At 41.9% G+C, this 106,013-nt stretch overlaps 2 protein-coding genes and 2 long non-coding RNA genes across 6 annotated transcripts; 2 read left to right on the forward strand and 2 right to left on the reverse strand.

The window, feature by feature from the left end:
- Positions 1–6,443: 6,443 nt before the first annotated feature.
- cox4i1 (cytochrome c oxidase subunit 4I1) lies at positions 6,444–15,878 on the forward strand. The gene is made up of 5 exons (XM_069902134.1): positions 6,444–6,545; positions 10,726–10,805; positions 12,788–12,949; positions 14,920–15,051; positions 15,618–15,878. The coding sequence occupies exons 2-5, from the start codon at positions 10,727–10,729 to the stop codon at positions 15,749–15,751; spliced, it is 507 nt and encodes a 168-aa protein (XP_069758235.1). The 5' UTR covers positions 6,444–6,545; position 10,726; the 3' UTR covers positions 15,752–15,878.
- On the reverse strand, positions 10,989–20,882 carry LOC138745061 (uncharacterized). The gene is made up of 4 exons (XR_011345979.1): positions 20,624–20,882; positions 20,073–20,173; positions 14,078–14,212; positions 10,989–13,082 (listed from the first exon to the last, which is right to left on the reverse strand). It is a non-coding gene; the product is annotated as an uncharacterized lncRNA (long non-coding RNA).
- Positions 20,788–102,785, forward strand: dusp22a (dual specificity phosphatase 22a). Of its 3 annotated transcripts, XM_069902132.1 has the most exons (9): positions 20,788–20,850; positions 21,193–21,240; positions 36,633–36,666; positions 39,935–40,017; positions 61,020–61,069; positions 72,342–72,416; positions 87,457–87,531; positions 87,652–87,823; positions 102,149–102,785. In XM_069902132.1, exons 2-9 carry the CDS (start codon positions 21,220–21,222, stop codon positions 102,353–102,355), a joined length of 717 nt encoding a protein of 238 aa, XP_069758233.1. In that variant the 5' UTR covers positions 20,788–20,850; positions 21,193–21,219; the 3' UTR covers positions 102,356–102,785. The 3 variants fall into 3 exon arrangements, with proteins under 3 accessions (XP_069758233.1, XP_069758232.1, XP_069758234.1); XM_069902131.1 differs by lacking the exon at positions 20,788–20,850 and having other exon boundaries at positions 21,059–21,240; XM_069902133.1 differs by lacking the exons at positions 20,788–20,850; positions 72,342–72,416 and having other exon boundaries at positions 21,059–21,240.
- LOC138745062 (uncharacterized) lies at positions 68,915–77,734 on the reverse strand. The gene is made up of 3 exons (XR_011345980.1): positions 77,622–77,734; positions 77,312–77,444; positions 68,915–69,324 (listed from the first exon to the last, which is right to left on the reverse strand). It is a non-coding gene; the product is annotated as an uncharacterized lncRNA (long non-coding RNA).
- Positions 102,786–106,013: the final 3,228 nt, after the last annotated feature.

A 106,013-nucleotide genomic window follows, 5' to 3' on the forward strand; every position in this document is an offset into this window, starting at 1 on the left:
ACTCTAACTTTGGTCATTTAAGGGAAGGATTATTTGAAGAGCTTGAGGTTTTATCAGGAAGTGGTGATCCCTGCCTTCCCACGTGCATCTGATTGCTGCACTATTTACAACCACCATCTGAAGGCATTGGGGAAAAAAATGCCTTCAATAATGTATCCTCAAAAACCTCAAGTTCACTTGATGGAGAAGCAAACAAACATCAGCATCCTCTGAGACCAACATCCCATGTGTTGATGCCCTTAGTTACTTTCAATCAATTATGTTGAGCAGGCTATATTTTTCGTACGCCTGACACCATATTCCTGAAACAGACATTTTATTCTGAGCTCTTGTGGGAGGAGATTACTAGGTGGATTAAAAAAAAATCCAAAAATGTGGTCAAAGCTTAATTGAAGGAAAGCAATATCCCAATGTCTCCTGAGAACCTCTGACCTTTGACTATTGACATAACATGAAGAATTCGGGATTGTATTGTGGGCCTTGAGAGCATGCGACAGGAGCATAAAGAAGCTGAGTGCAACATTAACCTTAAGAACAATGAAGGAGTGAAACATGAAAGTCTGCAAATATAGTGATTGTATTAAAAAACAAAAATGTTGGAGGAACTTGGGCAGGTCTCACAGCATGTGAAAATACAGTGTATAACCAAGAAGGCCTGAGCCCTTCTTCTCCCCTTCCCCTATCTTTATGTCTGTTTTTCTCTAGAAGCTCTGTCTCTCTCTTTTGTTTTCTCTCCATTCTTCCATCTCTGCATTCACAGAGCCACCTCTTGCCCGATCAATTCTCACCTTTCTTCTCCTGACCTCCTATCCATGTCCAATAATCACCTTTTGTCTGTTGGCCTTCACTCTATTCTCAGCCTTTTCTCCCTTCTCCCCCAGTGTCCCAGGAGAGAGGAATGGGGATGCAGGGCTGGAGGAAAGAGACCAAGGTGATGAGGTGAAAGAGAGGTGCTGGGAAGCCTAGGAGGTAACCGACACCATGTTAACTGTCCCCTGAACCCAGTGCAGCAAAGAGTCCATTGGCGATCAATGATAAAGACCTAATCAGTTTGGGGGGTGGGGGGTGAAAGAGCGCTTGGCGCCAACCAGTATTTTGTTCATTCCTTCAAGGAAGGTTCATCCAAAATGCAAGTTATACAGGGCCCTCCATAATATTTGGGACAAAGAGACTTTTTACTTTATTTTCCCCTGTACTCTAGTTTTAAATTTGTAATCCAACAGTTCACATGTAATTAAAGTGTATATTTCAGTTTATTCAAGGATATTTGTTTACATTTCCTTTTGACAATGTAGAAATTAGAGAACTTTTTATACATAGTCCCCTCATTTCAGGGCAGCATAGTGTTTAGGACATTTGGCTTCACAGGTTTTTGTGAGCCCTCAGGTATGTTTAATTGCTGTCCACAGAAAACTTCATGAACAGAAATACAGAGGCCACAGTGTAAGATGCAAACCATGGCAAAAGTGGTCTGCTTTGGATCTTGGGCAGTTCCTTTATGCCTCCACACTTTGTCTTGCCATCACTCTGATACTGATTAATCTTGGTCTCATCTACCTATTAGACCTTTTTCCAGAATTCTGCAGGCTCTTTTAAATACTTCTTGGCAAACTGTAATCTGGACATCCTTTCTGTGGCAAACTAGGTGTTGCATCTTGCAGTGTAGCCTCTATATTTCTGTTCATGAAGTCTTCTATGGTCAGTAGTCATTGACATCTCCACACCTGTCACCTGAACAGTGCTTTTGATCTGTACGCTCTTTCTTCTTAATGATGTTCCAAACTGTTGATTTTGGTAATCCTAATGTTGAGGCAATATCTTTTATTATGATATGGTACTGCACAATGAAGTGGGTCAAGGTGAGCATGCTTCAATAGCAGTACATTTTGGGAACAAATAATATCATCAGGTAGGAAGACATCCACATACCTGTTCCATCTCCCACTTCCTGCCCATCTGAGGAACCCCTGGGCCTCTGCAAATGGATCCTTGAATTCCTCATTGGAAGACCAGTCAGGATGAATTGGAAACAATTTGTCCTCCTCACTGATGATCAACACAGGTACACCTCAAGGTTGCATGCTAAGGGGAGTCACGTGATAGGCTGGTGGGGTAAAACCAGCCCTCTCCAGAAAAAAGAAAAAAAAAGTCAAGAAAAGATGAAGCTTAACAAATATAAAGTATAAGAAATAGAAGATAAAGTTGCAGAGAAGAGAAAGAAGATGGCACCCAAGAAGGAAAAAGTAAAAATGGGGAAAAAAGAAAAGTCACCGGAAAAGAAAGAAGAAGGCCATACCTGCACGAAGGAACAGAGAGCCGTGATGGTGAAGAGTGCCCAATCTCCGAGGTTGGTGTCGGCCCCATGGAGTCGCGACCCCCCCGACCAGTGGACTGCAAAAATGGCTCTCTGAGCCAAACAAAAGTGCGCAATCAAAGGTAAAAGGAAACACTGATGGGAGGGGGGCTCAGCCGAGGAACGGGCAAACACGGCACGACCAGCTGAGGGACGCCTGACATCAGGGCTCTCAGCTGGATTATGAGGAAGGTGGCAGGAGAGGGAGTGAGGAATCAGGTGAGGAAAAAAGTCGATGGGGTGACCGGCAAGAGGAGCAGCACAGGAGGCCCAACAGATGAGCAGTTCAGGAGGGGAGGATCAACAACAAGAGGCCCAGCAAGAAGAGGCCCGACAAAGTGATACAAGCAACTCATCAGGAGAATCAGAAGAGACACATACAAAGAACAGAAGAAGATACAAACACAGGTACAGACAAAGAATATAGGACAGAATATAGATAAAGCCTTTTTTGAAGAACAAATGAGAACATTAAAAGAATGGATGTCATTAGAATTTAGTGCAATTAAAAGAAAAATGAAAAGAACAGAAGATAAAATGCAAATTTTAGAACGGGTCATAAAAGAAATAGGAAAAAGAGTAGAAAATGTGGAAGAACGGGAAACGGCTGTAGAAATGGAAGTAAATGACTTAAGAAGAAAATTGGAAGAAAGTGACAAAAAAATTAAAGAGACACAAGAGTTGTTATCTCAGAAAATTGATATGTTGGAAAATTATAGTAGGCGAAACATCATAAAAATAGTGGGCCTGAAGGAGGGTGAAGAAGGCACAGACATGAAGGAATTTATAAAAGGATGGATCCCGAAGGTCCTGGGAACTACAGAAATGCAGGAAGGAATGGAAATAGAAAGGACACACAGAACACTAGCTCCAAAACCACAGACACATCAAAAACCAAGATCCATCTTAGTAAAATTTTTGAGATATACAACAAGAGAAAATTTATTGGAGTGGGCAAGGAATAAAGTTAGAGAAGATAATAAACCATTGGAATACAAGGGTCAAAAAATATTTTTTTACCCAGACATAAGTTTTGAACTCTTAAAGAAGAGGAAAGAGTTTAATACAGCAAAATCGATTCTATGGAAAAATGGTTATAAATTCATGTTAAGACATCCAGCCGTGGTAAAAATATTTATCCCCGGGGAGCAAAACAGACTATTCTCGGATCTGGAGGAAGCACAAGAATTCGCAGAGCGTTTGCAGGACAGAAGGAGGGATGAAGAGATGTAATAAGAATGAAGAATGGTGATAAAGTATATACAAAGATGTAAAAACAATGTATATGTAAAGAACTAAAGAGAGAAAAGAGAGGGGAAGGAAGGAAGGGGAAAAAAAGGGAGAGCTTTGTTATATGTGTATTTTAAAAAAAAAAAAAATGTTTTCATGGCCGGGGGGAAGAGAATAACTGTCACTGAAATCAGTTGACGCTTGTGAGCAAGATCGCAACCCAAATGGAAAGGGAAGTTGTGGTTGCCCGGCAAGGGATAAGGGGCAACTCAGAGTGGGGGGGGGTGGAATTTGGGGTTAAGGTAATATTGGGTGTGGGAATTGTTGGAGTATTTTATGTTTTAAATGTGTTGTCATACATTGAGTTTAAAAAGGGAAAATTGAGAGAAGAAAATGGGAAAAGGGGCATGGAGGTGGTGAGGAAGCAGAAAAGAGATGTAAACAAGATATAAGATGGCCACGTTGAACTATATGACTATAAACATTAATGGAATACATAACCAAATTAAAAGGAAGAGGCTATTAAATTTACTGAGAAATGAAAAAATAGATTTGGCATTTGTGCAGGAAACGCATCTAACTGAAGAGGAACATAACAAATTAAAGAGAGACTAGGTAGGATATGTAGCGGCAGCATCATATAATTCAAAAGCTAGATGTGTAGCCATATTAGTTAACAATAAACACAAGGTTACGCATGATACAGTATAATTGGTTACACAGATATGTCACTCCTCAAAAATTAAAAGAATGGGATCCAACATTATCAGATAGATGTTTTCGCTGTAAGAAGGAAATAGGAACAACAATACATACAATTTGGGCATGTACATCAGTGAATAAGTTTTGGGAAGATCTAATTCAGATATTAAAATATCACAAAAAATAACTTACAAAAAATGCAGAGATCTTTCTTTTAAGTAATATAAGAAGCAATGAATTAGGCCTCAAATTGGATAAAGTGCAAAAAAGATTAATTATAATAGCCTTAGCAGTAGCAAAAAAGTGTATAATGTTAACTTGGAAAATGGAAGAGAGCCTGAGAATACAGCAATGGTACATGGAAATGAATAAATGTATTCCATTGGGAAAAATAACATATAATTTAAAAAATAAAGTCATATTATTTGAACAAATTTGGGAACCATACATGGAACATAACAGAGAGAACTTGCCTCTGACCTCCACCACCTAAAATGATAAGAAGACAAAATGATTTGATTCAGTGTGTAAAAACAGATGACACATTTTTCTTGTTTATTTTTCATTGTGTGAAGACATTGTTTTATGGTTTTATTGTATTGTATATGTTGAATATTTATTGGTTTTGGATGGGGTGGGAAGGTGGAAGGGAGGGTAGGGGGGGAAAAAAGGGAGAAAATGCCACTGTGTATATTTAATGAGAAACGTTTATATATATATTTTGGTTGACATGGTTTAGTGTGAAAAATAAAAAAAATATTTTAAAAGAAGGATGTGTGCTTAGCCCACTGCTATACTCAATCTACATCCATGACTGTGTGACTAGGCACAATTCAAGTGCCATCTACAAAATTTGCCAATGACATCACAGTCGTCGGCAGAATCACAGATGGTAATGAGGAAGCGTACAGGAAGAGATATATCAGCTAGTTGAATGGTGTCAAACTTGCACTCACATTAACAAAACCAAGGAGCTGATTGTGGACTTCAGGAAGGGGAAATCAAGAGAACGCAAACCAGTCCTTATCGAGGGGTCATGAGTGGAAGGGTCAAGAACTTCAAAATCTGAGGATCTGTCCTGGGGCCTCCATGTTTCAAAATGTGAGGATCTGTCCTGGGGCAGATTTTAAAAAAAAAAAAAAAAAAAAATTTTTTATGCCTCCACATTGATGCAATCATGAAGAAGGCTCGCCAGCGGCTATGCTTTGTGAGGAGTTAAGAGATTTAATATGTCACCAAAGATGCTTGCAAATTTCTACAGGTGTTCTGTGGAGAGCATTCTGTCCGGAGGAATCACTGTTTGGTATGGAGGTATCGTTGCACAGGACAGGGGGAAAAAAAACTCTAGATTTGGTAATTTGGCCAGCAACATCATGGGCATCAGTCTTCACTCCATTTGGGACATCTACAAGAAGCGAAGTCCTTAAAAAGCAGCCTTTCTTCTCAAGGACTCCCAACAACTATGCCCTCTTCATTCTGCTACCATCAGGGAAGGAGGTACAAGAGCCAGAAGATGAGCACTCAGTGGCTTCTTCCCCTCTGCCATCAGATTCATGAATGGAAAATGACCCACAGATACTACCTGACTTTATCCTATTAACTTGCACTATTTCTTTATTTTTGAAATTTAATTTAAAGCAATATTTGCATTGTGATGCTGCCTCAAAACAACAAATTTTATGACAAAATTATATCAATGAATTTTAATCTCATCAACAGCTTGGGAGCACGAAGTCATCCTCAATCTGAAGAGGGGCTCAAGCCCTAAACATATATTTACCTCCTCTGGCCGCTGTGAGACCTGCTGAGTTCCTCTAGCATTTCTGTGTTTTAACTCCATCACGAGTGAGGGACTGTCTCAGCCTTTTGTACACACAATCCACAAAGCCCAGAGAGCTGGATTCTTTATTGTCAGAACACAGCTAACCAGAGTCTCTCCTTCTGTCCCATAGGTTGATGCGGTTTCCTTTCAGTCAGTTGGTGGGGTTTAGAGTGAGGACACCCCACTCCTCAGGGTGGGACATCGGCGAGTAGGGGGCTGTCTCCCCTCTGGACATCCCCTCCCGGACCCATCGGCGTGCTGGCTGCGGGTTCAGTGCCATTCGCTCCCCTCCATGCGCTTGAAGCCCTGCGGCAGGCGGTTGCCATTGGATACCGTCGCCCGGCGCGTTGCATGCCGGGACCCTTCCGCCGGCTGCGTGTCGTCATTTCCTTCTTGGTGGGAGCCGGCGTTCGCGGTCCGTGCACCGTCGTTGACAGAGTGAGTGGGCGCCCTTGGGCCGCTGCAAGGCTCCTGGGCCACGGACGTGTGTGGCGCCGAGCTCGCTTCGGACCTTGGTGGTCGTGGGGCGGGGGCGGCCGGGGGTCTTTATCGTTGGCGGCCGATGTGCTCTCGGCGTTCCGGGTGGGGGTGGCGGTGCAATTAAAATGGTTGTTCCCCCTCCTCTCACCGGGCCCCCTCGCCCCATCCCATCCCCTCTCCCCATCCCCCCTCCTCTTCATCCCCCCTCCTCTTCATCCCCCCTCCTCCCCATCCCTCCCATCCCCTCTCCCCATCCCATCCCCTCTCCCCATCCCATCCCCTCTCCCCATCCCCCCTCCTCCCCATCCCTCCCATCCCCTCCCCCCATCCCCCCTCCTCCCCATCCCCTCCCCACATCCCCCCTCCTCTTCATCCCCCCTCCTCCCCATCCCCACTCTCCCCCCCCATCAATCTGCTGCATTCCCTTTGCAGCGCTCGGGTCGCCCCGACTTTGCCTCCCATCTGAGCTCCTGCGACGACCGGTCTTTGACGGCGGGTCCTTGGTGGTCCCATCCACCGCCTTCTCTCATAACCTTTGATACCATGACATTTCAGAACCCCTTCATCTCTGCCTTCACAGACATCGATGACAGCACATTCTAAAGGTTCACCATTCTTTGGCTAAAAGGAATTCTTGCTGACCTGTGTGAAGTGGATGTTGTTTTGTCCTTGACCTCCCCCCCCCCCCCAAAAAAAAGTGGGAAATAACTTTGCCACTTCTACTCTATCCAGGCCTTTCAAAATTCAAAATGCTTCTATGAGGACCCCCATCCTCTTCAAAACTCCAAGGAATATAGTCACACATTCCGCATAAACTAATCCATTCATTCCAGGAATCATTCTTGTAAATCTTCTCTGAACCCTCTCCAATGCCAGCACATCCTTTCTTAAATAAGGAGCCCAAAACTACCTCACACTTCCAAGTGAGGCCTCACATCACATCCTGCCTTTGTATTCCTTTTCATCTAGAAATGAATGCCAACATTGCATTCATCGTCTTCACCACCAACTCCATCTGGATGTTAACTTTTAAGGTGTGTCTTACATGAGGGCTTCTAAGTACCTTTGTGCCTCCAAATTTTGAATTTTCTCCCCATCCAAAATAATAGTGTGCTCTTTATTCTTTCTAAAGTGCATGACTGAACACTTTTCAACATTGGCAAAGAAGTGGCAAATGAAATAAATTTTCCTAATCTATCTCTGCAGCCTTTCTGTTTCCTCCTCACTACCTGGCCCTCCACCTATCTTTTATCATCTGCAAATTTAGCCACCAAGCAATTTATTCTGCAATCCAACTCGTTGACATATAACATAAAAGGAAGTGGCCCCAACACTGACTCCTGTGGTACACCACTGGCTACTGGTAGCCAACCAAAGGAGGATCCCTTTATTCCTACTCTCTTCCTGCCAATCAGCCAATGCTCTACCCTTGCTATTGTCTTTCCTCTCATCTTGTTCAGCAGCCTCATGCAGCACCTTGAAAGTCCAAATGTACAACATTCACTGCATGTCCTTTGTCCAGCCTACTTGTGGTTTCCTCAAAAAATTACAGGATGTTTGTCTTCAATAGTTCCTGATATCATCTATTCTCTTTCTAAAGTAACTTGCCCTTCAGTATATCCCTTAAAGACTTTGCCCTATCTTGTCATGCAACTCCAAGTACTCCTTAACTTCATTCTTGACAATTGGCTCTAATAATTTCCCAATCATTGTTAGGCCAGCAGCTCTAAAATTCCCTTTCTGCCTCCTCACTTTTTAAATAGCGATGAGATCTTTGAAATTTTCCAGTCCTCCAGAACCATGTCAGAATCTTGATTCATGGAAGATCCTTACTAGTGCTTTCACAATTTTTCTAGATACATCTTTTGGAAGCTGAGGGTGCATTCCATCTGGCCTGGGAGACATCTACATTGGGGTTTATTTTAAAACTGGTTTAAGTTCCAATGTCAACATTTTAGGATGAATAGTATTTTATGTACTTTATACGATAAAGTAATAAATAGAATGAACTTCATTTATTACTACAAATTATTGAGGATATAGTGATCTTAAGAAGATATATAACCATATTAGATTATAGTTTTAATTTCTTTTGTATGTGCGGTTGTAAAATTTCTATGCAAGGTCATGCATACTCTATGGTCAGCTGAAGAACTAATATTTGTGATACAGGACGGAAGCTGATCACATCCTCACTTTTTTTGCCCATCTCCACTAATCCATTTTGCCTGCATTAAGACCATATCTTTCAATGCTATGATGTCTTTGTTTAATTGTCTCAAATATCTTGGTTGTATTTTATTTGATACAACTTCTTCAATAGTTCCTGATATCATCTATTCTCTTTCTACAGTAACTTGCCCTTCAGATTACTTTGAAAACTCCTATCTCAATTTAAAGCTATCCCCTTGTGTTTTTCATATCCTTTCCATGAGAATTTTTTTGTCATCTCCCCTATGTATGCCTCTCATAAGATAATGTACTTCTGTCAGGTCCCTCCTTTGCTCCAGGGAAACAAGCCCAGTCTATCCACTCTCTCCCCTTAATGAAAGTTGTCCAAACTGAGCAATATCCTGGTGAATCTCCTCTGCACTCTTTACAACTAAATCACCTTTCCTATTAGTGTGGTGATTAAAACTGCACATAATATTTCCCAGCATGGCCTAACCAGAGTTTGTAATGTTGAAACATAATGTACCAACTTTTGGAAAAGGACACATTTTTTGCACTAAAACTGTAAAATATTTGTTGAAATATTATTTTTTCTCTGTACTGGGGTAATCTAAGGTATACTGTTGTAGTACAGTAACTATTGATGTATCTTGTGCTCCTGTTTGGCTGCAGCAAGCAAGAACTTTGCATATGCATATTATACCTGTGTAAAAGAATTAACTCATATTATCATTACTTCCTATATTCATATCCAAGTCATTAATATATATTGCAAATAGCAAAGATCCCAGTACCATCCCTGCATACATCACTAGTCGCAGACTTCAAATTAGAAAAATATCCTTTAACTGCTCTCCTCTGCCTCCTATCACTGTCAACTTTGGATCCAATTAGCTAGCTCTCTTCTATTCGGATGTACCTTAACCTTCTGGATCAGCCTGCCATGGAGTTGAGGTGCCTTATTAAAAAAAACATATGGACAATATATGCAGCTCTGCCTTCACCAAACTCCTTGGATATCTCCTCAAAAAACTCAAATCAAATTAGTGAAACAGACTTGCCCCTCTTAGAGCTGTGCTGTCTTTAATCAGACCCTGTCTTTCCAAATGAACATAAATCCTTTCCCTTAGAATTTTCTCCAATAATTTCAATACACTGACCTGTATTATAGGTACCTATACCAAAATGCTAGTATCTCAAGAATTTCTTCAGGTAACCTTGATTCTAATCTAGATAATATTTTTGTATATGTTACAACAGTTTTGATTTTTGATTGATTTTGAGCTTTAACAGTATTGCTGAACCATGCTTCATTTACTGAATTGAGTAGGAGGGAGAGTCAAGTGACTGCATATTTTCTGGTGATACCATATATTTTTCTATGCTCCATTGTGATAGTACCTTCAGTTTTGAAGGTATCTTATGAGAGGTACATGTTAGGAATAAAATTTGATCTCATCAATATATTTTTCAACTAATAGCAAAATGCTAAAAAGTCAATAGTTTGGAGATGCAATTTTATCAAAGCTGCTTGTCATCCTATGGATTTGCTCCACTCCACATTTAATTTACTCATGATGGCTCACCTTTATTCCTGCCCAACAAAGTTCAGTGATTGAATTTAAACGTGGGTTTGCTCTTAAAAGACTAAAGTATTGGTACAGTATTTAGAACATAAAAATGCAAAATAAATACTATATTGGGCATCATCTATGGAGAGAAACATCTAATATTTGGGTTAATTTGAAACAATATAGCTGTCTTATGGATGCTCGCTGATCTGAGGTGTTATTAGCACTTTCTATTTCAGATATTAAGCATTTGCTGTATTATATTTTTAGATGAAAACATTTGTAACTGTGAAATGCTGTGCTCTTGTACTTTGAGTCTATTTATGAAGTGAGCTATTTCTGTACAGATAGTTGAGAATACAATCTGACATGTATCCTTTGTTCAAATATTGCAGGATGATGGCTTCAAGGGCTCTGAGCCACGTTGCCAAGCGTGCATTTTCCACTACTATATGCATGCAAGCACATGGACGTGGTGAGTTGCAAATGAATTACTGTGATTAGATTTTCTGCATTTGAGTTGATATATTCTGAATCTGCAGCATCTGTGTTCCTGTCTATAGTCCTTTTGTATGGCTAATGTTTGAAATCTTGATGTAATAAATCCATTTCAGTATTTACTTTTATAGTGTAAAATACTGGAAAATTGGCATTAAAGTTTTAGTTTTCCTTTTTCATTGAATTTCTTTAATAGAATGAAACAATTCACATTCAGTTTATAATTCCAATTAGTTTCAAGAGTGTGTTCTAAAATTGAATGTTTATGGGAGGCGTGGTTAACAGCAGTTAGTGCAATGATATTACAGTGCCATCGACCCGAGTTTGAATCCAGTTCTGTCTGAATGGAGTTTGTATGTTCTCCCTTGAATGCGTGGGTTTCCTCCATGTATTCTGGTTTCCTCTACAAGGTTTGTAGGTTGTATCTGGGCTTGTAGGCCAGAAAAATCTGTTACTGTGCTGAATCTATAAATTTTAATTTGTATCACTCAACATCAGAATCGTTGTTTGTCTTCAGCTTTTGAGGGTAATGTTTACAGCATTGTGCAGGTTGCTTCTCTAATACCACATAGATTCTTTAAATGAGCACCTTGTCTGAATTGTCCTTAATCAAGAAACTTAATACACTATTTATAAAGTTCGAGAAATGTAATACATTATTTTTGTGATTTAAAAAAAAAGATAAAAACAAAGTAGGTTATTAAGCTGGAGGCATGAGACTGATGATGTGGGAATTTGGAGCAAATATCAAGCTGCTGATGGAACTCCGGTATTAAGGCAACATCTGTGGAGGGAAGCAGATGGGTTTATACACCATCTGAACTGAGAGTAGAGGAGAAATAGCATTAGACATGATGGAGAAGAGAATGGCAAGAGCTGGCAAGCAGGATGAGTGTGTGATTATGTGGGGCAGGGGGTAAGAAACTGGGTAACAAGGATGCCTGGGGAGGATTGGGTCTGTGTGAGGACCTGGTTGGATTTGAAGTATAGAGAAAAGGACATGGAGAGTGGGTTACATGAAATCAGAGAATTCAAAGTTCATGCCAATAGCTTGCAGACGACCCAAGGGGAATGAGCTCATCATCATTACCCAGCATAAAATTCATTTACTGATTTTTTTATATTCAACTGGATGGGTCTTTTAAATACTAAATTTAGTGTTCTTTTTCATTTGATTTTTCTCAAATTTTGTTTCTTTTGATTTTTGTACAAATAAATAATTTGTTTTGTGTGGTGAGATTCCCTTTCAAGCCACTATTTGGATCTTTAGCATTCTGTTTATTTACTCAGTTCGTTTGTGGAACTTTCAAAGGTGTGCATAATTAGGGAATTACAACTGTGTTCTAACATCAATAATAAAGTCTCAATACCTGCCTTTATATTATAACATTCTTCTATCTATTGTTTGATAGTTTTGGACTGCACAAAATCTATCATTAATTCCAAATTCATACTAAATTTAAAGTTAATATATGCAGTCCCTGTCTTCTGCCCTGGTTTCATTACCAAAAAGGGAACTTGCAGAGTTTCAATCTCTGAACAATATCTTGCTCATAAATATAGATTTAAAACACTGAAATATGTAGATATGGCAATAACAGATTGGTAAGAAAATGTTGGACTATAAATTCTAAATGCCCATTGGAAAGTAACACTCTGTGATACCTTAACAAGTAATCCTTTTGACTCGAGGATTGGCAATTAATCCCTTTTGTTGCTTGGCCATCAATGCAGATTTTTGGGTAGTAGTTACAAAATTGGAGAATTCTCCAATCAGTGAATCTCAAACTTTGAAGGGTTTAACTGTCATTATGTAACATTTTTTATCATTTGTCGTCACCATTCTGTATGATTAATGTTTGGCCTTTTATAGCATCCAATCATTGGAGAGATTTGTTTACTCCATTTCTTTGGATATTTGTGTTGTGATTTTAGCATGAAATCTTCTACTTTGTGCAGCTGTTGCAAGGATGGATTACTCACTCCCGCAATACATTGATCGTAAAGATGAGCCCCTTTCAACTATTGACTTTGTGGGTCACTTGTCAGGAGAGCAGAAGTCTTTGAAGGAGAAGGAAAAAAGTTCATGGGTTTCTCTTTCCAGTGAAGAAAAGCTGAAATGTAAGTTACAAAATGATAAAGCGCTTGTTGACATTGGATATAGAAATGAGTTCAAGGCAAAAGGAAGGCTTGGGACTGTCTTCCATCCCTTCAACTACAGTTTGGGTGCTCGAAGCAAACAAGGCATATCCACCTGTGTAATAAGAGAAGAAACATTTAATTATTTGTTATTCTATTTTAGGACCAGAATGATTTATTGTGTGAAAAATTTGCTACTTTTGACATTTTCTTCCTCTCTCAATGAGCTGAGTAATGAGGATTGAGCCTTTCTGTGCTATTCCAACCTCTTACTTTACTGGAGTCAAGGAGTGACATACTAATGGTTGTCATGAGTGTCCTGTTTCATTTGGCATGAAGTGTTTTGAGAGGATTAATTGGAAAGCAGGAATCTCTTGTAGAACAAAATCATCAAATTTTACTGCCCATTTGGCCAATCAACCCACAGTATATGTCATTTTTTTAAAGTCCAACGTGTGTTCTATTTTCCCTGCCCTTTTTGTGATCTTTATTGTTCTGTTCGAAATATTTTACCCCAGACTGGAAATTAAGGTATTTGATCTTTATGGTGTTTTATTATTCATCATTAATACCTTTGATTGCTCTGTTATTAATGACAAAACCTGAGAACTTGTTTCTAACTACTGGCTGCTTTTTGATTTTTTTTTTTGCTACTCCTAGCCTACCACTTCCTCCTGTTAATGGAATAAGTTAATACAATTATGGAATAAAATGTATCTTAAGGGGTAAGGTTAGTTTGTGGGGGTTTAGGTATTTACATTCCACAAGAGACATTAACATTTCACAAAAGACATCTCATTTGAAATGCTAGAGGTATGCCTAAATGTAGACTCCATGTCTGCCATTGACTTGACAGAAATCGAGAAGAGTGCTTGTGAAGATTTAACAAGCAGGTTTTAATTGGACTGATTATGTCGAATTGAAATGGACAGAGTGGTTGAACAGATGTCCAGGCTCAGAAACTGATTAATCTTTTATTGCTAAACTAGTGCCAGTGACCCACATTTCTGGTTGCAGTCTGCTGTTCTAAGTGTGGTTTTGCAAACAGAAAAAAACATGCCATTCTTTAGGAGGGAAGGGGAGGGACACACACACACATTTACCATTTACCAGCAGTTGGTGTTGAAGATTGTAAATTTGCAGACCTGTTGTAAGACTCCATTTCAAGACAGGTTTTGAGTTTCAAGTTCAGCCTATTATAAATCTCTAGGCAATTACAGAGACTTTGGCTGGTTATTGTTTCTCCTGAAATGGGGGAAAAAGAACTCGTTGTAACCTGAAAGAAGAGGTTATCTTTTGGAGAAACCCACAAAGGAGCATGTTTCCTTGACAAGACACTGGCTGATTGAAGGAAAACAGTTTGTATTTGTCCAACAAACAACGAATATCTCTCTGAAACCAACAAAGACCTTCCTGAGTGGTAATAATTTAAGTTAAAGCACCAGAGCCCAGTGAAGATCATAAATTGCCTGATGCCAGTGAACTTGGAGAAGTGAAAAGTGAATGATTGAATAGTGAAACAAAAAACTTCCCTGACACATACACATAACATACATGTACGCTTAGAATTTGGAGGTTAAGTTAATAGTAATAAGTTAAATATTGATTTTATTATTATGTATGAAGAAAATTAAAAACATTTTTGTTTAATTAACCATTGTCTTGGTGAATTTCTGTTACTGCTGGTTTTTGGACTCATAACACTCCCTTCTGCACCTGGAATATATGTGATTTATTGGGCCTCACTGACAGGTTTACGTGTTGAAATCTAATTTGTAATTCACTTTTTGATTAATATTTGTTAACAAATCTAGAATTAAAACTTTTAATAATGGGTAGAGTGCAACGAGAATTAAAAATGTCAAGTTTGTAGATTCCTTCAGATGCAATTGATTTTTATTTTGCCCCCCACAATCCTTGCATGTTTCAATGGCATGTTTTTATTTCCTCAGTATATCGCATTCGCTTTCAACAGAGCTATGCTGAGATGGGCAAGTCATCGAATGAATTGAAGACTGTTATTGGTGGAGTCTTGTTCATGGTTGGTTGTGCTGGACTGATCTTCCTCTGGCAAAAAATGTTTGGTGAGTGCCTCTTTGTGATATTACATGAATTCATTTTTCCCCTGGGCAAAATAAAAGTAACTCAAGCCTTAAATGCATCATGTTCCACTTGTACATTCAGTACAATTTCTTATATTTGGCTTTGAGGGTACCTCGCAGTCACAGAAAAGCTTTAGCACTGAAATTTAAAGTAATATATTTAACAGTGAGAGACTGGTTAAATATTCAGGAATGTTTTCAGATGGCATGCTCTTCGTTACCTTATTTGCATTTGCTTTCATTTTCAAGTGTATCAAAGAACGTCCTTTACTGATGTCAAAAAATAACTGGCCTCATTTCATATTCTGTCCAATTATTTATTGTCCTTTTTGACAATGTAGCAATGGCTGTGAAAAAGAAAATGTATCATATGGTGGCTTCCATAAAAAAAAGATGCTGAATTATGAGTTCCAAAATGAGAGAGATTATGTATTTTTAATTTTCTCAATTATGATAATATAACTTTTCAAGAAAAGGGCAGAAGATTATTTGTTCCAGCTATTTGTTCCTATTGATTAGATAGCCTAATCTGTGTCCATTATCCTCAGTATATGGACCAGTTCCTCCCACCTTGGATGATGAATGGAAGGCTAAGCAGACGAAGAGAATGCTAGACATGAGGATCAACCCAATTCTTGGCATTTCTTCAAAATGGGACTATGAGAAAAAGGAATGGAAGTAATGAATGTACAAGATACTTGAATTCTCAATGGTTCAACAATTCAAATATGACCTGTAATGTATTGAAGAAGTTAATGAAGTCGGGAGTTAATCTGTAAATTTTGCTAATAAACTCCTAGTTTACATGAGCTTGTCTGATGGTGTGCACGTTTTTAAAATTAGTCGTCTAAATGAGAAAGGAGATAAAATCGTGAATTCAGACTTATCCTCATCTTTTACTTTATAAGTCTAGTTCAACTTTTAATTTTGCTCTTTGACCTGCCAAGATTTACCTGTCTTTTCAGGAGTGATGCTATTTAATGCATAATGTAGTATAGTGTGTTGAAGGTGCACCTACTCCACGCCAACCCAACGTATGTTTAATAACGCAAAAAGGGGAAAAATAAAGATTGACAAGACTGCGAGGTGGAAGATTGAACTCTCCACCTATAATAATGATATAGCATGCAGTCCAGGTGCTCTCAATGAGCCTCCATATGCCGTCAAGAGGAAGCTGTGCCTCTGTGCACACCGGCCAGTTGCAGTCACTGCACGATGAGCTTTGCCACCTGGGCATCACTCGCATGGCTCATTTCGTCAAGGCATGAAACCCGCCTTACACGATTGAAGATATTAGGGAAATGGCCAGATCCTGCCAAGTCTGCACTGAGTGCAAACCACACTTCTACCGCCCAACAAAGCATCCCGCCCCTTCGAACGACTCAGTGTTGATTTAGAAGGTCCCCTATCTTACACCAATGAAATTGTGTACTTTAACGTCATCAACGAGTATTCACACTTTCTGTGTTGAACAATTCTATGACTGTTTCAACAGGTCAATCAGAATACTTTGTATAGCAAAGATAAAGATACAGAACCAACATTTCGGGCTTGCACCTTCATCAAGGTATAAACAAAATGTGGACAGGTGCCCAAACATAATGGTGGGGAGGGGGAGGGGGCAAGAGGAGCACAGTCCCACAGGCAGGAGGAAATAAATGGATAAGGGAGGGAAGGCACAAAGGCACACCAGCAAATAAGGGGAGGGAGGGGATGGCTTTGTGAATGGAAAGGGAAAGAGGTGGAGAGCTGGAGGAAAGACAGAGGGATGGGGAAGAGAAGGAAAATGGGGAGTAGGCAAGCAGAAACCAGAGAAGTCGATGTGATGCCATCAGGTTGGAGAAGGCCCAGACAGAAAATTAGGTGTGGATCCTCCAATTTACAGGTGGTTTGGGTTTGACAGTACACAAGACTATGGACAGACATGTTAGTGGAGGAGTGGGGTGCAGAATTGAAATGGTTGGCCACTGGGATACCCCTGTCACTGATGCAGACAGCACAAAGGTGCTCAGCGAAATGATCTCCTAGTCTGCGTTCAGTGTCTCTGATATAGAGAAGGCTACAATTGGAGCACCGTATGCAGTAGATGATCTTGAAAGGGGAGAGTCACTGGAGATGGACCATGTGTATCTGAGGTTATGGTGAAAGCAGCAAAGTGAGTAAAGTTGATGAGCTTATCATGGGTACATGAGGCAGCATCAATGTAGTCGTTAATATAGCAGAGGAAAAGTTGAATGGCCTTGCCTGTGTTGGCTTGCAGCATGGATTGCTCCACAAAGCCCACAAACATGCAGGCGTAGCTGGGGCCCATGCAGGAATCCATGGCTACTTTGATTTGGAGGAAGTGGGATGAGTCAAAGGAATAGTTATTGAGGGTGAGAGCAAGATCTGCCAGGTGGAGGAGAATGGTGGGAGAGGGTAACTGGTAAGGTTTCTTGTCAAGAAAGAAACAAAGGGCTTTGAGACCCTCTGTAGGGGGAATGGAGGTGTAAAGAGATTGGAGGTCCATAGTGAAAATGAAGCAGTCATAACCTCACACTTGTCTGGGTTAACTTCCTTCTGCCACTGCTCAGCCCAACTTTCCAAACGACTTGTGTACCTCTATCCTTGCACAACTTGTACTCTCGTCTGCACCAATTTTTGTGTCTCCATCAAACATTGTAGCACTGATCCCTGTGGTGGTACACTGGTTGCAGATTTCCATGTCCACTATCCTTTGCCTCCAATCACCAAACCCTTTTTGGATGCTATGTGCCCTAACGTGGACCAGCCGACCATGTACAACTTGGTGTGGTTTTGTTAGAGACCACACAAATGGTGTACAGGCTCACCTTCATTTTTCTCAGATTGTGAGACAGAATTTAACCTGCACTAAAACTATGTTGACTTCCAACCATTCCTTGCCTTTCCAAGTTAATATAAACCCTGTCCCCATTTTATCAATTATTATCAATAACCTCCCTATTATTGATAAGGCTCACTGACCTGTTCCCAAGCATAACCCCTACTGCCCCTTATGAGTAAGGGAACAATATTAGCATGGAAAATTGCTGTTCGTCACCCATCTGGTTTTGTGTCTATTTGGGTTACAGCGGTAGAAACTGCAGAGTGAGTTGTGTGCCTGCTTTTATTAAATTCTGCAGGAATTAATTCTTGATTGATTAAAGTAACACATGTTTTGTAGATGGAGCTAATGCAACTTAAATAAATCAAAATAAAACTTGAATTGAGTGAAGACAATAAGTTTGAAAGCAGTGAATTTATGCCTGTACCTTTTGTGGTTTCATTATGGTTTCTCTTCCTGTTGAGATATTGATACTTGCTTTTTTTCTATGTGTACCTTAATCTTTTATTATTTGAAACAGTCACTCGTGTATCCCAACATTTTCTTGGAGTTTGGGAGGAAATTTGAATGCAAGGCACATCATGGCTATTATCACCATTCAATGGTGTCTTCTAATTAAAATTCACATCCTTGTCAGGGTAAATAGGAATGAGCAACTGATGTGACATTCCTCAGTCCAATTTCCAGCTGTTTTCTTCTTATTCTTGAATCACTTACTGATCTGCCTTAAATATATCCAAGACTAGTCCCTGAACTCTGGCGAAAAGTTCCAAATTCTCAACACTTTTGAGAGAAGGGATTCTCCCTTGCCTCAGGCTTAAATTGGCACTGTCTTATTTTAAGACTATGCATTTGTGTTCTGGACTCTCCCATCGGAGGAAGCATCTCTCAGTATTTACCTGGTTAGCCAAGCCTTTTCAGCCCATGAGCCCATGCTGCCGAATTGAACCCAATTAACCTACAAACCTGGTACGTTTATTGAACTGTGGGAGGAAACAAGGGCATCCAGAGGAAACCCACGCAGACATGGTGTTGTGGAAAGGGAAACAAGTTTGATGGGTTCTTTACCCAGAGAGTGGTAGACGTGTGGAATGAGCTTCCGGGAGAAATAGTGGCGGCAGAGTCAATTGTATTATTTAAGAAAAGGTTGGACAGGTCTATGGATGAGAAGAAGATGGAGGGTTATGGGCATTGTGCAGGGAGGTGGGACTAGAGAGGGGTGTTTGGTTCAGTGCGGACTAGAAGGGCCTAATGGCCTGTTTCCGTGCTGTAAATTGTTATGTTATGTTCAAAGAGCAATGGGTCTGGACACACAGGAATGATCTTTATTAAAACACAGGGGTTTTGCAACAGGGATAACACATACTAGTACTCTCAATCACACAGTAGTGTAATCAGTCACATCGGACTCAACACTACAGAAACTAGCAACTGCTGACACTCATACAACCCAGTCTCATCAGATGCAATGATTACAAATACTAGCAACTTACTACAACTAAGGACTAGAATACACTACCCACAGTTCCTTATCTAACAGGTGCAGGTCAGATGCTATCTACAACAATATACAACAGCCCCAATCCCTCTGTAGTGCACATCTTACCAATGACTCCTCCACTGTTGTCCAGAGTTCGTGACCTGGAGTGGAGCAGAGTTTGTTTCAGGGCCAAAAAGCAAACAAGGAAGAGCTCTTCACGTGATGGACTTGGGCCCGACCCAAGTAATCACTAGGTGATTAAAGGGACCAATGGTCAGGTGTGCACTAAGGGGTTAGTGAAATTCAACCTTGATTGCCAGGTGATGCACTCCCGACGAGGTACTTGCTGATAGGGTCATGTGATAAAGAGATTCTCCACACTATACATGTGGGGAATATACAAACTTCTGAGAGACAGCACCAGATTCAAATCATTGTTGCGAGCACTGTAACGCTGTTAGGCTAACTGTGCTGCCCTGACAGCATTTTACATTTGTTTTACAAGCACATACAGGCCATGATATCAAGCAGCTGTTCGACAGCATTCAATCTCATTGAAGATTGGTACCAAATTGGCTGCATTATTGACCCCAAACCATTATCAATCTAGGTAAGACAAAGCATTTGGAGACAGACATCCATTAAGGAATTATAAACAGCACTCAAAGGCTGACTTACTAAAGAGGTGGTGGGTGGAAAGAACATTGAAGGTCCAGCAGGTCCCACATCATCATGGCATGCACGGATCTTTCAGTGCTGTCCAAGCCATTTCCAGACTCCTGCTGAGAATAACGGACAAGGTGTGGGTCAAGTCAAGTTTATTCTCCTCTGATTGCACAAATACAATCCAATGAAGCCGTGTTCTCTGGCCCTCGATGCAAAACAGGCAGACTTAACATGCATCTAGGTCAAACACTCTGGAGCAAAGCTAAAAGATGCACAACCAATGTTTCAGGCTTGGGCCCTTCATCCAGGTAGGATCCAAATGTAGGCAGGTGTCTGAATAAAATGGTGGGGCAGGCGGAGGAGCACAGTCCCCCCCAGGCAGGAGATAATAGGTGGATAAGGGAGGAAGGTCACATCAGTAAACGGGGAGGGGGGAATGGCTCTGTGAATGCAGAGGAGAGCTGGAGGAAAGAGATGGGGAAGAGAGGGAGAAAGGGGAGTCTGCTCAAGCCTGAAATGTTGGGGATGTGTCTATCTTTGCCACATAAGGGACACCATCTGACTTGCTGAGTCTCTCCAGCTTGGTGTTTTGACTTCAACCACGGTGTCTGCAGACGTGCTGTTTCACTCCCAACACACACAAACAAACAATACGTCCGCAGGACAGACGAGACCCCTCCCGGAGCTCTGTGTCCTCTTGTGGGTCGCTCAGCTGCAGCAAGTTGAGAGAGAGGCAGGGGAGCCTGAGCAGGACGTTGCGGGGACGGGAGGACTTGAGCCATGAGGAGGGGTGAAATAACCTGGGTCTTTGTTTCTCCCCCCGAAGCTGAGGAGTGACCTTAGGATTGATTAAAATCAGAAGGGTCCTGGATAAAGCCCCCCGGGGTAGATGATTGGAGGACGAGAGGGGAGGGATTGAAGAGCGACTTTTCCCACTCAGAGCCTGGGTGAAACGACCGGGAAGTGGAGGTTGTCCCTTTAACTCGGGTTGGAACCACCCGGCCGTGATGTCAGTGGGGCCACGGGATTCGTGTGCGACCGACCCCGCTCCGTTCCCTCCACCCAACTAATGGGGCTCCGTGGCGGAGACTTTGGTGGCTGTGCGATGTCTTGAATGTATTTTTCATTGCAGATCTGCGAGTCTCGGAGCCGGGCAGCCATGGGCACGGGAATGACGAAGGTAGGTGGTCTGCAGGGGCACGGGCGACCTGGGCAAGGCAGCCTTTCAGGCAGGAGTGACGCTGCTGTTCGTACTCATTTACAGGACATTGACTGGGGAGGGGGTCCTCCTCCCTTTCCCCCTCCTCCTCCCTTCCCCCCTCCCCCTCCCTTCCCCCCTCCCCCTCCCCCCCTCCCCCTCCCTTCCCCCCTCCCCCTCCCTTCCCCCCTCCCCCTCCCTTCCCCCCTCCCCCTCCCTTCCCCCCTCCCCCTCCCTTCCCCCCTCCCCCTCCCTTCCCCCCTCCCCCTCCCTTCCCCCCTCCCCCTCCCTTCCCCCCTCCCCCTCCCTTCCCCCCTCCCCCTCCCTTCCCCCCTCCCCCTCCCTTCCCCCCTCCCCCTCCCTTCCCCCCTCCCCCTCCCTTCCCCCCTCCCCCTCCCTTCCCCCCTCCCCCTCCCTTCCCCCCTCCCCCTCCCTTCCCCCCTCCCCCTCCCTTCCCCCCTCCCCCTCCCTTCCCCCCTCCCCCTCCCTTCCCCCCTCCCCCTCCCTTCCCCCCTCCCCCTCCCTTCCCCCCTCCCCCTCCCTTCCCCCCTCCCCCTCCCTTCCCCCCTCCCCCTCCCTTCCCCCCCTCCCCCTCCCTTCCCCCCCTCCCCCTCCCTTCCCCCCCTCCCCCTCCCTTCCCCCCCTCCCCCTCCCTTCCCCCCCTCCCCCTCCCTTCCCCCCCTCCCCCTCCCTTCCCCCCCTCCCCCTCCCTTCCCCCCCTCCCCCTCCCTTCCCCCCCTCCCCCTCCCCTCTCCCACAGGAAAAAGAATCTCGGGATTGGAAGTGATGTCATGTATCTGACAATAAATCTGAACTGTACAAATCCCATAGTTTTTCTTGCACTAACTGTAACTGAACATTTATTACCTCCTTTCATACTTATTATCTGTTTATGTACTGGGGAAATAAAATGTAAATTTTTTTCACTAAGTTACCCATTTGGCTGCAGAATATGTACTGTACATTTGCTGTTTTGGTGCAGATGTACATAGTCAGAATCAAAATTTTGTTGTCATGAACAAATCATGAAATTCGGTGTTTTGTGGCAGCATCGTGGAGCAAACATTCATATTATAACCATCTTGCAATAGGACTATAAAAAAATAATAGAGCACGAACAATAAGGCAGTGTCTTTGGTTCATTGATTATTCATGAATCTGATGGCAGTGGGGAAGAAGCTGTCCTTGTGACGTTGAGAGCTTGTCTTTAGGCTCCTGTACCTTTTCCCTGATGGTAGCAGAGTGAAGAGGTCATGGCCTGGATGGTGGGGTCTCTGAGGATAGAGGCTGCTTTATTAAGGCACCACCTCATGTAGATGTCCTCGATGCAGTGAAGTCTGGCTGAGTTAATAACCCTCTGGACTTTATTCTTGTCCTGAGAGTTAGCGCTTTCCGTACCAGACAATGATACAATCATTTCCACAGTATACTGAGGTTTTTGAGAGTTTTCGGTGACATCCCGACTCTTCTCACAAAGTATAGATGCTGGCGAGTCTTCTTTGTGATTGAACTAAGGTGTTTGACAATAGACATAATTATCATGAGATTCATTATCTGTTCTGTCACTGCATTGTCTCTCATTTTGCTAAAATCTCGTGGTTGGCGATGCAGTGTCACAGTCTGTTGAGCTGCTCCCTCACAGTTCCAGTGACCTGGATTCAACCTTCACCTCCAGTGCCATCTGCTTGGAGTTTGCCCATTCTCCATGAGATGATGCTGATTTGGTCCAATGCTCTGGTTCCCTGCCACGTCCCAAGTTGGTAGGCTAATTGGTCATTGTAAATTGGCCCCAGTGTGCATTTGGGTGGTAGAGTCTTGGTGTGGATGAAATTAATGGGAATAATCTCACTCTGTTTAAAACACCTGCACTGAACCAAAAGCCTCAATATTCTGTGAGCAGTCAGATCAACACGATTTTCCTCTATCATTTATTGCAATTTTTAAAACAAAATTAGACGAACGGCACAAAAACGGGCCCTTTCAGCCCATGAGTCCGTGCCACCCAAATACCCTCAATTGACCTATATCTCCAGTACATTTTTGAATGGTGGGAGGAAACTGGAGCACGCAGAGGAAACCCATGCAGATGCGGAGAGAACATACAAGCTCCTTAAAGACGATGTGGGATTTGAACCCTGATCCCACTCGTGGCTTTGTAACAGTGTTGTGCTAACCAACTATGCAAACTGTGCTACTTTTTTTTCGGTAATTGGTAATGAATCAAGATCCAATTAATTTTGTCTCAGATTAATGTGGTTGATTTTGGTGTCATTTTCAGGTTACTTTCTTTAAGTTGGAGCATCATGTTTTAATCCTGCAGGGCTGAGGAACTAGTAGAGTCTAGAAAGTTGATGAATTGTTGGGTGAACCTGGCACTTTCCATTCTCCTATTCCTCATTAACCAAGCTACACCTCCTACACTGAAGACTGCCAACCTTCAGACTTTCACCAGTGCCTCCTTCTCAAGAGCATCAATTCTCCACTGACTCAGCAGGGAGAGAAGTGTTACAGCAGCTCAATTCTCCTCAGAAGTACTTAATTGCCTGTAAAGTACTTTGGCATGTCACCAGTTCCATTTCATTTATATATTGTGTGGGTTGGCATTCACTTCAGATCCTTAATCTTTGGAATTGGGGATGACTTGCTTCCACTCTGGGTTTGTAGTTAGTGAGGTCAGTAGGGCATCTGCACACTTCTGCAGATGGGGCAGGAGGTGTCTGAGGGGCTTGGAAGGTGGGGATGCAATGCACATTTCACAAGGGTAACTCCTCTAGAACTTGCTCTGTCACCTCATTCCATGTACCTCTCAGCCTCTGGGTGAAAAACAATGCTTCTCCAGGCCCTTTTCAATCTGTCCTCCTAGTAATGAAATAAAATGCAGTATGGCATGCTGTTGCAAAATAAAATCTGATGGGGGCCTTCTTGAAGCAACTGGGGACCTGTAAATATCTCCGCCTGTTGATCTGTGCAGGCTCTCGCGACACATCCTGAAACTCCACCTGGGCTGTTAGTTTTCCACGGATTCATCTGCTGGAAGGCAGCACAGTCTTCAGCAACAGGGACCATGGGTGTAAAAACCAACTAGTAATTGGTGTGGCCATCACCTCCCTGCTCGTTCTCTGTTCGAAATGAACATAGAACTTATTAGGGAATGTTGCGCTGAATGAACTCTCTGCTGGTGCCCTTTGCTTCTTATTCCATTGTAGTGTGCATTCCCTGCCGCAGTGCTCATTTTTTTCCCCATTTCTGTTAAGGTCATATCCATTTTATTTATTTTCTTTTCTGTGTTGTTTATTCTTCTTCTTAAATCATTGAATTCCTGTGTTTGCCATTCTTTAAATGACTCCATGTATCCTCTAACAAGAGCAAGTACCTCTTTTACCTTGCCTATCTTTTCTTCTTCTATTTCCCTGTACTCTTCCTCTTCCTCTTCTTCTTCCTCTAGGTTGACCATCTGTTGTTTCTTTGCTGCCCTTTCCTCCTCTTCTTTCTTGTTTCCATTGTCTTCTGTGGTGTCTTCTTGCTGCAGGTGTTCTGCAGCTGTCGTTGCCGGCTGTGGAGATCGACTCCCCAGCTGGTCCCCCCTCCCGTCGGTGTGTTTTTTTGTATGCGCATCGCGCATGCGCGAGGAGTCGCGCATGCGCGGTTGCGCACTTTTACTCGGCTCTGTGAGCCATTGTTGTAGTTCTCTTTCTACCGACCTGAGGTAGTGGGGTCTTCTCTCCGCAGCGGGCCTCTTCGGACAGGTAAGGCCTTCACCTTTTTCCTCCGTTGTCTTCTCTTCCTCTCTTCTTTCCGTTGATTTTGATTTTTCTCCTTTTGTCTCCATCTTCTTTCCACCTTTATATTCACTTTTCTTTAACTTGTATTTCTGTGCCTTTGTATTTTCTCTCGTTTTTCCCGACTTTTCTGGAGAGGGCTGGAGTTCACCGTCCGGCCACTACTCCATCACGTGACTCCTCAGTCCCCTGCCGCAGTGCTCCATGCCTTGGTGCAGTACCATCCCTTGACTGCCCAGTTGGAGCTCTATTCTTATCCCAAGTTTTTGTCAAAAAGAATATTTTTGATATTCACTAACCATATTTTGTTGACAAACAATGCAGAGTACGTCTGCGAGTCAGGGAGGAGTTGGGGAAACTTAGTATTTAAAGGGTGTCACTGCTGGCAGATGAAAACGACAAGTTTTTACCAGCATTTACCATGATGAATACAGGTATGTTGATATAATAATAATGAAAGGATTTTTACGTAAGTGACGGAATTCTAGCTTGGATCCACAGACAGATTGCAAGGGTTCATTGTGAGATTTTATGTATCATGTCCTGGAACCTCTTGGATGAGTGTTTGATTCCCTTGTTAACCTTCTGTATGGTGAGAAATTCTACAAATGCTGCGATCATAGTAAAAACACAGAAATGCTGGAGAAACTCAGCAGGTCTCGCACCATCCATTGGAGGGAAAGGTGCATAATCAACATTTCGCCTGAGCCCTTCATCATAGTATGAGCAAAAAGCAGGCAGGTGTCCAAATTTAAAAAAAAAGTGGGGGAGGAGGAGCTGCTGCCAACAGGCAAAGGGTGATAACCGATCAGATAGGAGATAGGGAATTGATCAGGGAATTGATGTGGCTCTGAATGTAGAGCTGGAAGAAAGATAGAGGGAGAGAGACAGAGGAAAGGAGATATGGAGATAGGGAAAGGGTGAGATGGGTAGGTAGGACCAAATAGAAACCGGAGAAGTCAATGCCATCTGACTGGAGGGCACCCAGATGAAATATGTGGGATTTTTCATCCAATTTATATATACATGGAACTCCAGGTAATGCTGACTGTCTTTGTCTACATTCAGTTAGGCACAGGGATGGTAGAGGTCTCATTTTTTCAGTGTCTGATTCTGCTAACTCCATGCGCACATCCTGAGAAGTGTCCAGTGCCTGTTGTTCATTGCCTATTAGTTTGGGTGAGTTTGCTGGCTCCACACAAGCACACTGTTAGACACACTGTTTATTTGCTTTTGGCACAGTCACCGTTAGTGTGGCCCACCCTTGTTAATTTTTCAAGCATGCTATTCTACACTAGCCTATCCATTTCCACCTCAGTGTGACTCTTTGGAGCTATGACACCTGTCTGTGTTTGCAAGAAAATGTCTTTGTATTTGGTTTGATGTGAATTTGTATTTTGTTATTTAGGTGCGGCTATCATCAAATGTTTAGTATTACCGATAGTGCACCACATATGACATTGGATTGTCATCACTGAACAAGTTCCTCCAGTGTAGCTCAAGTTGTTTCCATTCCTTTCCCATTATAGATGCCCATTTTCAGTCTACTGTATTGATGAGTAGATGCACCCATTGTCTCCTGTTTTGCACCGTACACACTATTTGCATTGCTTTCCATTTGCACCATCTGCCTAAACTTGCTCAAGTAAGGTTCCCTGATTCATCGTCGCACAACATGTAGTAGTGTTAAAACTGACTGCAATAGTGTTAATATATGTCAATGTGTGATTGTTGATCAACACCTTTATTGCAGAAGTCTGTCTGTTTATTCTAATTACTACTTGTGGGATAGATCTGTATAATGCCAGTCACTGAAAAATGCTTTTGTTACCTGAATTTATGGGCTGTCAAAGAGTGATCTTTATGTTGGGAACAAAAGCCCTTGGATTTTCCCTTTGACCTCTGAAACTGAACTGCAACAAGATCATCTTCTTGTCATGAACAGAATTCTCCAACAATTGACATACCAATTTTAAATGCAAATTCAAACAATTTTGCATGTAAATTAACATGTCAGGTTCTATATATTCAGGTGCTTTGATGGAATTCATTAGTCACCAGCACATTGAGTGAAGCAGGATCTAAAAAGTGGCCAAATTGCAAAGTAAGGACAAGTTATTTTAATGAACTTGTCTCACCCTGACTCACTTTTTGTAGTTGCTCTGATTTTTTTATTCAAAATGAACTATTCAAAACTTGCATTTCCACAGAGAAACACAAAGACGTGAGATTCTGGAAACTTGAGCAAACAAAAGGGGGAACTCAGCAGGTATGACAGCTTCCATGGGTAGTAATCGTCCATTTATGTGGCCAGCTGAGATCTTCCAGCAATTCTATATTTGCTTCACTTTTTCCATGGGTTCCATCTGCTGAGACGGCAGATTTTAGCTTGTCAAGAGTGCTGGTAATTTTCTCAGTCAAGTCCAAGGTATCTTATGCCTTTAAATCCTACCTTTCATTTTTTGATGCACCACATGGTAAAAGCTATGTTTACTGTCTGAGAATGCACTGCACCATGGGCAGCAGGTGAATGGGAATAGGTTCCTCTTTAAGACACAAAACATCTTCATGTGGAAATGCATCACTGTTCCTTCATTGCCCTCAAGTTTAAATGATGAAACAACACCCCATTGGCATGATGAATACACCTTCCATGTAGTTGGGCCTTATAATGACTAGGAATAGGCAATAAATGTAGTCTTTCAGCAATAACCAGACCCTGTAAATTACTAGAAATGTTTGTTGAAAGACCACAGCCTGTTCGACTCAGTAGCAGAACATCGAGCACTTATAATTTTCGGTACTGAGAACTGGCAACACCTTAGGGCTGTGTGGTCAGCCCACTCCTGCTCACGCTACTGACCCACGACTGTCACGCCAGATCAAGCTCCAATAGAGTCATCAAGTTTGCAGATGACACGACAGTCGTCGGCCCTATCAGCAACAACAATGAGTCGCACTACGGAGAGGAAATGGAAAATCTTGAGAAATGGTATGAGAATAATAACCTGAGTCTCAACATGGATGAGACAAAGGAGATGATCATGTACTTCAGGAGGACCAAGGATGACCACCCTCCAAGACACATTAATAGCTCGGTAATGGAGAGAGTGGAGAGCACCCAAGTTCCTCGGAGTCCACTTCCGTTGTGACCGATCCTGGACACACGGCATCTCCTGACTTGTCAGGAAGGCACAACAGCGATACAGGCTTCAAAGATGTTCCTTCTGCTGATTCATTTGGAAGCTGCAGGGATTTACTCAATGGCATCAAGACAGGACTTGTTCATTGTTCAATCCACGACAAGTGTTTCGAATAAAAAGCAATTCTTCATGATCCCTGTGGAATGTGACAAATTTTCTTCTCATTTTATTGTATATTTAATTTGTTTTGCATAATGCATAAAGATGTGAACCAGTCAAATATTTAAGCAAATAACCATATGTGTAGGTCGATTGCAAAGGCACAGTTTAAGGACTGAATGTTTATTATTTAGAGTTCAATCTTTTGCAGATCTAATCTTCAAAATTTAATGAGATCTTTCTGAAGAATTACTGAATAATTTTGTAATTACACCAGTGTTTCCATTACTCATTTTTATTAACCTGTAATATTAATATCCAACATTATTTTATCTGGATAATATGGGTGATTAAGATTTAGTCATGTATTTTATTATGTTTTCTAATTTCACTAGCAAATACTTGGGTAAAACTGTGTTCTCATAAGCCACTATCCTGCATATATTGTGAAGGAGGAGGTTTCAAACCAAATGGTAAGATGGGGACATGCTCTGGTCTTAAATGGGTTACAATTGATTTTAACAGAGAAGGATGATTCCGGGAAAGAAAGGATTATCATATTACAAGGGTTTGACAGCTCTTTGCCTGCATTCGTTGGAATTTAGGAGAATGTTTTCCTAGCATCAGGTGCACGCTGAGTGACATTGACATTTTCATTAACATCCATCGAGGACGTCTACTCGAAGCGGTGTCTTTAAAAAAAAAAAAAAAGTGGCCTCTATCCTCATAGACCCCTCACTGAAACATTTTGAATGTTGAAAGGCGTTGTCAGAGAGTCTAGGACAAGAGGGCACAACTTCAGGATGAAGGGAGCCCAGTTAGAACTGAGATGCAGAGGAATTTATTTAGCCAGAGGGTGGGATTTATTGCACAGGTGGTTGTGGAGGCCAAGTCATTGGGTGTATTTAAGGCAGAGATCGATAAGATCTTGATTACCCAGGGCATCACAGGTTCTGGGGAGAAGGCTGGGCAGTGGCGCTGAGTGGGAAAATGGATCAGCTCATGATTAAATGGCTGGGCAGACTTGATGGGCTGAATGGTCTATTTCTTCTCTTGTGCCTTATGTTTTATTATCTTTACACTAGCAGATGTGATCCACTTGTGCATTAGGAACAGATGTGAGATGGCACGATTTCTACTCTTCCCTGTATTTTGCAGTGGGAATATTCTGGGGGTTGCTCTTGTGGCGACATGAAAGAGGTTTGCATGTAAAGACTGATTCTCCCACCCCCTGCAAGATATAGCAATGCATAACCCATTTTGCACATGCTACATAATAGATCAGGTGAAATTGAAAAATGCAGAAGATATTTAATGTATAAAGACTGGTCCAGTGAAGTGCATCTGATTCCTGCACATGCCAAGTTGATCACGGTTAGCCGCACATCTGTGAAATGTTACGAAAGATACAAACGTGAACAGCTGCTGCCTCCAAATTATGTAGGATATGTTACAAATATCTGAAAATGGAAATGGAGATGCGGAGCAGAAGCGGGGGGGGGGGGGGTCATTGTTGAAGGTTCCTGAGCCTGGGATATATCAGCAGGTTGGCATTCACTATATTCTGGAATGGAGAAAATATTTTAAAGACTGTAAACCTATTGGAAGTACGGATGTTAAAGATTAACAGTTATTTCCTCCTAACCTCCAAATGCACTCCCTCTTTTTCTATCCTTTTTAAAAAAAATTAACGACAAGACTTAGTAGGCTGGAAATTGGAATGCATTATATCTCTCTTTCAGGTGCCATGATCCAGTTTCAGCTTGATTCACATTTGATCCGCACGAGAGATCATTCCAGGATGAAATCATGACCGGGCACAATTTGGATTGAACACTCCCTGCACTGTTCATGCAACGTTTTCCTTGCATCAGGTGCACACTGAGTGACATTGACATTCTCATTAACATCCCTTGAGGACGTCTACTCGAAGCGGTGTCTTTAAAAAAAAAAAAAAGCGGCCTCTGTCCTCGTAGGTCCCACCACCCAGGCCATGCCCTCTTCACTCTTCTACTATCAGAGAAAAGGTACAGGAGCCTAAAGAAGAGCCCTCAGATTCCTGAATAATCAATGAACCACAGACACTGCCTTTTTGTGGAATATTATTTTAATTTTTTTTATAGTAATGTCGTAAGATGGTTATAGTACGAATGTTTGCACTGTGTCTCTGCCACGAAACTCCACATCTCATCACAATAACTTCTGATTCTGACCCAGATCAGCAGTCTGCTGATGTACAGCATCTCTCTGTGCAGAACAGTTTCCTGATGGCGTGTGGCATCCCTTTGCTCTGAAGGTCTGTAAGCAGCTTCTGAGAAGTATCTCTGTGACCAGTGAGAGCTGCAGTCTGTAGATTCATGGCATCTTGTGGTGCACCAAGGACAGCAGGCATCCTCTGCTCAGTGAGGTCGGCAAAGTTTTGGCGCGGTGCATCTCTGTTTTGGACGTGCTTCAATTCACTTCCTCGATGCAGGAACTAGACCTCTTGCTGGAATGGGTGAGATTGCCCATAAGCAAAAAGACTTTGTATGACCTCCATCTGTGGTTCTGTTGGAGGTCCTGTAGCAGTAGCACTGCTATGTTCCCACTGAGAGCAGGGATACAGCACTCTCCCATGGGGTCCAACTGCTTAGCTTGAGTGCCGTCATCTCTGTACAAGCTTGAAATGGCCTGTTAAAGGAGCCAATGGTGGTTTATATTAAAACCCTGCAATCACAGGGCTTGGGCCCATGATTGGCAGCGGTCTTGAGAAGTTGCAGACTCCAGGGAAGCAAAGAACTGGCACATCAGTTTGAAGGAAAAGCAGAGGAGATGACCCTCAGGACAGTGACCATGGTGGTGGACCAGCGAGGATCTCTGAGGCTGAAGAACACACAGGCAGTGGGATGTTGGTGACATGAGACGAGGAACCCACACAGGCTGCTGGCTGCTGCCAACTGCGGTCAAAGGACTCACACCAGGGTGCGGACTGCTGGAGACTGGCTCGTGACTGGTTGAAGGGGTACAAGGTATTGGAACCGGGACACAAGAAGGTGCCGAGGGAGCTGAGGGTGTCCTGATTGTGTCAGAGGTTGGCATCTGAAGCGTGATTGCTGATGGTTTGGACTGAAGGCTGTGCAGGCAATGGGATTGCTAGAGGCAAATCCATGGACATTCAATGACTCTAGGGCTCTCTCTTTTGCTTCTCTTTCTCCGACTGTAAGGGGTGTCAGGCAATTTCTGTTGATAGTGAATCTTTCTGTAGACTCAAGGAAATTTTGTATATCACATTTTCTGTTTTATTACATGATAATAAAATAATCTTGAAAAGATATTTTTTGAATATTTTATTTTAATTTTCATAGACTCCTAAAACACAAACAAACCATATAATTTTTTTAAACATTCATGTAACATATAGAGTCTATATTTATTTCTTTACCAACCTCCCCACCCCCTCATCTCCATATAATTGAAAATACAGTCAGTTAAAAAGAAAGTAAAGAAACTCAAAATGAAACTGAAAGAAATGTGCCACCTGTGTCATGTCCCACTTCTTTGATCCCATTTATTTCCCTCCTGGGATGGATTGTGATGGTACCTTTATTTCAAATGGTTTGGGGGGTGGGGGGGAACTAATCAATCTGCCAATATATTTCAAGAAAGGTTGCTGCACCTTAACTAATGTGTCGTGTTTCTTCCTTAGATTGTATGATTTTCTCCAGGGGAATGCAACTCTGTATTTCCATATTCCATTAGTTGAGGGTCGCACTTCCATGCAACTGTATACACTTCCTGGCTACCACCAAGGCGGCCTTCACGAACGGAATTTGGTATTTGGATAGTCTAAAACTTGAGTCCCCACTCCTTGAAAAGCATCTTGAAACTTGTGCCAATGGATGCTGTGTGGCGGTTTTGTTGGTGAGTTCTTGCAGACAAGTTGTAGATGCTCCTCTTGTTCAAGGGCCCCAGCTATTTGGATGTTGATACCTCCTGCAGATTCTAGAGTCTGCACTCCCTTGAGTGTCTTGCAGACATAGACTCCTGGCTCTGCCCGACCTCTGATCAGAGCATGCATATGGATTTCATTGTGCATTTTAATGGTGTTCTCTGGTTGTTTTTAATCTGAATCTTCCAGTGCATTATGGACATATGGAGATCCCACCCAGTGAACCTGTGCACCACATTTCTCACCTGGTGCCAGGCCTCTGAGAATCAGAACTTATTGCCATAAGCATGCATCTCAGAATTTGTTGTTTTGCGGCAACATTATTGTGCATTACAGGGGAAAAATTGCTATAAATTATATTTCTGTAAAAACACTTACTTAATAAATAAGTACAGTACAACTTTGATTATCTGAAATCAGATTCTCTGAAACAAGTCAGAAATTCTTGTTTATCCAAAATTTTTTGGAGCTGAATGACCAGGCACCTCAAGCTCCCAGCATGAGCAGGGCCTTGGCGGGGAAGTGTCAGCTATCGGTGATCATTGGTGGTTAGCATTTTTTTGGGTAAGAATTAAACATTATTTTAATGGTTAAAAAGCCTTACCTTGTTTTTGTTGTTGTTTAAACACTGTTACAAGTGATTTGCTGGTGCTACTGGGCTGTTTTTAAAAAAAAAATGACCAATTCTCCAAAAAAACCATTTATCTGAAATAAGCCCGGCCTTGACCCTTTCGGATAATTGGTTTTGTACTGTAAGTGCAAAAATGAGAGATAAAAGTGAAGTTGTATCTGTGGTTTATTGTCCATTTAGAAATCTGATGGAGGAGAGGAACAAGCTGTTTTTGAACTGTTGGGTGTTCATCTTCAGTCTCCTGTACCTCCTTCCTGATGGTAGTAGTGAGGAAAGGGTCTGGGTGGTGAGGGTCCTTGATGATCGAGGCTGCTTTCTTGAGAAAACACCTCTTCTTGATGTCCTCAGTGGAGTGAAGACTAGTGCCCGTGATGTCACTAGCCAAGTTCACAACTCTCTCTAGCCTTTTCCTGTCCTGTGTATGGACAGCTCAATTACCAGACAGTGATGCATCAGTCTGAAAGCTCTCCAGGGTACAGCTGTAAAAGCTTGCAAGAGTCTTTGGTGACATACCAAATCGCAAACTCCTAACAAAGTACAGCCATTGGTGAGTGTGATTGCATCGACATGAAGGCCCCAGGATAGATCTTCAGAGATGTTGATACCCTTTCCACTAACGACTCCTCTGTGAGGACTGGCTTGTGTTCTCCTGCTTTCCTCTTTCTGAAGTCCACAATCATTTACTTTTGCTAATGCTGAGTGCAAGGTTGTTTTGTCTCCATTCAACTAGCTGATCTATCTCACTATGTTGCTTCTTCATTTCCATCTGCGATTCTGCCATCTTAACTTCAAAGAGGCAATTCTAAGTGAAGTGAATTCCCTCACTATGCTCATTCCTGAGGTGATGCTATAAGGTTTCATGTGCAACGTTACACCAATAGACCCCTCTCCCACTTTGGTCTCCGACTACTCAGAGTGACGATGTTCTGGGGGTGGGTAACACGACCTCTGCTGATACAGAAGATAATTGTAATTTTGCACTGCATCGAATTCATCAACATACAGATCAGTTGCAAGTTTAAGTTTATTGTCACCTGTACCAAGATGCAGAGATAGTGAGCAGACCAGTTAGCCATCTCGTACATAGTACAAGTAAGACACAATACAAAAAGTGAGAGATACGGAGAGAGAGATCGATCAGTTGGTATGAAGCAAAGACAACATTGTTTTACTATTTTGAAATTCATTGAGATGTCTGACAACAGCAAGAAAGAAAGTGTCGTTGATTTAAAAAAATATTTTGGCAATGTAACAGTATTTCATTAACTGCTACCCTAAACGTGTGAATCTGGTGTTGCATGAAGATGAGCAGAATGAGTTTATTGTCATACACATTGTACAATGTACATATGCACCAAAATTCTCATTTACTGCAGCCAAACAGGAACCAAAGCATCCCAGTTCCTTAAATTCAATGGATAATAAACACAAAAAATGGATAATAGATATTCAGTTACAATGGTGTGAAAGATGGTGTGTCTCATGCTGGTGAATGTTCTTCTTGATGGAATGGGAATGAAGAGTGGGGTGAGTCTTTTTAACATGTTGGCTGCTTTTTCACGACAGCAGGTGATAAAGATGGAGCCGATGGAGGGAAGGGAGTATGAGTGATGGCCTAAGCCACTGTGAAAATAAATTTTCACGACCAGCGCAAGGTCAAACCCCTTTATTGCTTTGCAAAGCCTGAGTACCCCGTTGCAGCAACAGGCATTGCCCCAATGGAGTCTCCTCTCCTCTCGCCTCCAATGTACAGCAATATTTGAACATACAGAGTATGTGACAGAGGTTGTTTTTCAGTTCTTGCAGTTACATTGTTGTAACACAATTCTTGCTGTCTCAACATGTTCCATTGTAATTAGCCCAACACAAAATACTTTTTTTGTTCATCAAACAATTAGTAACCTTCACCTGGGAGACTGGCAGGACCTCAGAGCATCTGCTGATCATCTTACATCTTTTTCTATGTTTAAAAATTTCTTAAGTCATGTTGTTACAATGTTAACCCCTTGAATGTCACTGCAGTTCAACATCACGTTCACAACCTTCTGCAGCTTCTCGCCATCTTGGATAGAGTATTCCCTGGAGGAGATTCACCTGGATGTCACGTGGGATGGAATGTTTCAATGTCAAGGAGAGGCAATATCTGTTTTACCTGAAGAGGAGGAAATTAAGAGAGGACACAATTGAGTTTTATAAAATGATGAGGGATAGAGATAAGGTGGATATCAGTAAAGATTTTCTCCACATCAGATGTAGAGTAGAGGCCCGGTAACTAGCACCTATGGGGATCAGTAGATACCGGATGTGTATTTTCTGGTTGCTTGAGATTTACTTGTACAATACCTAACTAATACACCTGCATTAAGAATAAACAGTTTAAAAGACAAAAAATCTATACTGTTTACACTGAATAAACTACACTTCCATGAATATATAAACCTTAAAACATTTTATTTTCAGTCACATTCTTTGAAAACATTTAATCATAGCCACATCTGCAGGTTCCTCCCCCTCCATGGAGCCATCCAAAAGATTAAAAAAATAGTATTGTAGATAAATAAACCCATCCCCAAGTTTACAGATAAAACCTCTGACTGGGGCAACTCTTACAAAGCAGGGATAAGATGGCACCCCAATGGCGAGTGGCGTCAACCAGCTCTTCTCCCCACATCCCGATTAACTCCCCAACTCATCCTGATTCTATCATTCATTCTGGTGGCAGAGTACAGTGGACATTTACACTGCCCACCTGCATGCCTATGGGGTGTGAGAGGAAACCAGGCATTACAGGAGAAACCTATAGAGTGACACCAACAACATTCAACTCTACATAGACAGCCCCAGAGGATGACCAAGGGGAACAGACTGACTGACTAGACCAGTGGTTCTCGACCTTTTTCTTTGCACTCACATCCCACTTTAAGTAATCCCTATGCCATCGCTGCTCTGTAATTAGTAAGGGATTGTTTAAGGTGGGAAGGGAAGGTTCTCTAGACCCAATTGTTACTGAAATATTTGGCTTCTGAAAAATTGTCATTGGCCTATTTCCTTTGTAGTTTTGAAACCGTGCACATAATGAGTCAATGAGGTACGATTAAAACAGTGGTGTTGAAACTTTTTGTTTCTGCCCACATACTGCCTTAAGCAAACCCTTACTAATCACAGAACACCAATGGCATAGTTAAAGTGGGATGTGAGTGGAAAGAAAAAGTTGGACAACCACTGGACTAGACTTTACTATGTGTCAACTGCCCCCACATCGTGTACTGAGAGCTTTTGAACTGGCACAAGTGCTATCTCGCATAGTTACCTGAAAAATGTGGACCAGGAATTGATCGCATCTTCTTTCGATCAGCCATTCTCAACAGGGGCCATATTTCCCCACAAGAGGGTCACAGCACTGTTAAAGGTGGGAGTTATGGACTGCAATCATAAAATCCTTTTTGTTCATTATGTAGGAGAGAAGTATTGAAGAAACCAACTAAACTTGATGGCTTCGCAGGGAAGGGGGCCCATAAACCTTGAGCAGAGTCCTTACGGGACCCTTAGACAAAATAAGGTTGAGTAAGGCTGATCTAGATTATTCTCTCCTAGATTGTCGTTGATGGATTCTCAGTTACTCTACAATGCAGAATGTACTTTGTGATAGCTAAATATATTGTCAGCCAGAGCTTGTGGATGTGATGTTAGGATTTAGAAATAGATTTTAAAATTAAATCTCTTTCTTTTGCTAGATCTTGGATGGTCTCTACCTGGGAAATATTAGAGGTAAGTGTGGTTATTTCTGGTTAAATACATTCTATTTTCAAAATCAAAATATATTAACTCTTTTCCCTTTTGATAGAACCACACTCTCCTGGTTCCATTCTCATCTCTCATTGCCAGAGAATAATTTGCAATGGATTCTATTCCTAGTTTTGCGCTATTGGATTTGCCAGGAGCTCTCCTTTCTTCCTTTAATGTTGATGACATATGAATACACTGTCTCAGTTTAAACTTGCAGATGCATCTTATCCCTCTAGCTCTACTGACTCTTTAACTAGGTTGTCAGACTGATATCCAGGGCTGGATGAGAAGGAATGTCCAAATAAACCACTGAGATTGGGAGAGGTGAGAACTGGAGGAGCTTGGTTATGGATGAAAAGGGAAATGCTTAAAGAGAACATTAGGGGGAGCTTCTTCATGCAGAGAGTAGTGGGAGTGTGGAAGGAGCTGCTGGCTGATGGGTGCATATGGTCTCAGCTTTAACTTTTAAGAAAAATTTAGATAGGTCCATGGATTGGAATGGTATGGAGGGCTACGGTCTGGGTGTAGGTTAATGGGACTAGGGAGAATAATACTTTGGGGCAGAGTAGATGGGCCAAAAGGCTCTCTATGATGTTCTAACATCAGGAAAATAGAGCCTTTGATTTCATCCCTTGACACAGACTCCATACCTGATCCACTGTCTCTATCTCCCTGTCAACACCTCAGCTGGAATCTCAGGAAAACAATTTGGGGATTGTGGCATGAGAATATTTAGTGTCCCTGACGTGGGAACAATTTTTGAGGGCAATAACAGTCTTAGAAAAACCGCAGTATGATTGTGCAACAGTGACAGGAGTTGTCAAAATGATTCAAAAAGTGTATACAAGGACACAGAAAGTTCTCAACACCCAGCACAGAATGGCCATTGGCAGAGGAAATTGTGGAGATGTTCCAAGAAGAGTATTTTATGATCAAGCCACAGTGACTTAAAACCCACTTCCCGAGCAGGTGGCGGAAACCAATCCAATCATGGGAATTAGAGGGTGACAACGTTTATGGGGTGATGAGGCACGTGACAGGGGTAGTGTGTTTTTGGATAGCTTCTACAGAGGCCGAATTGCTCTGTGGTCTCAGTAAATTATGTGTATTAGAACAACAGGAGGGACAAGCGAAACACCAGTGCTAAAACAATCTTCATGGAGACAAATCAAGAAATCTGCGGATGCTGGAGCACTGGAACAACACAGAAAAGTGTTGGAGGAGCTCGGCACGTTACGCGGCGTCCGTGGAAAGCAACAGGCAGACAAAGCTTCAGGCCTGAGCTCTTCAGCAGAAACTATTCCTGATGAAGGGCTCAGGCCCAAAATATGGACTCCTTAGTCATTTTCACAGACATTGCATGACCTGTTGAGTTCCTCCAGCAATTTTGTGTACGGTTCCTCTAGTTTCATGTCTGATGCTATGGTGGGATCTCCAATCTAAGGTTTACTGAACAATTTATCTCCTTGATAATCTGGCTTTAACACCTCTAGGATTTCATTAAAATCTGGCTTTAACACCTCTAGGATTTCATTAAAATCTGGTCTTAACACCTCTAGGATTTCATGAATCAATATACTTACTTTATTTATTTCTCCTGTGCTGGCTTGAAGAAATAGGTCGGAATACTGTATGTAAAGTGTTCTTTAGCAATATTTCACTGCTTGAAAATTTGCCATGCACCTCATGAGGTTTTCAACATTTCCTGCATGTATTTTCAGTGTTATTGTGCAACTATCAGGATTAAAAAGACAGGATGTCAATCAGTGCTCGGACATTAACAATACTTGATGTTGCTGACCAACTGTAATCCGTGCAGAGCAACTGCAGTCTTTGTGCATGCATGGTCATTCAACTGGAGTATGGCTGAGATTTATCACAACTTCCTTTACTCTCTGGCTTCCGTATCTTCTTATACCGAGGGTCGGTATTTTGGAACATTCCTTTGAGGACTGTCATCAAAGTTGAATCATCTGTCTGGACACTCCCATCAGAGGAAATAGTTTCCATTTTGTCCGTTAATCATCTGACACATCTTAATTAAATTAATCGAATCCCCCTCAGTCATCTCCACCCTTATCCTGCATGACCCATTTTCCTCCACCAAACCCACTTTTGGCTCCACTACACCATCTGTCCATCATCTACACTACCCTGGTTTACCAATCCCTACTGGCCCCCTGTCCAACCCTCCCATTCTACTGGCTATCTCCCCTCAGTACTCCCAATGTGGATAGAGAGTCTCGACCCAAAACTTTGACCCTTATTTTTTTCCCTCTGATCCTCTGCTCGATCCACCGAGTTCTTCTAGATTGATTATTGCTGCAGATTCCAGCACCTGCAGTCCTAAGTTAAATTAGCTCTCAATGGCCAACCCTCAATATTTTGATGCAGGCCCAAAGAAATGTCAGGTGAGGACAGGGTGTGGTTTGGGCCCTCTGATTAGAAAGGCATCTGTGTGAGCCAGGGAGTTGTAGCAAAATCTGGAATTGGAGCTTGGGGGAAAACTTGGTGCCTTCAGGAGAGAGGGGAAGAAACATTTATTTAGTGTCTGTTTTTTTTTGTAAGGAAAGACAGAGGCAAGGAATTTTTAAGGAAGCATTCAGAGGAAACTAAAGGTCACCGTGTGGATAAATGCCAGCACTGTTCTGATAACTTCTGGCTGTTACCATTGAGAAACATTCTTAACCCAGAACAAAACAGATGCCGGTAAACATTCAGTTTAGAGGCTTTATTGGACAGGCAATGTCAATGCAATGTGTGCAGTCACTCCAGGGCACAAGATCCATTTTTGGAGTTGTTTTTTTCTGCAAAAGTGCAGAGTGATTTTATCACGTTGTCATCTGCCGCAGTTTAGGTGCGGTGTGTCGTCAGGATCATTCTGACGATGGACCCAGCCTGAAACAATGCCTTATTTCCAAAGCACATCACTCTGCTGTGTATTTTCTGTGAATTCTGCAATTATGCTGGAATTTTGACTGCTGGAGTTAGCTTTTTGTTACTATGTACTGGGTTTGGCTTTTACCTTCACCATACCCTGCTTGTAAAAGGAGCAGATTTGGAAAGAAAATAAGGTTCAATATCTCCATATGACTGTGTGACTGTGTAAAGTATTGTAAATGGACTTGAAGTGATCCAGTCACATGGATTATAATGCTGTAACTCATGCTGTTCTTTGCACAGTGTTGTTTCTGCACAGGTTCTTTGCTTCTATAAAAATGGACTTTATATTACCTCTCCCCACCTGTAGACTCTCAGAACAAAGACAGCCTGGTTAAGAATGGAATCACACACATCCTGTCTATTTGCAACAATGCCAAGCCAGTGCTTGAGGTAAGCCTCATCAAACATAGGGCCGGCACGTTGGCAGAGTCGTTAGTCGAGTCAAGATTATTGTCATCTGATTGTACAAATACAACCTGACAAAACAGCGTTCTCCGGTCCTCAGTGCAAAAACACTTAGACCAGCAACCAGATACAGACAACTCGCATACAGACAAATAATATATATGCAAGATAAGTATTTAATCGATTTAAATATATAAATAAATATTGTTTCATGAATATGAGAGTCTCAAATGGTTAGTGTGAGTGGTTCCTTTGGTCATTCAGCGTTCTGACTTCCCGTGGGAAAAAGTTGATCCTCAGCCTGGTGGGGCTGGCTCTGATCCTCCTGCATTTCTTCACTGATGGGAACTGCTGGAAGATGCTGTGTGCTGGGTGGAAGGGGGTCCTCAATGGTTTTGCACACGCTCTTCAGTACATCACGTCGATGGGGTGGGGGGGTGCGCGGGGAGGGAGACTCCAGTGATCCTCTCTGCCACTCTTATGGTTCCGTCGATTGGCCTCCGATCTGTTTCTTTGCAGCAACTGAACCACATTGTGATGCAGCCGGCCAGGATGCTCTTGATAGAGCTCCTATAGAAGGCTGATATAATGATGGCCGGTAGCCTCACCCGCTTCAGTCTTCTGAGGAAGTGCAGTCGCTGTTGCACGTTCCTGACAAGTGAGGAGATGTTGACGGTCCATGATAGGTCACTAGCTAAGTGAACAAGGAACTTGGTGCTCTCCACTCACTCTACTATAGAATTGTTGACGTGTAGTGGAAGGCGGTCGTTCCTGGTCAGTGCAATGCTATTACAGCACCAGGGAGCTGGTTTCGAATCCAATGCTGTCTTTGCCCCATGTTTGCATGGATTTCCTCGGGGTGCTCTGATTTCCTCCCATGTCCCCAAGACAGATGGAGTTTATAGGTTAATTGGAGTATTTGGACAGCACGGGCTCGTGGGCTGGAACGACCTGATACTGTGGTGTATGTCTAAATTAAATTTAATATTTAAAAAAAAATGTAATCAGGCAGAAGCTGCCACCATTTGTCACCTAATATTTACCTGTTGGAGGGAAGGAGTCACCACACGGACTTTGGTGGACACTAAATTTCTGACTATAAAAATAACTGGAAAGGCCATAGAAAAGATTCACAAGTATGTTACTGGAACTGGAGCACTTGAGTTATGAAGAGAGACTGGTCAGTCTGCTCGCTTTGTTTCCTGGAGTGTAGGAGGCTGAGGGGTGGTTCACAAAATTATGAGGGGCTTAGATTAAGGTGAATGGTCACAACCTTTTCTCCGCTGCTTTTGTTTACGCGGCTATCAATTCCAGATTTTTGTTTCTTCCTGCTGCCCGGATTGGCTTTGTGTGACCCATGCTGGCTTTCACTTCCTTGGCTGAAGGCTGTCGTCCAGCCTTTCTCGTCTCTCCACGTGGAAACCCTGGCAAATTTCTCCAGATGTGTGGTGGAAAGTATGGAGACCGGCTGCATCATGGTTTGGTATGGAGACACCAATACCCCTGAGGGTAAAGCCCTGCCTCCCTTCCTCCATCAAGAACAACTACAGGGAACACTACCGTCAGAGAGCAGCAGCAATCAACAAGGATCCTCACCACCCAGCACACGCTCTGTTCTCACTGCTGCCATCAGGAGAGAGGTGTAGGTGCCCCAAGACTCGCACCACCAGGTTCAGGAACAGCTACTCCCCCTCCACCATCAGACTCCTTAACAACAAACTCAATCAGGGACTCATTTAAGGATTCTTACTTGTGTACTTTGATTTTTTTTTTCCTTTCTGTACTGCACAATCAGTTTGTTTCCATTTCTTTATATGTTTACACTGTGCAGTTTTTTTGCACTATCAATAAGTAGAAATTCTGCCTTACCCGCAGGAAAAGGTTGTATGTGATGTTATAAAATAAGTATAAAATATGAAATCTGAACACTCTCCCCTGGGTGCTCCAGTGGCAATTGACTAATGCAAGTTCACCACAACTAATTAATCTCTTCCCAGACTGTGTTTCTTCTCCACTCATGGGATAAGCTCACAGAGCTCCTGGTCAGTCAATTAGTGATCAGATTTCAGATTTATTGTCAGAGTACATATATGACATCACATATAACCCTGAGATTCTTTTTTCAGCAGGCAGAATTACTGCTAATTAGTAGTGCAAAAAATTTGTACAGTGTCAACACGTCGACAAAGAAGACTAAATAGATAACAAATGTAAACAAACACTGCAATACAGAGAGAATAAATAAGATAATCAATAGACAAGTACGAGTCCTTAAACAAATCCCTGATTGAGTTTGTTGTTGTGGAGTCTGATGGTGGAGTGGGAGCAGCAGTTCCTGAACTTGGTGGTGCGAGTCTTGTGGTACCGAGACCTCTTTCCTGATGGCAGCAGCGAGAACAGAGTGTGAGCTGGGTAGTGTGGATCCTTGCTGATTGCTGCTGCTCTCTGACGACCGTGTTCCCTGTAGATGTTCTCAATAGTGGGGAGGGTTTTTCCTGTGATGTCCTAGGCTAGCTTTTGGAGGCTTTACATTCAGGGCTATTGGTGTTCCCATACCAGACTGTGATGCAGCCGGTCAGCACATCTTCTAACATACCTCCGTAGAATTTTGCCAGGGTTTCTGGTGTCCCATCAAACCTCTGAAAACTCCTGAGGAAGTAGAGGTGCTGACATGCTTTCTTCTTGATGTCATTGATGTGTTGAATTGAGGAAAGAGCCTCTGAAGTAGTGATTCCCAAGAACTTAAAATTTGCTCACACTCTCCAACTCTGATCCCCCAATGATCACTGGATCATCCACCTCTGAGTTTCCTTTCCTGAAGTCAATAATCAACTCTTTAGTTTTGGTGACATTGAGTGCAAGGTTGTTGTTGGTGGACCATTCAGCCAAGTTTTCAATCTCCCTCCTCTATACTGACTCATCTTCTTTTATACAACCAACTACTGTGGTACTGTTGGCAAATTTGTAGATGGTTTTATTGTTGTACCGAGCCAGTGAGTAGAGCAGGGGGCTAAGAATAGAGCAGCCCTGTGATGCTCCGGTACTGATGGAGATGGTGGAGGAGATGTTCTTACCAATCTTCACTGATGGTGGTCTGGTGAATTAGTGGTCTGGTGATGGTGAATTCTGAAGAGATTTGAGAGGAGGTGAAAGGGAATGAGGGTTAACAGTGAGAAGTGGGCAGAGGAAATGTAACTGAGTGTGTGTTAGAGCAAATATCAGTAGTCAGTGAGATTGTAAAGGTCTTAGATGATTTCATGGCTTCTGTTCACGAACAACTCTTCAAGCTCTTTAAATCTCTGAGTCAGGTTGTGGATTCATCTTATCCCTCCCCCAGAGATACCTTGAGGAAGGGCTCAGGCTTGAAATGTTGGTTATATATCTTTACCTCCTCTGGATCCTGCAAAACCAGCCGAGTTCCTCCAGCATTCCTGTGTTTGTACTGCAAACACAGTGTCTGTAGACTTTTGTATTTCACATGATGTGAACACAAAGATCCGGTTGACTCCATTATCATGAGGATGTCCTTCACATCAGGGGCACTGTTAAAATGAGGCCTTGTTCGCTCCCTCGAAGAGCCCATGGAACCTCTGAAAAAGGAGCATGGAGTTACTCTCTCCCCGATGTCTTGCCCAGCCTCTTGGGTTTGAAGGTTCAATGGCCACTGCAAGGGAATGGGCAAATCAGTTTGGAGCTGATGGGAATGTGGGGAGGATAAGTGGAAAGATTGGTGTGTGGGTGTTTAATGGTTGGCCTTGATTCTGTGGGTCAAATATCCTATTTTTGTATCTTTTTATTCCATGACTCGTCAGCACAAAATCAAATAATCTCATCATCACTGAAGCTTATGAATGATGCACAAAGTGACATTTTCTATAATTGTTACCACAGTTCAAAGTATATTCATTAGCTGCAGAGCATGATAGAAATTCTGCAAGGGTCATGAAAGGTGCCAGGTAAATGCAAGCCTGGAACTTGCACAGGGCAAGTACTCGTACAGGGCTCAATATCCTTATTGGCAGATTGCCAAAGCTTGGGGGCAGATTGAATTGTGAGGAGCTCTGCGATAGACTTCAAGAGGATGCAGACAGACTGATAGAATGGGTCGAATCAAATGCAGAAAATTGCAGGAAGAGGCAATGTAAACTGGAAGACATCATTCTGAAATGGCTACCAGCACAGAGAGATCGGAAGATATTTCTGCTTAAGTCTGGAGTTTTGGACACCACATTTTAGGAAAGTCAGGCAGGCATTAAAACTGATGCCAAAGTGATTTATTGGAATGATTCCAGGGATGGTGAACTTTCAAGATAGAGAGAGACTGGAGAGCTGAGATTGTACTGCTCAGGGCAGAGAAGGGTTGGGCTATTTAAAATCATGAAGGATCGTGATGGAGTAGGTGGAGAGAAAATGTTCCCATTGACAAAAGGTCAAGAGTCAAAGATGATGGGTAATTGGCAAAATAATCAAAGGTGATGGAAGGTGAAAAAAACCACATTTTATACAATGATTTGGAATCTGGAAGATTTGATGAAGGAAGTAATGGGGGGGGGGGGGCATGAGCGATTCATCTGTGGAATTCTGTAGAAGCAGGGCAATGGGGTGAAGGGTGGGGATGGGACAGGCTGGATTTGCTGAAATAGCAATGGTCCTATCTGTGCATCTGACTCTAAGTCTTGAATAATCTGAAATGTCAATGGACCATTTCTCTCTATGGATGTTACCTGAGTCCATCCAATTTCTCCTTGTCTGCTCAAGATTCCAGCAGCTGCTCTTCTCTCAATGAAGGGCCCAGACCCAAAGAATTGACTGACCATTTTATATATCTGAATGTTGTGCGAGGTGCTGATTTCCTCCAGCAAATTTTCATTTGCTCTGTCTTGTTTCGGCTCCCCTGATTTTTTTTCAATAGTTTCAAGCCCATAAATAAATACATATCTAAGATCTTTCAGAGATCACTAATTTCAGCTCTCATTACTGAAGGAGGTGTGCCATTACTTGTCAATTCGCAAATCTTTTACAGTAAGCTGCTCTGTAAGTGATGGACTACTTTGCCAATGTGGAATTACTTGTGATGTATTGCAGGCAGCCTGAAAGTCCCCATGGTGTCAGGTTTCCGAAGCTGCGTCCGATCCCTGCAAACACTCAGCTGTTTTGAATCAAGTGGATGACACAAATGGTGCAAATTAATTTTCTCAATGTTTGATTGGAGCAAAACCCTCTCACTTCCTGAAGCTGGCCACAAGCAAAACCAGAAGCAAATTAATTTGAATCAAGCTGATGTAAACAGTTTAATTAGGACGTTGTCTACACAATTTTCCTGTCCTGTCTGACAAACCGGGGGTAAGCCAGCTGGGTGGTCTGACATTAACCAATAAACAATGCCACTCTTTGCTGAGGTTGATGGCTGAAATGAGTTTAGTTTAACATATCTGAATTGGATCAGATTGAGTAAAGTTTCACATGGAAAAGAAGTACTCAGGGATGGATCAGCAGGGGCTGTGTTTGGATGAATTGTGGCTCAACTCTGATTCCGTCTCTTCCCCTCTCAGTTACCCCTCATTCTTCTTTCTGCCCCATTTCTCCTTCCACTCTCTTTCACTCTACCGCTCTGCTCTCTGCTCTGTTGCCCCTCTCCTATTCTACCCACCTCCTCTCTCCCCATTAACCCTCCACCTCACGCGTTTCACCATTTCTTCTTCCATCGCTTCCTTCTCCCCACCTTCACAACATCCCCTCTCTCCCTGCTCTCACACTCCTCTGTTTTTTTGCCACTCACCTGTCTTTTCTCATTCTCCGGTCTCACTCCTCTATTTTCCCACTTCACCTCTCTGCCCTTCTCACACTTTCCACACATTGTCTTCTCTTTTCACCCCATGTGACTTTTCCCCTCTTACCCCTTTCTCACTCTCTCACCCTTGGCTTCTCATCTATCCTCCAACTCCCTCTTCTTTCACGCATACCTCCTTTCACCGCACTTCTTCCCTCATAGCCAAAATCCCCCTCTCCCATCTGTTCTTTCTCTCTGCCCTCATTTTCTCACCCTCTCTCCTTTCTTTCTCCCATTACATTCTCTCCTAGCTCATTCCTACAATCTATTGCATGTGGGTGCAACAACTGGTAACATTACCCCACCATTCTATGGACATCAGGCTTTGAGGTCCTGGCTCTTTTTGGGTTCCCACCAGATGCTCTGGCTTCCTCCTATATCCCAAAGGCTAATTTTGCACTGCATCCACTTGAATGGAGAAGTGGCAAAGAACCAATGGAGCCATGATAAAAAAGGAATTAGACAGATGGGATTGTTCTATCTATCGGGACCTACAAAGATGATGGACTGAATGGCCTGTTTCAGCAGCTGTTACTCTTTCTCACTCCTCCATTCTTTCCCTTCCTCTCCCTCTCTCCTTGTTAACCCTTCCCCTGCCCTTCCAGCTCCATTCTCTTCTCCCAACTCCTCTCCCCAATTCCTCATCTTTTCTTGCTCACCCCTCCCTCCTCATTCCATCCTCCTTTATTTCCTCTCCTCCCTCACTCATTCTTCTTTTCCCTTTTATCTCTATCCCTTCTGGTCTCCTTGTCTCCCTTCTATCCCCTCATTCATACCTCAGCCTCATGCTCTCTTTTTCTCCTTCCCTCTTTCTCTGCTCTTTCCTTACACATTACTCTTTCCCACTCTTTCTGCCACTTTCTCTCCAGTCATGCATCTCCCCCTTTCTTCTCACTCACTCTTCACACCTTATCCCTCTCCATCACTCATTCCTCACTCTTCTCTGCTCTTTCCCTCTTTCCTTTCTTCCCCATCTGTTTTTTCTCTCCACTCAATTTTCCCCCTTCAGTCTCCCTCTCCTCCTTGTCTTCTAACTTACCTTTTTTCTCTCATCTTTCCTTTCTCTTTCTCTCCAACTCTCCCTTTCTCATTCACTCACCCTTTATGGTTTATGCTTGAACTGAACACCAGTTACTCATGGATTTAACTTTAATAGGGAGGATTGGTTATTACAGAGTGAAAATTGCCACCCATGGTTTCTGGGTGTGATGGCAATCTTTCGAATGGCAGAATTATAAAGCTATAAATTCAGCCAACTTTCATTGCAGAATACAGAGGAGATTTACTAGGATGTTGCCGGGTCTTCAGGAATTGAGTTACAGGTTAAACAGGTTAGGACTTTATTCCTTAGAGCGAAGAAGAATGAAGGGAGATTTGATAGAGGTTTACAAGATTGAGAGGTATGGACAGAACGAGAGGCTTTTTCTATTTAGATTTGGGGAGATAAGTGTGAGAGGTCATGGCTTTAGGGTGAAAGGGAAAAGGTTTAGGGTGAACATGAGGGGAAAGTTCTTCACTCAGAGACTTGGGAATTTGGAACAAGCGGCCATCTGATGTGGTGAATGCAGGCTCGATCTTGTGCTTTAAGAATAATTCAGATAGATACATGGATGGGAGAAGTCTGGAGGGTTATGAAATGGGAGAAAGCCATTGGGAGAGCGAAATAATGGTCAGAGCAGAATAGAAGGGCCAAATGGCCTGTTTTCTGTGCTGTAGTGCATCTTGGCGCCTCACAGTTCGGCGGGCAGCAACCTCCTTTGAAGAAGACCGCAGAGCCCACCTCACTGACAAAAGGCAAAGGAGGAAAAGCCCAACACCCAACCCCAACCCACCAATTTTCCCCTGCAACCGTGTCTGCCTGTCCCGCATCGGACTTGTCAGCCACAAACGAGCCTGCAGCTGACGTGGACTTTTTACCCCCTCCATAAATCTTCGTCCGCGAAGCCAAGCCAAAGAAGAAAAAAGTGTTCTATGAAATGTTGCAAGCTTCTGTTTTTGAGAGACACAAGAACAGAACACACAGGAGAATAGGATCGGAGTTGGTCACTTAGCCCCCTCTCACCCCCCCCCCTTTCATTATGATCATGGTTGATCTGCCCCAGGCTTCAACTATGTCAGTTCCACATCATCCTCATTTCCCCCATTCTTCAAAAATGTAACTAAATAATCTGCTGGAGGAACTCAGCAGGTTAGGAAGCATCAATGGGAGAAAACAAATGGTCAGTGTTTCGAGCCTTTATTAAGACTGGGGATATGGAGAGGGGTGGGATGAGGGAGGTGGGGAGGGGCTCCATGTGGGATTGGTGAACCAGGTAGAAGTGAAACATGATGGCCGGAGGTAGTGGGTTGACTGATGCCAGACATGCTTCACCAGGTTCACGAATCCCATAAGGGGCCCCTGTCTCACCCCTCTCACCCTGTCCTTTTTACACAGACTTCACATCATCACACTGAAGGGTTTTGGCTTGAAAAGCTGACCATTCTTTTTCTCCCCACTGCTCATTCCTCCAGCAGATTGTGTTTAGCTTCAGGCTCCAACATCTGCAGTCTCAACTGTGTGCTTTCAATAAATGTATCTACCTCCCCAAAAGGTCCTTTTGAGAAGGCCCCCTACTCAGTGATCCTTGAAAACATTATCCCCAGTAATGTCTGAGGTAAAGAATTCAGTCTCTCAGCCGCCAGCCCCCTGATTAATGATGAGTGAGAGAGATTAAACTGAATCTCTCCCATTTTAAATACAGCTCCCCTGTAATGCTGAGTTCAGTAACTCCTCAAAAGAATGATTAATGTCAATCAGTTTCTGTTTAGTTTTCTCGTGTTGGCAATTTTTTAAAAATTGGAAATTTGCCTTCAAATGAAATGCAAGAAATAGAAATTTGGTTTGAATGTGGAGCTTTTGAGATATTGTAGAAAAAAACTGAAACAAAGGCACATGTGTAAGCGTGAAAGGTAATTAAATTCATTTTCGATGTGCTCTTGTGAAGAAGATGTATGCTTTTGGACCTGGGTCAGACATGGTGAGGTTGGTAAGATAATAGGTGGGGGAATTCAAAAAGGAATTCACATTGCCAGCTCAACATTTGTGGAAAGTGGCCGATAAGTTGGGTCTCAGGTTCAGCAGGTTGCAGAGATAAATGAGCCGCACTTATGGTAGAAAATTGGGGGAATTCTATCAACTGTACTGGCTGCAGATTTTTTGTTTGTCTGTGATTCTGAAGGACTATCGTTTGCTTCTCCTTCTCTTACTGCAAGGGGTGCTGGTCAAAACTAAATGGTAACTCTTTGTCTTGCGGCAGACTAAAGGAAATTTTCATGTAGTGTGCATTTTCTGTTTTATTACTTGGCAATAAAAGAATCTTGAATCTACATTGAAGGGGTTGGACACCTGAGAGGAATTTGAGCCTTGCCAATAACTTACTTCCATCCTGTCCCACATCTAGAATCACTGTGTTCCATCTGAAGAATTTGAGTTGAATGGTTTATTAGCGTGTGCCCGCAGATACAATGAAAAGCCTTGTTTTGCGTGCTATCCAGGCGCATCAACCCACACTTCAGTACAGAAGGTAGTGAAATAATAAAACAAAAATGGATGGTGTGGTGCTACTGTAAGGCAAAGAATGCAAGAATTTTGGCAACTAATTGGGGTAAGGAATTTTGGTGGCAAAATGGGGGTCAGCTAAAGATTTTTTTTCCCCTTGTTCATTGCACTTCTGACTTCCTCCCTCCTGCCAGTGAATCCAGAGTGACTTAATTAGTGGCAATTATAATGAGGTCCTTGGAGCTCAAGCCAGGATTTGTGGAGTTATTGAGAATCGTGAGGAGCAGCTCAGACTAAGAGCAGCAGAGCCGAGGAGAAGGTCAGGTTGCCAATCCTGAGGTATGTGCCGCCAACTCCGTGAGGGGCACCTGAGGGTCAGCATAATGGGCTGAAGGGTATGATTCTATACTGTATAATTAATTGATTACACCTCTGCATTGCTTTCAGTGTACTATTGCAGGGGATGGTGATATGGCAGTAGTGAAATTACTGGGCATTAATCTAGAAACCTGGACTGATCCTTGAGAGGTCGGAAGTCAAACCCACTGTGAATGCTCTGGAATTTACATTAATTTAATGAGTCATTGAAAACTACTAACGGATTGTCAGGAAGATCCCAATCACCATCTTTCTCTGTTCTGGATTTTTTGGTGATTTCAGACCTCCTCAATGTGGCTGATTCAAACTGTCTGCGTGGCCAGTACATTACAGCAGTTAAACAGCAGGTGGCAGTGGTAAACCACATATGGATTTCTCAGTTCTCTCCTGTCAAAAGATGTGTTTGGTTCATTTAAGATGTAAACGCCACACTGACTGCACCACCCTTTAATTGCAAGCATTCTCTCTGCAGATTCAGAAAAGTGGGATTTATTCAGGCATGAAGCAATTTTTCTTTTGGTAATTTTGTTCCAGATCATAATCTAGCAAATGAATATGTGAGAATTTGTTGTTGAAAACGGTGGTGGCTCAGCCCTCTAGGAAAGAGAGAAAAGAAATGAGTTTCAATATTAGAGAAGGTGGAGAGGGAATATTTCCCATGGGGCGAGACCGAATAAGATAACGTAGCAGTTGGAATTGGATTGTGCTTCTATGTCTTTCCTTTCTTCTTTGGCTTGGCTTCGCGGATGAAGATTTATGGAGGGGTATGTCTTTGGCTTGGCTTCGCAGACGAAGATTTATGGAGGTGTAATGTCCACGTCAGCTGCAGGCTTGTTTGTGGCTGACAAGTCCGATGCGGGACAGGCAGACACGGTTGCAGCGGTTGCAATGGAAAATTGGTGGGTTGGGGTTGGGTGTTGGGTTTTTCCTCCTTTGTCTTTTGACAGTGAGGTGGGCTCTGTGGTCTTCTTCAAAGGAGGTTGCTGCCCGCCGAACTGTGAGGCGCCAAGATGCACAGTTGGAGGCGATATCAGCCCACTGGTGGTCAATGGGGCAGGCACCAAGGCACCAAGAGATTTCTTTAGGCAGTCCTTGTACCTCTTCTTTGGTGCACCTCTGTCTCGGTGGCCAGTGAAGAGCTCGCCATATAACACGATCTTGGGAAGGCGATGGTCCTCCATTCTGGAGACATGACCTATCCAGTGCAGTTTGATCTTCAGCAGTGTGGATTCGATGCTGTATGTATCAGTGTTACTAATAGCAAGGCGGTGTTACCTGCAGGGCACTGAAGTGTTGGAAAAACTTAGCAGGTCACACAGCATCCTTTGAAAGTAAAGGACTGTTGACATTTTGGGCCTGAGACTTTCTTCAGGAGGGTGTTACTGTGGCTGTGTTAATTGCAGGTCAGACAATTTTAATAGAATAAGACAACCAAGCCCAAATGTTGGCAAGCAGAAAGGGCCATTTGACTTAAGGGTCAGAGTGAGTTATGCAGAGATAATTCAGCACATCTTTCAATATATGTTTAATGGCTTTGAGGGCAGGAAGGAACATATGAAGGAAAGAGCGTTCAGAAGCCACACGTTATGGTTTCCTGAATAGTTAATCCCAATGTTTTATTCTGAAAATTCATAGATCCAACCGTGGATTTTGTTATTGACGGATTTGAGAAGTGACCACCATGAGTGGAATTTTTTTTTTTCACTTGCTTTTCAATGATTGCTTTAAGTAGAAATCCTGAAGAGCTTCAACCCTGACCACGCTTCAGGATGGGTGTGGATCCAGAAAAAGAGGTGGATTTGGGGCATTGGACGAAATATTCAATGTCAGATTCATTGCCAAAGCTGCAATTAATGCCTGTCCCTAAATTCCCCACAATAGACAATAGGTGCTGGAGTAGTCTATTCAGCCCATCGAGCCAGCACCGCCATTCATTTAGATCATGGCTGATCTCCCACTATCAATACCCTGTCCCTGCCTTCTCCCCATAATTCCCCTGTCCACAAGAACCTTATCTAATTCCCTCTTGAACTTATCCAGAGATCCTGCCTCTACCACCCTCTGTGGCAAAGCATTCCACAGACCAACAACTCTCTGGGTGAAAAAAAATTCTCATCTCTGTCCTTCCATTTATTCTTAAACTATGGTCTCTAGTCCTAGTCTCCCCCAACATTGGAGACATGTAATCAATTTCTATCATGTCCAATCGCTTAATAATCTTGTATACCTCAATCATATTTCCCCTCATCCTTTTAAATGATGGTCTGGTTGTAGTATATGACCATCCTATTCTTATCCCCAGTTTACCCAACCTCTCTGCATACGTCAATCCCACCATCTCAGGAACTAACCTTGTAATCTATGCTGCACTCCCTCAATAGTGAGAATGTCCTTCCTCAAATTAGGAGACTAGAACTGGACACAATATACCAGGTGTGGTCTCACCAGGTCCTTGTACAACTGTAGAGGGACATCTTTACTCCTATACTCTATTCCCCTTTTTATGAAGGCCAACATGCCATTTTCACAGCTTGTTGAACCTGCATGCTAGCTTTTAGTGACTGATGTACAGGTACACCTAGATCACGTTGCACTTCCGCAACTCCCTAACTTGACTCCATTTAAATAATAATCTGCCTTCCTGTTCCTGTCACCAAAGTGGATAACCTCATATTTATCCACATTAAACTGCATCTTCCATGCATCTGCCCACTCATCCAACCTGTCCAAGTTCCCCTGGATCTTCCTTACATCCTCCGCACACTTCACACTCCCACCCAGCTTCGTGTCATTTGCAAATTTGCTAGTTATTTATAATCCCATTATCGAAATCATTAATATATATGATAGACAACTGAGGACCCAGCACCAAGCCCTGTGGGACCCCTCTTGTCACATCCTGCCATCCCGAAAGTTACCCGTTAATCCTAACTCTTTGTTTCCTGTCTGTCAACCAATTTTCCATCCATGTCAGCACCCTACCCCCAATACCATACTCTCTGATTTTGCCTACTAATCTCCTGTGCAGAACCTTATCATCCACTGACCCTCCCACATCCACCCTCCTCGTCACATCCTCAAAACTTCAGAAGATTAGTCAAGCATGATTTTCCCTTCAGAAATCAATGCTAACTTGTAATGATACTATTATTTCTGTCTAAGTTTTCTGTTTTTCTTTTCACTACTGCCCGTTCTCTCCCTCCCTCCCTTCCTCCCTTCTTAAAAAGCAGTACAACATTACCTGCCCTCCAATCCACAGGCACCTCTTCTGCATCTATAGAACAATGAAAAATGTCGACCAATGCATCCATAACTTCAAGAGCAACTTCCCTAAACACCTTGGGATACAGTCCATTTGGTCCTGGGGACTTATCAGCCTTCAGTCCTTTCAATTTACTGAAGACTACATGCTTCCGAATCTGGATTTCCATCAATTCCTTCGATACTGCAGAACCTCTACCTCCTATCTGACCTTTACCTGTATTTTTCCCTGGTGAAGACAGATCAAAAGTATCTGTTAAACTCGTCAGCCATTTCCTTGCTTCCCTTAATAATCTCGCCCGTTTCTGTTTTTTAAGGTTCCAATTTTGGTTCTAACTAAATTTTTCCTCTTCGCATACCTAAATAAGGTTTTACTATCCCCTTTTATAGAGCTGATGTGACACCATTGCAGTGCCTCTGTTGAAGGATGAACCCCGTGGGGATGTCGGGTGGTGGGTGTTCCAGTATTTGGATCTAACAAAGATTACGAATTACAAAATATTTCCCTGTCTTGATGGAAAAGAACTGGCTGATGAGCAGGTTTGTGCCCGCTGACCTCCTTCCAGGTGCTGACAGAAAGATGTTAGCGTACTGCGGCAAGGGACCTTGGGACTTGAATGAGTTGGCTGGGGAATATCCCTGCTCACCCTGCACCTGCCCTACTGGATCATTTCATGATGTCAGAGTAACAATTGGGATATTTATTGCTGGTTTATATGTGGTACTAGAACCTCAGGGTTCAACTAAATATCCAAAAACTGCTGGACATCTAAAGAATGGCAGCAAAATGTGATACACTGAACAATTCAACTCCTGTTGGCTCCACAATAATCAGACCTCCTTGTCTGTGTGGTCATGTTACCGAATTAGGCCCTCATTGTTTTGCAGTAGCTTTTTGATGGAAAAGATTTAAAACTCCCAAACATTTTTTCAGCTTCTGCTGCCTCTTGATTGAGAGGAGTAAAGCAGAATCTGTAAAAACACAGAAATGCTGGAGGAGCTCAGTGGGTCTCGTAGCCATCCAAAGGAGATTTAAGATAGACAACTGAAGTTTTGGGCCTGAGCCTTTCTACAAGGTATGAATAAAAAGCAGGTAGGTGCCTGAATTAAAAGAAAGGACAGGGACAGGAGTGCAGACCGACAGCCAAAAGGCACTAACCGGATATTGAGAGGAGGCCAGGGAGACAAAAGGTGAGAATTGATTGGGGGAGAAGGGATTGGGCAATGGGTTGTAAGTTAATTACTGTCGAAGCTTGAGGTGCAAGTTCATTAATGGAAGAAACCCATAAATCTATTGCTGAGGCTTTCTTTATTCACTATATGGTGCAGTGCTTGAAAATAACACACATAAATTGGGATTATTCAAGTGGGTTTGGGATGACAACAAACAGCTGCTTCTCCTTGTCTGCTGGATAAGGGTATATTTGAAGGTGGGATGCTCGATGTCCTCACTATCCAACGTCTTGTATGAAGTCATTGTTATGGGACACAATTCACCATTGCAAAAACGACACAATCTGGATCAAAGACCTGGGTTTTCTGGAGCATCTTTAAAGGAGGATAGAGAGGCTCAGAGATTTAAGGAGAACATTTCTCAAGCTTAAGGGCAGGGATACTGGTGGCTAAGTGAATAAATTCACAAGATTGAAGGACTGGGTTGGCAGCGGTCCTTGTGCTTGTTGGAATTGTGCGTGAGAGAAAGCTGGTGTAAGTTACAGAGAGGAAACCAAGTATTTTGCATAGAACATTACAGCACAGGTCATTGGGTCCTTGAGTAGGGTGTATCGACCTACTCAAGAAACAAAACCTTCCCTACCTCCTACTCAAAACCCTCTACTTCTCCTGCATCCCTGTGCCAGTCTTTTAAATGTTCCTGTTGTACCAGCCTCCACCACCACTCTCTCATCCTTCTTCATTCTAAAGAGAAAAGCCCTAGCTTTCCTAACATTGCCTTGTAAGACACATTCTCTAATTGAGGCAACATCCTGGTAAATCTTTGCACTCTCTTTATAGTTTCCTCATCCTTGAAGAGGCGACTTGAACCGAACACAATATCTCAAGTGGAGCTTAACCAGAGTTTTATTGGCTGCAACATTACCTCACGACTCGTACTCAATCTTCTGACTAATGAAGGCCAGCATACCATAAACATTCTTAACTACCCGATCAATCTGTCTGATAATCTTGAGAGATCTAAGGATTTGGACCCCAAGGTCCCTTTGTTGAGAATCCTGCCATTAACCATGTACTCAGCCTTCAAGTTTGACCTTCCAAAACACCTTACTTCACACTTATCCAGATTGAACTTCATCTGCCATTTTTCTGCCCGACTCTGCATCCTGTCTATATCCTGTTGTAACCAATGACAAACTTCTACACTATCCACAACACCTCCAACCTTCGTGTCATTTGCAAACTTACTGACCCATCCCTCCACTTCTTTGTCTAGGTCAGTTATAAAAACCACTCAGTGCAAGGCTCCAAGAACAGGTCCCAACAGAATTCCCCTAGTCACTGGCCTCCTTGCAGTTAATGTTGTTTGAATTGGAGTTATAAAGTGTGGCCACAAATACTTCCCTCGTTCTGACAAAGCCAGCTGCTAGCAAGGAAATGCACGGGCCTTGGATAGAGCTGACGAGTGACATTGATACTAAATGAGGCAGAACATATCCAACAGCCTAACAGGATGACTAAGAGCGAGATGTATGCAAACACTGTTTAGATCCTGGTGCGTCTGATGCTTCCAGGAATTTGATGTAAAAGCTGGCATTACAACTATTCTCAATTCCTTTTAAAGCCCCTTTCAGGCAGTTCTGAATAGTCTCCATTTCCATAGGCCCCTATTAGAGAGAAACATTTCCAATCTTTGAGTTTAAAAATCTCTGATCTACAATCACACACTGATACTGTGAGACCAGCTGATTCCTCCAGCATTTCTGTGCTTTGACGACAATCACAGCATCTGCAGACTTTTGTGTTCGGCCCACCCCTCCCCCACCCCTGAAGCATATCCATACTCAGCTGCGCTTGGAGATACTGCATTGATCAAATTATCCTTTTTCTTTTGCTTGGAAGCTGTCATCAGTCACCTGGATTGTATGTCCTCAAGCCAGAGTAGATCAGGACGATGCTTTTGACTTGGCTTTTCTAGAAGTGTTTTTTGAACAAAACATAGTGCATCATCTGCTCTTTCTCTTCTCAGTGGAATTTTATTTTCAATTGTTGACACTTTAGATGAACTTTAAAATAACTTTAATAGTAAAAACTATACTTGATTAGAACTTTTTAAAATTAAAATCACCGGGGTGTAGTAAGGGTGCGCTGCATTCCCTACAGCATCACGTGGCCTCCCATCTGCTCTTTCTTGAAACCCAGTCCATTTCTCCCATTTGTTTCACAGATGACGCTGAGCTGAGGGCAGCTTCTTCAATGTGTTGGGCAACATTTTACCGAGGACCAACCCCATTCATGAAAAAGAGCAGAATCTCCGTTTGGGGGGGGGGGTTGTGTGGAGAAGGATGCGGGTTGGTTTGGAGGATCGGGTGGTATCAATGAAGAGATTTCTTTGAGAAACTCAGCACTGAACAGGCAGTGGGGTTCAGATGTTTGTGAACTGTACTATCAACACCTCCCAGTGCTGCAGAGCCTTCTGTGCACGTGAAGGCCTTCAGGTCCACAAAGAGTCTCAACGTTGATGAAAAATAGCTTTGCAAATCAAAGACACATTTCCATTGTCTCAGTGGCATTAATTCAAAGATTGAGTAAAGTGAGGATTTCAACATACTACATGGAAAAATCACATCACAAAACTTATCCTTCAGAATTCCATGTGGAAAATCCTCTGAGAGAATCAAACTTCAATATTACACATGGAGAGTTCACACCGAGGGATTTATACTCCGACATTCTACAGTCAGAGGGACCGCACTGAAACATTTAAAAATCTGCTTCACAAGATTTATTCACTTATGTTCAATCCTTTGGAATTCAAATCCACTCATCTCAGATTGCCCTGAGAAACTTGTTGGCGTTCTTATTCCCATTGGGGCTTCTGTGAGGAATATTTAGTGTTCTGAGCAGGGCAGGACAAGGGAGGGCTCTAAAATCTCTGATAATTGACAAGCCTATGGTTGTGAATGCCATGCTGGAGCCTTTATTTACAACCCCATTCTAGTAGTGGGTTGAGTGAGGGGATAGTTTTGACCAGGTATTCTTGTTGTTGAAGTTGTGCTTGGACGTACTATCTCAAAAGTCTTGCTCAACTCCATTCTGTCAACACGGTGAACCTATTAACAAAGCAGGGAACTTATCACCAATACAGGTGACCTATCACAAATACAGGGAACCTATCACCACATGGAGTACCCATCACTAAAACAGATGACCTATCACCAATATATGTGATCTATCACCAACACGAGTGACCTATCCCCAATGCAGGGAACCCATCACCAGCTCAGGTGACCTATTACCAACACAGGGAACCCATCACCAACATGATGACCTATTACCCAAACAGGGAACCTAGCACCAGCACAGGAATTTCTCTCCATAGATGCTGCCTGAACCATTGAGTCCCTTCAGTTTCTCATTGTTTGCTCTAAATGGCCAACAGCTGCAGTTTCTTGTGTCTCCACTGCACCAATCTGTGGTCCACCCAACTGCAGGGAACAGAGGGTGGGATCACAATCTGACACCCACACACCATCTCTGCTGGGAACAAGGAAGTGGGAAGAGCAGTGCCCTGGAATCAGTACAAGAGACGGCAACAACCTTCTGCACCTCCCTCTGCAACTGGATATTTGACTTACTCATTAGAAGATTACAAATCAGAAATAATAGGCATTTTCTGATGGCCAATTGCCCAACATGTAAAGCCGCGTGTTTAGCCAATATGCGGCTGTTTTGAGGCCACCTGAATGTGCAGGAGGCGCTCTTGAGGCGAGCTACGTAACCCTCCTCCGAGAGTGATAATCAGCTCAGCTCAGTGGCTCCCCCAGCCACCTGAATGCAGCGGGCTGAAAGCGGATGTGAAAGGGTCAGGCTGCAGATCACAGCTGACACTGGGCAGGAGCCGGAGTGGGCTCAGAGCCGCATCCTGTGCAGCTGTGTCCTTCAGATGGCCAGCATTGCACTTTAAACGCTGTCACCTGAACGGCAATTTAAAGGGCCGCTTCTGCTTCTTCCGGCGCATTCTTAGCGTAGAATGTACCTGAAAAAGCCTAATGACTGCTCACTGACAATCAACTTAAGCGCACCCCAAGCACTTTGCTCTACTCACTCTGCACCCCTGACTGTGTGGCTAGGCATAATTCAAATGCCATCTGCAAATTTGCCAATAACATCATGGTTGTTTGCAGAATCACAAACGCCAATGAGGAAGTGTACAGGAGTGAGATAGGTCAGTTGTTGAGTGGTGTCACAATAGCCTTGCACTCACCACTACCAAAACCAAGGAGCTGATTGTGGACTTTTTGGGGGGTGGGGGGGCGTGCGGAAACAGGCGAACACAAACCACTCCTCATCGAGAGGTCATTAGTGGAAAGGGTTAATAACTTCAAGTTCCTTGGTGTCAATATCTCTGAGGATCTATCCTGGGGCCTCCATGTCAATGAAACCATACTTCACGAGGTGTTTGCGAAGATTCGGAACGTCACCAAAGACTTTGATAAATTTCTACTGGTGTACCACAGAGAGGATTCCGACAGGTTGCATCACTGTCTGGTATGGAGGTGCTTACGCACAGGACAGGAAAAGAATACAGAGTGTAAACTCAACCTGTGCTATCAGTCTTCACTCCATTAAGGACATCTCCAAGAGGTGTTGTCTTAAAAAAGCAGCTTCTATCCTCAAGGACCCCCACCACCCAGGCCATGGTCTCTTCACTGCCACCATCGGGAAGGAGGTAGAGGAGCCTGAGAATTAATACCCAGTGGAACAGAAACCGCTTCTTCCCCTCTGCCATCAGACTTCTGAAAGGACAATGACACTAGCTCATTTTTTATTATTTAAAAAAAAATGGAACTTCTAGAAATATTTGCACCCACGAAGCTGCTGCAATCAATGAATTTCATGACATCCTCATGACAATAAATTCTGATTCTGAATTATTGCTTTTTCAGAATTCTGTTTTTCATGTTTGATGCAACAAACTGGGTTTTAGGGGTTTTTCCAAAAATAGACATTATTCACAATACAAAGGAAAACAGTGCAAAGTTTTTAAAAATATTTTTAGTATAATATTTGTATATGCATTTAGTTACTGCACATTTTGTAATTGCCTCTGCTGTGGTCCCCTGGGGTTACTCCCTCCACTGGTCTCAACTCCTTACTGCGCAGTAGCAGAAAAGAACCTAGACTGTGGCTGTTCCCCCATAAAGCCCTCATGTTGGCTGCGCCAAGCCTCAATGCGTCCCTCAGCACATACACGTTCAGCCTGAAATGTGCCAGTGAGCATCATTCCCTCACTGACATCTCCCTGCACTGGAAGACCAACAATTGTTGGCAGAACAAAGAGGGTTTTTCACTGAGTTGATGGGATTTCCAGCAATTCTGGATGCCTGTCTCTGTGAGGATCCCCGGGAACAGCCCGTAAAACTGCTGCTGGGGATGAACCGAGACAGGGACCCTTATATCTTTCTTCACACACTCTTAGCCAATTCAAAGTCTGCAAAGAAGTGGGGAACTATTTCCACCCCATCAAAATTGTTTTGAGCCCAGCGTGCTTTGGGAGGCATATTCTGGTCATACAGGAAGGGTGTGACCAGGAGGGAACCTTTCACCATCAGCCAGGCCACATCCTGGTGTTTGTTTGCAATGAGGCAATGTTAGGAATAGGATTTACAAAGACAATGACCCACCTTACCACCTTAAGAAAAAGGTGCCTATTTTTTATCATGTGTTTGTGGCACCTAAGAATGTTTGTCAGACCAGCATGAACAGCTTGCCCTGAGCACAGATGTACAGCTCACCACAAGGCTACTAATAATTGCAAGAAAAACTGACAAAAATAATTTTTACCTCTTTGTATGGGGGGTGGGGTGTGTGCGCATGTATGCAAATGATGGAATCCCACTCACCTCATGAACTGGCTGCAGTTGGCTTTGTTGCGTAATGGAATTGTTGAAACACAAGTTTCATGGGGCATGTTAACAGCCCTGGAAGTGACAAACACCACAATGGGGACCCCCCCCCTGTAAGGCTTTTAGATGCCGGCTAGCTTTCATCATTATTGGAAAATAATTCTGGTAACTCAATAGTCAGAGGATTTGGAAACTGTGATTGCTGGAACTCAGAGCAATAATAAACTGTCGGAGGAAGGAGCAGGGTTAGTCAGCACATCCACGAAGGAGAATGGCCAGTCGGAATTTACATACAAAACCTGCTTCAGGACTGAAGTAGGACTTTGGCTTGGAATATCAGTTGTACACTTCCCTTGATGGATGCTGCCTGACCTGTTGAGTTCCACCAGAAGCTTCCTTTTTTTTTGTCCACTAAGTTAGATTTAGGAAGAAACCACATCATTAATTAGGAGAATGAAGGAGGTATCTCAATGAAACATTTCTAATGTTGACCGGTTGTTTCCCAGGGTGGGAGAGTTTAGGACAAGAGGGCACAACTTCAGGATTGAAGGGAGTCCACTCAGAACAGAGTTGTGGAGAAATTTCTTTAGCCAGATGATGGTGAATCTGTGGAATTGGTTACTACAAGTGGTGGTGGAGGCCAGATGATTGGATGTGTTTAAGGCAGAGATTGATAGGTTCTTGATTAGCCAGGGCATCAAAGGTTATGGGGATAAGGCTGGGTAGTGGAACTGAGTGGGAAAATGAATCAGCTCATGATTAAATAGTGGGACAGACTTGATGGGATGAATGGGCTCTTTTTGCTCCTGTATCTTAAGGTCTTAAGTTTGGAAGGTGGGTGGAGAGGGTGGGTTCCAGTTCAGTCTCCACTAATGGTGTGTTTCTCTCATTTTGGCAGGACATGAAGTATCTCTGCATACCTGCATTTGATTCTTCAAACCAAAATCTGTAAGTATTGACTTTCTCCATTGCTTTATGCCAGATTACTTTTTGTTCTTGAACTGGACAAATCATTAGTACGAGTGCATAACAAGCAAAAATGCCAGAGAATATCAGTAGGTTACACAGCATCCACAGGAAGTAAAACGCTACCAGTGTTTAAAGCCCGAGTTCTTTTTCAGGAATCCCAAAAGATCGCCTGCTTTTCACTTGCTTTGCTGTGTGACCTACCTGCTAAGTTTCTCTAGCACTGTGGTTCTCAAACTTTTTCTTTCCACTCACATCCCACTTTAAGTAATCCCGATCCCATCGGTGCTCTGTGATTAGTAAAGGATTGCTTAAGGTGGGCTGCGAGTTGGAAGGGAAGGTTGAGAATCACTGCTCTAGACCCAATTGTTACTGAAATACTTTGCTGGAGAATAATTGTCATTGGGCCATTTCCTTTGAAACTGTGCACATAACGAGTCCTTGAGGTACGATTAAAACAGTGGTTTTCAAACTTTTTCTTCCCACTCAGATCCCACCTTAAGCAACCCCTTACTAATCACAGAGCATTGATGGTAAAGAGATTACTTAGAGTGGGATGTGAGTGGAAAGAAAAAGGATGAGAACCACTGGAGTAGAACATTTGTGTGTTGCACACGACCCCAGCATCTGCAGATTTTCGTTTCAGCCCATTGGTACAAGTGTCTACCTCACCGTGACTTGGGGAAATATTTTGTCCCTCCTCTCCGGCAACTTTGGTTTCTGGTTTCATTTCTGAAGAGAATGACTAGTTTATTGGTTTTGATAAGCCCTATACGTGGAGTTTCACAAGTGTGAGGGGGATTAGGAGTGGTTTCCCCAGAGACATGAGTGGGATTGAGGTTTTGACAGCCTCCTGCTGGTGATCCTCTCTGCAATCATGAATCATTCGATTCAGAATTCCTTTAGGTCGATCACTAATCTCTCCCTCAAGCTGCATCCACACCATTTCTGAGATTGAGTTTTTCAAAGTAGGTAAAAAGCCCACAGACGTTGGAATCCTAAAATAAGAGCATGAAAACACAGGAAAAATCTCCATTAAGTTGCGAACTTGGCCAACGACTTCATGGGCACCAGCCTTCACTTCATCCGGGACATATACAAGAGGCGGTGTCTTAAGAAAGCCTCTATCCTCAAGGACCCCCAGCACCCAGGCCATGCCCTCTTCACTCTGCTACCATTGGGGAAAAGGTACAGGAGCCTAAAGGTGAGCACTTCCCCTGTGCTATCAGAATTATGAATGGACAGTGAACCACAATTACCCCACTTTATCCTATTTTCTTGCACTATTTATTTATCTTTGAAATTAATTCATAGCGATATTTGCTCTGTAATGCTAGCCTATAACAACAAATTTTGTGACATGCTTAATGACAATATATTATGATTCCGAGATATACAGTAGATCCAACATGTCTGCACCATGTCTCAGTGTTTACACACACGTGCTATCGGTGAGATAGTCAGCGGAGATCAGAAGGGCAGGACTGATGCACCTGCTGTAACAGCTGGTGTTGAGCCAGGAAGAATGGGGAGTGGAGACATGATGCTTCTCCATTGGGTTCTAATACCTACTTTTTCCACCCAATGGCCCCTTACAGCTTTAAATTACCCATAGATCAGGGCCAGTGGCAGTTCTTTTACATGGTGGATTCATGGAGCGGGGCACCCAAGATTGCTGTGCCTATATTCGACATCCCAGATCTTGAGGCTCTGGGGCAGCAGTGGACTGGAGCAGGGAGAACCAACCCTCCACCCACCAGAAGGAGAAGCCTGGAAGAGAACTATACAAAGTTGGTGACAGCTGCATGGGCTCACACCAGGCTATGGGCTGCTGGACACCAGCTTCTGGGAACCAAGTATCAGAGTGGGATTTGTGAGAGTGCTGATGGCAAACAGGGCTCCCAAATGACCCCAAGTGCTTACAGCTTCCTATTACTTTGGGGATGGAGGAGAGGGACTAGGGGGCCTCAAGCTCAGGTTCACCGGTGGACTTTACAGGAAGCCATGTGCTTATGGAGGATACAAGAGGCAGAGGCATCGGAGGAGGTGGTGGGATTCAGGCATTTGATCTCTGAAGGGACTGTTGTTTTGTCTCATTAATGTTGCTGGACGAGTGACACCTCTTTGTGTGTCTTTAAAGGGCAAACAAATGAAGGCATCTTTCATGTATTTTGTAGAGTTGGCAATAAAAGGAAATCTTGAACCTCGTGATTGTATGAGTGAATGAGTTTATTAAGGAACAGCTTCTTCCCATGGGCAGTGAGATTGCTGAATGAATGCTAAATGTGACTCTATTCTTTATTAAGAATATCTATTTTAATATATGTACCTATGTAGAGTGCATATGTATCGTCTGTATGTGTGTTATATCTGTACGTGAGTGGTCTGCACTGTCTGCACCGTGGACCAGAGAAGGCTGTTTTTTCAGGTTGTACTGGTACAACTGGATGAGAAATAAACTTGAACTTGTCATAGATAGAAGCACAATGTACAGATGTAATGAAACTCTGACTTACCACACTTTAACACTGATATAAAACAGCATTATTAACATGCTATAAAGAGAAAAGGGTATATAATATAGATGAAGAGGAGAAAAAAATTATATAAATAGTAAATAGAGTTGCTTATCTCTGAGGGGAATGTTACAAAGGCAAGTTCTCTCAATACCAGGTCACCTTCATGTTTGTACAGAACAGATGAGAATTTGGCATAACCCAAGAATTGGTGTTACAGGAGAAACCAAATCTAAAATTTTGAATTAAAATTATTCTGGAAACACTTGACAGGTTAGACAATATCTATGGAAATAGTTAACGCTTCAGATGGAAGAAATTTTGTCAGAACTGGGAAAGAAAGAAATTTTGCTTTCCTTTCCACCTCTCAGTTTGAAACTCAAGTCCATGATGTGACAAACGGTCTTGGACCTGAGACATAGACACTGTTTATCTTTCCACCGATGCTGCCTGACCTGCTGAGTGTTTCTTGCATCTTCTTTTGCATTGCATTGTTTACACTGTTTTGTTTTTATGCTCTGACTGAAGTCCTCAGGTGATTAAGAAGAACGATAGGAGATTTGATAGAGGTATATAAAATTTTGATGGGTATAGATAGTGTAAATGCAAGCAGGCTTTTTTCCACTGAGGTGAGATAAAAACCAGAGGATGTGGGTTAATGGTCAAACGAGAAAAGTTTAAAGGATACTTTAAAAAACAAATTAGATATACAGCATGTTAACAGGCCCTTCTGGCCCATGAGTCTGTGCTGGCCAATTACAACTCTCGGAACGTTTTGAAGGGTGGGAGGAAACTGGAGCACCTAGAGGAAACCCACGCAGATACAGAGAGAAAGTACAAACTCCATACAGACAGCATCTGATCTGGACCTGTAACGGCGCTGCATAGACCGCTTGCCGCCCTTCTTCACGCAGAGAGTCGTGAGTGTGGAATGAGCTGCCAGCTGAATTGGTAAACGCGGGCTCAATTTCAACATTTAAGAAAAATTTTGGACAGGCTCATGGATAGGAGGGGTATGGAGAATATGATCCAGGTGTAGGTCAGTGGGACTAGGCAGCAAAAGAGTTTGGTACAGACTAGATGGGCCAAAGGGCCTGTTTCTGTGCTACAGTGCTCTATGGTTCTATGTTCTAAAGTTTTTCAGTTAGTCAAAAATTGCATAATTTTTCACTGAAGCAGTCAGGATGTAGAGGTCTGACCAACTATTGATATGGCTTTGGAATGATATGGGAAGCAGCAGATCTAAGAAGTAGCTATTTCTCACTGTTGGAAAGCAAAAATGGCCCAGTGCAACAAACTTCTCCATGGTTGATTTGGCCCATCTTTTCTGATGGGGAAGCCCAAGTTATTTCCTTGTAAAAAGGAGGATTTTCTTGCTTTACCCAGTTGAAATTATAAATTGATTTATTTGGTGAAGAGAAGAAACATGGATGGAAAGTACTTTCCCCGTGATTTACTCCCACCCACTCTGTATTGTTCTCAATTGAGGGCATTTTCATGTGACCAAAAGAAAATCATTATGCCAAGATGGTTTAAAAAAAATACCTTTCCCTGCAGTGTAACTTAAATGTTGAAATAGATCCTGGTAGTGAGCTAAAAGTGCAACGTTGGAGAAACTCAGCAGGTCAAACAGGGCACTTTATATAGCAAAGATAAAGATACATAACCAATGTTTCAGGCTTCATCAAACTATGTGACAAGATAGAGGTGGTGGGGCAGGGCAGGGGACAATGAGTAGATGACCACACCACAAAGAACTGAGCTGAGATGGGTTAATAGTCAGCCTTATCTTTACTTACCCTGTTAGTACTTCTCTGGGATATAGAATGAAGTTAATTCTTATTATTGCAGATGGGAGAAGACAGAGAGAGGTAGTGGATGATTGCTTCTCAGACTGGAGGCCTGTGACTAGTGGTGTGCCTCAGGGATCTGTGCTGGGACATTTGTTGTTTGTTGTCTGTATCAATTATCTGGATGAGAATGTAGAAAATTGGATCAGCAAGTTTGCTGATAACATTAAGATTGAAGGCATTGTGGGCAGCGAGGAAAGTTTTCAAAGCTTACAGAGGGATCTATAAAATGGGCCAGAAGGTGGAAAATGGAATTTAATGCAGATAAGTGTTGCATTTTGGAAGGACAAACCAAGGTAGGACATACACAGTAAATGATAGGTACTGTCATGAGGAGTGCGGAGAAACAAAGGGATCTGGGAATTCAGACACAGCTTCCTTGAAAGTCGTGTCATAGCTAGATAAGGTTGTAAAGAAAGCTTTTTGGCATCTTGGCCTTCATAAATCAAAATATTGAGTACAGGAATTGGGATGTTATGGTGAGGCTGTATAAGACATTGGTAAGGTCAAATTTGGAGTATTGTGTGCAGTTCTGGTCACCAAACTACAGGAAGGATATCAGTAAGATTGAAGGAGTGTAGAGAAGATTTATTAGGATGTTGCCATATCTTCAGAATTGAATTACAGGGAAAGATTAAACTAGTTAGGACTCTATTCCTTGGAGCATAGAAGAATGAGGGGAGATTTGATAGAGGTTTGCAAAATTATGAGAGGTATAGACAGATTAAATGCAAGTAGGCTCTTTCCACTTAGATTAGGAGTTAAATACAAGAGGACATGGCTTTAGGGTGAAAGGGGAAAGGTTTAGGGGGAAAATTAGGGGAAACCTTTTCACTCAGAGAGTGATGTAGTGTGGAACGAGCTGCCATATGACGTGGTAAATGTGGGCTCATTCTTTTTTTAATTTTTAAAAATTTTTCACACTATGAACCATATTAACCAAAATACACACAAACATTTCCCTCTTGAATATACACAGTGTCATTTTCTCCCCTTTTCTCCCCTCCCTTCCCTCCCTCCTTCCCACCCCCCTCCCTACCCACTAAATGTTCAACATATACAATCCAATAAACCCATTAAACAATGTCATCACACAATGAAAATAAACAACAAAATTGTGTCATCTACTTTGACATACTGGGTCAGTTCATTTCGTCGTCTTCTCATTCTATCATTTTAGGTGGTGGAGGTCCGCGGTAGGGCCTCTCTGTTGTGTTCCATGTACAGTTCCCAAATTTGTTCGAATACTGTGACTTTATTTTTTAAATTATATGTTATTTTTTCCAATGGAAACATTTATTCATTTCTATGTACCTTTGCTGTATTCTCAGGCTCTCTTCTGATTTCCAGGTTGACATAATACATTTTTTTGCTACAGCTAAGGCTATCATAATAAATCTTTTTTGTGCTTCATCCAAATCGAGGCCAAATTCTTTACTTCTTATATTACTTAGAAGAAAGATCTCTGGATTTTTTGGTATGTTGCTTTTTGTGATTTTATTTAATACCTGGTTTAGATCTTCCCAAAACTTTTCCACATTCTCACATGCCCAAATTGCACGTACTGTTGTTCCCGTTTCCTTCTTACAGCGAAAACATCTGTCTGATACTGTTGGGTCCCATTTATTTAACTTTTGGGGCTCACTCTTAAATTTTAAAAATAAACTGGCTAGATACGTGGATGGGAGAGGTTTGGAGAGTTATGGAATGGCAGGTCATTGGGACGAGTGGAAGGAAATTTTCAGCACAGGCTAGAAGGGCCAAATGGCCTGTTTTCTGTGCTGTAGTGTTTTATGGTTCTAGGTTTCTATGGTTCTCCATTGTTCAGAATGACAGTCCTCATTTTCCTTGACCTTGGAGTTGGATCTACACCACTAATGTAGAAATAAATTATTTTGTTTCCAGTCCTTCTCAATATTATTTTGTATTTTCTGACCCTTGGTCATAGGTCCCTGGCACCGTTTCAAAGGAAAGGAAAGTACTTTCTCCCAGCCTAGCCACATCACTAAAACAGATTATCTGTTCATTCTTCATTTGCTGTTTGATGTAGTTGCACAATCTTGGTGTGTCTTTTGTTCAGAAAACATTGTGGTAATTGTGAGGTTTTTCATTGTCCGAGTGTTATCTAGGGTTCTAGGTAAATACAAAACGTCTTTCCTCCATTTTCTTTCAGCCTATTTCCTGCTGTTATCAGACACTTAACAACACCTCTCATTTCTAAAAGATGATCCCCTTGCACGGTTTTTAGTTGTATTTTGCTTCATACTTTGTAACATGACACCCTGAACTCTTTGACTTACTTTAGCACCACACCCTGAACTCTGACTTACTGTAACATTTCATCCTACACCAGTGGTTCTCAACCTTTCCACTCACATACCACTTGAAGTAATCCCTTTGCCATCAGTGCTCTGTGATTAGTAAGGGACACTCTTACCTCTCTCTGAATGCAAACGTTCCCTCTAATGTTCCCCCTAAATTTTTCACCTTTCACCTTTAATCCATGCCCTCCAGATCTTGTCTTACCCAACTTCAGTGGAGAAACCTGTTTGCATGTATTCTGTCCATACCATCATAATTTTCCATACCTCTATCAAATCTCCCCCCATTCTTCTACACTCCAGCAAATAAAGTCCGAACCTGTTCAACTTTTCCCTGTAACTCGTTTCCTTGTAGAACTAGTTCCTAACTTAAATTGTGAAAAATCTGGTTGTAATTTTTAGTCTATGCTCTTCAATGGAAGTAGTTTATTTCAGTTCACTTTAATATCTCAAAGACATGAATTGAATAATCTATTATCATTTTAAATTCCAAGGAACATTTAGCATCATTTTTTTGTGCAAATCCTGCTCATAATTTAACTTTTGGATGAGCTATCTTCTTGGGTTAACCAGATGATTATACCCTCTAAGGCCAGAAATTTGCTAAACGTCTCCAGAAATTATCGGTCAGCTTTTGCTTTGTTGAGCCTTTACTGGTTTTAAATGAATGCTGGATGCTTTCTTTAGTGGGGAACAATAAACATTTTTGTGAGGCGACCACATTAATTATTGTCCCTTGATATTAAATGTTAAGCTGTAACAGGGTCTTGGCTTTCCAATACTCCCAATGTAGAGGATATTTTGTGCTGGCAGGAATTGTAATTGTGACAGTTTTTACTACTAAATGGCATATTCCCAGAGTAAACTACTGACATTGATGGATGTGATTGAGTAAGATCACGTCTTAGAAACAAAGAACTTTGCAGTGAGGGGTTTATGCAGGCTGTGTTCATCAGGCAAGCTTGAGTGTAGCCCCACAAAAGATTTATAACACCTTTGTTGAATCCTATAAAGTAACATTTGGATTGAGTTCATTGATTAAGATTATGGAGAACTGACATCCGTTTACAAGAAATGATTTTCTGGTTTAAGCAAGACTTTATTCATTTTTGCAATCAGTATGTCTAGAGGAAATACCGCAGGAAGGAAAACACATTCTGCTTTTACAGAAGTGACTTTCTGCAGACTTGTGTGGTTCTTTTTTTTTGTATTTCACAATTGTCATAAGTGTGAACATTTATCTATCTGGGAACACGCAGTGTCTCCAACAATAAAGCTACAATCAAAGCTGCACAACAGAACTAGAACCCTTGTGACTTAAGATGAAGAACAGATAGCCTTTTTTGCACCTGTGAGCTCCTCTTGGTAAAGGGGTTGCTTTGCTAAGGGCACATTGCAACTTGGCACTCAGTTATCAGAGTGATTTTTTTTAACCTATTGGTCCCTGGGCCATTGAGCACGCAAATGTAATGAGTCGTCCATCACCCCGATGACTTCTGCTGACATGGCAGCTCCAAGCTGATTGAAGTAAAAGACGAAAGTCTGCAGACCTGTGGTTGAAGTAAAAACACAAAGCTGGAGAAACTCAGCAGACCAAGCAGTGACCTTTATGTGGCAATAATTGAAAGTAGTCAGGTTAATAAACTGAAATGAGGGCATTAGAGGCTGGATTTCATACTCAAATGATGGTACAATCTTACAGTTGTTATTTTGGACATTTAAGTGATCGCAGAGACTTAGTGCAGAGATGAATTGCAAATAAAAAATGTCTACTTTCATATTACAATATCCTATGTTAATTTTGGAGTCTGTATAACAGTTGGTTTATGTATTATTAACACATGAAAACCAAATAATTACTTATTCATTTCTCAGGTGTTCATATTGATCCAGCAAGTAGAGAGAATTTTGAGTGAAAGATGGAGTTAAAGATAAAGAAATAGGGTGCAGTCTTGAATTTGGATCGGGCAGTGAAGTTTGGTAAGGTTATGTAAGGCTGCACCTGGACAGGAAATGCTGCAAGACAACAGTTAGGACACATTATAGAACCAATAAGGAGAATTCCAGAGCCTAATAGTTGATTTATTCATATAGAAATTAGGACTTATGTTGTGCTTTGTAACCCCTGTTTAGTTGTTTTTTATACATTGTAGCCTGGCTTAATAGCTATTTTTCTTTAGCTGACTGGACTGCATGAATAAATGAGTCTTGTGCTCTCTGCTGCTTCCGCCAGCTGGTCCATTCATTGCACAAGCCATCATTTCCACAGGGTGGGAGTGAGATTACATTCTGCTCATCTGCTGAAGATAAAGCCTGACCACAAATGAGTGATGTTGTTCAGTTGAAGGGTGGGTGGTTTTAACTGCTTGTTGATACAAATCACCAAGTGTGAATGTAGACTCACATCACTTGGACTTTAGTGCTTTTGAACATTGACTGGGAGGTCAAACTCAGAGCTTATTTCAAAGAATAAGTGTCATGTACTTTCCATTCTTCCTGCAGATCCACCACCATTTGTTTTAGATACATCAGTCAGGGAGGAAAATTGTCATCTTGCTACAATAATCAGTTAAATCAGCTTGACACAAGGACTGGACAATTGGTCCATTTTTACAGAAGAGACAATGGGGGAAGAGGTGTGAATGAACCAGGGGGAATCATGGTGGATGTGGGTTGGGGTTCAAGTAAGTAGGAAGAAGTGAAGGTGATATGTGGGAAGGGAAGGAAGGGATACATTACAGAACAAGGACAGAATTGGAGTGAAAGAGGAGGATGGAGTGGTTAGTGTGGGAAGATGTGACAGAGAAAGGGGACACAAAAGAAGGGTAAGGGAGCCAGTGGGTGGAGGGAGAGTAGTAGAGGAAAGTGAGCCTTATGGAGAAGAGAGAATTAATCCACTATTGGATGTGTTAACCAAGATAATGTTGTTACGTACACATTAAGTTTCTAGGAATTGAACATAGGACAGTAAAAGCCCTTCATCCCTTGATGTGGTGCCAATCCTAAAAAAAAATACGAATCCCTCCCTACCCTGTAACCCTCTATATTTCTTTCATCCATTTGTCTGTCTAAGAGTCTCTTAAATACCCCCAATGTTTCAGCTTCCACCACCAGCTACTGCAAGGCATTCCAGGCACCCGCAACTCTCTGTGTAAAAAAACTTACTTCTGTTGTCTCCCCTAAATGTCCCTCCCTTCACTTTGTACATGTGTCCTCTGGTGTTTGCTGATCCTGCCCTGGGAAACAGGAGCTGGCTGTCTATCCTATCTATGCCTCTCATAATTTTATAGACCTCTATCAAGTCTCCTCTCAACCTTCTACGCCCTAAAGTGAAAAGTCACAGCTTTGCTAACCTTGCTTCATAAGACACGTTTCCCAATCCATGCAACATCCTGTTAAATCTCCTCTGGACCCTCTCCATAGCTTCCACATCCTTCTTATAATGAGGTGACCAGAACTGAACACAATACTCTAAGTGTGGTCTCGCCAAAAATTTGTAGAATTGTAACATGTCTTCTCTGTTCCTGAACTCAATACCCCTATTAATGAAGCCCAGCATCCCATAGGCCTTCTTAACTATCCTATCAACCTTGCAGCAACCTTGAGGGATGTATGGATTTGGACCCCAAGGTCCCTCTGTTCATCCACACTCTTAAGTAATCGACCTTTAACCCTGTACTCAGCCTTTTGGTTTGGTCTTCCAAAATGTATCACCTCACACTTATCCAGATTGAAATTAATTTTCCAAACTCTGCATCCTGTCTATATCCTCTTGTAACCTTCGACAACCTTCAGCTCCACCAACAACTCCTCCAACTTTCGTGTCCACAAACTTACTGACCCATCCATTGCCTCTTATCCAGGTCGTTTATAAAAAGAGCAGGGGTCCCAGAACAGAGCCCTGCAGTTCCTCCACTAGTCACCAACCTCCAGGCAGAAGACTCTCTGTCCTCTACGACTCTCTTCTTTTTACCTACAAGCCAATTACTTATCCATACAACCAAGGTTCCACTGATTCCATGACTCATGACTTTCTGGGTGAGTCTCTCATGGGGGACCTTATCAAATGCCTTGCTAAAATCTATGTACACCACATCTACTGACCTACCCTCATCAATACTTTTTGTTACCTCCTCAAAAAACTCAATTCGACATGTGATGCACAACCTTCCCTTCACAAAGCCATGCTGACTATCCTTGAGTAGACTGTTCTAGCAAGGCATTTGATAAAAGTTGGCTAGTGTTCCCAGTCTATGCTTGTGTATTATTCAGGCAACCCAACACAGGTCATGCAATTGCTGTATATACTTGTGTAAAAGTCAATGTCATATAAAGGTTGACCCCTTATTTTTGCCCCCAAAATTTGGAATTTTCCATATATCTCAAGTAAAAGTCGACCCTAGTCTCTCACATCGGCCCCAGCCACTCGCCCATTGGAGCTCCCAACACCTCAAACACAGACTCTTGTCTCCGCCCTGGCTGCCCACCCATCAGAGACTTTCTGTTTAGTTGTGCAAACTCCGTGTTATTATTTTAACTCCTGTGTTTTTGTTCTTCATGCATTTAGAGATCATTTGGACTTGCTACTGATACAGTACTTAAATTCCAGTGTGATTTTCAGCCCCTCAAAAGTAATATCCAGGTAATAGTCGACCTCCAAAATTTAACATTGCAAAATATGACTTTTACATAAATTTCTTTCTTTGGCTTGGCTTCGCGGACGAAGATTTATGGAGGGATATGTCCACGTCTGCTGCAGGCTCGTTGGTGACTGACAATTCCGATGCAGGAGAGGCAGGCACAGTTGCAGTGGTTGCAAGGGAAAATTGGTTGGTTGGGGTTGGGTGTTGGGTTTTTCCTCCTTTGTCTTTTGTCAGTGAGGTGGGCTCTGCGGTCTTCTTCAAAGGAGGTTGCTGCCTGCCGAACTGTGAGGCGCCAAGATGCACAGTTGGAGGCGATATCAGCCCACTGGCGGTGGTCAATGTGGCAGGCACCAAGAGATTTCTTTAAGCAGTCCTTGTACCTCTTCTTTGGTGCACCTCTGTCTCGGTGGCCAGTGGACAACTCGCCATAGAACACAATCTTGAGAAGGCAATGGTCCTCCATTCTGGAGACGTGACCCACCCAGCACAGTTGGGTCTTCAGCAGCATGGATTCGATGCTTGCGGACTCTGCCAGCTCGAGTACTTCGATGTTGGTGATGAAGTCATTCCAATGAGTGTTGAGGATGGAGCGGAGACAGCGCTGATGGAAGTGTTCTAGGAATCGTAGGTGATGCCGGTAGAAGATCCATGATTCAGAGCCAAACAGGTGCGTGGGTATGATAACGGCTCTGTAGACGCTGATCTTTGTGTGTTTCTTCTTGGTAAGGTCAACAAAGGTGATGTAGAGTCCTTTGTTTTGTTCTCTGCACTTTTCTTGGAGCTCTCTGAGGGCAAAGACCATGTCAGTAGTTCCTCTGTTTGTGCGAAAGCCACACTGTGATTCTGGGAGGACATTTTCGGCGACACTAGGTATTAGTCTATTAAGGAGAATCCTAGCAAAGATTTTGCCTGCAATGGAGAGCAGCGTGATTCCCCTGTAGTTTGAGCAGTCTGATTTCTCACCTTTGTTTTTGTATAGGGTGATGATGATGGCATCATGAAGGTCCTCAGGCAGCTTTTCTTGGTCCCATAAATATATGGGCACATAAATATATATGGAATAAAACACAAACAAATAAATAGAAAAATAAATATGACAATAGAAGAATATTGCAGGCTATGGAGAACATATGAAAACATCGTGCAGGGAATAGTGAAAAATATCGCTGTGAAAGACAGGGCAAAGGCTTCATCCTTTGTCAGTGTGAGATCCACTCAAGAATCTGGTGAATACCTGTACCTTGAGTTCTATATAACTTTAATGAGAACAAAGGAATCCCCGAATGGCATGTATCAGTTGCCATAATACTTTGTACTAGCAAGATCTGCTATTATTTGCCTAGAAGGTTCTGGAAGCAGCATCTGATATTAGTCCAAGAGAAGAATTAGGATTCCTACAACCTGTACAATTTTATATCAATGACACTGCTGTCTCTTCTCTTTCTCCATTTTATGGAAAGTGTAAAAAATGGAAGTGTTCTTCCCTCTAAATCCTGCAGGATTCGATCTGTTTGCAGATATAATCAGTGGAACGTGTCCTTGCTGATTTAGGATTGTTGATGGAAGTCATAGGAACTAACTGTAAGACACAGCATACCTTGGTCTACTAACAGTATGGTTCAGTAGCTGTATCTAAGCAGAGCACTTCTGTCAATTACCAAACAATTGAAAGTGTTTGCTTTCCCTTTGTGGATTGTCCAGAATTGCTTGGATTTGCAGATCTAATATACTTTGTATGGGTTATTTGGGAGACACATGACATGATGCCCTTCAAAAGATAGCCTGCTGGTGGAACTCAACCAGTCAGGTCACATCAAAGGGGAGACCATCAAGTTTGTCAATTCAAAAGGACTTTGATCTCCCTCAGAGATGTATACGTATATTTAGTCCTTAAATAATCTCAGGGATTTCACTGAGTTTTTTTCAATAAGTGTTACATCAAAGAATAAAGTTACGGGGTCAATAATACTGAAGAAATTTCTGTAAAGCATTGGAAAATCTCTAGAGAAAGAGAAGAGAGGATAGAAAAATTTAATGGAAAATGAAAAAAGCCCCCACATTGTGTGGAAAATAATTTGTACAATATAGAAATAGATGGAAGAGTCATGTTTAAGAGGCTCTAGTTAGATATAGAGGGATATGGATCATGTGCAGGAAGCCGAGTTTTACTTTTACTTTGGCCTCATGTTTGGCAAGATATTCTATTTAAATTGCATCAATAGTCAAAGCGATGGTGGGATGAAGGAGTGAAGGCAAAGGAAAGATGCAAAACAAATATTTTGCATTGGGATTTAGTGGCAATGAAGATATGGATAATTTGGAATGGTTGATGCAATTTGGACCCCAATTTTGTAAACTTCTATAATGTGTGAATTATAAGGATGAATTGGAATGGTAGCAATTGTGGAGGGAGGGAGGGGGTAAGAGAAAGGTAAAGAGAAAGAGAGAAGATGGAGAGAGAGAGAGATATGATGGTTCAAATATTCAGTGTCATAAATTAATTCACTGAACAGAAACATACTCTTTGTTAATGGCAGTCTCTTCTGAGCGCTTGGGCTATGAGTACTAATTATGCAAGTGTCTCATTCATGGCCACTTCTTAAGGCGGAAGGGATGTGTAAAGTGATTAATAAGAATGATTCTCGTGCTGACAGGTTGTTCCATGAGAAATAGTTGAATGATATTGGCCTTTTCTAACCAACATTGAAGTACAAAACATTCTGAGGGGGATTTATAGCTTTGATGTTGAGAATTTGTCATTTCAGGCTGGAGAATCTGGAGGAATTGGGCAGAGTCCGAGGACAGAGGATTGGTCATTTGAAACAGAGATGAGGAGGTCTTATTTCACACAGATAGTTGTTAATGCTCAATTAATTAAAAAAAAATTAGGGTTACAGCCTGTTCCACCCAAATACACAAATTAATCCCCATACATCATAGGAATGTGGGAGGAAATGCGAGCACATGGAGGAAACCCACTTGGACATGGAGAAAATATATAAACTCCTGACGGACAGTGCTGGATTCGAACTGGCGCTGTAATAGTGTTATACTAGTTGCTGTGCTAACTGTGCTGCCCTTCGTTTTTTGGAATTCTCAGCCCAAGGGGACACTCTGTCTTTCAACATATTTGAGACTTAAACAGATATTTGGACACCGAGAGCCTTTCAAAGGTATGAGGGTCGGATGGGATAATGACTAAGGAAAAGAATAAGGTTTCAAGTAAGCTCACGAACTTGATGACTTTCTTTGTTTTTGTAACCTTTAATTTTTATTTCTGAAAATTCTCTCTGACTTATTAAATTTCTTTTCAGGACTGTTTAATTAAAAGATTGTAAAATTACTGGCCAATTCTGATGTTTCCATTAATAAAGTCTCATTTGCCTACTCTTGATTACTTTTGGTTGGCAGACACTGACATTAAGACTGTTTTCCAGGCATATTAAATTGCGTAATGGTTGCTTAGCAAAAACCACTTCTCCAAAGTAAAAAGTTCTCCATTCAAAGAATTCTGGATGCCACATATTTTCTAGAAATGAATGTTTTTTGTTATCACTTACATTATTGATAACAAGGCCAAGCATCTGCACAGACAGAGATCCAATTATAAATAGAATCAATGAAAAAGCAGAATTTGTATATTTTTACATAGAACAGTGAGCATTACAACATAGTACAGGCCCTTTAGCCCAAGATGTTGTGATGACCCATACATACCTACTAAAAAAACCAAAACCCTCCCAATCTCATATCCCTCTATTTTTCTTTATCCATGCACCTATCTAAGAGACTCTTAAATGCCTCTTTTGTTCCAGTCTCTACTACCATCCCTGGCAATGCATTCCAGGCACCTACGACTCTGTGTAAAAAAACTTACCCCTGATACCTACCAAAACTTTCCTTCCTTCACTTTGTACAGATATCCTCTGGTGTTTGCTTGTCCCACCCTGGGAAAAAGGTGCTGACCGACTACCTTATCTTACCTATGCCTCTCATAATCTTGTAGACCTCTATTAAGTCATCTCTCACCCAAAGACTCTACTAACCTTGCCTCATAAGACATATTTTCCAATCTAGGCAACATTCTGGTAAATCTCATCTGCACCCTCTTCATGGCTTCCACATCCTTCCTGTAATGAGGAACACAAAATAATTCCAATTCCATGATTTTTATCCTTATGACTAATGCTCTAACATTCCTCCAGGGCTATCTACATGCCCAGTCCATGACCTTTATAACATGTGGCTAATTTTTGTGTTAAGGAATTAGAGTAAATGCAAAGGAAGTAACGGAAGGGAATGTCTTTTCTTTTCACACATGTCTATCTTCAAGATCTTGAGTGAGATGATGATGTGCTTTTCAAAAGCAACTTAGAAATTTTTTAAAAAAATGTTGGAAAGACCACAAATCAGGGTGCAATTGTGGAAGGAGAAAGAAAGCTAATATTGAAAGTCACTGCTTATTCATTGAAATAGGTCAAGAGATCACAAGCTCCTCCTATGCCTTTTAGCTGAATTCTATGGGGCGGACAGGAATCCTCTCTTTTGGGGGTTGGTAAGTTAACCATGAGTATCTTATCATTAAGTTGCTTTTTTAAAATATAAACTATACAATAATCTGCGGATACATGAGCGAGTGGGAGCTGGATTAGTCTTAGAGTCTTCTGGTGGAAAATTTTCTTTGTATTATTCATTGTGCCAGAGATTGTCATGTCTGAAAGTAGGTTAGACATGAGGATCTGGGAAAGGAATGTACTGTCTTGAGTCTTTTGTGAGTGAAGGGAATGAAGAGCAAGGAATATGATGGAAGTGCAAAGACCATGTAAGAAATACAAGGGCTGCGTTTTCAGCGAGTGCAGGGTGGCAGCTATTATTGACCATAATGTTCACTAACTTGTCTTGGAAATGATCAGGTCAACTTCGTGCAAAAGCTGAAACTGCTGTGAAACGGTGACCTCATTGCCATTTCTGTGCAGTTGGTTGTCCATCTGATGATTGACTCTCTGTTCAAGCAAGTTGGATTCAGTCTGTTAAAATATCAATATTACCACATCATGAGTTTGACAAGGTTCTAACATTTGGTACCATTTCAGTGTAAAACTAATAAATTCCCCAGCCTAAATATAACATATGTAATTCAAATCTTAAGTTATATTTCCAACCAGCCCACAGAAAAACTAAGACACAAAACACACAAGACTCACAAAACTTCGATCTCAACTGAAGCAAAGATCATAAACAAAATTCAGTTTGTTTGGTAAACTGAAGCCAAAAGATCTTTGAGAGAGAGAGAGAGAGCACAAAATTTGAAGTTGTCTTTTTGTTTTGCTTGCAGAAAGAGGAACAATGGCTTGGTCCCGACCTTCTGGCTTCCTTCAGAATCTTCATCTCTTTTAAAATGCCCAACATTCTAAACTGTCCTTCAGACCATGACTCATGCTCTGGGCCTCCTTCCCTCCACTCCACAGCACCCCCAGAGGTGGCTTATCACCCAAGTTCAGAAATTTTTAGATCATTTTCTGCACATGCGCAGTCCGTCTCCCACTCTCTCAGTAGTCCACCTTTACCTTGGCTCTCTAAGGCAAACTGTCACTTTTTAACATAAAACCACGCAACACATAGGTCAATACACAACACAGAACTCTGTAACATCTCCCCTATTAAAAAAAATTGGTCCACAAGAACAGATTTTTAACAATTAATGGAAATATTACATAAATAAAATAAAATAAACACTCCATTTTTTTTACAGTAAGTATGTGATTAGATTCTTATCTACCCAGATTAACATCTTGACAAACAATCTGCTATTACATTATCCATCCCCTTTATGTGTGTAATAATTAAATCATACTCTTGTAATAGTAAGCTCCAATTCAATAACCGTCTGTCCTTATTTTTCAATTTAGACAGAAAAACTAATGGATTATGATCAGAATATATTATTAACGCTTTTTAAGCAGTACAAATATACACATGAAAATGTTGCAACGCTAAAACAAGCACTAATAACTCCTTCTTAATGGTTGAATAATTTCATTGATGGACGTTAAACTTTTTCAAGAAGTACAAAATAGGATGTCTACTCCATCACCATCCTTCTTCTGTAACAGTACAGCACCAACTGCTTCGTCACTGGCGTCCACAGCTAAAGAGAATGGCTTTTCAAAGTTAGGGGGACACAAGAACAGGCTGATGGTATAAAAAATGGCCTTTAACTTCAGAAAAGCTTCCTGGCATGCATTTAACTAGATAAATTTTTCTTTCTTTCCAAGTAGTTTTGTTAATGGGAGTGCAATTTCTGCAAAGTTTTTACAAAATCTATGATAGTAGCCAATCATGCCTAGAAATCTTCGAAGAGCTTTCTTATTACCGGGTATAGGGAACGCAGTGATAACCAATACTTTTGCTCCAACCGGTGCCACCTGTCCCTGTCCTATCACATAACCCAGATAAATTACAGTGGCATGTCCAAACTCACTCTTGCGCAAATTCACTGAGGTGTGCTTTCACCAGTCTCTGAAATAAATGCTCTAATTCAAGCATGTATTCTTCCCATGTATCTGTGCTAATTACTAAATCATCAATATAGGCTCCTGGGTGCTCTAAACCCTGAATTACTGCATTAATCATTCTCTGAAATGTGCCAGGTGCATTTTTCATCCTGAAAGACATAATATTATACTCATACTATCCCGAAGGTGTAACAAATGGAGAAATCTTCCTGCCTTTCTCTGTCAAAGGAACACACCAGTATCTTTTTAAGAAATCAATCTTTGTAAGAAACTTAGCCTTCCCCACCTTATCTATACAATCATCTATTCTGGGAATAGGGAACACATCAGTCTTTGTCACCATGTTTACCTTTCAATAATCTGTACAAAACCTAATTGAGCCATCTGGCTTAGGCACCAGAACACAGGGTGAACTCCAAATTGAACTTGATTTTTGGATGATGTCATTTTTGAGCATGTAATCCACCTCTTGATCCAACAATCTGCTCTTTTCCTGATTAATTCGGTAAGGATGCTGCTTAATAGGCTTAGCATCACTGACCTCCACATCATAACCAGCCACAGTAGTTCTTCTTGGAACATCTGAGAATATATACTTAAATTTCATAAGTAATATCTTCATTTCTTCCCTTTCTGATTTAGTCAAATGGATTAACTTGGTGTCTAGGTTTTGCAAAACTATAGAAATTTCCATCCTGTGCTTAGCACTTTCTGTGCTCCATGACCTTCCCTGAAACTTATCTCCTCCTTACTTTCTTCTATAACTAGCACCTTGGTTGGAATCGTAGTCTCCTCCTCAGTCATTTTCTCAAAGTAAGGTTTAAGCATGTTCACGTGACAGACCTGTGTCTCTCTTCGATGATCAGGTGTCTCAATGACATAACTGACCTGGTTAATTTTTGATTTCACCTTTTATGGTCCAGAAAACTGAGATCTCAAAGGGTTTCACTGCATTGGAAACAAAACCAATACTTTGTCGCCAGGTTTAATATCCCTAATTTTTGCTTTTTGATCATACCGAATTTTTATTTTTCCCTGAGCAGTTTTTAAAATTTTCCTTGCCATCTCACAAGCCTGATGTAATCTGTTTTTAAATTTGAAAACATAATCCAACACATTTGATTGTATATCATTATGTATCCACTGTTCCTTCAACAATAGTAATGGACCCCTGACTTCATGACCAAACACCAACTCAAATGGACTAAAGCCAAGAGACTCCTGAGTTGCCTCTCTAATAGCAAACAATAACAAATGGATTTGTTCATCCCACTCCTTTTTATTTTCCACACAATAAGCCCTCATCATATTTTTCACAGATAAATGGAACCTTTTCAAGGCCCCTTGACCTTCAGGATGATAGGCAGATGACACAATTTGATGAGCTCCCAATTCATACACCACCTGTTGAAATATTCCAGACATGAAATTACTCCCTTGGTCCAATTGAATTTCCCTTGGTAGACCGAACAGTATGAAAAATTTTAGCATAGCCTTCACAATCGTCTTTGCTTTAATGTTTCTCAGGGGAATAGCCTCTGGAAACCTTGAAGCTGTGCACTTGAATGTTAACAAATATTCATTTCCCGCTTTGTTTTTTGGTAATGGGCCAACACAATCCACTATCGCTTTTGAGAAGGGCTCCCCGAAAGCAGGGATGGGTTGTAAAGGTGCCACTGGTGGTTCTTCATTAGGCTTGCCCACCAGTTGACAAGTGTGACAGATTCTACAAAAGTTCACAACATCCATTCTTAATTTTGGCCAATAAAATGGTTTCCTTTTCTACCATTTTCTTATCTCCAAGATGACCTCCTAAAGGTGTACTATGAGCCAACTTTAATATTTAATTCCTGTATGTTTTGGGAATTACAACTTGCTTTATTATTGCCCAGTTTTCACTGGCAGGTATCACTTGTGGTCTCCACTTTTTCATCAATATTCCATCTTGAACAAAGTAACCTACTGGCATAGTTTCAATTTCCTGTTTAGACAGAATCTTATCTTTTATCCCAGCAAGATCAGGATCAAACTTTTATCTGGCTATTAATTCTTCTCTTTACAACAGCAAAGCTGCATCCTTAGGTTTGTCCTCAATGCTTGCCTCCACTACAGGATCATCACAGACTTTCTCTACCTCTACCTTTTCTCTAGACATGGCTCTAGTAATGGCACACGCAGGGTAGATTTCCAAATCCTTTTTGGACTCATAAACCAATGGCTTACTTGTGAGTTTCACCGCAGGTATGACTTTACCCTCTGCTAAACCATTTCCTAACAAAAGAGAAACTCCATCCACCGGCAGACTTGATCTTATCCCTATTGTAACTGGGCCATTAACTAAGTCTGATTTCATCACTATTCTATGCAAAGGTATAGGCTCTGCTTCACCACCGATGCCTTTAATTAAATTCACATCTCCAGTATCGGTCTCCTCACCATAATTCAAAACGTTGCTTAATACAAGCGATTGGGCTGCTCCAGTATCTCGTAGGATTTTAACTGGCACTTGATTGGATCCTTCTTTAACCGAAATGAAACCTTCAGTCATGAATGCTTTAAAAATATCCCTAACTTTCTCACTCTGAACACAGGCAGTTGGTACTACCCCTTTCTCTTTCTTCCCTTTCAGTTCAGGACAATTTGCTATTATGTGCCCTGGCTTCTTACAATAGTGGCAAATAACACTTGAAAATTTTTCCTTCACCCATTTCTCTTCCTCTCTTCCTTTAACCTCACTTCTAGATTTTCTTCCTACTCTACTTGGATTATCAGCAGTATTCCTTTGAAAGGTTTTCACTGGTGTCCACTTAGGTGTGTGGGTTAAAGCATATTCCTCTGCAAATTTAGCCAATTCTTGTCAAGTTTTTATATTTTTCTCTGCCAAGTACATTTGAATATTGCTAGGAACACAATTTTTAATCTCCTCAATCAGAATGATTTCCTTCAATAAATCAAAGTTATTTTCTACTTTCATTGCGGCACACCACCGAACAAAACATACAACCTTCCAATAAGCAAAATCCAGGTAAGATTGGGTTTTTGCTTTTTTTAAACTCCTGAACTTTTGTCTAAAAGCCTCTTGGACTAGTTCATAAGATTGGAGTATAACCTGCTTTACAAATTCGTAATCAGCTGCTTATTGTACAGTGAGACACAAATACACCTGTCAGGCTTTCCCTTTAAGAACACTTTGTAGGACGAGTGACCACTGGTCTGGTGGCCATTTTAAATTTACAGCTACTTTCTCAAAATGCTGAACATACTGGTCTATTTCAGCTTCCACAAATGAAGGAAGTAACCTCACTTCTCTACTGACTAGAAACCTCTCCTCCTGACCTGCACATGGATTTTGGGCTTCTCCTTTTCCTTGGGTTAGGGTCTGCCTCAATTTAGCTAGTTCTAGCTCATGCTTCCATTCTTTCTCTCTCTCCTCCCTTGCGGCCCATTCCTCCATTTCTGTCTGCCTTGCTGCTTCCCGTTCGGCTTTCCTTTCTGCCTCTCTTTTTTCCTCTAACTCTCGTTTTCTCAAAGCCAACTTTACTTCCTCTGAAGTTTTCTCCTTTGCAAACTGTTCAAATGCAGCTTCTTCAAATACCCCCTTTCCTACATAGAGCTTAACAATCTTTTGGGCAATTTCCTTTATTTTCTTCCCAGTTCTTACTGTAATAAGTTTTAACTTGCCAACTATAACCATCAGTTCTGACTTTTTAGCCATTTTTAAATTAACCACTGAAGGGTTCGCTATGAACTGGTCAATATTTATAGTTGCTGGTTTTTCAGCTGGTGATTTATACACTCATCGTTTATTTTTAATTTCAAGCTGGAGGTTGTCAAACTCAGACAACTGATAACTAAGCACAAGTCAATCGCCTAAAGCTTCCAAATTGGTTTGATCCTGGACGATGCCCCAAAATTATGTTTCAAGATCAAACCAGCAACCACAAAGAAGAGATCAGACAGGGGTAAAGATGAACAATTACTTTATTAACAAAAAATCCACCTTTAAACTTTAATTCAAAATCCCCCCTTTTATAACAATGCCCACTGGTTACTATGCAAATTTCTATAACAGTGTAAAACTAATAAATTCCCCAGCCTAAATATAACATATGTAATTAAAGTCTGTTATATTTCCAACATACAAAACTTCGATCTTAACCGAAGCAAAGATCATAAACAAAATTCAGTTTGTTTGGTAAACTGAAGCCAAAAGATCTTTGAGAGAGTGAGAGAGAGGGAGCACAAAATTCGTAATTGTCTTGTGTTGCTTGCAGAGAGAGGAACCACTGGCTTGGTCCTGATCCTTCTGGCTGCCTTCAGAATGTTCATCCTTTTTGAAATCCCAACATTCTAAACTGTTCTTCAGACCATGACTTATACTCTGGGCCTTCTTCCATTCCACAGCACCCCCAGTGGTGGTTTATCGTTCAAGTTCAGAAATTTTTAGATCAATTTTTGCACATGTTCAGTCCGTCTCCCACTCTCTCACCAGTCCACCTTCACCTTGGCTCTCTTAGGCAAACTGTCACTTTTTAACATAAAACCACACAACACATAGGTCAAATCACAACACAGAACTCTGTAACACCTGCATCTCGTTTCCTGTTGCAAACAACTCCCTTCAGTCAGAATCAGAATTTATTGTCATGAACATGTCATAACTAAGTCTTAATTTTGGCCAATAAAATGGTTTCCTTTTCTACCATTTTCTTATCTCCAAGATGACCTCCTAAAGGTTTTATGGCAGCATCACAGGTGAAAAATTGTTATAAATTACATTTAAAAAAACATGATTTCAACAGCACAATCCTGACAAACACTCTCACCATGTACTTCCAGCTGGATATTTGCTGGTGTCTTTTTATTTTCTCTTAAATATTTATTTATTCCCATTTTCTTCATTAAAGTTAAGCAAAGACTCTATTCTTCTTTTCTATGGAACAGCATTGTATACTTAAACCATACATTATGTCATAGATTATAAATAATGGTGAAGCAAATGCATAGCTATGACATTTCATTTTTTGAAGAACATTTCACCAGCTGAGATTCCAAAAGCCCACTCATTGGATGGAAACCTCCGTATTGACATTAGAGATCAGGGATGAGTTCGGGAGGATGTATGTCATTCAGCGGCAGTACTAAAATCCTTATTTATCCAGCACATTCCAAAAACTCCTAATATCACAAAGCATTTGAGAGATAAACAATATATCTGAAGTGTGTTTAGGATGGTAGGAAACACAGCAAAGCAATTCTTGTAAATGACTCCAAGTGGTTATTGCTATGTTTGTTTTAATGATAACAGATTAAAAACAACCCCTCAAACAACAGTCAAGGTGCCACAGTGGTGGCAATGGTGTAAATATGTTAACAATGTGCAGTGAAACTCAAAAATCTCTGTCCATGGTCTCATCCACTGCCAAAATAAACCACCTCAAAGTGGAGGGACAACTCCTCACATTCTGTCTGGGCACCCTCCAAACAGATGACATTAACATTGACTACTCCGCTTTCAGTTAGTCCACCCCATCTATCCCTATTTCTCCTTTCCTCTTGCTCTCTTCGTTTTTCCTTCTGTCTCCTTTCCCCTAGATCTGCACTCACAGAGCCAAACCACCCTTCTATCCAACTCCGATTACCACCATTATGACAGTTGATCTGTAGTCTTCCCCCTGCCCTTTCTTCCCTTCTTCCCAGCCTTTTAATTCTGGCACCTGCCTGCATTTTATTGTACCTTGAAGAAGGACTCAGGGGCGCAATGTTGGTTGTATATATTTACCTCTTGTGGACAGTGAGAGACCTGCTGAGTTCCTCCAGAATTTCTATGTTTTGTAACAATCTCCAGTGATGGGAATGATACAAAATTAAGGGAGAGAAGAGACTTTGAACCGTTTACCTTTAGTATATAATTTATTGTGAATAAAGTCTATTTTTTGTTATAAAAACAATGCTCCACAATGCTCTGTCTCTTTAAGTAGATCCAATAAATCTTCTACGTTTTTCTGGGCGAGAGATAGAATTGATTTATGGAAGGTGCAACCAAACAAAGACCTTCTTTGGGCAGAGTGATATGATAACTTTATAGGTGCTGATCATTGCAGTTTCTGATAGGAAAAAGTGTCTTGTCCAATCTGAGCATCTCAGTGCCAATCCAGTCTCCCCTCATATCTAAAGCATTCCATCCCAGGAAAAATCCTGGAGAAATTCCTCTCATGGTCTCCAGTGTAATCATGTCCTTCTGACAGAGTGGTGATCTAGACTGTCCATTATGCTTCATTGTAGTTTAACCAATATTTTATCAAGTGTATCAAGACCTGCCTATTTTTTAAACTTAATGGCCCAACGAATGAAGGCAAAATCCTGCATGTTTCCTTCAACACCCTTGTGCTGCCATCTTTGTGGATCGATAACTTACTACCTCTCAACTATCAGACTCTAGAACAATAGGGGATAACTACACTCATTTAGAGACACATTTAAGATTCATATGCTCATTATTTATGACATCTTTATATATACATGTGCATTTGCACAGTTTTAGATGAGTACTGTTTACAGTTCTTTTTTCTTTGGCTTGGCTTCGCGGACGAAGATTTATGGAGGGGGTAAATGTCCACGTCAGCTGCAGGCTCGTTTGTGGCTGACAAGTCCGATGCGGGACAGGCAGACACGGTTGCAGCGGTTGCAGGGGAAAATTGGTGGGTTGGGGTTGGGGGTTGGGTTTTTCCTCCTTTGCCTTTTGTCAGTGAGGTGGGCTCTGCGGTCTTCTTCAAAGGAGGTTGCTGCCCGCCAAACTGTGAGGCGCCAAGATGCACGGTTTGAGGCGATATCAGCCCACTGGCGGTGGTCAATGTGGCAGGCACCAAGAGATTTCTTTAGGTTTACAGTTACCAGTACAGAAATAGTTGAGCCCACCCACAGAAAAAAGAATCTCAGGTTGCATGTGATGCCATGGATGTCCTCTGACTATATATTTTAGCTTTGAACTTGAACAAAGCAATTTTGAGAAGGGAACCATGATTTTTGGATCTCATTGTGAATTTCTCTGGCAGATGTTTACATAGAATCCCAGTGTTTTACAGATGTTAAGTGTAAGGTACATTCTCTAATTTGCTGCAATGAGCACATGAACAATAGCTTGGAACTCGTCCTGCGAAGAATTTCATGTATAAGTATCAATTGCTCACTGCACATCAATCATTGAAATTGTCCTTGGTTCTGAAGTGGACGTGAAATAGTTTGTACAGTTTGCCCTGCATGTAAGCTCCATTCCAGGGTATTATTGCAGTGAGAAATATTGAAATAAAATGTTCGGGCAATGACACAGTCTTGCTTGACACCAGTCTGCAAAAGATTGGGTCTTTTGTTCAGAGTGCAGCAAATGTAGAGATAGAGACAACCTTCTGTGGGCAGCTAAATATTGAAGAGGTTGCCCCACCTACAGTCTCTCTTCATTAATCATGTAGCTCTTCAGCAACTTGGAGGAGATAGTTAAGGAGGGTCCTGGTGATGGCGAATAGCAGGGTGACACCACAATCAGACTTGTCTTCTTTCTTGTTCTTGGTCAATATTATGGCATTCCTGAGATAACATAACATAACATAACAATTACAGCACAGAAACAGGCCATTAGGCCCTTCTAGTCCACACCGAACCAAACACCCCTTTCTAGTCCCACCTCCCTGCACAATGCCCATAACCCTCCATCTTCTTCTCATCCATATACCTGTCCAACCTTTTCTTAAATAATACAATTGACTCCAACGCCACTATTTCTCCCGGAAGCTCATTCCACACGGCTACCATTCTCTGAGTAAAGAAGTTCCCCCTCATGTTACCTCTAAACCTCTGCCCCTTAATTCTTAACTCATGTCCTCTTGTTTTAATCTTTCGTCCTCTTAACGGAAATAGTCTATACACATCCACTCTGTCTATCCCTTTCATAATCTTAAATATTTCTATCAAATCAATGCAGATCTCCAGCATGCCTTTCCTTCTCAGATGTTGGAGACGAGGTTGTGAATTTATGTTCACATACACATTCCTAAACTTAGCACCATATAGAATGACGTGCAGACAAAAAGGTAAGACCTTTCTGATGAGACGGACATCATCAAGTGGAAGAGTTGATTCTGCTTTTCTCTCCATAGGCATGCTGTAGCTTCATCTGTTTAATTATGGGCTGTAAAGTTTGTTTGGTTACCTGCCAGAAGCTGATGAGGTTGATGACTGACATTCTCAATCCTAGGAAGAAGACATACTATCCTGGAAAGGATGTGGTCTTCTCCACTTTCTACTTTTCTGTGTTCTTGTCGTCAACCTTTTATAATATTGCCTATCTTAATTAGCCTTTTTCCTTATCTATCCAGTTTTTTCCTGATAACTAACATTTCCTAATGGTGTAATGAGTTTACTGAAACTCATTATATCATGTATAGTTCTTGTATAATCTTTCTTTTTATGTATTCTGCATTTCAATTGTATTGAAAAATAAAAATGGTTCAATGATTTATGTTTTTAGAATACAATATTTTAAGGAATGTATCAAGTTTATCCATGAAAGTCGGATTAACGGTGGAGGGTGCATTGTCCATTGGTAGGTGCCATGTCAGTTACATCTCAAACCATCTATGTTTTGTTTCCTTCATTTAATCTTCCATTAAGATGTATTACTTAGCATTTACTCTGTCTCATCTCATTGCTTCCCGTGCGACAGCTTGGCTGGAGTTTCACGCAGCACGACCATGGTGGTGGCTTACCTCATGACGGTGACTGACTATAGCTGGGAGGAGTGTTTATTCGCTGTGAAGTCTGTCCGATCATACGCCAACCCAAACATTAACTTCCAGCAACAGCTCCAAGAGTTTGATGCAACCCTTGCAAAAGAGGTAATCGTTACTCGGGACTAATGAGCCTGCAAAACTATGATGGGAGTCAGATGTCTATGAATTTATGACTTTATATGCCAGTTTAATGTACTGTAACCTTGATGTCCATTGACCATAACATCCAGTGAGTAATTGTTGTTTGAAAAGATGAATAACAATGTTTCATTCATTGTCAAGGAACTGCAGGAGGAAAAAAGGCTGTAATACATTTTGTTTATATTCCACTAACCTTCCAATTGCTTAACCATGGAAATTTTATAAAAATGCAGATATTGAAGATATGAAATAAAAACAGAAAATGTTGGAAACACACAGCAAATTAAGCAGCATCTGTGAAAAGAGAATCTGAGTTAACATTTCAGGTCAAAGCACTGTGGCAGAACTTTGAAAGAGGGATAAAAGAAGGGAATTATAATTTATTTTGACATACACATAGCACGATAACAGGTCCTTGCGGCCTTCAAACCCATTCTGCCCATTTACACCCAATTAACCCACAACCCCTGCTACATTTTGAATGGTGGGAAGAAACTGGAGCCCCCTAGGGAAAACTCATGCAGACTCAGGGAGAATGTACAAAGTCCTTACAGACAGCACGGAATTCAAACCCTGCTCCTGTTCAATGTTGCGTGAACCGCTCTGCTCTCTGTGCCACCCTAAGTTGAAGAAAAGGTGAAGGATGGACAAATAGGGCAAAAGGAATATGTCTGAGAGGGTGAGATAAGGGTTGCCTTGGGGATGAATTGTCGAGTGTTAATAGGGGTGCAATTAGAGAAAAAATATGGAACAGAAGCCTTGAGAAAAGGACAGACAGAGAGCAAGATTTCAGGTAAATGGTGAAATGCAGAAAGTATGTCAAAGATGTGAAATGACCCACCCAGCAGGAAAAAAAAAGAAATGAGCCAAAATTGAGATGAATGAGTTTCAACAAATAAGGCCACACTGAGAGAGAATGTTTACCTGAAGTAATAGAATTTGAAACTGAGTCCAGAAGATTGCAAAGTCATTTTGGACCTCTTATAAGCATGAAGAAGGCTATAGATATATCAGTGTTGGAGTGGAATAGAGAATTAAAAAGGCAGGCAACAGGAAGCGCCAGTTTACCCCTCTGGATGAATTGCAAGAGGTGAGCAATTCAATTACCCACACTGTCTTTGGTTTCTCCAATATAAAGGAGATCCCATTGTGAGCATCAGATGCAGTATGCTAGATGTGAAGAAGTCCAAGTGTATAATTGCTTCACTTGAAGGGACTGGACTTTGGGTTGATGGGAAGGGAAGATCTGGAAATGGCAGGTGTAGTATTCTCCTATGGTGGTGTAGAAAAGTGTAGAAGTGGAGTGGTTGGCAGTTCGTAAGAATGGACCAGAGAGGTGTGGAGAGAATGGTTCCTTTACAATGCTGAAAGGGGAGAGGAGGGAAGGGGAAGATGTGCCCGGGGTTTGAATCTTGCTGAAACTAGCAGAGATCACAAAGGATCCACAGAATGTGGAATGCGGGGGATGGGGGGAAGGTGAAGATTATGGGCAGACTGTTATTTCTATATTGGAGGAGAGTGGGTTAGAGCAGAGATTTGGGCCGTAAATGAGACGAGGCCAAGGCCTCTCTCTTCTTTGGACAAATAGGACAAAGAGAATCTATGAAAGGATGTGCCCATGGCCTCATGTTTTCATAGATGTTCCCCTTCTTTGTATCCCTCTCACCAACTTCTCTACAGCTTCAAACTAACTTGGCTTTCTCTCTTTCCTGGTTCTAAGGAAAGGTCTTTGACCCGAAACGTTAACCGTTTTTCTTTTTCCACAAGCACAGCTGCACGTACTGAGGGTGTTCAGAATTTTCTGTTTTTATATGTTTAGTAATGGAGTTTCTTTCTTTTTAAAATATTTTATTGAGTTTAATGAAAATCCTTTACACAAGGTAAAAATGATAACATCAATCAAATCATATCATACACATATCACATATCAATTGTAATTAGAAACATAGTTATTACATAAGTCATTTTGTTTAGGACATCAAATTCTATAATTATAATAATTAACCATTTAAATCATAACTCATACTATGTCCAAAAATAATATTGAATACAAAAATTATGCAAATAATATACATAAAATTTCCTTATACAAGATGTTTTCAAGCCCAGTTCGAAGTAACTGCATTTTTTTGCGCTGGGTTATAGAAATTCAGAGAAAAAATAACATTGTAGATGTATGAGGGTATTAAGAGATGCAACAAATGCCATCATTCGAGACAGTACAATCAGCAGAGGTGGAATTTTTTTTACACAGTTCTCTGCAAAGTCTCATCTAAGACTCTGAGATGGCTTCCAGACTCCCGATTCCTGAAGATAGCTCTTCTTTTCAACTTTCATTGAGTAGTAATGTGTTAATTAAGCCAAGACGTCAATATTTAGATTCAGTTAAAGGCCACTTCCTGTGGATTATTTAACCTGGAGAAGAGATTGGCACGGGAAACATTAAGGTACTAACATGCATATTTTCTTATGTGTGCTTGGGATTCACGGTACATTCCAGACAGTTTAACTGTGAGTGGGATACTTAAGTGTATGTCTGATGCTTGAGAGAGGGACTCATGGAGGCCATTCACCATGAAAGAGGACTTCGGACCTTTGAGTTAATGCTGGCCTTCAACCACCTATTTACTTATTTTCCACACATCTTCATCAACACCTCTAGATTTCACCACTCATCACACACAAGGGCCAAGTTAAGGTGTCCAAGTAATGTACCAACTTTCTCATCTTTGGGAAGTGGGAGAAAACGTAGTGGGAATACCCTTAGTGGTCAGAAGGAGAAGGAGAAAACCTCATGCAGGCATCAACAAAGCATCAACTCTAATAGCTGCACCTCTCTGCTCCCCTGTGCAGAAAGTGTGGACAGCAGCGACATCCCTGCATGAAATGAAAGTAGCGGCAAGGATGAGCGTGTGCTTTCTAGTCAGGAAGGATCTTTTAGCTACTTGAAGAGGAAAAGAATCTGGCTTTGGAAATGCAGCTATTTGCTTCTGTGTATTGTCCCTTATCTAGAGCATAGAACATAGAGCACTACAGAAAACTACAGTCCCTTCAGCCCTTGATGTTGGGCTATCTATTCCTAAAAAAAAGACGAAGCCCTTCCTACCACTATTATTTTTTTCATCCATGTGCATGTCTAGGAGTCTCTTAAATGCCCCTAATCTTTTAGTCTCCACCACCACCAGTGGCCAGGTATTCTAGACATCCTCAACTCTGTGTAAAAAAAAAAAAAAAAAAAAAAAAAATACCCCTGATGGCTCCCCTAAACTTTCCTCCCTTCACTTTGTACACATGTCCTCTAGTGTTTACTACTCCCACCCTGGGGAAAAAATGCTGGCTGCCTAACTTATTTATGCCTCTCAGAATCTTGGACCCCTCTATTAATTCACCTCTCATCTTTTCTTCGTTCCAAAGAGAAAAGCCCTAGCTCTGCTAACCATACCTTGTAAGACTTATTTTCTAATCCAGGCAACATCCTGGTAAATATCTACACCCTTTCCATTGGATCCAAATCCTTCCTATAATGAGGTGACCAGAACTGACCACAATACTCTAACTGAGGTCTCACCAGAGATTTAAAGATTTTCAACATGAACTCTCGATTCTTGAACTCAATCTCCCAATTTATGAAGCCCAGCATCCCATAGACTTTCATAACAACCCTATCAACCTGTGCGGCCACTTTGAGAGATGGATGTTCTGTGCCTTTGATATTAAATTTAGGTCGAGTTCAACATAATCTGAGCTTCACCTTCTGATGAGAAGAGAGGTCTAGTAGATCCTAGGTGTGTGAGAATTTCAAATGGTGAAAAGCCTCATCAGGGATAGGAAAAATTCAGGCATATAACTTTTGGGTGTAAGCAAGTGAAACCAATCACTGGAAGAGACAGTGAGGTGGGGGGATTGCCGCACAAAGACAGATGAGCAGATGGGGTCTATCCTCTTGAGTTCAGAAGAACAAGAGGTGATCTTTTAGAAACATGAAAACCTCTGACAAGGTGGATAGGAGGTGGTTGTTTGAAGAAGGGCTCAAACTTGAAGCATCGGTTATATATCTTTACATCTTATGGACACTGAGAGACCTGGCGAATTCCTCCAGCATTTTTGTGTTTTTACTGGCTGCTCTGAAAGGCCAGGGTGTCAGGATAACTGGTTGGATATTCAGGAGTGAAGAGAAGAAATTTGGTCATATTAATCATATGGAACCCTCAGAGGTATAGAAGTATATTCAGGACAGAGTTCAGTAGATACTTAGTAATCAAGGGGTTCTGAAGTCAATGGATGAATAAACATAAGGGACCAAATTGCTGCGCGTTTTTAACTGGAATGGAGAATGTTAAGCAGTACATGACAGAGATCTTTAAGAATGATACAAGGGGGCTGTTAGATTTTATTGGATGTATTTACTTGAAACTGTACCTGTCAAAACCTAACCAGTATTTTTTTTTTGCCCCGAGAACCAAAATAAATGTTTTCTTCTAGTTTTGATCTGAGAAATAATAAATCCATTTACCGAGCATAAGCATTCTTTAAGAAAAAAATCAACCGCAGCTTGGATTGTGGAAATCTGCCTCACACCCAGCACAAGGAACACAATGGGGTGCTGAATGTTTACATTGGACTGACAGCTCATTACTAAACCTGAATGCTAAGCTCTTCTGGCTTGTAGAAAGGAGCTGTTCTGTTTTCACAGCATCTAGTTGAGGAGTTAGTTTATTATTAAAATAGAAAGCATCAAATTTGCAGTAAAAAAGAAAAGGTAACCTTCTTGATGTTGAATAGAAAATGATTTGCACAGACCACTCGGCCCATCAAATCCATGTCATCTACAACTCATCTACACGGATTATCCTCTTAAATGTCTTTGAAATATATTAGTTGGATGTAATTCTACCACCTCCTCTGGCAGCATGTTTGAGATATCAAATACTCCTTGTACCCCTAATATCCCCTTTAATTCTCTTACCTCTCACCTTAAATCTAAGCCCTCTTGTTTCTGACACAGCTACCATGAAAAAAAAACATTTTGAATATGCCTCGCATAATCTTACATATTACATATTTTAGTCAGGCCTCCCTGAGCTCCCTTAGCTCCAGAGAAAACATGCCCATCCTATATCAGCTCTCCTATAACCAAAATCCTCCAATGGTAACATCCAGGTGAATCTTCTCTAGTCCAGTTACATCCTTTCTACCATATGGTGAGAAGAATTGTACCCAGTATTTACATGCACTCCCTCATGTCCCAACTTGTATATCCTGTACCCCAGCATACACCCTCTCCACCACCCTCTCTGACTGCATTACCACTGTAATGGAACCATGGTCTTGAACCCTAAGGCCTTTCTGTTCATCAATATCCCCTAGTGTCCTACCATTTACAGTATACTTCGTACCCTCATTTTACTTCCTAAAGTGCATCATTGAATTCTATCATGCCGTAGCCTTTGATAAATCATTTGATAACATACACATACAAAGGTTGCACTATCCACATGGCCAGAGGAGGTAACAGAATCAAATACAACCAACATATTTCAAATACATTTAAGCTCATTCAATAGGCAAGGCATGGGAATGTACAGTCCTAAGGAGGCCAAATGGGATTCATGTCACCTGTAAAATCACTAATCATTCCTCTAACAGTCACATCCAGTTTATTAATATATCACAACCTATGGGTAATTACACCATAGGTTACGCCACTGGCCAAAGTCTACCCTCTATCACCAAGGTAATTTAGGATCCATTTACCAGATTGTCTTGGATGCCATGTGGTTCAACTATTTAGAACAACCTACTCTGCAGGAGTTGGCCAAAAGTTCATGGAGAGGATATCTACCAGCATGCCTTCATTAATCTCTTTGGTTACCTTCTCAAAAAACTCAATTAAAATGAGTCAAACTGCAAGTTGTAATAACCTAGAGGTGGAAGAATGGGAAGGGATGTAAAAGTATCAGTTCCCCACAAATGTTTCATAACTTAGAGTCTTAAGCATGAAAAAATATAGTCAACAAAGATGGGGGTGGAGGGGGCTGGGGGGAGGTGAATCATTCTGATCAAGACTTCTCTACTATACAGAGCCCTACATTTATATTCAGCAGAGAAGGTAGATTTTCAACCTCACTAAACTGGCCAAAGGAAATGGAAACTGGACGGTTTATTTAATAACGGCTGATCCACAAGGCAAGGTGGATAACTCAGTAGGAATGGCATGTTCAGGGATGTATCTGTAATGCTATGGGATAGGTTTCCAATAAGAATGCCAGCTGGTACACAGATGCCCTTTTGCGCATATTTCCTTTTGCCACTCCAGGGTACATGCCAACTTCAAGCTCCCTCATCTAGCCAGATGCTTTTCATCGCACTCGTGTTCCCAATATCCCTAAAACAGTAGGCCCTTTTACACTGGCCTTGAAAGATGGCAATTAACCGCCTTTTTAGCATTTCACATGATGAACAGGGTATGGGGGTCATTTTCATCCTGGTGCAATGTAGGTAGTATCAGAGCCAATGTGTTTCGGATCAGCTCCTGTGTAAAAGGCTTACCCACCTTCCCAGGACAACACTGCTGTAATGCTGCAGGTCCTTTTGTACCAGGATGCTGGGTCCCTATGTAAAAGGTTGCACTGAACCAGCTTTTCTTGGTTCAATGTGAATGCACCGATCTGACCCGACCTGGCTTTAAACCTGAGTCATTGATATGCCAATTTAGTGGGATCTCTGTGTAAAAGGGCAGTTGTCTGCGGCCTGGTGGGAGGCCTATTCACCTTCACACCTGACTCTTGGTTCGAATTTTTTCCGGACCTTGTAGACACCTTCTGATTCGATCTGCTCTTGACCCAGTTGGTTCATTGTGTCCTTTGTTGAAGGAGCAATGATGTTTTATATTATATATGATTTTATTTTATATTCTGTATTATTATAATATGTTTAGGTTTGCTGATTTAAATTTAACTTTATTTACAAAATAGGAGAAGCCAATTAACTTACCAGTCCCATGTATTTTTGGAGGGCGGGTGGAAACTGGAGATCTCGGGAAAACCCACACAGGTCAGGAGGAGAGCAGTTCGCGGAGGATTTAAAATCGGATTGTGTTGTGCTGACCGCTACATTTAATGTGATTTAAATATTCCAAAGCATTATCGTCTAATATTCTACAGAGAAATAGGGGTACTAGGGGCAGTGATCAGTAGTCAAAGGGATAGATGAACAAATTGGGAGAGAGGATGAAAACACCAGTCCCACATCAACAGGATTGAGTTTGTTTCACTTCAGATCTCCAGCACCTGCAACTATTTGCTGATGGGCTTCTATTTTAGTGATGTTTACAGAGGAATAAATAATGTCCAGAACCCTGGAGCCAACAGCCCAAACTTCTTCAAACTAATGCCATGTATCCTTTGATGCCAATCTTGGAAAGCAGTTCTGACAGTGCAGTATTCTGAGAGTCAGCTGAGAGTGTTGTGTTCAATTGCCTGTAACCTTTTGACCAAGGGGTGGAAATGATACCAACTGAACTTATGTTGAATTAAAGCAGGAAATACTCAGCCCACCATGTCTGTGGGGAACAAAACAGTTAACGGAGAGAGAAACAAAGGAGATCAGTATTCCTTACGGCTGCAGAGACAATGGATTAGGAGAGGATCTGGTCAGAGCCACTTGCAAAAAGTTGCCAGACTCTGGTGTCGTGTTAGATTCAATGTTATCGGTATTCTGGCTCTCTTATTTCAGTTAATGCATATTTTGAAGAGAACTCAACATTCAGGTAGGTGTGCACCTAGGTAGCATGGACCCCAGTGTTGTAAGCCTGCTTGGTGTTCAACTATTAGAATCAGGTTTACTGTCATGAGCATGTGGCACAACATTTCTTGCTTTGCGGCAACAGTATTGTACAAAACAAGGTGCACAATTACTGAAAATTACAATTCCGTAAATACAAGTTTTACAAAAAAAATCAAAATAAAAAGAGAAAAGTGAAGTTGTGTCTGTGGTTCGTTGGCCGTTCAGAAATCTGATTGCAGAGGGGGAAGAAGCTGTTTTTGTAACATTGAGGATGTATCTTCAGGCCCCTGTACCTTCTTCCATAGAACATAGACATAGCAGAGCACAGAAACAGGTCCTTCAGCCCTTCTAGTCTGTGCCAAATTATTAGTCTGCCTGGTCTCACTAGACCTCAATAGCTCTCCTATCGATGTACCTGTTCAAATTCTTCTTAAATATTAAAATTGAGCCATCATTCACTACTTCAGCTGGTAGCTGGTTCCACATCTCCCCCAAATGTTTCCCCTAAACTTTCCCCTTTCACCCTTAACCCATGTCCTCCGGTTTTATCCTACCTTCCCTCAGTGGAAAAAAGCCTACATTTACTCTGTCTGTACCCTTCATAATTTGGTATACCTCTATCAAATCTCCCCTCATTCTTCTATGCTCCAGGGAATAAAGTCCTAACCTGTTTAAACTTTCCGTCCAACTCAGTTCCTGAAGTTTGGGCAACATCCTAGTAAATTTTCTCTGCACTCTTTCAATCTTATTTTAGGTGACCAAAACTGCACAAAATACTGCAAATTTAGCCTCACCAATGCCTTATACAACCTCACCATAACATCCCAACACCTATACTCAATACTTTGATTTATGAAAGCTCTCTCTACCTGTGACGCTACTTTCAGGGAATTATATATCTGTATTCCCTGATCCCTCTGTTCCACTACATTCCCTAGTGCCCTATTAGTTACCGTGTAAGTCTTACCTTGATTTGTCCTTCCAAAGAGCAACACTTCACATTTATCTGCATTAAATTACATCTGCTGTTTTGTATCCCATTTTTCCAGCTGGCCCAGATCCCTCTGCAAGTTTTGAAAATGTTCCTTGCTGTCCACTACACCTCTAATCTTTGTGCCATCTGCAAACTTGCTGATCCAATTTATATAGATCTTTTATATGGATGACAAGCAACAAGGGTCCCAGCACTGATCCCTGAGGCACACCACTAGTCACAGGCCTCCAGTCTGAGAGGCAATCATCTACCACTACTCTCTGGCTTCTCCTGTCCAGCCAATGTCAAATCCAGTTTATTACCTCACCATGAGTACCGAGCATCTGAACTGCCCTGACAAACCTCCCATGTGGGACCATGTCAAAGGTCTTTCTGAAGTACATCTAGACAATATCCACAGCCTTTCCTTCATCAATTTTCCTGGTAACCTTCTTGGAAAACTCTACCAGATTGGTTAAACATGACCTTCCACGCACAAAGCCATGTTGAATATCCCTAATCAGTCCTTGGCCATCCAAATCTCTTAGAATACCTTCCAATAATTTACCTACTACTGATGACAGGCTCACCGACCTATGTTGCCATGAGCATTGTCTAGCACCCCAACAGGAGGCAAAAGAGAGGCCCTTCAGAGTCATGGAGTGTTTGTGGATTTGCCTCCAGCGCTCCTGCAGTCTCTGTGCAGCTACACAGACTCCAGATCCAAATCTCCGATATGATATGGAAGCCTTCAGTGCCCAAGGCAACTTCAGGAGCCCTCTTGCCCTCAGGACCCCATCGAATCATGGTTCCAATATTTGGTTCCCATGACCCAGTCTCCAGCAGCCTGCAGGCAGTGTGAGTCCTTCAACCACAAGTTGCTGACAGCTCGCAGCCTGTGGCTTCATTAACTGCTTATCCCCTTGCTCGTTTGCAGCCAAAGTCACCATCCTGTAGAGTCATCGCCTATGTTTCTCCTTCTCAACAGGGCGTGTTTTCCCTGTTTCTGGTGCCCTGAACCGGTCTGCTACCCTTCCCCTTGTGGAATGCTGCCCAGCACAGGCACTGTCATCTTGGTGACTGACCTTGTGGTTACAGGATTGAAAAAAAAACATTTTCTGCTCCTTTGACAGGACATTTAAAACCTGTAAGGAGCCATCAGAATTAGGACTCTGTGTCTCTGCTCCCCTCTCTCCCAAGTCCATACCAGCATAATCCCTGTCATTATAATCACAGCAACGTTAGACTTTCTTGTTTCATTCCTGCATCTCATTTGCTTTTGAGTCCTCGGCTTCTCGTAGACCCTGGAAAAGTACCGTCAATACTTGCATTGTCAAATCATCCAAACTTGGTGGAAGAATATGTGAATGAGTGTCAGTGTTATCTTCTGGGCCAACTCCCCCAGTAGTGAGGACCTAATTACACTTAGTAGAGTACATTGGACAGGCTGTGTGATTTGGACATCTGACTCCAGATTCCCACAATAGACATTTTATTTTGAGATCCCTCAGAGGAAGAGGTTTCTAGATAGAAAGAGAGAAAGATTCAAGGATGTTGTTGAAGAAGTGCACTGACACCTGGAGGCTTCAGCTCAAGACCACTCAAAGTCGAGAAGGAGCACTTGGATGGTAATGAGAACCTCAAAGCTCTCAGAATCTCAACGTAGGCTGCAGAAGGAGTGTAGCCCCTCATGCCCCATCTGTGGGATAGTTTGCCATTCATTCCCACCACAAAACCTGAGCAGTCATCCTTAATCCTGAGGGAGTGCAGAAAATTTGGTGAGATAGAACATGCACATCGTATTAAACAGTACATTGTTTGCACTGAAGGATGGATCTTTATGGTAATGTTGAACAAATTATTGTAGAAGTATTATCAAAACGTTGGAGAAAGCTGTAATGCTGAATTTCTTCCAGAGGAGGATCCCTTAATCCTGTCGGCCAATAAAATGTCATGACCCCTCTTTGACTTCCTAATTTCCCTTTCAAACAGTTTTTTTTATATATTGTAATCTGAGATACAGCACAGTATCAAGTTCTTCCAGCTCACAAGCCCAGGTGTCACCCAAATGCACCCCCCTGTGATTAATGAACCTGCTAACCCACACGTCTCTGGTATGTGGGAGGAAACCGAAATATCCAGAACAAACCCACACAGGCTCAGGGGGAGAATGTCTTTACAGACAGATTTGAACTGAAGTTACTGGCACTTTAATAGTGTTGTGCTTAACCACTATGTCAACCTGATGAGCTTTGCTCATCTTCAGTTCCTAATGCCTGCCATATTTTGATGATATGCTATTCGAGTTATGCAGTGCTTGAATTACTAGTTTGGCCATTCAGAGATGTGAACAAACAAGCCAGACCTTAAACAAATTTAAGTTCTACCATGGCAGCTGTAGAGTTTAAATTTAGTTAAATAATCTCAATTTTTTTTTACCTTGAGCCTTTAAAGACAAAACGACTAGATAGTTAAAAACTACCTGGGCTCATTAATGTCTCTCAAAGTAGATGGCCTTATCTTGGCAGCAAAACAGCAGCCTATCACTGATACGCTTTCAAGACGGAAGTTGATTGTCACCTTGTCAAGACCTGTTTAGGAATGGGCAACAGGATGGTGGTTTCGTCAGTGATGCCACACCCTTGCAAATGCACGAAGGAAAAAGAAATGGATTTGTTATGAAATTACAGGTTACAAAATGATTTGCAGGCAAGCAGCAAGGGGTGGGGGGAATTACAGTGGAAATTCCCGTATAAAATCTCGTAAGTAAACATTTCTGTGCCATTCGTAGACATGCGCTCTAGTATAAATGCATCCTTGTTAAACAGAAAGTCATTCAGAAAGAATGAATGCCTTTTTACTGATAACCTTTCATGACCGTTGGAGTGTTTTCTGATCAATTCTGAAATGTAGCCACAGTGAGGTGAGAAGTGCATAACCAACTTGCACACAGCAAGCTCCCACAAACATCTCTGTCACGGTGCATTAAATCAAAATTACATGTTGGGATAATGGATGCTTCAACATTCTGCAATTAATGTTGGGGATATTGAGGATATTGCCCTGTGTCACCTTTAAAATATATCATGGACTTTTTATGCATTAGCTGTCAACAGAGGGAACAAGCAGTTTGCTAAAAGAACACTACTGATATTGACTTTCAGGTCTCAGATTAATTCTTATAACCTTAATCCAGGAAGTCCAGATATTATGACAGGACTCTGTTCCGGAGAACTGGCTGGTCACATATGTTTGAGTATTTTATTTACAAATTTTAAACCATAACAGTAAATACATTTTGTTTAACGAAAAAACTTCTGAACATTATACAAGTGATATATATTGTTGGGATATGCAGCGATTCAAAGGTTTTGAAATTATTAATTTTTGTGCTGTTGGATCTGAGTATGTCTAACATACAATGAGCAGGCATCTGAATAAACACAAACCTTTCTGCATTCTCTTCTCTACCCTTAACTTTCTATCTTTCCCCTCTACCTGATCTTAATTTTCCTCTCTTAACATTCTCTCCCTCTTTTCCTTACCACCATTCCCATCTCTATCTTCTTTTCCCCCATCTCTGCTATTCCTTTCCCTTTATCTCCCTCTTCCCCACTTTGCCTCTTTTCCTGCTCCTCTTTTCCCCATCCCCTTCTCTTTCCATCCCTCCACACATTCACTTTAATTTCCTCTTCCCTTCCCCTTTTTTCTCTTTCTGTCTCTAACCTATCCCAGTAAGGCCTTCGATAAGGTTCCACATGGGTTGGTTAGGAAGGTTCGGGCGCCAGGTATTAATGTTGAGATAATCAGATGGCTAGAGGGTAGATGCCAGAGAGTCATGGTGGGTAACTGTCTGTCAAGATGGAGGCTGTTGACGAGCGGTGTGCCTTAGGGATCAGTGTTGGTTCTCTTGTTGTTTGTCAGTGACATTAATGATTTGGATGATGGAGTGGTAAATTGGGTTAGTAAATATGTGGATGATACAAAAATAGGGGGAGTTGTGGATAGTGAAGATGGTTTTCAGGGACTGCCTAAGGATTTGGCCTGCTTAGAAGAGTGGGCTGAAAGGTGGCAGATGGAGTTTAATGTAGATAAGTGTGGAGTGCTTCATTTTGAGAAGAATAATCAAAACAGGACATATGGAGTGAAGGGGAGGGCATTGAGGAATGCAGAGGAACAGAGGGATCTTGGAATAATGGTTCATCATTCTTTGAAATGGGATCTCATTTGGGTAGAGTGGTGAAGAAGGCTTTTGGTATGCTGGCCTTAATAAATCAAAGCATAGAATATAGGAGTTGGAAAGTGATGTTGAGTCTATTCAAGGCATTGGTGAGGCCAAATTTGGAACACTGTGTGCAGTTCTGGTCCCCAAATTATAGGAAGGATATCAATAAGATGGAGAGGGTGCAGAGAAGATTTACTAAAATGTTGCCTGGATTGCAATACCTAGAATACGGAGAAAGATCGATTAGACTGGGTCTTTATTCATTGGAGCGTAGAAGGTTGAGGGGGATTTGATAGAGGTATTTAAAATTTTGAGTGGGATTGATAGAATAGTTGTGAATAGGCTCTTCCCCTTGAGGGTAGGTGAGATTAGAACGAGGGGTCATGAGTTAAGGGTTATAGGGAAAAGGTTAGAAGTAACATGAGAGGGAGCTTCTTCACTTAGAGAGTGGTGGCTGAGTGGAATGACCTTCCGGAAGCAAAGTCAATTTTGTCATTTAAGAAAAAGTTGGATAGGTGCATGGATGTGAGGGGTATGGCAGGATGCAGGCAAGTGGTAGTAAAGGAGATCACTTAGATCAGTACGGACTAGAGGGCCAGAGAAGGCCTGTTTCTGTACTGTAATTGTTATATGGGTATTATATGGTTATAAGTTCAACCTCCCCTTCAGCTCTCACTCTCCTAACCTTTGCGCTTTCAACCCTTCCTTCCACTGTCCCCTCTTTTCCCTCTCATCTTTTCTTTTCTTTCTCTTTCTCCTTCATTGTCTGTACCCCTCTTCCCTTTGTCTCTCCTTCCCCCTTTGCACTCCCACTGCCTTTCTCCCAGCCTTCCTTGTCTTTCAGCTGCTCTCCTTCCCATCTCTCTTTAAACCCTTTTGTCTTCCTTACCACTCTTTCTTCTCTGCCCCTCTTTTCTTTCTTTCTCTATCCCACTCTCTCCCAGCTGCATGTGTTTCTAAGTCACATGGAGACTGAGTTCAATGGGAAGGGTGTCCCTGACACATCAGTACTGGATGGGGAGTGCAATAATCTGTTTGATCCCTATGAGATTCCTTAGGATTTGCAACTTGTAGCCCTGAGACTCTTCTTCAAGTAAAACACAAGAAATTAGAGCAAGCTTTGGAACTTGAGTAGTGTAGATTTTGTGTTTAAACCCTTGAATTTTCTGTTTCAGGTGTGATGAGAATGAGATGGTCAATATTCCAGGTCCACATTGATGATCAGGAACAGGAAATCCTGTTTATGGTTGAGAAATAGGTGTTTATTGAGGGGGAAAAACTTCTTTCTTTGTCTGCTTTGTTTCAGTATCAGAGATGGCTTTGGTCAGAATATGGCGAAAATCGATTTAACGACAAGCAGGAGATAGCGAAGATGGTGTCACAGTACCACGAGAAGCAGAAACAACTGCATCCGAGATATGGGGAGGAACAAGGCGCAGACCAGTCAGCAAACATGTACCCTCTCCCTTACAAAGCCTATGGCAGCAGTAGCCAGGACTGGGTGAATAGATAATAGGAGCCAGTGCTTGACTGCCCCACATCATTATAAATCAGCAGGAACCTGCGAATGCAAGAGGATTATTTGTAATCACTGCTGTTCTCTTGTTTATCACTTTGCTACATTGTGAAAGTTGTGCCTTTTCTTCAACTAAGTGCCTAACGGAAGATGAGAATGGTCTTCAGTTGGATTAGGCCAGCTCCTTTATTCAGAACTGATGCTTGCTGTGATATCTTTGGGTTATTTTCAGTTGGCCAAGAGTTTATTTAACAATGGACAGTGCTGTCACTTTTACATGAAAACACTGACCATGTTTTAAAATGCAAATGTTTTATTTGCTATGCAGGTCAGCGGTTGTACTTTATTTCTTTCTTTAGTCTGGCAAACAAACTTTAAAATGAGTAAATAAAATCCAAAATGTGGTGTTGGTAAATTTTCTTAAAAATGCCATGGTGACTGTCTTCTTTTTTTAAATTTAAAAAATTTTTTCTCACTGTGAACCATATCAATCAAAATACGTACAAACATTTCCCTCTTAAATATTGACCGCATATATTTCTTCTCCCGCAACATTAGCATTATAAAGACATAGAGACACAGCACAGTAACAGGGCATTCAGCCCTAAGCCCATTACTGTCAACCACCTATTGCATTAATCTCAGGACAAGAAAATATTCCAGAGGGTTGTTAACTCGGCCTGAGACATCACAGGCACCAGACTTCACCCCGTCAAGGGTATCTACATGAGGCGGTGTTGTAAAAAAAAAAAGCAGCCTCTATCCTCCAAGACCCCTGCCACCCATGCCCTGCCCTCTTCACTCTGGTACCATTGGGAAAAGGTACAGGAGCCTAAAGATGAGCACTCAACGGCACAAGGACATCTTTTTCTTCTCTGCCATCAGATTCCTGAATGATCAATGAATGAAAGACCTTTCGTGCTCAACTATTTTTTTATATAGTAATGTTGTAAGATGGTTCATAACATGAATGTTTGCCCTGTGATGCTGCCACAAATTACTGAATTTCATGACATGTACTTGACAATAAATTCTGATTCGGATTTTGACATGTAGCACAAAACCAATTCACTGGGGTAAAAGACACAGGGAGAACGAGATAAGGACACGAGGCCCTAACTGGCTCCTGTGAGACAGCAGATCAGCCATCTTTCGGAGGATTTTTCAGCTGCCAAGATCATAAGACTATCAAACCATAAGACATCAAAGCAGAAATAGGCTGTTCAGCCCATCTAGTCTTCACAAACATGAGCTGATCCATATTTGTGCTCAGCTCTACTGCCCAGCCTTCTCCACACAAACCTTGATGCCCTGACGAATCAAGAACTTAAGAATCCACCTAATAACCATGCCTCCACAACCTCCTGTGGCAACAAATTCCATAGATTTACCACCCTCTGGCTAAAGAAATTCCTCTGCATCTTGTTCTCAGCGGATGTCCTTCAATCTTCTTGTGCCCTCTTTTACTGGACTCTCCCACCATGGGAAACAACCTATTGATATCTACTCTGTCCATGCCTTTCAACATTCGAAATGTTTCAATCAGATCCCCTTTCATTCTCCTAAATTTCAATGAGTACAGGCCAAGAGCTGTCAAACCTTCCTTATGACAACCCTTTCATTCGCAGAATCATCCTTGTGAACCTGGTCCAACATCAGCACATCCTTTCTTAAATGACATTTCTCACAATCTTTTGGTCAATGTTTTCATCCTCAGCTTGGCACTGCTTATCATACTTGGGTTGTTTCACAGCATTAAAGGTGCTACCTAAATGCAATTTTTTATTGATCTGGGGCTGACTGGAGGCTTAACTTAGAACTCTGCCTCCCAATATCAAGGACCTTAATTGTCAAGAACATTTCCTATTGGTCATTTGCAAATTGGTCCTTTGTATGTATTTACTATCTTTCTTTGGCTTGGCTTCGCGGACGAAGATTTATGGAGGGGTAAAATGTCCACGTCACCTGCAGGCTCGTTTGTGGCTGACAAGTCCGATGCGGGACAGGCAGACACGGTTGCAGGGGAAAATTGGTTGGTTGGGGTTGGGTGTTGGGTTTTTCCTCCTTTGTCTTTTGTCAGTGAGGTGGGCTCTCCGGTCTTCTTCAAAGGAGGTTGCTGCCCGCCGGACTGTGAAGCGCCAAGATGCACGGTTTGAGGCGATATCAGCCCACTGGCGGTGGTCAATGTGGCAGGCACCAAGAGATTTCTTTAGGCTGAGCATTAACAGCCAACACCATGTTATATATATTGTGTTTTAAAAAGTAAAAGTAACAAATTTAACCCACATGAGCAGCACCACCTCATTGCTGGAGAAACTGGATTGAAAGATACAAAATCAATTGAGTGAATTTCTCTCCATCTGGGAGACTGAGGTGGGTATTTTTAATTTAGACATATAGCACGGTAACAGGTCATTTTGGCCCACAAGCCCATGCTGCCGAATTACACCCAATTCACCTACAACCCCTGGTACGTTTCAAACGTTGGGAGGAAACCAGAGCCCCCAGTGAGAATCCATGCAGGCTTGGGGAGGGCATACAAACTCCTTCCAGACATGATGGGATTTGAACCCTGGTTGCGACCACTGGCAGTGTAACAGCTTTGCGCTAACCGCTACGCCAACTGTGCCAAAATGTACATGTAGAAAATGATGACTTGCTTATCTTGAGTAAGGAAGGATTCCTGACTTGAGTGGTCAAAAAGTAGAGGGCTTCTTTGTAAAAGTTTTTTTTGACCAGAGGCAGGGATCTGAAACTGCATGAAAGGATGGGGAAGTCAGAAACCTTTATCCTGTGAAACCACCGTCTGCTGTTCCTTAACAATTGTGATGTACAGGGCTACAAATAAAGTGCTGGAAGGTAAGTATATCTTCCATGGCTCTTTTTCATCAGGCAGGTTATGAAAGACCTGGTTGTATGAATCAACTTTAATTTTGTTGTGTTTAGTTCGAGTTCAAGTTTAGTATTATACAATTGTAAAGTTAATTGCTCAAAATGGTGTTCTTTGGTCCATGCTGTAAAAAGATGCAAACACATGTATAGACCTAGCACACATAGTTACAGGTGATTTATATACAGGACATGTATATAATTATTGTTAAATAATAGTAGATTCTCAGAGGGATTGCATGAGACTCTCACTGCCCATGGGAAGAAACTGTTCCTCAGCCGGGTGGCTCTCTCCAGGGGTAGGTGGAAGGTGGGATCCTTAATGATTGTGAGGCCGCTCCAGACAACAATGTCTGTAGAACACTCTGATGGGTGCGGGGAAATGAGGGAGACCCCAGTGATTCTTTTTTATAATGACAAGGTAGACTTGTGCTGCAAATATTGATTAAAAGGTTATATTATGTACCAATTAAATAGAGGCATGAGGAAATGTATCTTCTTTCTAAACATAAGAAAATTATAAAGTGAATTAGCATTAAAAACGGTCAACCAGTTTACCTACCTCGGCTGCACCATTTCATCGGATGCAAGGATCGACAACGAGATAGACAACAGACTCGCCAAGGCAAATAGTGCCTTTGGAAGACTACACAAAAGAGTCTGGAAAAACAACCAACTGAAAAACCTCACAAAGATTAGCGTATACAGAGCCGTTGTCATACCCACACTCCTGTTCGGCTCCGAATCATGGGTCCTCTACCGACAT

This window comes from Narcine bancroftii, chromosome 10, assembly GCF_036971445.1.
Source record: "Narcine bancroftii isolate sNarBan1 chromosome 10, sNarBan1.hap1, whole genome shotgun sequence".
Classification (NCBI taxonomy): Eukaryota; Metazoa; Chordata; class Chondrichthyes; order Torpediniformes; family Narcinidae; genus Narcine; species Narcine bancroftii.

Coding starts and splice junctions, on each gene's coding strand:
- cox4i1 (XM_069902134.1), top strand. CDS start 10,727: ATGATGGCTTCAAGGGCTCTGAGCCACGTTGCCAAGCGTGCATTTTCC. Junction 10,806..12,787: donor CATGCAAGCACATGGACGTG/GTGAGTTGCAAA, acceptor TACTTTGTGCAG/CTGTTGCAAGGATGGATTAC. Junction 12,950..14,919: donor CAGTGAAGAAAAGCTGAAAT/GTAAGTTACAAA, acceptor TTATTTCCTCAG/TATATCGCATTCGCTTTCAA.
- dusp22a (XM_069902131.1), top strand. CDS start 21,175: ATGTATTTTTCATTGCAGATCTGCGAGTCTCGGAGCCGGGCAGCCATG. Junction 61,070..72,341: donor GATTCTTCAAACCAAAATCT/GTAAGTATTGAC, acceptor TCATGCATTTAG/AGATCATTTGGACTTGCTAC. Junction 87,824..102,148: donor ATGCAACCCTTGCAAAAGAG/GTAATCGTTACT, acceptor GCTTTGTTTCAG/TATCAGAGATGGCTTTGGTC.